Source organism: Passer montanus, unplaced genomic scaffold, assembly GCF_014805655.1.
Source record: "Passer montanus isolate IOZ18808 unplaced genomic scaffold, ASM1480565v1 scaffold38, whole genome shotgun sequence".
Taxonomy (NCBI): Eukaryota; Metazoa; Chordata; class Aves; order Passeriformes; family Passeridae; genus Passer; species Passer montanus.
The window spans coordinates 7022948-7164403 of NW_024368596.1; the positions used below are offsets into that span (position 1 = coordinate 7022948).

At 41.7% G+C, this 141456-nt stretch overlaps 7 protein-coding genes across 24 annotated transcripts in view; 4 read left to right on the forward strand and 3 right to left on the reverse strand.

Annotated features, from left to right (window-relative positions):
- Positions 1–1039: 1039 nt before the first annotated feature.
- On the forward strand, positions 1040–9541 carry LOC120506148 (A-kinase anchor protein 17B). 5 transcript variants are annotated; one of them, XM_039717358.1, is made up of 5 exons: positions 1040–1651; positions 4480–4716; positions 5550–6559; positions 6895–7059; positions 7599–9541. In XM_039717358.1, the coding sequence occupies exons 2-4, from the start codon at positions 4627–4629 to the stop codon at positions 6947–6949; spliced, it is 1155 nt and encodes a 384-aa protein (XP_039573292.1). In that variant the 5' UTR covers positions 1040–1651; positions 4480–4626; the 3' UTR covers positions 6950–7059; positions 7599–9541. The 5 variants fall into 5 exon arrangements, 4 of the variants coding, with proteins under 4 accessions (XP_039573292.1, XP_039573291.1, XP_039573288.1 ...); XM_039717357.1 differs by having other exon boundaries at positions 1042–1651; positions 5550–5709; positions 5803–7059; XR_005628441.1 differs by having other exon boundaries at positions 1057–1651; positions 5550–5990.
- A 2000-nt stretch (positions 9542–11541) lies between these two features.
- PGRMC1 (progesterone receptor membrane component 1) lies at positions 11542–16935 on the reverse strand. The gene is made up of 3 exons (XM_039717359.1): positions 16592–16935; positions 14711–14866; positions 11542–13536 (listed from the first exon to the last, which is right to left on the reverse strand). The coding sequence occupies exons 1-3, from the start codon at positions 16911–16913 to the stop codon at positions 13436–13438; spliced, it is 579 nt and encodes a 192-aa protein (XP_039573293.1). The 5' UTR covers positions 16914–16935; the 3' UTR covers positions 11542–13435.
- Positions 16936–22300: 5365 nt separating this feature from the next.
- On the forward strand, positions 22301–80943 carry KIAA1210 (KIAA1210 ortholog). 11 transcript variants are annotated; one of them, XM_039717311.1, is made up of 16 exons: positions 22301–22526; positions 33862–33965; positions 35401–35561; positions 35925–36285; positions 51575–51651; positions 56693–56861; positions 59638–59767; positions 62223–62381; positions 62932–62997; positions 64440–64652; positions 65133–65250; positions 65993–67588; positions 68332–68492; positions 68955–69057; positions 69784–69935; positions 72111–72203. In XM_039717311.1, the coding sequence occupies exons 4-15, from the start codon at positions 36224–36226 to the stop codon at positions 69906–69908; spliced, it is 2979 nt and encodes a 992-aa protein (XP_039573245.1). In that variant the 5' UTR covers positions 22301–22526; positions 33862–33965; positions 35401–35561; positions 35925–36223; the 3' UTR covers positions 69909–69935; positions 72111–72203. The 11 variants fall into 11 exon arrangements, with proteins under 11 accessions (XP_039573245.1, XP_039573240.1, XP_039573237.1 ...); XM_039717306.1 differs by lacking the exon at positions 69784–69935 and having other exon boundaries at positions 35401–35585; positions 72111–80943; XM_039717303.1 differs by lacking the exon at positions 69784–69935 and having other exon boundaries at positions 72111–80943.
- An 8777-nt stretch (positions 80944–89720) lies between these two features.
- LONRF3 (LON peptidase N-terminal domain and ring finger 3) lies at positions 89721–109678 on the reverse strand. 3 transcript variants are annotated; one of them, XR_005628438.1, is made up of 13 exons: positions 108892–109678; positions 107635–107753; positions 106951–107073; positions 104580–104735; positions 102967–103210; positions 102203–102293; positions 98934–99048; positions 98413–98534; positions 97581–97739; positions 96414–96576; positions 95485–95634; positions 92615–94776; positions 89721–92197 (listed from the first exon to the last, which is right to left on the reverse strand). XR_005628438.1 is itself a non-coding variant. In XM_039717315.1 (12 exons), the coding sequence occupies exons 1-12, from the start codon at positions 109511–109513 to the stop codon at positions 94618–94620; spliced, it is 2223 nt and encodes a 740-aa protein (XP_039573249.1). In that variant the 5' UTR covers positions 109514–109678; the 3' UTR covers positions 89721–94617. The 3 variants fall into 3 exon arrangements, 2 of the variants coding, with proteins under 2 accessions (XP_039573249.1, XP_039573250.1); XM_039717315.1 differs by having other exon boundaries at positions 89721–94776; XM_039717316.1 differs by lacking the exon at positions 104580–104735 and having other exon boundaries at positions 89721–94776.
- LOC120506118 lies at positions 109648–116659 on the forward strand. Its single transcript, XM_039717269.1, has 3 exons — positions 109648–109733; positions 110084–110576; positions 114866–116659. The coding sequence occupies exons 1-3, from the start codon at positions 109648–109650 to the stop codon at positions 115034–115036; spliced, it is 750 nt and encodes a 249-aa protein (XP_039573203.1). The 3' UTR covers positions 115037–116659.
- Positions 116660–121209: 4550 nt separating this feature from the next.
- LOC120506129 (COMM domain-containing protein 5-like) lies at positions 121210–132510 on the reverse strand. The gene is made up of 5 exons (XM_039717319.1): positions 132360–132510; positions 130155–130315; positions 129009–129037; positions 125179–125229; positions 121210–123090 (listed from the first exon to the last, which is right to left on the reverse strand). The coding sequence occupies exons 1-5, from the start codon at positions 132412–132414 to the stop codon at positions 123048–123050; spliced, it is 339 nt and encodes a 112-aa protein (XP_039573253.1). The 5' UTR covers positions 132415–132510; the 3' UTR covers positions 121210–123047.
- Positions 132494–141456, forward strand: part of FAM199X (family with sequence similarity 199, X-linked) — a 12771-nt gene continuing 3808 nt past the window's right edge. The window contains exons 1-6 of one of the 2 annotated variants that reach the window (XM_039717317.1): positions 132494–132764; positions 135467–135686; positions 137791–137940; positions 138261–138422; positions 139481–139741; positions 140590–141456. The exon at positions 140590–141456 is cut by the window's right edge and continues 3808 nt beyond it. In XM_039717317.1, coding sequence (XP_039573251.1) covers positions 132577–132764; positions 135467–135686; positions 137791–137940; positions 138261–138422; positions 139481–139741; positions 140590–140760 — 1152 coding nt within the window. In that variant the 5' untranslated portion in view covers positions 132494–132576 and the 3' untranslated portion in view covers positions 140761–141456. The remainder of the gene's footprint in view (positions 132765–135466; positions 135687–137790; positions 137941–138260; positions 138423–139480; positions 139742–140589) is intronic. The other variant, XM_039717318.1, reaches the window with a different exon arrangement.

Genomic DNA, 141456 nt, shown 5'->3' on the forward strand with positions numbered 1-141456 from the left:
CAGTGAGCAAATGTGAGGGGTGCCTTTGGAACAATTATTCCTGCTACTTGCATGTTGCTCAGGTGCACTATGTGAGTGTTTCAGGTTAGATATTGCCAGGCTGTTAATTTTTCCCAGAAGTGTAAGTTTGTTTTAAAGTATGAACTTAGGTGACACAGTTTAGGGTGTTGTAAGATAAGGACAGTTCAGCCTTCAGTTATTGTAGTAAATCCTAGTGCAAGGGCAGATGTGTTCCAAATGTTTTTACCATGGCAGAATGGCCAAAAGGAAATAATAATTTGATAAAGGGGTTGAAAGTCAAATTCCTTGTGATTTGTCAGTTGCAGCAGTTAAGGTGGTGGCTTGTTGATATGTCAGGGTTACTTCCAAAAGGCCATGCTGCTGAGCAGCAGTTCGGTGGGTCAGCCAGTAAATAATTCTATGCCTTGTTCACAGTTATGTAGAGAGAAATAAATTTCTGATGCTTGAAGAGCTCCTGGCTATGAGCACAAGGGGGGAAGAGCAGGGGTAATGGTGTGCACTAGCAAACCACTGTAGCTTACTCAGCTCTACGAAGAGAGTTTGGGGCTTTTAGGTGATTTATTGCAGTAGTAGGGAGATGGTTGCAGCTGTGATGGTGCAAGGATATATGTGAAAGAAGATTTTCAAGGGCAGGATAATATATCAGTTGGTTTAACAGATGATGTACTTGCAAAACAGAGCAGGATTTTGTGTACACCAGGTGGTCTGCAGGTTTGACAGTCATTTCTCTGCAGGTTGTAACAGCAGAGTCCTGGATGTTTTAACCTGCTGCACCACAAATCTTAGTGGGGTGGCAGAAGTTTGGTTGGCACTTACTTGGTGGAAATCTTTAGGAAGCTCTTTATCTTAATGCACAGTGGGCAGAAAGGACTCTAGAGATTACTCAGTGCTTCGGTTTTGTAGAAAGTGCTTTGTGTATCTGCTTTGCTTATATGAGACACTGGAGGTGTGTCTGTACATACACAGCTGTGTGCAGAGATTAATCCTGAGAGATTCAGCCTTGCCTGACAAACTTACAGTTAATTCTGAGTGCACTGGGCTGCAGTTCCCTAAGAGGTGTGATTCAGTGCTGCAGTCTGTGCTGTAGCTGCTGCTTCCAGAGATTCCTGGTTGTTTTATGTTAATGTTAATTGGACTAGTTTTTTCTCAGTACATACGTGTGGTTTTTTCTTCATCATTTTCAAAAAGTGTAGTCACCCTCTTTTATCAAACAGTTTCTGTGCTTGTCTTCCCTTGTACATTCCCATGTTAAAAGCAAACAGGCATTTTTCAAGTAATAACAGTATAGTTAACTTGTGAAAACCATCTTACAAACTTTTTTGTTGTGTTTCTTCAGTGGAAGTTTTTATGCGGCACTCTTGCAATTCTCTTTGTTTATGTATCTTTTCTCCTCAATTTGATTTTGTCTGTATTTATTAAAATGGAGTCTATAAAATAAAAATACAGCATATGGACAGCATTAAAATACACTAAGCTTTACTTGAGCTTTACTAGGTGCTGAGCCTTTGTGGAAGAAACTGGCACAGATGGTGGATTGCCAACTTCTGTTTCTTTTTCCTTGAATTTAGGCCTGAAAAGTCCTTGATAACCAGTGGAAGCCTCTCTGTAAACTTCTTGTGCAATTAACCATGTGAGTGGCAAAAAAACCCCTGTGTGACTATTCTGTTTGTACTAGATGTAGGCATAGTGATACATGGAGTTCGGGTGTCTGAACTTCACTCCTGTAATCAAACCCAGCCTTATACTGTTTAGATTTCCTGAAAATTTACTCTGGTAAGCTGAAGGTTGTCAATGTTTTCAGTGTAGTTGGCATTGAAACTGGGAGATGATGTCAGGAACTGATGAGACTCTGAAAGATACTTAGTTTCTTGCTGTTAAATATGAAGTAGGTGCAGCAGCTGCCTGGTGATTATTGGCTAGAAAACGGTACCTATTCTCATCTCTGTACCTTTTTGTTTAAGTATATTGAGAGATGAATCCTCTGAAGTGTTATGCCTAGTGTGGCATTATAAAAGAAAATGTGCAACCTGTAAGCTTAATTTCAGCAGCCTATGATTTACCTCCATAAGCACTTATTAAGGAGTACCCTGTTTCATTTTTTTCTCCCAGCTGGTAATTTCTAAACTGTGACCCTGAATTATCCCTACATCAACAGAATCCATGAATTTTTAAGCAAGCAAACAAGCATTTGATCCAAAATATGTTGCTCTCAGAGTCAGTGAACTCTAGTTTGGCAGATCTGCATGACTCCTGCAACTAGGAATGCTGTGCTGAACATGCAGAACTTTGAGTCCCCAGAAGAGCCCACCAGGAACGGGTTTGCTCAAAGATATGATGGCACTTTGTGAGCCCTGATGTCACAGCAGGAGGAGACATTTGAGAGAGGGGTGTTTGAGCTTGATTGACAACCCAGAATGAACTTCAGGAGTTCTGCTATGCCAGGGTTGAGAGAGGCATTCTCAGGAGTGTAGTGGTGTTTTGGTGTCACCTGGGGTCTCTCATTTGCTCAGCAGGCTGTGTTTGTACAAATACACAGCAAACTGGGCTGCTAAGTCTGATTCTGCTTCTTCTGTGGCCGGTGGCTTTTAAAACAAACCAGACGTTTTTAGTGAAGGAGCCATAAGACAGAGAAGCCTGGAAAGATTAAAGCTGCAAGAACAGGAGCACATTTGAAAAAGGGGGAAAAAAAGAGAGGGGGTTGAAAGGTGAGAGTATATTTTTAGAGAATGTCCCATTTTCTTGAGATTTGTTACACTTCCTCACACCAAGTAAGATACAGGAATAGTGGCTGTGTAAAAATCCAGGTTTGAGAATGCAGGAGTTGGAGAAATTGAAACAATCCTATGTAGTTGTTAATTTATATACTGGAAAGAAAACCATAATGATAATTCTGCATGTGAGGCATCAGATGCAGGGGTCTGGATTATGAGAAAGGTTGGACTGGAGATCTGCCAAGGTCTCTTTCAGATTGGATTATTCTATGATTCTGTGGGCCTACAGTGAAATCAGAGAGCTGTTGCTCTCAAATTGTTCTGAGGATTGATTCCTTAAGGTTCTGCATGTGGGCTTTTTGTATTGCTCTATGCTGCAACATCTTAAATCAATGCTCTTGTGCCCTGAAATAAAATTAATGTGATGTACATTTCTCAGTACCTCCCAGTTGACTGGAAAGTCCAAGGCTATGAAATTAATACTTTTCTGTCTTTACCCATTTTTAATGTTGATATCTTTAGTGCAGTGTTCTTAATTTTGCATATGAGTAATAGTAGTATATTGAAGTTTTAATTCTTTAGATAATGTGTTTGGATGGCATCCTAAACTGTCATGAGTAATCAATCATGTTGAAAAAACAACCACTTAGAATGCAGAGCATAGTGAATCTAATGCTAGGTCTCTAGAAGCACTGCTATGTTTGCATTGCTAATTCTTCCTTATTCAAATACTTCTTAAAAATTGTTTTTAAACACTCATTTGTGTGAACACAGTTCCTTGAGTTTTCTGGAGGTTTTGGTGATGTGTCACGTTGATTATATGGTAGAGCTACTTCCTACAGGGCAAAGTTTCCAAAAGTGATGATAGCCTGTTGAGGTTTAACCCCAGCTGGTAATTAAGTGCTACAGCAGCTGCTCAATCCCTCCCCCTCACCCCAGTGGGATGGGAGGAGAATCACAAAGGTAAAAGTGAGAAAACTGAAGGTTGAGATCAAATCAGTTTCATAGGTAAAGCAGAGGCCATGTACACAAGGAAAGCACACCAAGGAATTAATTCCCCACTTCCCCAGGACAGCAGGGCTCCACCCCACATAACAGTGACTTGGGAAGACAGACACCATCACTCCAAGTGCTCCCCTTCCTCCTCCTCCTCCTCCTTCTCTGGCTTTATTGCTGAGCATGAGGCCAGATGGTCTGGGATATTCTCTGGGTCAGCTGGGATCAGCTGTCCTGGCTGTGTCCCCTCCCAGCTCCTTGTTCATTGCCAGCCTCCTCACTGGTAGGGTGAGTGAGGAGCAGAAAAGGCCTTGGCTCTGGGTAAGCCTTGCTCAGTGATAACCCCTGAATTACTCTTGTAATACCTCTTAAACAGGACCCTCATGCTAATCTGTAGGGGAGATTTGTTAATTTAAGAATTAGATCCAAATGATTAGTCTCTAGTTGTGTCCTTGGGGACAAACAATCATGTGATGCTGTTGTCTTGGCAGTGCTTATAAAGAAAACCCAAGAGTACAGACTGTTTGAAGAGACAGCTTTCTAATTGTGGGGATCAGTTGGGTGTGTGTAATTTATGTTTTGGTTTTTTTTAAACATGTTACTTAAGCAAAGGACATTCCCTGTTAGCCACATGTGATTCTTGATGACTGTTTGCTTATTATTAGTGCTTCAAAGACTTACATCCAATTCCCCAGGATGTAAAATATAAAACAAGTGTCATCTAAATTGTCCCATATTGATAATTACCTAGAAAAAGACGTGGTGATGGAAAGAAGTTCAAGAGAGAAAAAGGAAAGCTAAGCGCGAGAGGAGAGAAGAGAGGCAGATAGATGGAGATGAGGAACATCCCCCAAAGCAGCAGAAGGCACCGGCTGAAGAACAGCACTGGCCAGAGAATATGCCTGAATGGGAAGAAAGGAAATCCCTGCTAGCTCAGAGAAGAGTGGAGTCTGTCAGACTGCTTACAGTGCTGTTAAAGCGTGTGAAAGTAAGACTATTTTAAAACATATTTTAAGCTTTTAAGGATATCTATTAGAGCTTGAATAATTCACTAGACTTTTGATATCTTGATGCTATTCAGAAGACTGCTCTGGGGCTGACTGATCACTGAGAAGGCCTGAGGTCCATGTCTTGTGACAATCTGCTCTCAGTCTTGCCCTGAGAGCAAACATAGTGCATTTTCACCCAGAAACTTTGCCTTGGTGCTTTTTCAAGACCTTGTCTTAACTGAGTAAAAAATAGGGCTGGAAAGGCTGTTTTAACTCTATTAGACTTGATCCAGTGTTGCAAGCAAGGAATTTTAGAGTGGGGACATAAGTGATGCTCTCTCTGCTTGTTTTAGTCTCAGGTTTACAAGTGACTGAACTAAACTGGCAGATTATACCTGTTGGATTTCTAATAGCCTCTTCTTTTTTCTTGGCCAGCACTCATTACCAGGCTTATTTAATTCAGATAATGTCTTGAGAAAGTCAGCAGAGAACTGATAAAAATTTGAGTGTTTTGCACACAGATTAATGTTTGCAAGTTTAATTTGGTGCTTTAGGCAAAAAAGGTTTCAAATGAAAACAGGGGTTTTATTTTCTACTATGCCTCTGTCTCCACTATTTGCAAAGAAAAATTTGCTTGCAGTTTTTAGTAAGTGTGTATTTTTATCAATCCTTAATGCAAAAGATTTCTAAAGGACTGTAATTTACTATGAGTTGAAGTCAGAGGCTACCCTTGGCATTCTGTGTGAATTTTAGGGCCCCATTACATCTGACATTGCCTTCTTGATTATGAACATGATGTGTTAAATAAATTCCTATTTTCTTGGTTCCGCAGTTGGCAAGTCAAAAAGTGGATCCCTCACTGGGTGTAAAGAAGGACAATTCATTTTCTGAAACAGCATTTAAAGACATTCAGCAGGAGCTGATTAACTCCCTTTATCGTACGCACAAAGAGCTGAAGCGTAAGGAGTTGAAGTGCCCGTTAACCCACAAAGGTAGTGCTTTATGCTGTGAGGAAGGAGATGTGAGGAACTTCCATGCACCTGCTTGTCACATAGTCAGGACAATTTCAAATGATCCCCCTGCAGCCCCCAGCTCTGACGGCGAGCCTGGCAGAGATGTGAGCAGCTCCTCCCGCCGAGGCCGCGCGCCTTTGCTGATCACGGTCACCCAGGACGGCAGGGTCATCGAGCCTCTCCCTGGAAGGCACCGCCCTGCACGGGATGCAGTTCACACGCAGACAGTGTCTGAGGAAGATGACTGCAGAAAGCAAAAGGTTTATGAGACTGATGAATTCATCCATTATTTGCTGAACTACTATCAGACACCACACTATGCACGTGTTTGCTTAGAGCCAAAAACCACTGTGAACAAGTCCCGGTGGAAGCGAGTGGTGTCTGATGATGGTAGTGGGTTTGACACCAGCTTGAGTAGCCAACATGGTCAGCACTTCAGAGAATTGAGTCCTGTACAGAACCTCCACAAGAGAAATTGTAGTAGTGATAGTAATTATAGGCTGGTGATCACTCTTGGGGAACTTGAGTCAACAGACAAAGTGTTAGAAAGCAAGGTCCATGGGGGCAAGCTTGTAAAAAAGCTGCAGGTGCAGAGGAATGACTCACTCACTGTTGATAATGTACCACATGCTGGACTGAATCATTCTTTGGAGTGCACTACTGTTACTCATAATGAGGAATTCAAACAAGAACATGGTAGAGATGAAGGCACTGTACCATATGGAACATGTAGATCTGCTTGCAGATTAAAGGATTTGTTGGAAGAGATCAGTGATTCTGAGTACTTTAGAGAGGCATGTGGCGGCTCAGTGAAGAGAGCAGAAAGAAGGTATGAAGAAATTTACAGCAGTTGTAATAAAGGGTGCTTGTCTGCAAGAGCTGGGGAAAGAGAATTACTGGTTTACCCTAAAAATGTAGCTCTGGAAGGCCAAGAGAAGGAAATCAGCCAATATAACTCCTGTTCTAATTCTGTCCATGAGGGCTTGGCAAGGCAGTGTGAACGTAAACTTAAAAAGTCATGCAAGAGGTCTAGTAGTAAATTAAGATATGAAGGAAAGAAAAGTGAGAGACAATCCAGGGAAAAGGAGAAAAATGCTCATAAAATGAAGAAAAAGCGAAAAAAGCTTTCTTCTAATCTTTTATCTGATGAATGTGGCTTTTCAGAGACGGACAGTTGCATGCAGCTGGAGTCGCTCAGAAAGATACAGAGAAAATGTAAGAAAATGTTGCACAAAAAAGTGAAATTCAAGACACATCACACCTCTGTGGCAGCACCAGATGTTACCCCTGATGGTGGCTCACCCCTTCAGGAGACTCCCCAGAGGAGAGGTGAGAGAGGGGGACACCACAGCTGAGGGGACTGAATTTGACAGGGCTGTGGCAGGTGACGTTGCCAGAGTTCTTACAGTGATGAATGGTTTTTGGTTTTAAAAGGTATAAGCATGGCATAAAAAAAACCCAGTGCAACTTCTCTGCAAGTAACTGTTTGTTCAGTTTAGCTCTGAAACACAGCTGCAGCTCAAGAGTAACATTTGTCTAATGAACTGGGTAGCACAGTATCTGTCCTGGGCATTAGCCCAATTAGTGATTATTCTGGTAACAACATGCTTTAGCCAACTAAAACATTGATAGACAGTTCAATGTGTGGCACAGCTGTGTAGGAAGTACTGTCTCAGGTGAATAAATTTTTACATAGCTCAAATAAATCTGATTTTCATACAGGATTGCTACTGGCTGTTCTTAGAGTCTTTTTTACAATTTACTGTACTTCCAGTTGATACCTTTACAGCCTTACCCTCACAGCCACCTCCCTTTCCCACCCTGCCTGCCTGACAAACTCGTTTCAAGTAACTTTTTCTTATCTACAGGAGATGAGAGGAAATTAATGTTGAGAAGAGAGATGGATGCAGATGTCAGAGGATGCCCTCTATTTCCTCTTGAGATAATTCAGACAAACCCCTTCTCAGATAATTTCTGTGGAGGAGAGCCCAGAAGAGGATGCTGAACAGCTACTGTATTATAGCTCTGAAGTTTTTATAAACAAGTGGGAGAACAAAGCCCTTTGATCATTAAAAGGTGTATGAACTACTGGGTTGGTTTTTGATTTTTTTTTTTCTTACATAATTCCTTTGGTTAGAATATCAAACTGGTGAAGTGAGCCACAGAAGCAGAATTTGTGTTTGCCTTTTGGATAACTTTTGGACCAAAACTTTCCCCAGAGCCAGGACAAACTTTCATGGACTAGTGGCTAAAGAACTTGAAGGGACACAGACTGAGATCTTGGAGCATTACACTTTGATTGAATGCAGAGAATCATGTAAATTACAGTATTTACTAATAATGAGTCATTGGGAAAAAAACCTAATTGTCAATCCTGGAACAAGCATATGAATTGTCTCCTCTGTCAGATTGGTGGGACTGGAAGGTGTGGGGGATATTTATACTCAATTTTGAGAAGTAATAGATTTCCAAATGTGAAGGAAGTCCCATCTTCTGTAAAACCCACACTAGAAGAACCTTTGTTTACTATTCACTACTCTAGAGGTGTTTCTGAAAACTTGCTGGCTTTTGGGAGGATTTCACTGAACTTATGCTCAGTGTAGTGCTTCCAGGAGTCTGAATGGTTGTCTAAGCAAAGCTCTGGGTGTTAGATAATGAGAGGGCAGTGCTTGTCAGCCTGCTGACAGTCCCCATGTAAATGCAGGCTTACAATTCACAAGAATTTGAAGGCACATGTAGTGAGGTAGCTGTTTAGTATGAGTTTGCCTACAAATGCTTTCCAGAGGAATTGTGAAATGTTGTCAGAGTTGTGCTGCATGTAGATAAAAATGGGAAAATGCAGTCTAGGAGCTTGATTTATATCCATATTTATTCATCTGACTACATCTAGAAGACAGCCACAATTGCTTTTGGACAAAGTCCCTTAGCAAGGCACTGAGTTTGAAGTTCAATACACTGATTATTACAGCTTTCATTTTATTATGCTTTATTTATTACATGTCAGTAGACGAAGTTAATGTGAAAATGTTGCCTTCATTACATAAGATCTTACCCATGTTTGTAACTTCTGCTCTAATAAATAGTAATAAAAAAAATAATTGTAATTGTTTGTGGTAGATAGGTTTTCCCCCCCATCTTCAATACTGGTGATTCCTACAGGCTTCTAAGCCAGGTTTTATCAGTCTTTCTGTTCATATGTTCAGATGTTGAGTGCCTTTTCAGGGTCATGAATGATAAATGGTTGCTACTCAAAGTACTGTTAATCTATTACTTTTATCTAAAAAAATGTTATTTTCTTGACAGAAATATTCTCTGACTATTTTGGAGAACCTTTATGCCCTCTTAAGTCTCCCCTTTAGTATTTTATACAGTTATCCTGAAGAGGGACTATTGTATTTGTTGACTGTGTAAAATGTTTTCAGTTGCACTGATGGGACATACCAAGGGTGTTTTTTTCTCTATGCAATATTTGCAGATTAAAGATAACAAAACTTCCCCCTGTAAATCTATACACAGTTTTGTGTCCATGAGTACCCATTTCCCATGAGACAGGCCTTTTGGTGACAGGTGAGGAAATATTTCTTTTTGTTAATCTGGGGCAGAAGGAACTAAAGATTTCCTTCAGTGTAAACTTCCAGTGTTTTATCAACATGCTGTCACAGTAACCAATAACAAATAAATACTCCATTTCTGTAATTGCTTCAGGTTTTCACCTGTATTGACTGAAATTGATAGAGGATTTGCTTTGTCTCCCAAGTCCTCATTCCTTGTAAAGCACTGTTAGTTAATAAAATATGCATGCACTTTAAAATGTGAGACATCGTTGTAATCTTCATACCAAAAGAGAACTTCTGTGTTTCCTATTTGACATTATTTAGAACCTGATTTCAGGTGTTTAAATAGTAATTTTTCTTTTCACAAAATCATAGAATGGTTTGGATTGCTCCAAGTTTGGACACTGTTCCAAGCAGTGTCCAGCCTGGTCCTGAACACTTCCAGGGATGGGGCATCCAGTTTCTTCTGGCAACCTCTGCCACAGCCTCAGCCATGCTCACAGGGAAGAATTTCTTTTTCCTGTCAGCACATTTAATATGAGCCCCACCTTTTCATACACTGGCCTGCTTAATATGATTTTATTATCCTGAAGGCTAATCTTTAAAGATACATGTAACAGCTTGCTTTAAAACTTTTAAAATGCATGGCTTTGTAGATTGAATTTTAGTTGTCATAGATATAAATGTCACATCCCCCATATGAAAGTTAGAGAATGTTTTGGCAATTAAAACATTTATTTTATTACATGAAAAGGTGCATTAAAAGTAGCATTTATATAGTTCAGCAATGGAAATGTGGAACATTTCTGGTATAATTTCACACCTTTCAGTTTGAACCTGCTGTTGTGCCCAGCTGCTGTTCAAGAGGCTGGGTGCTTTTTATGGAAACACTGTTTACTCTGACATGTATGAAGTTGGGCCCTGAGACTGCAGATCTTGCTATCAAGTCTAATTTTCTGTACAGAACGAGTGAAAATGCCTTCTCATAGAGTTGGTATGAAGAGAAGTGGGCTGAACAATGCTTTGTTACTGAAAATATGTGACCTGTGGGTTGTATGTACCTTGTGCTGAATGCTGAAGTCAAAATCCTACAGGCTGGTTTTAAAGCAGTAATACACAAGGCCCATTCCTGAACCAGTCCATCTGCTTGAAATACAATACAGCAATTATGATATAAAGCCCTTTCTTCTTAATCCAGGGATTCCAGGCAATGCATACAAGTGCCTCACCTTCCATAAAACCCCTTACATAATTTTCAACAGAAGCATTCTATACTGAATTTTTTTTTAAACTGAAACAGCAGGAAGTAAGAGCTAATAAAGGTGATTATAGGCAGGTGAAGTCCAGGTGAAAGAATATCTGAATTTTACAAAGCAGTAAAAAGTATGGTTGAAAATAAGATCTGACTCAATTGTTTTGATTTGTCCTGGAGTAGATCTTTGTGACAGGTGTTGGACACGTCAGATGAGGGAGATTAGTGACATTCTCTGCCTTGAATTGGTCATCATGTCTTGTCTGGTTAATGTACAGCCTGATAAGCTGCCTGGCATGGCTCTTTTTGCATAGTCATTGCTGCCAGTCACTGTTGAAGGAAGGGTTCGAGTTGTAATTAACAGACTACAAAAGAAGCTAAGTCCATTTTCTTCAGCACTTTGGAAAGAAGTAAAACCCGTACCTGCTGCTTTATGAGCAGCTTTTGTGACATGCTTCTCCTTCCACAAGAAATTCTCTGTTTTCCTTGAAAAAGTAACAGTCTTACCAAAGCATCATACCTCCTCCCCAAGAAGTATTAACAATGAGCTTTGTCCTGTGTTACGGAATGAAAAAAAACCTGATGTTTTCTGCATCATTTTTGTTGCTACTTTTCTTTGTGATGCATAGTGTTCTGATGTACAGATTAATCCTTACAATAGTTTTCAGTTCCTCGGAAGATGTTGCAGAGTAACTTCAGTCAGCTGATTGGGTCCACTTAAGGGTAGGTCACAGCCTTCCAAAGCTCCAGCTTTTGCTCAGCATTAACAATTACTTGGGTTTTTTTTTCTGCAATAGAGCATGTTCTCTATCTAATATTCTGTTAAAATTTTACTAGCAAACTGCATTTACAAGCATTCCATTAGAACATATTTTACTCACTCTATGCATTGGATAATGTGACACATCAGAGAAAGACTTTATAAAACGTGAAACATTAGGGGAGTATTAAATATAATAATAAAATATAACATTTGGTTGCAGTAAATAAAAACAAACTCCACCATTATGCAAGAGTATTTTATTTTTTGCCTTAAACAAATAAAAGCACATTTCCAATTTGAGGTAAACCATTAGTAGTAGTTTGCAAAGAGTATAAATGTCTCTAAAAATAAAATAGCAACACAAAGGTCATGACAAGGTCTACGTGTGTCTCTAGACCTTTGTCAGGTAGTTCATACAGTACCACTTTACACAGCTCTGGCTCAAACAACCTCACTCTTCATTGGAAGGCCCAGTGCAACCAAAAGAAAACCCCAGGACAGTGTTGGGACTGAGGGAGTCAGTTGTTCTCACCACAGATGGTCTCAGGCACTTTAATATGTTGTGTCAATTTGTTTATGAAAGCTGCTGTTGTGCAACACACTCTACTTCTGAACACTTTTGCCTAGTTTACACCTTCCTACTCAGGACTCAGTTCATCATTTTGGTCACGTTGCCAAATTGAATCAACCAGACAGCTGAGTCAGAGAAATGAAATGAGGGAACTACACCAGGCAGGCACCCTGGACATTGTGCACTAGAGAATCACCTGGACAGGAAACAAGTTCACAAGTGATCAGCAAATCATTAGTTATCTTGGAATTTTTAAGAAAGTTTTACAGAAGTATTTTGGATGATGAACATTTACGTTTTTCCTTGGTCATGTCCATTTCCCCAGACCTCTCTGGCAGGAGGCAGGTCACTTAGAAAAAAACTAGTAATTAGGCATAGAGGTAAGCCAGGAGAGCAAGTAAGTAAAAAGCAACTCAAAGGTCAGGTCCACAGGTATAGCACTGCTGGTTATGCATGAGATTGTGTCATTTCTTTTAATGGCAACATTCCAAACCAACAAAGGCCTCAATGCAGAAACAGCTCACACTGTTTTACTTTGCAGAGGAAACTTATGTACGTTATGTTGACCAGTAATGTTTTTCTGCTAAGTAAAGGTGCATGTACAAGAGCCCTTGCTAATCATGCCATACCAGCAACTTCTTGTTTGTTTAGGCCTAGGAATCAAGAGCAGCTAACCTTCCATGTTTAATATAATTCCATTAACACTTGCATTAACACTTATTAGCTTTTTGCTAATAAGAAAATCAAATGAACAATAGTCAAGTTACACTCTGTGGTGTACCTTTAAGGATGCCTAGTTCCACTCATTGTCTAAACCTTTACAACACTATGTGTGTTTTGAAGTGTTTTAACACTAGATGTGCTTTAAAAGTGAACAGAGAATATTAGTCTATGCAGAATTATGCATGTTGAATACATCAAGCATTCATCAGTCTTTATTAAATACTTAAAAGTGATTTAACCTCACAAAAATTCTTAAATCTTTTTTAAAAGCAGTTAAGTGTTTCATCTGTAAGTCACTAATGCAATGCATTGAAAGCCAAATTATTTTACATAATAATGAATTACACCGCACAACAAATGAGTATGATGCTTTGTGGACAAACAAAATATAGTCCCTTTTCTAAAGGAATTACAACCCAGGTAAGATCTGCCAGATCCTGCAGAAGCTAACACAAAAGAAGAATTAGTGGTGTTTGTGTTGCATATGTGAAGTGAGTCATGTGCTTGTCTCCACAGTGATAGGTTGGTAATGAAAAACTTGATTCCAACCTACTTTGCACTAAATGGTGATAGCAGAAAAAGTCCTTTATTGCCAAAATTGCAGTTTACTTTTGCACAGACATTTGTCATGCATACTTCTTATTATGTGGGTTTAAAGGAAGACATCATAGACCTTCAGAAGCTTCCCACTGAATTTGAAAAGGAAATATTTGAAAAGGAACCATTCACTGTACCTCTGGACCTTTTGTAAGCCTGGATGCTGCTGCACCTTGTGAAACAGAAGTGGAATGTTACAAATGATCCATTATGGTTCAAGAATAGATTGTTCCTCACTGCAGTATCTACTCCTTCTTTGCATCCTGGGCATCTTTTTCGTCTTCATCAGAGTACACAGTGGGTTCCTCCCCCTCCTTCAGCAGCTTACCAACATGATGGTACTTAACTGGGAAAAAAAAAAATCCAAGTAATTTTTCTGCCCTGAAAAGACACCTTTTTAAACTCTTCCAACTGTTTTCTGAATGAGCAGCATAGCTGTATTTCAATAAAACAGCTCTGAGGAACTTGTTCCAAACACTGGGGGAAAGAAGAAAAACTAAAATAAACTTCTACCTGAACTACTATTACTGATGTCGTAAGAATCATGTGAAGTGAATGTAACTCTCATTTTATTGCCTAAACCAAAAGAGGAACAAACACAAACTGAGGGACTTACCCAGCCAAGGAAACAGAATCCTGGATTAGATGTTCTCTTGCCAGTGTCAAAGCTGGTTTTTCAACCAAAGGCTTTGTTAGACTATTCACATCTATTAAACATGCACATATATGTGCACACATATGCACAACCTGGAAGGGGTTTTATTTTTTGTAATGTGTATTAAAAATATTCAATAGGACAGAAGGGAGATAATTTCTCCCAAAGATAGAGATGGGTCTGTTATCCGATTATGTGATTAAGCCTCTGATTTATTTTATATCTCCTTTTGAGCATGTAAAAATGCCAAAACATGTAAGGACTGAGAGCTATGTTGCCTATCTGCCAACTTCAACAAAGCAAAAGAACCCACTGATTTCAGGTATTTCAGACTAGCAATGTTGTTATAACAATTTAAAGCAACTATCTGCCATATTTAATAGGAACACAGTAATAAAAAGAGTGGACTTCACTGTCAGTCCTGATGCTCAACACGTGTAAAGGTAGATTTTAACACTAGCTCAAGTCATACATTTGATAGCACAGTTCTGGTTTCTGCAACAAGCTTGTTAGCATAATAAAACAGCCATTCAGTGTGGCATAATTAACAGTCTTAATTAAAACAGGAAGAGGGCCAAAATAGTAGGGGCACCTCAGGTCAGGACAGAAACTTCTAATGGCATCATGTGGAGAAAACTCCATTGTAGCTGGTTATAGTAAATCTTTCAACGCTAGATTTAAAAAGAAAACACATTTTATTTCCACTATACTAGCTATTGGTGTATGCAATTTCCATCACAGATATATATATATATAAAAAAATATATATAATGTATGATGCTACCAGCTGGTTACAGCCTTTTAACTACTGCTTCCCCTATTACCAGTTAACTACTTCTTTGTAAATAGGTTTAAAATGGCTTACAAGTGAACTGTGACTCCCAGTCCCTCAAGGTCTCTTGCTGTGTGGCGTTGAGATCAGAGAGGTCATCGTAGGTATCCCTCAGTGCCTCCTTATCCAGGCAGAAAGTGGCAAGACCTCGGGATGCATCTCTTCCAGCAAAAATCCCATAGGGGCCCTCTTTAAAATAAAAAAAATAAGCAGCATTATTGCAGAGGTAATGGAAGCTGTGTTACCTTCATGGATCAGAGTCCCCAAACTAAAAGAGAGGATGAGTTTCTACCCTGAGCCATGCATCAGGTGCCTCAAGCTTCTGAAATGCTTTAAAGTTTTATTCCAATTGGTAATAAGAGAAAACAGAGGAAGAAGACAAGAAACAAAATAACGGAGAAAGATGCTGAGGTTTGCTGAAACATCAGGACAATGAACCACACAATGGTGCATGGCACATAAAAACAGGGTAAGGATGAGCATACAGACTGGGACACACATCCTTAGAATAAGCAACAGAGGAAGGATTTCTATGTCTGGGGTGAAATGAAAGTTTTCTAATGGATACTCCTGACTTGAGATGAAAGGATGGCTGGACAGAAAATATAGAGGAGCTACTAGAAATTATCAAGTTGGAGGAAACATCTATTAAAACAAAATGCAAGATGAACTCAAATGACCAAAACATTAAACTCACAGCAGATAAGAGACATCAAGATAAACTCTTGCTAAACTTCATTAATGATAAACTTGCTTGCATGACAAGCCAAAAATTGAGATATTGCATGTTCAACTAGACATTCGACGTTCTTCTAAAAGGAGCTCAAAGAAGTTAGATGTGAACTCTGGTTATTGTAGAGCACATGCCAACTTCCAGAGCATGCTTTTTCCTAAATTAATCAAAATAATCTTACTTTTCCATTAAAATGAAAATCAAACCAGCCAGACATTGTGATGAACCATTCAGCAACTACCAAATCAGATGCAACAGGCAGCTTTTACTGTCATCAAGGAAGGCAGCATCTAAAGCTGATCCTTATGTCAACTGGATTTTAAGTTGCACAAATACAAAACTGCACATCTATTTCACTGTACCTATCATCCTGACTGCTGCAGAATGCAAAGTGACAGCCTGGCATCATTCAGTGACAGTCTCATCTATGTTTGGCCCAAAAGTAGTAAGTGATAACACTTCCAAAAAGATGGTGTCTCCTGCATTTTCCTCCTTGTCTCTTAAGTAGCACCGGCAGCTCACTACTGCAGCTCCCAGGCTCTCTGGACAGCTCAAGAGTGGTTATGCCAGGCAGATCCTGGTACAAATCAGCAAGGCTCAGTGAGCCGTCTGATAAAAATAAAACCCCAGGGCCTCGTGGAGGTGATAAAACTCTTTCAGCAGGGCGCACATAGTCCCACCCACCTCATCACTGGCTGCTCTGAGAGCATAGGTTATTCAATCTTTGCACGTTTGAACTATGCTCCTGATAGAAAGCCGGTTTAATCTAAATTGCCAAGTATTTAGTATAAATATTATGCAATAGAGTGACACCCACTAAAAGCTGGGAATGGAATGTCAACACTGAGAGAAAACTTCGCTTCTGCTGCCTGCCATCAGGCGAAGGCAACCCAGGCCGACAAAGCCGCCCAACCTCTTACAGTAGGTGCAGCCCGCCGTGGGAAAACACCGAGAATAATGAAACAACGTAAAACCGGCAAAGCCGGAGTTTCTACAACTCCGGGGCCCGAGTGGAGCCCCGGCGGCCCCGGTCACGCAGCCCTGCCGGCGGCGAGCACGCCGGGCCGCTGCCAAACCTCCGGGATGGGCTGGGGCAGGAGCGCCGATCCCCGCCGAGGGAACCAGCCGAGCCCCGGCCAGCCCCGGCCCCGACCCGCCCCGCCTCGCGGCCGCCGCCTCACCGGGCCCGTAGAACTTCCTGGCGCGGGTCACGTCGAACACTTTGCCGTTGACGGCCATGAGGATGCGCGGGTCGCTCACGCCGTCGAAGGGCCGCAGCTGCTCCAGCGTGAAGTCGCGGCGCTTCATCTTGGGCAGCGGCGGCGGGTCCGCCTCGCCCGCGGGTGCGGCGGGCCGCTCGCCCCGCAGGATCTGGTAGAGCAGGAAGAGGCAGAGGCCCAGCAGGCTCAGGTTGAGCGGGGAGCCCACGATCTCCATCAGCAGCCCGCCGCCCTCGCCCGCCGCCGCCTCCTCGCCGGCCACCGCCGCCTCCTCGCGGGCCATGGCGCTGCAGGGCGCTGGGCGCGGCGGGGCTGAGGCGCGGGCGCGGGGCCGCCCCCGGGCCGGGCCGGCTCTCCGGCGCTAGGGGGGAATGCTGGATAGGCTGTGGTGAGGGATCGGCCGTGGTGAGGGACCGGCCGTGGTGAGGGATCGGTCGTGGTGAGGGATCGGTAATGGTGAGGGATCGGCCGTGGTGAGGGATCGGCCGTGGTGGTGTGGGATCGGCCGTGGTGAGGGACCGGCCGTGGTGGTGTGGGATCGATCGTGGTGAGGGACCGGCCGTGGTGAGGGATCGGCCGTGGTGAGGGATCGGCCGTTGTGGTGTGGGATCGGCCGTGGTGAGGGACCGGCCGTGGTGAGGGACCGGCCGTGGTGAGGGATCGGTCGTGGTGAGGGATCGGTAATGGTGAGGGATCGGTAATGGTGAGGGATCGGCCGTGGTGAGGGATCGGCCGTGGTGGTGTGGGATCGGCCGTGGTGAGGGACCGGCCGTGGTGAGGGACCGGCCGTGGCCGCGGCTCCTCGGCCGCCGATCCCCAGGTCGGGTCAGGCGCACGGTTCCACAGAAATTGCGGAACAATGACCTCGGGGTGGCGTTGGAGCCGTGTCGGGGCTGCCGCACGGGCTGTGCGGAGCACCCTGCTGGTGGAGGATGGAGCCCGCTCAGCTCCGCGGTGCCAGACGCTGAGAGGAGAGGCAGCGGGCCGAAGCTGGTGCACAGAAGTTCCACCTGAGCTGTACTGTGCAGTGCTGCACGAGGGAGCTGATTGTCCTGAGGGGTCGTGGGGTGTCTCTCGCTGGAGACGTTCGAGAGCCGTGTGGGTGCAGTCCTGTGCCTCGGGCTGACCCTGCCTGAGCACGGAGCTTGGACCGGGTGACCCACTGCGGTCCCTTCAACCCATCCTGTCATTCCCTGCACTCGCTCCACCTCTGCTTGTGCACACCTTTGCTTTCTTGGCAAGGCAGTGACTTCTCTGAGTACTCTAGAAATGTTGTCAAACAACATAGAAGAAAAGGGACGAAATTACCAAACTTCTGCGTTTTTCTCATTCAGGTATTACCTCCAGGCCCCACAAAACTACAGAAGCAGCAACCATGATGTACAAATATAACATGAAAAATAAAATTGTCCTTTCACTGAGTTCTGTATTCATGTTTCTTCTCATTGGAGGCTTTGGTGAATAAAAACTTAAGCTGAAGGAAGTACTAACTTGGATGTATCTATTTGGCATGGTGTCCATATGGTGGAGCAAATGCAGCCCCAAATACAGGAACAATAGGCATCTGCTCCTCGGTGTCAGGTGTGAGAAAGCACAAAGTGATGCTTTGGGTCTGAGCAGTCACCTCTGCAAACTGTGTCCTTCAAAAAGGACACAAACCATTGCCCTGCCAGAGTATCATCATTCTGCACAAGTCAGTGCCTCGGGGTACACGCAGAGAAGAAATGCAGTGTACCAGCCATGATCACCGAATCATTAAGGTTGGAAAAGACCGCTGGGATCACCAAGTCCAAGTGCTGACCTGATCTCACATCACTGCTGCAGGGGGAGCAGGCAGCTTGTACTGAACCTGGCCCTGGGACACGTAGTTACAGAAAACTGGAAGAACTGCATTTCGTTTGCTTTCTAATTCTCAGTGTTAGGAACATTTTTAACTCTGTGGGTCAATGCAGATGTGGATAAAGTTTTGCCTTTCGGGAAACACGCAAGGAGTTTGCGTGCTAAGATGTTTAGACACGTTGGCTCTTGGTGTTTGGTTCCACCTGCTGTCTCCTTTGGGAAGTTCCTTGTTTTATGGACCAGCTCTTGAACTTGGATCTCTCCTCTCGTGGTATGCACTGACTTTTGCTTCCACCTGCTGTGTAATTTGATAAAACTCCTTGTTTCATTGACCTGACAGCTGAGATTTGTACTTGTTAATAAAGTAGCTCTGCATTTTGACCCTATTTCAGATACTAGAGAAATCTCTGAAGCTTCAGAATTATTCAAACTGGGAGCTGTATTACCTAGTTAATTCTGCTCAGTGTAGACATGACACTGTTACACTTCATTGTGTTGATATTACGTTGTAGAGGAATAGATGTAGAAAAAAAGCAGAAATTTGGAGGGATATTTTACTTTTTTTTTTTTTTTCAACAGCAAGGAAAAAACCCCAAGACTCAAAAACAACCCCAACCCTGAATCTGACCTTGAATCAGACACTAAGACAGGGAAAAGAGGCTCTGTTTATGCCTAATATCCAAGAGAAATGATGCAAGAACAGTTCATTCTTAGATTAAGAAGGGCCAGGAAACATTGCCAAGATTGATAGAATCTCAAGTTATTTGCCATGCATGTGCTGGTACTGGAAGTTACAGAAGCACAACTTTTCAGATCTTTATAAAAAAAATCATATGCCTTAGAATGCATCTTAAGCAAAAAATAAGAACAGATGTTTAGAGATAAAAGGGTATGAATAAAATTATAACACATGGGTGGGAAATACCTAAATTCATTAACCTTTTGGTCTACATTTCCCTCTAGCAAGCCCACTTGGCAATTCCTTTAAACAGAACTGAGGTTCTAGTCAGGAGTTGGCCCAGCTCTAGTCAAACACCACCGGCATTAGCTGTGCTCCCACACAGGTTTCCTCTCCATTCTGTAGGCAACAACAGCTTTCTCCTTGCAATATTCTGCTTGCATCTCTGAGATGGGTTGATAGCCTCCAGCACAGTGTTCTAGTATAATGCTCTCTTCTTGTGAATTGAAGAAAACTCTGGAACTCAGACAGCTTTCATATCCTTGCAAGTCAGGATAGTTCAAACAGTTTTAATATACTCCTATTTGTATTTTTTAATAAGCAACATAGATATTTTTGCTGGACTTGCTTTTTTAATTAGTTTTTATTTCCATCTCCATCACATTTCTGTTTCTTTTTTTCAGTTGCATCTTCTGAGTGTCTAGCTATGCTTTCCATCCAGTAATGTGCAAGGAGAAAGGACTGTGGACTGTGAAGAAGACTACCAAGGCTATGTGCTGAAGGCTATCAAGATCCTGCCATTCTTGGAGATAAATGTGTAAACATCTGCAGCATAAAACAGCTCCAGATGGGACTTTTTACCAAATTTCAGAAAATGTGTCAGAGAGGGGTATTGGAAAGACAGACTGTTTATGCTGGGGAATTGCTTTCCTCAGAAATATCCTGTTGTAAACTTACAGCTAAAATCTTTCCCTCACTGGCTTTATCTTTCCCCCTTCCAAGACTATAAGTTTCAGTTCAATCATGTCAAGCTGGACTGACAGTCACTGTGACAAGAAAGCTTGCTCCATCAGTATGTACAGCAACCACACTAGGAAGTTTTGGAGGTGTATTTTAACTACAGATGAAAATCCAACTGTGAATTCTCAGTATTGGCTCCTTTTTTTTGAAAGGTAGCAAATGTCAAAACCAACCTGCACAAGCTGCAGATACTTCTGCAAGAGGCAAGGAAAAAAGAAAACACAAATCCACATGTGATTCTTGCAATGTAGGAGTCTAGTATCCCCAGGAAGCACACTTATTGACACTGAAAGAGTAAATTAAATCCCTGACTTCCTGAAAACAACAACTTGGATCTCCTTCCAGGTCTAATGAGCCAGAAGGATTTTAGATATCAGAAGTAACAGATGATGTGAAGGAAAATTGATGCATGCCCAGATCAGGTCAAAGCAGTAGCACTGTTAGAGGGATTAGGAAGTGTTATCTCAGCTCCATTGGTGTTGGATATGGAAATGCTATTCATGGCATGTACACGTGTTGTTCACAAGGACCTATTTTTATTTACACTGGAGACATTCACTTTCATTGTGGAACACATGAGCTGTCTTCACTCGTGTCACTGCATCCCTGAAGGAGGGTCTGTAACTTCTGTGCCAGCTCTGCAACAGAACAGGTCAGTCTGCTTCAATGGGGATTGGTAACCAACTTCAACATTAAGAGATTCAAAGGTTAGAAGGTGGGAGTTGTCAATAAACTCTGCATTTTCTCAGGTGTAACCTTGCAGTATTTTGGTTGCAGAAATGCAACAAGATGGATGGATTCTCACCTCAGTTTGTTTAGCTGAGATCGGTTCAGTTACTGAACTTGATTTAACACAAATGAAGACACTACATAATGATCCAGGAGAATAGTTTTCAACAGGCTAAGGAAGCACTTTGTTGATTTCCCATCCTGATGCATTTCTAGTTATACAATGGGAAAACCTTTCAGACCCTCAAAGTCACCCCACAGCCTGAACAATGTTACCTGAATCCTGTTGCTGTGAGGATGCTCTGAGCTCTCCAGGTGATGTGCTGAATGCTGGCTTAGGTCAAACTGAATGTTTTCCTGAGACATTCAGGAGCTGAGCCCCAAAAACTGTCACTACCATCACATGAAGCTGTCAGGGAAGGTTCAGGTTAGATACCAGGACAAGGTTGTTCACCCAGAGAGTGGCTGGGCACTAGAACAGGCTCTCCAAGGAAGTGGTTACAGGACCAAGCCTCTCTGAGCTCAGGGAGTGTTTGGACAATGCTCTCAGGCACATGATTGGGGTGTCTTGTGCGGGGCCAGGAGTTGGACCCGATGATCCTGATGGGTCCCTTCCAGCTCAGCATATTCTGTGATTCTATGGTCACACCGTGGCTGTGCCTTCACAGCTGAGTTGTTGCAGGTGTCTCAGACTGGAGTCTGTACGATTCCATGGACAGCAAACCAGCAGGAAGCCTTGCAGGCAGCAGGGACTTCCCAGGCCACAAAGGCTTGAGAAAGAGCCAAAACTCCTTCAGTGTCCAAGTGTTTTGTGCAGGGTGCTGTCCCAGGCCACGGGATCCGGGGGAAGGCAGCGCGGTGCCCAGCGGCTGAGCCGCTCTCCGGCGGGGGGTGTGTGTGTGTGTGTGTGTGCGTGTGTGCGTGTGTGCGTCTGTGCGTGTGTGTGCGTGTGTGTGCGGGTTTGTGTGTGTGTGCGTGTGTGTGCGTGCTTGTGTGTGTGCGTTTGTGTGCGTGTGTGTGCGTGTTTGTGTGTGTGTGCGTGTGTGTGCGTGCTTGTGTGTGTGCGTTTGTGTGCGTGTGTGTGCGTGTTTGTGTGTGTGTGCGTGTGTGTGCGTGCTTGTGTGTGTGCGTTTGTGTGCGTGTGTGTGCGTGTTTGTGTGTGTGTGTGTGTGTTTGTGTGTTTGCGTGTGCGTGTGCGTGTGTGTGTGCCCCCGCGGAGCGCGGAGGTGGGGCCGGTGCCGTGCCCGGTGCCCGGTGCTGTGCCCGTGCCCGTTGCCATGACCGGTGCCCGGTGCCATGCCCGTGCCCGGTGCCGTGCCCGTGCCCGGTGCCGTGCCCAGTGTCGTGCCCGTGCCCGGTGCCCGGTGCCGCGCTCGGTGCCCGGTTCCCGGTGCCCGCGGGGCGGGGCCGCCGGGGCGGGCGGAGCCCCGGGGGGCGGCGGCGCTGGGATAACCCCGGCGGCTGCGGCCGGCGGAGCTCGCCGCGGGACGCTCGTGCTTCCAATGCTGTATTCTCGGCTCCCTACGGCTGCGAGCGCAAGGCAGGCGGGCTGCATGGGCATCCTCATCCCGGACGTACAGACCTGCAGTCTTCCAGTGTCGGACCTCTGCGTTTTGTGCTCCAAATCAGGTTTTTAACCTATGTTAGGTAGCTGCTTGTTAATATGAGCTGGTCTTTGTTTTGTCTCTTAGATCGTTAGTAGAATTGCTGGAATTGGTGGCCGTCTCCCAGGTGTGAGGTTTTAGCAGATTCTCTGGGAGAATCCCTGTGATCTCAGAGCTTCTGTGCAGGAGTGACGTGAGAGAAGCAGCAGGGTCTTGTAAAGGGTCAGATCCATAAAGTGTCGTAGAATGAAAAGAGATTGTGTCATTTCTTTCATGATTATTTTGCTGGTACACTTAATTGCTTGATCTTAGCAAACAGCTGTAAGCAGGAATAAAGCCTTAATCACATAGCAACTTTGATGAATTTTCTGTGATAACTGCCCTTGTACAAGTCAGAGTGGCTTGTGTTAGTTAGGGCAAATGCTTTCACCCAGGTGATGAACTGCAGACAGACTAAGTGCAGAAAATATCTGAGAACCCCACCAAACCACCTGCAGTCTTCTTCATTTTCTAGTTTAACTCCTCTCTTGAAAATGCCATTCAAAGTGATTCTTTTCCCTCGTGCTGTCCTTTCACCCCATCCTGTGGAGAGCTGTCTGAGTGGACTTCTCTGCCTAGAGCTATGTACTGAGCAGAGTCCTCTGATGCACGTTTGGATGGGCTCTTACTCATTTCAGACCTGCTGCTGGAGAATTTGAGTTAGCTTAGTACACACACATTCTGATCCACCTGGGATTACAGGCACTGTGGATCTTTTGCACTTCATGCTGTCTGGTACCTGACAGAAACTGAAAGCAGTTACAGGTAACTTGAAGTGTACTGTTTGAAACCTTTAAAACAGAAAGGCAAGCTTGGTGGCCTTATCTTGTATTAACAGCTTCATGAATGTGAGTTTTCTATTTCTTTTTCTCTCACACAATATAATAGATGATAATTAGGACTCCAATACCTTAGTAAGATAGGAAATGCAAATATATATTTATCTTGCTGCTGTACAACAAATACAATGAAAGCTTAATCCAGCATGGCATAAATTTTTGCACTGCTTGCTCAATTGGTTGTTTCTAGTTTGGACCTCTAGCTCTATAATACATGGACCAGTACATTGCTAATGCTTCAGGCCACTTCCTGAAGAATATTGTACCAGAAAATTTATATTGATTTAGTGAAATTGCTCATCTCTTTCCAAAGTATGTCAGTAGCTGACTTATCATAAATAGATGACTTATCAAGATGAACCCACTACATAAAAGCAGCTACACTTCTCCAGACTGAGCTCCTATTTAGTCACAAGGAAATGCAGCCCTATCACACAGCAGTGTGAGGTTTGCAAGGATTCCACAGCTGCCCAGTCCAATGCAGAACTTTGGTCCGTGTCTGCAAAATTAAAACTCACTATAGTATAAGAAAGTGCAAAGCGCTTCTCACCTTGGAGTTGACCTGACTTGGCTCAAGTTTAGAATATCTTTAGATATTTAGGGGATTTATTTATATATATATATAAGTTTTTCTAATATGCAAACCCAAATTACTTGGATGTTATATGAACAAAAAATAAATCCCTCCATTTTTTTCAGATCACTGTGAGCTTTTCTATATAAGCTGTTTGCTTATGATTCTGTCAAAGATTTGATGGAAGTTTTCAGAAAATGAAATGTTACAGATTCCTGTGACCACAGAGATGGAGACATGCTTAATGCAGATTTGATGATTCAAAACTCTCTGTCCTTTGGAACCCACAGTACAGGATGTTTGCCTGTATTCAGACATTTGGGAAGTAGATCCCCTTTTAGACTTCTTTTTAGTTTTTCTGGGAGCAATTAAGTGCAGACAATTATCAAAAGTTAAATTTTATCACTTAACAAGCTTTCCTGGCACTGGTTTCTCTTTCAAAGTTAATATTTTTTCCACTTGTAATGGTTCTTAGTTTGTTGGTCAGTGAATTTACTTCAGACAAATGCACAGCTATGTTTTCTTTCTCCAGAAGATGATGTCTGGCAGTCAAAGAAGAAACAAGAAGTTGTACTTGGTCCAAAGGCTTGCTCAATACAGGCCCATTTATTTAAATTCTAAATACATTTATTTAGAAACCAGTGGGTACTTAGAATATTTCACAAGAAAGCAGTAGCTGCAAGTGCAAATACTGGAATCTTGCATAAGCATTAATAAAAGGGCTAAGATGTTGCTCAGTTTTGAACAGCTGTGAAAATGGGTACTCAGGGGACACAATAATTTGTGTGTGTGAGTCTGATACATTTAATACAAACAAACACATCTTTACTTGTTCCTGCTTAATATCTGCTAAAATCCTCTGCAACTTTGACCAGAATGTTTCCTGTGTCTGATACTGCTGAAGTGTGTTAGGCATTCATGCATAGGTATTTATGGATTTATATGAAGTCTCTCTATATATAAATGAAAAGGAAGTACACATGGTGTATATTAAACTGGGGAGCTGATTTTTTCTTTTTCCTGCTGAGGATTTTCAGTAATCCTTATGTTTGTGCTGTGGACAGTGTGCGTGGTGTGGTTGGTCTCAATATCTTTAGTTATGTAACATAAACATCAAGCTGGGCTGTAAGTCAAACAGGGGACAAAGCAGTGTGACTGCAGCCTCTGTGGCACATCAGTCTGCAAGCTGACTGCTGTGATCTGAAGAGCTGAATTTAGTGGAAAGGCTGTCATTGATCTGAATCACTCTGGATATGGCCCAAACTCAGGAATCAGTGGCTTGCTTTTATTGGAGTGGCACCAGCATCATGTTGAGTCATGTGTGCACAGGTACACAGACATTCTTTTAAAGTTTAAAAGGAGTGCCAATGCCACAAGCAGAGTGCCAATGCCACAAGCAGAGATGCCATTTGTATTTCATCATTTTCTTCCAAGTGAATTCAAACACATTGCATGAGATTTTGGTACTTGACACCGAGTTTAGTGGAAAGGGCAGTTCTCATCATTCCCTCAGATGAGTTTCTATGCCAGTTCTTCTAAGTTCAATCTATTTTGTAGTTTAAACATAAATAGATTTCTCTGCATTTGGAATGGTTTATCTCTGTACCTTCAGCTGACAGCTTCTCTGTGTAATGGGAAGGAGTGCTACATGTTAGAACTTGAAACCACTTCTTTTGTCAAGCAGCAGACACTCGCTGATGTTATTAACAAGGATTGTTTCAACTGCTGCTCATCCCTGACTCCTGCTGACTGTTGCAGTTCTCCCCCAAACTCTGTAAGATCTCATCAGGTCATAGCTCACACAGCCAAGTGATCATGCAAGGCTCTGAACAATATTCTGAGTAACCAAAACTGCAGCAAAACTGCCAAAATACACACTCAGTCACAAAGCTTGAAAGCAGGATCTTTAATGATTCAGAAACTCAAAATGAAGAGCACCAAATATTATTTGCAATATACCCATTTGTTTAAGCTGTCTCATAGTTTAGCTGCTTCAGGAATGCTGAATTTGGGGTGGCTGCACTATTCTAAGCTCTTAAAACTGCAGGAAGTAATGAGGATATTACTTCTTGAAACTGCTGCTTAAAAGCCTGTGGGGGGAAATGGAGCTTAGTGTGCATACTGATTTTACTTACAACTTTGACACCTCTTTGGGGCTAACCTCAGCAAAATGGCATGCCAAGGAATCACACAGCCCATCCTGTCATTTCACTGCCATTCTTTTCATCTGCTGTTCCACTCATTTTTCTTTCTGCTGAACATGCATTTCTTGGAATTAACTGATATTTGCCCATAAAAAAGGCTGCCATCATTCATAGGAGTCTGCTAAATATTATTGGTACAATTTGCAGCAAATCACATTATATTGCCTTGTGGTCAAGTGTGTCCTTTCTTTTCTCCCAGTTAATGCTTCATGAGACCATTTTTGTATACCACTAGGTTAAGTGGGAAGGGTATTTGCCAGCAAACAGAGAGTTAATGCTGCTGGATTTGGCTGGTACTTTGCCAGCCTTTGCTCTTTTGAATGCCAAGACATTTTTGGTGACTTTTCTTTTCTTTTTAAAAGATGTGTAGCTTAGTAGAGTTGAGCTGCAGCCCTTACCAGGCAATATGGGGATATTTATGTCTCCCAAACTGAGCTTTTCTCACAGTTCTTCACTCACTGCACATGGCTGCAGCCAGGTAACACAGATCTAAGGCTCTTCCTCACAATGCCAGGATGAATTTTATCCCATTGTTCAAGAAGCTATTTGTATTTTCCTAAGCTCTGGTAATGACAGGAGGGGGAATTTTGGAGGAGATGCATTCTCTGATCCTGTTGCCTCTCCAAGAGTGTCAGGATTTCTGAGCTCTCCTGAATTTACCCTGTTTTGTTTTTATATGATAATGATAATGATTTCATTATCTCAAGAGGAGGAAGTGAAAGGACAAGTGAAGAAAACAGGCTCTGTGGTTTGCTTGAAATGATCCAAGAGTTTCTCTCTAAATTTAAACTATAGACCCATAGTACAACTTCCCAGAAACCTGTTAGGAGCAGGGACTGTTTATGAATGGTGCTTGGATTTTCTTGCTTTTTCAATCTGTATGTTATGCTTGAGTCTGCCTTCAAATGATTTAACATGTCATAGGGAACTTCTGGATTTATTTAATTGACTCTCTAAATCTGAATTTAAAAAGGCAGAGATGTTAACACAGTGTTATAGAGATTGAGGCATAGAAAACCTCCTGTGCATTAACAAACTAAACTTTGCTGGGGAGGCCATTTCAGAATTGCCTTATGTACAACAGTAATGAAAGGTTTTGCAAAACCTTTTGTTCTTTGTTTGTAGATAGATTAAGAAACACCTTATTTACAGATGTATAAGCTTTAATTAAAAAAATAATTTTGTACTTTGAAAGAGACATAGCATGCAGCACATCAAAGTAAATTTCAAAACCACAATGCCACCTGTTTGTGGGCACTTAAGGGTTCAAGAGCTGTGCAATGAACAGAACATGGGAATGTTTATACACCTGTTGTTAACTACCAGAATGTACTTCTCTGAGAATTTTTTAATGCTTATTTATTTTTTAGTCTATCATCTGTACATTAACACTATGTTGCTACTCAAGATTATATGCTGACTGAGGAGGGAATTTAATGAGTTGAACTCCAAAAGTTGTGGGTTCTGCAATAATTAAAAGTGGTATCTTATTGTATAAGGAAATACATTAAAATGTTAAGGTTCTTGCAATAAATCAGCTTAAAGCAAGAAATCTGAGCCAAAGACTATAATTTATCTCAGTTCTTGCCTTAGTTGATTGTCAAGTTTCTGGGCTATGCAAAAGGTTTTCTATTATCTTTTTAATTCATATCAATGTAAAATCATGTTAAGCAGAGGAAAGAGGAAAGAAATGAGCAAACCAGCCATAATTATTGTGATGAGTCTGAAGAAACTTTGTTATATCATTATTACCACAACTTTTGTGGATTGGATAGAGGGAAAAAATAAATACAAGCAATTTACTTGCTCTGATTCTGAGAATCACATTTCTTCTGCCCTATTGGTCCTCAAACTATGGCCGTTGCATCTTCTCTTCATTTGTAGTTTTAAGAGGGTTAAAAATTGTGTAGGGTGTGACTTAGATTTTATTGTACCCTATATTACTCAGCATCAGCACAATCACGAGTCCTCATTCCTGCAAAAGAAACATCTTGCAGATTTTGAACAGGTTTTCATTTTGATGGAATGGGTGTTACATTTGTGTGGTGTATGGGGCTCTTCAGAGATAAGATATTTGCTGGTTTTGTAGCTAATTCTGATCAAAATAAAAGCTTAATCATGTCATCATTAATACCATTTTAACTGGTGACCAGTAGTAATTCTGCAACAGTCAGGGGCATGTCCTTTAGATGGTTTTGACTAACATCCCTTTGTATTTAGCAACTACATGGTAAGAAAACTTTGCACAGCCAAGAAAAATATCTGAAAGTCTTATTATTGTTTAGCATTTGTACATGGTTGTATTTGCCTTTCTGAAAAATGAAATCTCTCTCATCTGTGGTGAGAAGATATTACAATATCAGTTTTGCAATCAGGAAATCACTGCAAATCCACCTTGTTAAGTTAGCTCATCAATCTTCAGTGGCTTTTAAATCCCATCTAGTCTTATGTACATTAAATATAATCAGTCCTCAAATGAAGGAGGGCTTGCTCAGTATTCCCATGACCAAAAGGGAGCTTTCAGAGAGCAGAAGAAGCAGAGTTAATCTTTAGGCTTCACAGTAGCTTATCTGCAGGCGTATATAGAGTCCCTTGAGGACTAAATCAGCACCATGCCAGGAAGAATCAGTTATATTGGCCAATATATTATATATATTGGCCTCTGTGTTGTGTCCAAAGCAACTGCTTCATGAGAGAGGCTGAGTTGGTGTTCTTGGGTGGGTGTTGATAAAATCTGCAGAAGGGGTAGGTGACTTTTCAGCTCTGTGGTGCATGGTGACAACTGCTCCACTTTCTGTTTGGACCTGCAATGTTGGCTGCTCAATGTTTCCACCCAATACCTGGGTGGAAAAATCCACTTAGCAGCAAGGATGGTTTAACACCTGATGCCAATAGCAGTGGATCTCAAGTGTGTTCTGTTTAAAGATTAGCTATAGGGGCTGGAGTGGTGAGGCTGAGAGTGGCATTTATCCTGGGAAAGCTGAAGATATTCCCTGAACTCCATGGTAAAGCAGAAAGATACTACTACAATGAATTTAAGTTTGACATGTCTCTTAACTGCAGCATTTTTGGCTACCAGTGCTCTGGGATGATAGACACATCCATCAGCTCAGCAAATAGCTAAAGTGTGTGCCAGGCTCTGTGGCTGGAAGAATCAAGCAGAGATTCAGTTTAAACATGTGATGATGTGACTTAGTGACACAGAACTGTAGTTTATTCAAGAGTTTTAGGTAAAATTCTTCTGCAATTAGTTTATTTCCTGCCTCTGGGCATATATTAGATATTTTCCCTTCTCACTACTGTGGGGACAGTGCCAGCATATTTAAAAGACAATTGAGAGCACTCTGGGATATTTAAAGATTGCCAGAACTTGTCTGGGTAATGTGTTGGGCTGCTGTGTGAGAACTCTGATGTGCTATGTGTCTACTCTGGTGAAATTGAGGTATTTTTTATTATGTGATGATTTTAAAACTCTCAACACGTGGGGCCAAATCATGTTGTGCAGTCACTGATTTCTAATTTAACTCAGCATTTTGATGCCAGTGTTCCTGTATGAGTTCCCATGGCTGAAGGCTGGCTAGTGAACATAAGTTATCTTGGATATTTATAGTGTGCCTATTCTTGTAGGGCCTTTCTGGCTGTCCTTATTGAGCAAGGAAGGATGGGGAAAGGCTCTAAAACACAGTTTCAGTCACCAGGAACTTTTGAGGTCAGTTGCAGTTTATGGAATCTGGAGCAGTCACTGAATTACTCGTCCTCAGTTCTCCCCACTGTATCTGCAACATGGACTAATACATTCTGTACAGAGGGCACAGGTCTGAGATCTCACAGATATCGAGTAGTAGGAATAAATTTATTGCTACTCAATATTTTCACTTATTTTGCTGATTGAGGAATGAACCAGGTACTGTATTCATGGCTTTTATGGAGAGGAAAGGTAACAGAGAAAATGTTACCATTGCACACTCATTTGAGTTAAATGTCAAGAGTAGGCAGTTCTGAGCTTTATTTTTCTGTTTATTTCCCCTTGGAGAAACAAAGCCTGCAGGCAGGACATTCTGGGCCTTCCCTGCCTTTCTCTGAAGGTTAATGGTCACCTTATCTTTAGCCTTGTGTTTGCAGGCACTGGAGTCAGACAGCCTTTTCCCCAGGGCTGTGCTTCCTGCTTTCCTGTGTTATTGCTGAGATGGTATCAGAGATGACCTTCGCTTCTGAAGTCTCATTGCAGTTGCAGCTGGAATCCAGGATGTGGATGGTTTTAGGAATATTATTCCAGATGTGTGAGTCCCTGGTTCTCCTCTTGCTCATACCTGTACAAACAAATCAGAAGCGAGTCTGTGAGGAGGTGGGCCCACATTAGTGTTAGACTAATATACATGGGAAGTCATTAAGCCTGATTGCTCTCACAGCACAGGCATTAGTGGCAGCTCTGGTCTGATCTGTCTCCAAGGGAAATTGGCCAGAGTGTCTGAAGGACATTAACTGGATCTATCCCTAGAGGGGAATTTGGGAAGAATGGTGTGTAGAAAACTCAATTCATTATTCACATCTCCTCAGGATATTTGTTTAGCCTCAGTAACTGTTACCTCTGCTGTTCACACTCAGAGCAGGCACTGCTCCATGTGCCTGTGGCTACACACTGTGTTCTCACATTTCCTTCCAGATGGTCTCGTGTGTTGGTGCCTGCCTGGACACCGAGAAGGAAAAGTTGTGTTGTTAGAACTTAATATTCTCTAACATGGTATTTTCTTAAGTCAGAATGTGCAGAAATAGAGCTCCTTTGTTCAACTTCTGCACCAACCCCACCAGGACAAAAGAACCACAGTTTCCCAGTATATAAAATATTGACCATGCTAGTATTTTCACAGGAAATACCAACTCTTCCACTGTGTCAAAAATAATCTGTTTTTCATTCAGATTATTTAAAATCTTAGATTTTAGATTTATGGCCCTGGATAAAAAAAGCAGAGATGTGAGAGGTCTGGTCTGTGTATACAGGGACGCTGTTACTTATCTAAAAATAAATTGCATATTTATATGCAAATAAATGCTTGTAGATTGTAAAATGTCAAACAGTTCTATCTCTGGATCTGTATTATTTATTAGACAATTGGTATTTTCTGTCACTGAAGCCTGAGGTTACATCTGTGATCCTGTTGCAAATCAAGGGGAAATTACCTTTTTAATGACACATGGCCTGACCTTCATCTCCAGTTAATCCAGGAAGAGTTCACATTTGGCTGGGGGGACATAAAGGATGGATTTAGAGTGTCAGTATTTTTCTGGCCGTATTTTAGAATTCAGTAATCACTGGATACCCCATACCAAAGTTTTTCTTCACTTCTTCCTCAGGGGAGAAGACTGTGTTTGTGATAAACTGCAAGAAAAAATGAATTACCAAAATTACCAAACACTGGAATCAAAGAGATTATATTATTGCCATGGTCTTTGAAATATTTTTATTATTGAGGGAGATTGCAGGAAGTCCTTCTAACAGGGAATGGCAACAACAAAAATCCCCCAAATCCCACGTGATATACAAAATGTGAAAACACACATAATTAGAGCAGAATAGAGTAATTAGACTCCAGAGCAAGTATCATGGCAAATTCTTCTGGCATGAAGAATTTCTTCATACATATATAAATAAATGCATGAATAAAAAGCTGAAATAGTGCATGTTTAGATACCTCTGACTACACTCTCTACATTCAGTTTCAGAGATAGGCTTTGACCCTCATTTTCCTCATAATATTAATCACAGATGGATGTACAAACTCTGCATGGCAGAAATCCTCTTATCTCCACCTCTTTGTTGTCTGCAGACTCCTGTGTTTGTAACCCTGCTTGTTTAAAGCTCTGATAGTGCAGCTTTTAGCAGTGAGATGTGTTTAGTTGTTTCTCTAGAACTGGAGAGTTTTCACAGAAAATTTCCAAGCCTGGCCAATTTGCCAGCCTGTAAATTTCACTTGTAGGAAAGCTGAATCCTTTTCTTTAGCCAAGTGTTTCTTGAGAGCCCCATTTGTGTTGGCACACTGTTGCAAGGTGTTGCTAGGGGTACAAATGGAACGTGCTTGTAAGGAACACGCAGAATCTTCATGCCATAAAATTCAAGTGGCTCAAGGATCAGTATTTGATGGCTCACCCTATCACAATGTGACATTTACCTTGCTAAGAAGTCAGTTCAGAGACATCAAAATATACTGGAAATCTGAAATGCTACAGTCCATCACTTTGGTGTAGGAGTTTTACTCCTACCTCGAAATTTTAGTGAAATGCTCAAATGAAACTTTTGTCCCTTTCTGAAAATAAATTTTAAAAAGTGTAAACCAAACCTCCTGCTTAAACACAGTTTGTGAGACGTGTGATTTCCTATCTTTGTGTCATCTGGTCCCTTGCTGCTGCTGTGTGCCCTGCAGCCATGCAAGCTTTGGATGAGCAAAATGTGGAGTGTTTGCAGACAGGGAGCTGGGAAGGGTTTGCCCTTGGAGATCAGTGGCAAGAGGCTGCAAGAAGCACAGCAGCTCTGCTGGACATGGAACACGTTCAGGATTGCTGGTTGTGTGTGTAGCTCCTTGTACCTCAGCTCTCAGGCTGTTGGCACGTACCCTGGGTATTTGTAATATTTGTGTATTTGTCTGTTTGAGTTTCCTCCATTGCATTAGTAGTTGCTGTTGGTTACTTAAGTTGAAGAGGCCTTTGTGCAATGACTCAAGTGTCAGTGCATGTGAAACAAATAGCTTGATGATTTTAGGAGCTGTGTTTTGGTGCAAGGATTTCTCAATGGTTGACTGGCTGGACCTTGCTCAGTCTTGCCTCCCTTGTTCCCTTTGGATAAATTAAGAAACAGGTTGGGAAGTTTACCAGGTGCTGGGAACTGTGGGAGGGCAGGTTGCCCTGGGACTGCTTGTTCTCCCTGCAGGGGAAGCAAGGCTGATCTGGATGTGCAGTGATTTGGATGTCCAGTGATCTCAATGTGCAGTGATGTGGATGTGCAGTGATGTGGATGTGCAGAGATTTGGACATACAGTAATCTGGATGTGCTGTGATTTGGATGTGCAGTGATTTGGATGTGCAGGGGGCTGGTGCAATATTGGGCTATTGAGGGAAAGCCATGACAGTGCGTTTGAAGAAAGCCAGATTTTCAAATGAAAGTAGGCCTAGACTGGGCTATTTCAATCAAGCCAAGCCACAAACTTTAGAGGAAATCCAGATCTGATTGAAATTCCATGTGTTTAAACTTGCTGTCTTCCCTATCTTTGAAGAACCATCTTTACTCTGCTGAAGTCTGTGGTTATTTGGTGCTTGTCTGCCTCCCAGCTGAAAACAGCTTCAATTAATTAATTGGCAGTAGAGCAGCCCCTTCACTTCAGCACTTGACAAGTGAGGAGCAAATGTCAGAGCAGTGATGTCTGGCTGTCAGAGCAGGTACAGCCCATACCTGCTGGCTTGCACTGATTTGCCTGTGGACACAGAGCTGTGATGTTTATCAATATCTAAGATTTCAGGGCTGTACCCACAACACTCAGTGTGTAGCTATTTGAAGCTGTACTGGTGATAAAGAGGCAGAGGAGTGAATAATAAATCTAGCATGGTGTGCCTTGGAGGGTGATATGAAGATAGAGAATCAAAAAGTATTAAATCCTGAGGTGGGATAATTATTTTTAATGACTGTTTACTACTCTGTGCTTCTTGGAAAGTAAGGGGGTTTTGAGATGGTGCAAATTGTGTTGCTAGCTGCTGGTTGCTGAGAACAGGATGATGTTTGACCTAAGTGGAAGCCAACAGATGAAGTTTTGCATGTTCAGGTAAGTAACTTCAAGACAAAAATGCATGGAAGAAAAGAACAATATTGAAAGGAAGCATATTCTGAAGGCAAGCCATCTGAGGAGGTTTGGATACAGGAAATCTGCTTTATGTTAGCAAAAATGCTGATTTTTTTAAGCTTCCAGGCTGTGTTCTATGCCAGTTAAAGTGATGAAATTCTTCCAAAGTCATCAGGCTTACACCCTTCCAGTAGCTTTAGGGACTGTGCCTTCCCACTGGAAGGCCATTTGATCTTTCTTGATTTTAAAAATAAATGTGAATTTCTCATGAGGTCTCCTTCATTTCTTACCGTAGTATAAATGTTTCTGTTGGCAGCATTTTTCTGAAGAAAAGGCCAAGCAGATTTCAGATGCAATCCTACATCCAAGGTTTTGTGCATTAAGCCAGTCAGAATGTTTCTCCAGTAATCTCCAGGAATTCCTTCCTGGTGGTGGTTGCCCAATAACTGAGGCCTTGATTTTGCATTTTTTTCCCTATGGGCTTTGTCAGATGGATGGAGATTAATGCTCTCTAGTGATCTTTTTTTCTGCTGGGATTAAGATTTCAGCGTGAAGCCATCGTGACAAGTGCGGTAATTCCCAGCAGTGAAACTTGTTCCAGTCAAACTTCCACTAGTGCCACTGTATTTTTGCTGCTTTGTCTTTTCCCAAGAGACAGAAAATGTGTTATATCTGCTTGAGCTCAGCTTTGATCTGCAAATGCACTCTGTGGATGGCATTGAAGTTGGCTGCTTGTAGAGGCTTTTGCTTTCCAGCTAAGTGGGAAACCAGACTGGAGTGTGATTTGTTTCCTGTTTGTGATGGCCCTTGCACTTGTTGTCATCTGATATTTGCGTGACAGCTTTCCTTTGTGTAGGGGCCTTTATAGAATATTGAGAAATGGAGTTGTCCATTCACAGATGTCAAACTTTTGCACTGTTAGAAAACTGCTAAAGCTGAGCCACTTGTGGGGCTCCTCACCAGAGGTCCATTTCCCAAACTACATGTGTCTCTCATGAGAAAGGTATTTAAATAAAGCATTTTTTCCAAGTGTTCAAAAAGGACTTCTCCACTGTAAATGTGGTATTTCTACTAAATGTCTTTAAGAAACTCATATAAAAATACTTAATAAAACTCCCTCCTACTGGCTTGCCAGACCCAAGTATTCAAACACTATGTACCAGCTGAGAAATACAAATAAATGTGGTTTTCTTCTGATCTTCTAGGAATGACTGTAAATCTTTGCTTTAGTATTATGAGAGTTATGAACCTCCTACTTTGAAATATCCATGCAATTTTTAATTAGGAGCTGATATTCTTAGCAGGCCATGTGACTGCAGGAGCAGGCTCAGGCTGTGGCACTGGCTGCTGCTGCTCCCTCCCTGTGTGCAGGCAGCACCAGCAATGTCTTGGCTTTTCTCTGCTTTTACCTCAACAGAGGCCATTGATAGCCAAGCTGCAAATTCATTTCCATATGAATTTAATGCAGTGTAATGGCAGAAATGTGTACAGCTACATTGTCCCCAGGACTTGGGTCACCCCTGTGAAAGAGGCTCCTTGAGGTTTGTGTTCCCCAGCATTTACCTGTCTCCACACCCAGTGAGTGCCTCCTTAGCTGTGACAGTGAGTAACAACTGTTGGTAAATTGGCAGAGGTCATCACCAGGCAGTAATTCTGCCACATGGGTGTGCTGGCTAATTTAAACTCTAGGGCTTTTCGCCTGACCTTGCAATATTGCAGGGATGCAGTTGTTTGAGTTATTTTCCTGTTAATGTGCAGAATAGCTTGTTAGAATAGATTGTGATTTACAGTGAATTGGGATAATGCCTGTTCTGAGAGATCCTGTGCACCTTTTGTGCTGGAGAACAACTACAGCTTTTAGTCATTATTTCAAAGATGTTGCAAGTATTTTCTGTAGCTTTCCTCTGTCTAAAAAATAACAATAACAATTAATCTCCTCAGGGCTTCTTCACATCCTAATTATAACCGAGCCTCTCATTAGTCCCACGGGGAGACGGAATCAAACGCCATATGGCATTTCACACTTTGGATGCTGTGCGTACCAATGGCTGGAAGGAGACAGGAAAAGGGGGAGTTAACAATTCATATCCATTTATGGAGCAGGCACAGCCCTCCTTGGAGCCGGTTCAGCAGAGCCCGAGTGCCTCACACCAGGAACTTTATCTGGCCAGGGGTTGCCGGGGCGCGAGTGGGGAGCGCTGCACGGGATCCCCCTGGCATCCCCACGCTGGGGTGAATCAATGCACACACGCCTCCCTGGGAGCACCATGGCTGGCTTCTACGGCTGCCTGAAAAGTAAAAAGTAAGTGCCATGCTGAGCCCTCCCCTTCCCAAAGGGAGCTGAGATAGTGGGTACTCTGAAATTCTGTCTTTGTTGTGTTGCAGCTGCAGCGTTGAACAAAGTGGGTTTGCCTTGGGTCTGAAGTGCCAGCCTGAGCACAGAAGTGCAAAAAATAAGTCCTGGCTAAAATATTCATTTGGTGAAAATTGGTCATTTTTTTCTCCTTCACATGTGTAAACATGAAATATTGGAAAAGGTACTAAGAACCTTTTCCTGTTTAATTATAGCAAGAGGGAAAATTCCCTCTTCCCTACTGATTAGCTGTGTTGTTTCTGTATTAACACATAAAAAGGAGAAATACAGAAATTCACATTGGCTTTTAAAAAATGTTCAGCTACAAGTCTGGCAGTAAATGCTCTTTAAGAACTTGAGGAGCTCAGTTTTTCTATAAGCAATCTGAGGTTCGTTTCTGTAATTGCTCCCTGTTGAGAGATTTGTTGTATTTAAAAAAAAATAATTATATTTTTAGTGCTTCGCTGGCATGTTCTGTTGGAGTAGGCTCAAGGGAAAAGAGAATGAGAGAATGCATGTTAGTATTTGTGCTGTAAACCACCATGAAGATGCATTCTGTTTTTCCTTTTACATTCTCCCTGCTGAGGAATGGAACAAAATTTGCTGCTGCCAAACCTGAGGAGTGGTTTGATCGTGTTTTGCACCAGCAGACTGCAGAGGGCTCTATTCTTGCAGCTGGTGGGAGATTACAGACCAGGCACAGTGGAGGGCAAGTGAAATTGTGTCTTGAGGCTTAAGATGTGAATACTGATAGTTAAATGTGTAAGTCCTGGAGAGCAGAGGGAGGAAAATAGTTCAAAAGTGGAGCTGGCAGCTGACTCCTTTCCTCTCCCAAAGGCTGGATCCCTCACACCAGCAGTTTGTCTCACATTACTCTGGTGGAAATGTGCATTTTCAAGGGCACACAACTCCTACTGGATTTCTGTTAGCTTTTCCATCCTGCACTGAATCCTTTCCTCCTTTGAAATTTGTAACAGGAAATTAGTATTTGGCAGAGAAGTTTGCTTTAGATAAAGGCAGATGTGCCATCAGAACTAGCAAAAGGGCTCTGAGTGGGTCCTGAAGAAGGGAGGTGGATTGGCACTTGAATTGACAAAAAGTAATACATTTGCATTGTTTGATTTTTCTCCCCCAATCCTTCAGAATCATATGCACTTAAAACCAATTTGTAATTCAGAGAGTGGCTATAAAGGCTGGACAGATGAAGCTTTTTTACATGTGGTAAACCATCTTTTCTTTCCTGGTCAATCTCCACCTGACTTTTGAGGAACAGGATTTTTTTTTTTTTTTATTCAACAGATTCTTCTTTCTTGATATTCTTCAGTTAAGTCTCTACACTTGATATAATGCACAGGTTATATTCCTCAGCCTGTTATTTCAGCCCTCTGATGTGTTCCTAGGTGAATTAATTTAACTACTAACTCTTTGCAGTCTTCACAAATTTTATATGCTGATTTGGCTGTGGTTATTGGCAGTTAAAATGAGTTCAAGACACCAGCTGCAGAAATAGTGATGGTTTTAGCCTGAGATTAATTTTCAATGAAATTTGTTTGGAGTTTAACATGAAGTATTTGTCTTTCTGGACAAATGTGTCATTGGAACAACTTCTCCAAATTCTCACGTGGTCATTTGACCTGTAGGAGTTAATTTGCTTTCTAAATGAAAGCTCTTTTGGAATGAAATTACTTTTACACTTTAAGAATTGGTTTGGATACCAGTAGGAATTTGGCCAAAGGGACTTAGAGCTCAGTACCTGCCAAGAAACCTGCCATGGACTTTGGGGAAAGGTTTCATGGGGAAAGGTTCCCTCCAGGGCTTTGAGCTGCTGAGTCCAGCTAAAGCACCTGGAGTGTTTTAAAAGCTGCTTTAGGGAGTGCTCTCCTGTGCTGCTGCCACATTTACCCCACTGCCCCACATCTTACAAGAGAAAGCAAAGGCTCTGCCTTGGTGCACTGTAATAATGTGTGGCTGAATCTGCTTTTCTACACAGTCTTGTCCCTGTGCTTTGTTAATGTCCTCTTATGAAATTAAATAAAAAGAACCCAAAGCCTAATCCAGGTAATTCTTCATCATAGTCCCAATCTTGACTGCTATTTCACTGAAATGAAACTTCTAGCCTGCTTTCATATTTCTCTTTAACCAGCATATGCAACCTGAGTAATCTTGAATTGTTCTCCTAAGTTTATCATCACCCTTGTTGCAGAGTTCTGTTTTTTTCTTGCTCCAAGCATGGTGCCAGGAAAAAAAATATTAAACCTGAACAAATATGATAAATCTTCCTAAAGCCTGTGGAAGAATCTTTTCATATGCTCCTCAGTTTTTGGGACTAGCCAAGTATGTTGTTATGAGCTGAAAATGTGGTTGCTTGAATAATAAGGTTCACTGATGGTCAATGCAAACTGCCAATTTCCAAAGACAAATATAGTGTGTTAGAGGCTATATAAAATATTTGGCTGAAGGCTTTATGTGCCAGCTCAGTCTGGTTTCTATAGCAGACTATAAGAAAATGTATTTAACTGCATTTAATGTGGTCACTCAGGATTTCATGGTGCCTTTCACAAACAATCCCAGAATTATGGACATTTCAGCTTGAGTGTCTTCTGCTTTGCCAAGCTTTGCACTTTCAGTGGGATACTATGTTCTTTTCTTATATTCCATAATTGTCAAAAAATGCTGATGTGCACTTTTATCCTGCAAAGAAGTTCAGCATTTGGGTAAAGCAAGTTGATCAAGGAATGCATCAGTAGAATTTTCAATATATTTCTAGATTGTTTGTGATGAAAGCAATTGCTAATCTAAAATGATGTTATGACCATGAAATTGAGTAAAATATGTTTTCTGGGTTAGGTGCTGTTGGCTGTATTTTGTGTTGTTGCCTGTTCAGATGAGTGTCAGGAGGAGGTTGTTGTGATTGCTGGGCTTATTCTGAAGATGGTACAAAGCTGTCCACCTGCTGGATTGTCTGTCTGTTCACTGCCCCTGCACCTGCACCCAGCCTTCTTCTTGAAGAGGCTCAGAGGGGACGGTGGAAATCCCAAAAATCCCTTTGTCCTCCTTGTGGCCAGTTACACTTTTTACAACTTTTCCATGTTTGCGTGGTCCCTGGAGCCTTTGGCTCCCCATCCACAGCCAGCAGCTGCTGTTTTAGCTGGGACAGTGACAAGTGGATTGGAAGTGGTTTAAAGCTCCAGCAACTGCTACTGGAGTAGCAACTTGGCACGGGGGCCGGGCAGGTCGAGCCTGTTGGCTCTGCTCTGTCAGCAGCTCGTTGGCCTCCCTGGCCTCCCTCCCTTTCTGAGGCTGTGATTGCTGCGGGGGCTGAGGAGCAGCGCTGCTGCGTGCTGCTGCTGACTGCAGAGGGTGATGCTCTGTGTGACTGACTGCATGGAGTGATGCTCTGGGGCTGACTGATTGCAGGGACTGATGCTCTGGGGCTGCTGACTGCAGGCAGTGATGCTTTGCTCTTTGGCATGGTGTTCGACATGAAGCATCTGTCCAAGATTCCAGGGCTGTTTAAAGTGAGACACTGAGTTCCCTGGCCAGCCCTGCCTGTGGCATCCCCCAGCATTATCTTGGCTCAGCTGTGGTCCATGGGCTCAGCTGGCTGAAGGCTGGGCAGCTTTGGAATCAGTGCAGGCTCCCTGGGAGCTGTGGCAGAGTCACTGCCCCTGTGATGATCTGGGATCTCTGTGTGGCTGATGAACTCAGGAGAGGTGAAATGCTTCCCATAAACACTTTGGTATTCTGAAATATGTCTGTTTACTTGTCCTTTTATTGTACATCACTTTAGCATATTATTTCACAAGAGAAAGAATCACTCATTAACAGCTTTTCAGTGTTGGGGGACTTTGAGATGAAAATATCTGGGTATGATATCTGCCCAGCAAAGCAAGTTCACCTGTGCAGAGACAAACCCTGGATGAGTTTCAAGAAATGGGTTTTATGGAAGGTGAGGGATCTCCCCACTAAGGTAAATCAGAGAGTGTGAGCTGAGGCAGAAAGACTCCTCAGGGGTTGTGAGTCTCTTGGAGGAATCTTTCAGTACACAGCCTAGGAGTGTGTTCCTGTATTAGGCAATTATACAGTGTTTGGATACTTGTGAGCATTTTGTCTTCAGCCCACAGGAGTCATTCAGTGCCTGGTATTAAGTGTACAGAGACTTAAGTCCTGTTTTGTTATTCAAAAATAGCAGAGAGGGTGAACAAAAGCAGTTAAGAGGTGTCAGAGCCATGGCACTGCAGGCAGTTGGGCACTGTTGGTACAATGGTGCTATATTATTAACAAAAAATCAACTACTTCTCTTTGTGATTCATTCTGTTTGACTCATCTTGGTGCAAGAAGTTCAATTCTGGCTTAATACACCAGTGAGTCACTCCCATCCTCATTCTGTTCGTGCTTCTCTCTGGATGGTGTTTGTTTTTGCAGCCACAGTGGTACAGTCTGTTTGCTGGCTGTAGGCAGAGGAATTCCAAGCAGGCCTGTTTATTTGGTTTCAGTAGAACAGCCCTTTTGCTATCACCAAGGTTCTGAGTATTTGGCAGATATGCTGTCAAATTGACCTTCACTGCTGCTTGTCCTACATCACTTGCAGAGGAGCAGAAGCTTGGGCTGGGACAATCTGCTAAATGTGATTGTCACTCTTCTGCATCCTTTGACCATCAGGTTTTCTGTGTACATGATTTTGATTTTGCCACACTGAGCCATGAAAACATCTTGTCATAATTTTCCCTTGTGTTCTCTTAGACAGAAACTTCTGCTGTTCCAAGTGTCTGGCTTTGTACCCCTAGAGCCAATTGGAGAGATTAATTTGTCATTTCCTTCTTGTGCAGATGTCGACAAAGTTTTAGGCTTTCACATCTGCTGTGATGTGAAGGCCTAGAATTGGATGTAAAAACTGAAATCTGATTATATATGAGACAAAAATGCAGTGGGTTCAGGCTGTGCTTCCAGTAGATAACCTACCTGAGCTGGTGCAGGGCAGCTGGAGCTGATTACCAGCCAGATTTGAGGAAATATGAGATAAGTCTGTCCATGGGGAAACAGGAAAAAAACCCAAGGTAATTCCAAGGTTGATTCCCTTCCACCCTCCATATTTCTCCTGCTGTAAGAAAACAGTTGAGCACAAGGCTCAACACCAAAGGTTCTAGACTAAAGTGATTCAAGCTTATAGTTCTGCATTACATCTCTTTCAGTCTCAGGGTTGGTAAAACTATTATGGATTAAGTAGTTTTAAATATTATTTTGAATACAGCAAATAGTAACTGCAAACTCACATATTTTATTTTGTTTATTTTATTATTTCATTCATAATTTTTTTTTAGTTCGAAGGTGAGCTCCCACTCCATTGGGGGAGTCACTGTATAAACAAAGAAAAAGAAACCCCAGTCAGTTGATATCCTGTCTGATTTTGCTTGCTGAGCTGTCACTGCTCATCACTGTGCCAGTAGCCAAGGCTGTACCAACAGCCCAATATTTCCAACACAATGTGTGTGAAAAAGGCCAGGCAGGTGTTTAGCATCCCCAGACCAGCAGGGCTCTGTCACATGTAATGGTGACAGGAATACAAACACCATCCCTCCAAATTCCCTCCTTCTGCCCCAGATTCCTGAGCTGAGCAGGAGCCCTGTGCTCTGGGGCATCCCTGGCTCAGCTGGGCTCACCTGTGCTGGCTGTGTCCCCTCCCAGCTCCTTGTGCACCCCCAGCCTCTCTGCTGGGCTGGGCTGAGGGGCAGAGAAGGGCTGGGTGAGACCTGCTTAGTGCTAAAGGAAGCATCTCTGAGTTACCAGCACTGTTTCAAGCACAAATCCAATCCACAGCTCTATGCCAGCTGCTAGGATGAAGATTACCTCTGCCTCAGCCCTAAAGGTGCTCTTAGAGGGAATTGTAGCACTCTCAGTCAGAGCAGGGAAACTTGGCTGTGCAGACAAAGCTGCCTGGTCTCGCTTTCTGACCATCCATCCAGAGCCAAGTTGGCATTCCAGCTTCAGAATTTTGTGGTGGTTGTTCCTTTTGGCCTCTGAGATTCAAGGATCTGGTGGTAATTAGTGAACTAAGTGTCTGACTGTATTCATGATGAATTAATTTATGCTTATACATTCTGGGAATATGTAAGTGTGCAGTTCTGCTGGGGCTTCCTGGTATCACTCATCTAACAAGGCACTTGTGATCCACACAGTGGCTCTGATGAAAATGAGATGTATTTGAGTGGTCTAGCTCAGAGTTAGGATGGAGACACTGTGGTAACCATCAAGTTATCTATGTGCATGGAAAAATACAGACCTGACAGAGGTGTGGAGGAATTGTTTCCTGGTTCACTCCAGCAGCCAAACTGCTTTCCATCACTTCAGTTTAGTGAAAGAAATGTTTCAAAAGCTTAAATTAAAAAGATGCCAATTGTCTCATTGCTTCCTTTCTTGCAGCCTTGGCCTGTGAAGATCTTACAGAATGTTTGTCCCCATCGATTCTCTCCCCCATGTGCCTGCTTGTCACTGCCCCATCTTGCAGTTCTTGTTGTCTTTGGTGTCAGTTCTGCTGCCCTGTACCCTCTCTGCTCCCTGATGCTGCTGTACCACTGCCTTAAAATAGAGTTGAATTCAGCTTGAAACTCCACTGCTGCAAAACAGCATTAGCTCAGATAATCTTATTTTAGATGATCCTGTTTTAGGGAGGTATTTGTGTCTGGAATCCCAGAGAAGGAGGATCCCTTTTTGGTAGTTGCTCGTGCTAGAGTGAAAGGTCAGGAGTTGCCCTTGGGACAGAAATGGCTCAGGAACTGTTCTGAGCACATGGATGATCTCCCTTGGCTCCAGGAGCTCCCCATGTGCTTCAAGAGCAATTGTACTTCAGGAGCTGCCTAACCCCAGGCTCTAGAGAGAGCAGAGCAGGACAGCAGGAGGTTTCTTTAGAACAGAAGAAGGGAGGGAAACCATCAAACTTCACACACTCTGCAAGCACAGAGCCTGCCTCTGGCCTTCAGAAGGGGCTCTGAGCTGCAGAAATGCCCAGGGGCAGTGGGAGCTCGGGGTGAGCCAGCCAGACACTGTTTCAGCTGCTTCTTTTTATTTGTTGTGTGTGCAGGCAGTAGATACTGACAAATAGGTTTTGGGACTTCACATGAAGAGAGATTTCCTGAGCTTCCTGCCAAAGGCAGCTTCTGAGACCACAAAGCCTGTGCTTTATTTGCTTCTTTATAGCCAAAAGATGGCTGTCTGGTTTTATGGCATTTTGATCTTCAGAGTGAAAATTTGTAACAGTTTCTCCCAGAATTTTCTGTTTGCCTCCTTTTTAAGTATACTTTGAATTCTATGCCATTAAATGTCTTTATTATATCTTGTCCTGAGAAGTTCCATTGTATCTGAAGTTTTAAATTTTTTTTCCCCATCTTTAAGCTGCTCTTTAACCAAGAGTTGAGGGATAAGTGACTGTTTTGGAAAAACCTTAAAAAAGGAGAAAGCTTTAGATATCAAGTTCCGTGTTTCAATCTGGTGTTCAGTTCTCTGTTGTTTCAGCCTCATTTTTCCTGCAATAGTCAAACAGCTTAGTTTGGTAAAAATGCCTCCGGACTCTTTTCTTTTTGGCCCAGGATGTAATGATCCTTCCCAGTTTCTGAGAATAACATACTGGAAATCACTGTGACTCAATATGGGGCCAAGGCAGATATGCAGATTACTCTTGTGAAATTTTATGGGTTTTTTTGTGATTTACCTTCTATGTGTTTCTAGCACCTGTGTCAGTCCATACAGCTCCAGCATGCTGCTCTCCTGCAGCAGAGGTGATCCCAAACTCTCCCACAGGGCTCATGAAGCTTTGCAGGAGCTCAGTGTGACCATTGTGATTCCTCAGGTAAAGAAACTCATGGCTGAGTGATAAATAACCTGGCTTCGTTAGAAATGCAGTAATTTGCCCTGCTGTTCAATGACAGAGCCAGGAAAACCAGTGAATTTACCCAAATCCCAGCCCAATAGCCTCCATCTGCTAGAATGTGTTTAAAAGACAAGCTCTGTCTCATAGAGTTTGCTGTCTAAACTAATACTTGTCACCTTCAGAGTTTGCAGATATGGCAATTCCCATGAAGTTTTCTCAGGCTCACAGTCTTTCAAGCCCCTGTAGAGCATGTTGAAGCCAGCTGATGGCAAACCTCTTCCCTTTGCCACCTTCTGCTGATCCCTACAAAGCAGCCCATGGACTCCCAGGGCTCTGCACCCCACAGGTCAGATCCCAGTCATCTCACTTCATGCCTGAATGTTCCAGGGGAGACAAAATTAATTAGGAATTTGGAGAGGGGGTAAAAAGCACATACACAAGCTAGAAAACAGTGGCTAAATATGCCTACCACCAGACCTGGGATGGAAGATTACACTTGCTTGTTGAATTTACCACTTGGAGAGGCAGAGACAGTGAGCTTGGCTTTTATTCCCATACTTGACTCTGACATCTCGACTCTGCTGGCATGAGGCACGTCTGCTGTTCAGTGATAGTGGCTTGACATTTCCTTTGGCTTTGCCTTGAAACCATTTCCAAAGGCAGTAATGCTCTCTGGGAGCAGCTCCCTAGCTGGCAAAGGCAGCCTTTGGTTGCATCCCTTTGGTTTTCAAATGCATGTTCCTCCTCCTCCACAGCTACTTCAAAGTATCCGTGTCAAGTGGATCTGAGGGTGTCTCCTACTGCTGGCAACTGGTTCCTTTCGTGTGGTTGCTGGAAGACTTTGCTATTCTTTTTCTTCTTTTTAGGAAGAGTGGGAGAAGATCCTCATTCCAGCTGTTTCCTGAAATTTCCCCAGTGTGTTAGTGTGAAGAAAAAGAATTAATACATGGGAAAAACTTACTCCTAGGCTAATGCCAAGTGGTGGAATTTAATTGGGTCATTTAATGGCCATTCCTTTAAAATGGAGACAGTCTGGGGCCAAAATCTTGCTGTGGCTGAGATCATGACTATGTTAGAGCCAGTCTTGATTTGGGCAAATTTCTGTCACATTTCTCTGCAAATGCACTGTAAAATCTGTGATAAATTATTATTAGGGTTGGGCTATCAAGAAGCATTTTCCTTGGCTTTTGGCTAGCAGGTAGATATTTGCTGTATTGTCTGAGCTGATACAAACTTGCAGCAGAGATCTTGCACAGACAGCAGCTACCCAAGATCGTGCTAATAAGCACAGCAGAGTAATTAGGTACATGAGGACAGCTTGAAGTGGCACCAGACCAAGTTAATCTGTCTGGCGTGGGTGCCAAGCGCTGCAAAGCTCTGGGACTTCAGTTTGGCCTCCTGAGCTGAGTGCAAGCCAGAGCTGCCCTGCTGCTGGTACCTGCTGCAGGTCTGCAGTCAGTCCCCACACCAGGACACAGCTGCAGGGCTAAATCACAAAAGGCAGGGGAGCAGGCAGGGACAGAGGGGTCTGGGGAGATGGGGCAGCAGGGCAGGGGACAGAGGAATTGGCTCTCTCAGCTTCTGGACTGGTAACAGAGTGCTTATGAATTTTTCCCATTTACCCTTCCCCCTTCTTATCCTCTTGGCTTCTCACACAATTACAGAATGAGTCTGTGTGACTGTATGAAAGGCATTTCCTCCTCTTACTTTTTTTTTTTAAAGTCTGCTTCAGCCCACCAGCTGCTTTCCATTAGTGTTGCACACACACTCACTAGGAGGGCAGGACATAATGCTTCAGGCACTGTTGAACAGCAGAAATCCTTCAGAATCTCTGCTGTCAGGCAGAGGCTTCTCAAAGCAGATTGTAGCAAACAAGAGTTCAGCACCCTGGGACCTGTCTCTGGAGAGTCTTCACGGAGGAGCCAAGGTGTGGGGACAGAGGGGGGTCGGGGCATTGTCTGAATGCAAGGTGTGGGAGCTGGGATCAGATCTCTCCATGTGGATGGTTGTTTGCTCTGGATATCTTGTCAAGGTTAGGAGCTGAATGTTGTCTGTTGCTGTGGGGGATTATGACCCCCTGCTTGATTCTGAGAGAATATTTTATTGATATTAATGATGCTTATCCAGACTTCCTGGTGGGTACTACTGCTGTATTTATTATTTGTGATCCTTGGAAAAGGACCTTAAACTTTCTTGAACTATCCCTCCTTCAGTGAAAATTACAAGATCAATATTCTTTATAAACTCTTCCCCTCCCCATTACCAGTGGAGACAGTAGCAAGAATGCTGGTGTAAATTGCTTTTATACCCACATTAAACAGTCATGGGAGGGACCACATGGGAAGGACCCATGGGAGATACCAGCTAGGGGCTGGCAAAAAAACCTGGGAATTCCATCCTAGGAGCACTCCATTGTAGAAGAGCACAATGGGATCAGCTGTACAAGGTCAGAGCCTGGTTCCCCCTCTCATGTTGGGTTGTGCCCTGTTGCAACAAAGCTGTTTTGTTGAATCCCACACTGCTCAGCATATTCTGTGACCGTGGGCCTTGAAGTGCAGGTCACTCATCTCATGGACAGCAAAGGGAGCTTTGGTTGCTGAGTTTCTGACGTGCTCAAGGGGTGTGAAAATTGAATAGAAGTCTTGCTGCCTTTGCTATTGCTGTATGATTGACTCTGAAATCCTGTTCCATGAAGATGCAGAGGATAAACTTTACTTCACTTAGCTGTCATTGGATTAATGAGTTCATTGATAGATTGTTGGGATCCCAGAGAGGAAAGCCATCAACCACATTTTGTCAGAACAGTCCTCTAATGTGCTTTAATAACAGAGAAGAAAATTTAACCTCTCATTCACCTTTTGCTGCAGAATGTAATCTGAATATTAAACCATCCTGCATTCTGTGTTTTTTTGAACCTTAGTTTTCAGGAGAAATAGAAGGGCTTTCTCTGAGGTCCTGCAGTGACTTGAAGTGTGTTCTGGGGGAGGCTGGCTGCAGGGTGGTGACCTGGAGGACCAGATGAGGTCCACAGGCTCCATTTTCCTGTGCTGATGCCTCTTGCTGTGGAAAGTGTGTGTCCTGAAATCTGGAGCATAACCTTGATTTCAAATAATTTTTGTAGCATGGAGGAAATTGGTCTTTAAAAGCTCCAGGCAGAAATTTCACCTCTTTCTCTTGGCTGCTTGCCACTGTCTGTCTTCTATAGGCTATGAAGATGCTAACTGAATGCAGTGCCTTGCATTCTTGAGGCTTTATTTCCTCAAGCATTTATTTGATAAGAAAGAGGCTGTTCAGGGTTCAGCATCTCCTTTGATCTCTCTGTCATAAGGCTTTCTGGAGTGCCTATGCAGAGCCATGGACTGAAGCTGAAGAAGCACTGAAGGTGGGCTAGCAGCTTGCTTGCTGTGCAGTTTCCAGGTCTTCTGCTCCACTGGAGAGACAGCAAGGAGGCTGTGTCCCTTTTCTGAGGCTGAGCAGAGAGCATTGGTCTTGAACTTTTGTTGAATGCAGGAAACTTGAATCCTGTACAAAGCTAACTTCCCAGGAGTCCTTAAATACACAAACCAAGCAGTGAAAGGGAATTGTCTCTTATTCATTTGGTGAGATTCTCTCACCCCTCTACCCCCCATGTACTTATTAAGTCATGTGTTCAGCTCAGCAAAGCAAATGCTCAGAACACCATCCTGGATCTTTATTTATTTTGCCCTATCACTGCCCTCCAATAGAGTACTCCAAATATTTGTCCAGTTGGTTCAGTTTGCAAAGGGGATACAAGGACATTTCTCCTGTTCTTGGAGATTTCTTATTACTTTTCAGACTCATTAGTTCCTGTAATGAGTTGGAGAGTTCTGAGTGAATGCAGCACAGTGGGGTTATCAATGGAAATGTTATGTGGGATAGCAGAGACAGCCTGGATCTAAAACATCAGACCAAGTGAGGGTGGTGGTGACTGCTAAGTTCCATTCTCTCTTTTGGAGGTAAAGCAAACCCTGCAACTTCGTAGGAGTTTAATTGCTTTAAAGTACACCCTAGCAATGCAAATAGGGTCTAATAATGTCAGTATTATTTTTGTGATTGCATTGACATAAGAAGCCACTCTTTGCAAGTAATTAATTAATTCACATTTGTGGTAATCCAGCCCATCATGCTGTGCTGGGAGAGGCAAACACTGTTTTTAGTAAACCTTCAGTCCTTTCCATGGCCCTGCATAGGAATCCATGCAGTGGATTTGCTGGCCATGGCTGAGTCTGGCTTTTGAGGGGTGTGGCAGATTCACATCTTGTGTGCTCTGTACCTCTGCAGCAGGAAGTCTGTGCATGTGCAGGGATTGCAAACACCGTTTGAGAGAGGGTTAAGAACATATTAGAAAGCTGTAGACTGGGGAAGTGCACCCAGTGTTCCACACTAAGGAGAAGTGTCCTGCATCCCTCTGCAAGCATCTTCTCCCAGCTGTCCTGAGTATCACAAATACTGCTCTAAAGGACCATTTATTTAACCTGATATTTTTATCACTGAAAATCAATACACAGACAGTATTTGTTTAAAACTTTGTCTCTAGTGGTGTAATGCTCTGGGAGAGCTCACAGGGGGTTAGTGCAGCTGATTGGGCTGGGTGTACATGGTATTGATACATCCTGACACTGTGTCTGTCTGCTGTTATTAAGGCCTGGAAGTGCTGAATGTCTGGAGGTTCGATTGCTTAATGCCTGTGCACTCATGTGTGTTTGTATTGATGGGGTTTTGTCCTCTTTTTCTCATTACACTGACCTCCAGGCTAGGGCTTGTGGCTCAGAACATTTGCCAACTGCTCCCTGTAAAGTACAACTCACTGCCACCAGAATTTGAAGTCTAAATGCCACCTAATTGCTAACTTTCCTCCAGGTATGTCATCAGGTTTTTAATGATGGAACCTCCACTTTGCTGGTGGAATATATACACCACATATTATATGGATTTTTTTTCCTGTAATTCAGCTACTTCACCTGACTCAAAGCTTGAGAAAATCTGTGATGTTCAGTTCACTGGAAAAAGATGATGAGGTCCTAAATGGGGCACCCTTGTAGCTGACACTTGAGCTCCATGTGCCCCAGAGAACTCAACTATAAAATTGAGTTAATGCTGGAGCTGATTTGACTGTGAAGAAGCTGCCTCAGAGCTGAACTGCTTTGCAGCTGAAGCTCTACTTGTATAAGATATACCAGTTGGAAATGTATGCTTGCAGTTACAATAAACACTGCAGTCAAATGTCTTCAAAGGCTGGAAGGATTCTGAGTGAGCAGCTGAGATGACTGAGTTAAATAAATGTTGAGCTGATGCAAACAAAGCTAGATGTGAAAAAATCAACTTTCTCTTGCTTTGGTTTAACTGGAGGTGGGTAAAGCAGAAGTTAGAGGTCTAGATGAGCCAAAATCCAGGTCCACTCAAATTCTGTGAAAAGACTCAAGTCTGGAGACTTGTCAGTTTGTCCCTGTAAATTTGTTGAATGCTTTCTCAATATTTTATTTCAAATGCATTTCCCTTTACCTCAGAAAAATCTAATACAGGGTGCGTGGTGTATAAAGTTGAGAGGAAAAATTGGAACCAAATTTCTTTTTAATATAAAGAAAGAGTCTATAAGAAAGTCTACTGATGACTGCTTTAAAGAAAAGTATGCAGGAAATGCAAACATTTTCATAGATAATTGATGAGACAAGGGGGAGAAAGGATAAAAGTTGAATGGTTATGATCATCCAGAAGGAAACTTAGAAATCTTATTTTTTATTGCTTGTCAATACTGTCTGAGAATTGTTTCTCAGTGCATCTCAGTCAGGAAAGGTGTAATCAGTCCTGGTTGTTGCAATGACTTTTTGTACTGTCTGAGATTTGTTTCAAGAACAACCTCAGTGCCTCTCAGTCAGGAAAGGTGTAATCAGTCCTGGTTGTTGCAATGACTTTTTCATTGGTTTTTAACAAGTTGAAGTGAGATTATTTGGAACTAGATTGTGCTGATGCTCTCCTGTGGCCAGTGCTCACAGGGGATCTGTTTGACTGCACTTTGCTTCTCTTTTATCCCTCCCCAGTTCCTCCCCAGAGTTCAGCAGCTTTACAGTTGCCCTGTCTGTGTGGGCAGTGCAGGGAATGTTTAACTCCATGGCCTCTTGTCACAGGAGCCCTGCCTGTTTCACCTCCCTGAGCTGCTCCTCTCTTTTCTCTGACAGACACCTCTGCCCATGAGTTTGTGCACCTCATCTTTTAAGGCTGTCTGAGATGTGGGCTCATAGAAAGGTCCCAGTGCTTTTGGGCATGACAGATTTTAGAGTACGTGGGTGATGCAGAAGAAATGGAAGAGTTTAGTGGTTGGCCAAATTAGTACAGAATCACAGTCTTGTTTGCTGTTGAGATACTTGACTTGGCTATATTGTTACAGCACTTAAATGTGGAAAATGGTTAGATGTGATCTATGCAGAAAAGAGAGCAGGGTTTGGTTGTAGAGATTCTTACTCTTTGAGTCCTGACAGCATATGGGAACCTCCACTTACATGAAAGTATCCCTGAGGTACCTTCCATAACAAAGGACAGTATTTATGAGCTGCCCTGCTAAACTGTCACCTTTCCATTGTTGCTTGACATTTGTTCTGTAACTCCTGTGGTCTGCTGCTTCATTCCTTTGTCTGTGGCAGACACCCATTTGGAAAATACAAAGTGGAGCCAGTTACCACTGAATGATCTTAAAACTAGGCTGAACTTCTGTTTTCATCAGGGAGGAAGATGATGCCATCAGCTAATTTGGTTGATCAATAGCCCTGCTGGCGATAAGGTTTCAGAGCTTGTGGTTAAAAGCTGATTGCACTGGATCCAAAATAAATTTGATCTATTGGTTTCCACAAATGTAGCATAGCCTGGAATGATGTTTCAGTGCTGATGCTTAACTGGTTTTAATAATGATGACAGACTAGACTGGTGCCTGCTGTGAGGACGCTGTAATGCATGAACCCTGGGCAGCTGAGCACTGACTTCTGTTTTTTACAGCAGTGTGAAGCTGACACTCCCTAGCAAAGGTTCATTATTCTAAGAGTGGGGAGCATTACAGTGTTTGCTGAGCAAGTGTAATGACATCTTTCCTGAAAGCAAGCTTTGATTCTGGTCTCCTACAAGACAGAGGTGCTGGCAGTGATTAGACTGGATTGTTAGTTGTGGCTGGAGAAGTAAGTGTCACTGGAAAATGAAAACTTCTGTGGCCAAAGTGCACAAAAGTGTGCCAGGCATGGTTGTGATAACCATTTGGGCATGTAGTTTTAGAAAGGATTCAGCTGTGTTCTTTCTTCATGCTGTGTGGGACCATGTTCTGCTGGGTGATTGACTAAAATTTAACTGATGCTTTCATCTCTGTTTCAGTGACTGCATAATGGCTACGAGGCCCACAGAGGTCACACAGTCACCTGAAACTGGAGACACAGTCGAAGAGTGCACAGGTAAGCAGCTGTTCTCTGAGTGTACAGCTGATTTGGAAGATTTGTTTTCTTCAATTAATCAGGTCTGTAGTGAGCTGCTTTGCAGTGTTGTTTTTTGGGGGCTTCTTTTGTAGAGTAAAGAAAATTCTGTGTGTCTTTGTCAGCTGTCAGTATTATGGAAAATATGTTTTAATGTGCAATGCTGGAGCAACATATCCTGTTGGAGGATATTCCTTTTGATTCTGACTTGGGTTTTAGAAGCAGGATGTTAGAGCTTGAAGGGCTGATGGTTGTGCCTGTGTTGATGGATCCTGCAGAGGTGGGAGCTGAGCCTGTTAACAATCCCCTGTCTGTGGGAGCTGTATCAGTACCCCCAGCAGCCTCTCTCTTTCTCTGCAGCCATTTGTTACTTATTTAATCTGGTTTGATGCAAACAGTGTGAGGGGATGGAATAATAGTTAAGAAATTAAAATATCATACTTATGCCAGAGACTTGTCTACATGAAAGGAGATCCCCTTTGCCAGTTTGAATATGAGGAATAGCATCATGTCTGAAGCATCTCTGGAGAAGTGGCTGTCACAACATTTGATTTTTTCTCTCTTTTCTTTGGCTAATGTTTTGCAATCGTCTTAAATGTTTGTGTTTTAAAGGTCATCTTGCTTTATCCTTTAGAAATATATTTGCCACTATCAAAATATTGTTAGAAGAGATAAGCAAATTGCAAAGAGACTGTTAGTTGAACTCTGCTTGGCAGATGGATAGAGGTGAAGAAAGTGTAATGATAGATGCTCAGCACTCCTGGTTTCCTACATTTATAATCTGGTTTGTCACACAGTCTGGTGCTATCCCAGCAATCTGGTAACCTTGTTTGAAGCCAATGCCTGAAAATATTGTACTCACGTTCACTAGAAGATTCAGAAAAGAGGTCAAATTCTGACCTGGGTGATAGGAAAAGCAGGACATGATCTGAAGTGTTGCCTCTAAATCCACCAGGAATATTTCTGACCCTAAATGAACAAAATTTTAAATAGTTAAAGGCTGCTGTGCTGTTGCCAAGGAGTTCAGGAGACACTTGGCTGGACCTGGACAAAGCCATTTCAGAATCTTCTGTTTACTTCCAAAGGTAATGAAGGATTGTTTCACCTCTCCCTCTTCATAATTAGCTCACGATGTAAAGGCTCTGGGAGGGTAAAATCCCCACCCTTCACAGTCCAGTCAGTCAGACTGATTTCTTGAGGTTTGCTTTGTTGTCTGTAGTGCAAGGCTTCCAATGCATGCTACTCCTTTTTTTTTTTGTGGCAGGAACCAGGTTGCTGTCCAAAAACTGTTAGCACCCAGCGTTGGTGATACTGAATTCCATGATTTTATTGTCTGACTGCCAATATCTGGTAATTTTATGAAGCTACAATCATGACACTTTCTGAGGATCTTGTCTGTGGGTTGGGGTTTTTCCCAGGTGTTTTTAATGTTGAAAATATCTAGTCCTTGGATTTGAGGGAAACAGAAGATACAAAATACTTCCTGAATGCACCCTAGGAAGTCAGAGACCATAGAAGATCCCCAGATGAATAGTTTAATTTGAATGTGATCATTGACATCCCTAATCAGATGTTCCCTATGTTTTTTGCAGTTTCAATTTTTGCATTGGAAGAAGCAACCTTTTATTTTCTGTCTTGTTATAAGGAATAACTATTCAAAGAGCAGAAAGTCCTGAGTTAAATCTCTGTGTACAGGAGACACAATGGAATAGGCAGTACACATACAGTAAAAAATACAGAATTCACAAACTTTACAGAGAAAGGAAAATGCTTTCAAAGAGCAGAAAGTCCTGAGTTAATTCTCTCTGTGTACAGGAGACACAATGGAATAGGCAGTACACATACAGTAAAAAATACAGAATTCACAAACTTTACAGAGAAAGGAAAATGCTTATTCTTGCTTCTTTTCTGTTGTAGTTGGCTAAAACATAGCATAAGCAACTAATTTTTGGGAAGGCTTTTCCTTTTTAGGGCAGTAACCTAGGAATTTAGTGTTTTATTTTTAATGCCGTAAAACAAGATTTGCAACCATAAGATTTCAAAAATCACCAGTGGATGAAGGAGAAATAGGCATAGTTGTTTGAACTTGTATTTTTGTTATGCCATGATTTTTTTTCCGTTTCTTGTATTTTATTAGTTCAAGTATCATTGAGGATTCTACCAATTTATTGTCATGTTGGGCTGTTTCACAGTGCACTGAGATGCAGGCACCTTTAGCTTAAAGGTGGCATCCTTTTCATGGTGTGCAAAGCCAGAGCACAGCTGTTCCAGCAGGAAGCAAACAAGAGCATTGTCCTTCTGAGCCATGTCTCTTTTGCTAAGTGCTCCCTCACAGATCAGTCCCACAGTTTCCATCCGCATCCAGCACTAAGTGCCCATTAGTGATTTGATCTTTTTTTACATAATAATATGGCAAGTGCCAGTCTCTGGAAGTGCAGGGAAACTTACTGTCTTCTCATTCATCTGAGGCAGCTGAATGTTTGCAGCTGAGCAGAGCATGGTTGAAGAGGAGTTATTGCTGGAGGGGATGTACCCCACACAGCAGCAATAAATTAGAGTCTAGAGGAGGCACTGAAGTGCCTGATGTGTCTGCATCAGATCCCCTCTGTTGCACAATGGTGCAAGTGTTGTCCCATGCCAGCTGGGGATTGCTCACTGGCAGTGTTTGGAAATTCTTTTCTGTAGCCTCCATTCTACAGTTAGCACCACTTCTGATCTAGACAAGTATTTGGAGCAGTACCTTGGCAAGGTTTGCTTTTGTGGCAAGACTTATGTCTGCTTCTCCCAAACATCCTTAGGAGCACTTGCTATTGTGTGGTGGGCTTTTTGGAGCGGATTTTGGTTCACTTTGGGTTGGTTTTTTTTTTTTTAACTCTCCTGGTTCTCTGGAAATACCAGCATTAATTAAGCTCATCAATATTTCACTTTGGGTTTTGTTTTTTTTTTAAACTCTCCTGGTTCTCTGGAAATACCAGCATCTAATTAAGCTCATCAATAATGCCTGCACTGGAATCCAGCTTGCTTTCTGTCTGTACAGCTGACAGTTCACCAGTGTACATGGCCAATGTACATGTCCTTGTTCCTCATTTAGATAGCTTTTGAGTTGCAGAGCCCTTTGCCTGTCTCAAAGTTTGCCATTTCATTCTTTGAGTCATTGACTATGTTAGCAGTCATTGCACAATTGATAATTTTGGGGAACTGTTTTCATTAAACTCATTAAGCTTTTGTTTTGCCTGTCTAAGATAAACCAGATCAGCTTTGACAAGTTTCCTGGAAGAATACCACACACACTGTCTGGTTGCTGATAGAAAGACAGGAATGGTCAGGATGTGTTTCCAAAGGCTCTGAAGCACACTCACCACGCTTGTTTTACTGGGGAGGCTCAGTGTGCTGGCTGTGTGACCTGTCTTCTCCTGCCACTTCTTGCTACAGCTGCAGCATGAACCTCATTGAGCCCTCTGGGAGCCTTACCAAACCCCAAACCCTTGGGATGAGCTCTGTTGGCTGGGCCACAGCAATACAACCTGTGTGTTTTCTGTGGCTGCCTCATTCACTCATTGCCTGATAAGCAGCAGTGGAAGATAACAAAGCCTTCCAGTGACAAACCCTCCCTAAGAGCAGCCACGTCCCGTTGTTGTTGTGGGACTGCAGTGAGAGCTCACCTTCCATGGTTTGAAAGATGCTTTGGTGTGAGAAGCAGCCCAGGTCACTTGGAGAGCAGCTGCAGGTCTGGGGGCTCTGCCAGGGGCAGCCGTGTCACCAGGCCCTGGGGACATCATGCCACCTCCTTGTGTGTCCTGACACGTGGTGCTGGCACTGCGCTGAGGAGCAGGGGGAGACAGGGGGAGTAGATCTCAGTGTCATTGTTTGTTTCTCAAAGTGGCCACTGTGTGATGCAGCTGTGTGGTGGCAGTTTCAGCCCAGATAAGGCCCCTGGCAGAGATCCCTGCACGCACAGGGCACACGTTGAGACACAGCATCACCAACTAAATCATTGCTGGGAGAAGACAATAATTGTCTTGAGATAATGCCCTGCTTATGAAGGAATCCTCCAGCTGTGGGCATGTATTGTGCCAACTGCTGTAAAGTGTTAATTGAACAATGAAGCTGGCTCAGATATGCAATGATGTTATTGCTCTGAGTATGTATTTGAGTCAATCACAGGGGTCTTAGTACAATAGTTTGGCCCAAACCACTCAAAGTGACCCCTCAGTGTAAGGGTCAGGGGCAAAATGCAGGACTTGTGTGCTGAAAGAAAATATACATAAGAATGTTGAAGCATCTTAGCTATTATTAAAAGATCAGTGATGTTTCATGGTGGTTTGGGTTTTTTTTTTTGTTTGTTTTGTTCTTTTCATATTTTCATTTGGACTATGGAAAATCTGAAACCAAATTAACAGTTTTCCAATGGTGTTCTTAGGGCTGTTCTATTTGGGGCTTTCCTGCACGACAATGTCTTAATTTAAGTTTGCTTCTGTGTCCCTGGAGAAGATGTCGATTTTATTTTGGGACAGTTGTTTAATGTGGAAACAGATATTTTGGTTTGTAGTTTATTAATTCTTTATCCAGTTTCAGTATTTTTGCCAACATTGAATGTCCTTCAGGTGTTGTCTCCTTAGAGCACTGAACAAAGAGTAAGCAGAACTAAACCAAACTAAGTGAAGAACATTCATACCTAAAGACATTGACAGCAATTTTTATTGAAAATACACCAAACATGATCACTGTTCAGTTGTAGACAGATACATTCTCTATATAAAGTTTATTTTTGTATAGACTGGAACCTAGGTAGGCACCACTATTGTCAGCTTAGTGCCAGTGTTTCTTTATAGGAACCAAATGTAAGAATTGAAGCTTCACCTTTCACTGGGCTCCAGCACTGAATTATTTACAAAGGAGCTGACTGAAACTGAATGGGCTGCTCCGGCTTTGAGGCTTCCTCCAGAATTTAAGAGATAACATTACCCAAGCTAGGCAACACCACTAACTTTCATAAATTTTCTTTTTTTTTTTCATGTTGCAGGAAAGAAAAAATCCAAATTTCAGACTTTCAAGAACTTCTTTGCCAAGAAGAAAAGGAAAGAACCTCCACCTCCCAGGGGAGAGAGTAATTTAAAACCTTGCCAGTCCAGCAGCGATGTCAGCATCGCTGTGCTCAACACTGCTGCACTTCATTCACCGAGGGAGGCTGGGTAAGCTGGCAGGGAAGGAAAATAAATAAAAGTGGACCTCTCGCAGCAGTAGGATGAAAGCATGAGCTGGCCCTTTGGGAGCAGCCTCTGTCCAAATTTGTGCAAAACAAGCCCTAATGCTGATGAAGGAATTCCAGGAATTTCCTCTTTCTTTGCTGGTGCTTGGAGAGTCAGCCTGGGAAGGAGAGGGAGAGCAGGGGTGCTCCAAGCTCTTGGTCTGAGACTGCAGATAGCCCAGATTGCTTTGATTGTTTTTAGCGTTTGAAATCTGTCTAGGAGGGTCTGATCAGCAGCAACCTTACACGAAGAGGATGGTGGCTGAGTACTGCTAGTACAGAGAAGACGTGTGAGGCTGTGTGGGTGTTTGTCAGCATCACTGATGCCCTCTGTCGTGGCTGCAGTAAAGAGAAAAGTATTTCTGGTATATTATCAGTGCGTGATCGCTTCTTTAACTTTCTTACCTGGCCCTTTAGGCGCAGATAACAGCTGAAGGGTCCTGTTTTTGTGTCAGCCATCCTTGCAGGGCTGTGTGTGTGAGGTTTGCAAGCCCATGGGAGCATTTCTGAGCTCCTTGAACGGTGTTAGTGCACAAGGATGTCCTTTTCTCAGGCAGTGATACGAGCTGTCAGCTTGCACTGCAAACACTGCTTCACTAATAATCTTTAGACCATCAAACTACACAACTACTGCCCTTAGAGTCCCATCATTTCCTCTGGCTTGGTGGGAAGCTTGAATTTCGATACACAGGAATGAACTGAGCACTTGTATGGGGAAATCAGTGTGGGCAGGCATTGGCTGAAACATCTGGCCTTTAGTTAGTGCATCTTCAGCTTCAGCAGAAATATACATATACATATAAATATACTGCCTGGAATTACAGAGGAATGTAGATTTGCACATAAAAGACTGATCTGTACTAAAGCTGCAGTTAATTCTATATTTAATCCTGTGCTTTTTTTGGTGACTGCCAGAAGAAAATACAGTAATTCTCTTGCCAACACATCTGATACATATTCAGAGAGAGAAAGAAAGACAGAGATCTTGTATTGGCAGTCTCAAGAACAAGGAGACCTCAGCCCTTATGGGTAAAGAATTCCCCAGATGGAAAGGCAAATACATCCTAATGTACACACATTCTTTGCAATAAATAAAATATGCCAGCTAATACTGAACATACATTGCAGTAAATAAAAGCTGCATGACTGTTTTTCCTAATGCAGTAAAATTGTGTCTTGCCCATATGGAATATCTCTCATGCTGAAAAGGACTATAAAATCAAACACAAAAGGATGGGATGGCTTCATTAATGAAGAAATAAGGCAAGTGCCTTGCTTGTGTGTAGAGCTGCTGTCCTGTAGACTAACAGAGCTAATAACCATGATATATAATGGGAGGAAGCACAAACTCTGACCTGTGCTGTGAGAAAAACAGCTCTGATTGCCTTCAACACAACATAAACTTACAGAAAATTTATTTTGCCCTGCTGTGGGGCTGTGTATAGGTGTAGACTGACTGACTACACCTTTGGGGCAACAGAAGGGTTAGCCCAGCAGCTAGGGGAGGGGTCTCTGGAGGTGTAAAGAAGGGGGATGCAGGAGGAAAAAGGGGTTTTGTTTGGGGTTTTTTATGTAGTGCATTTACTTAATGAATGTTCACAGTCTTTCTCGGCTTTCTTCTAAATAAAGAGAGAATCTGTGGTTAGGCAAATAGCAGAGACCTCTTCTATTTTACTTCCTTGCAGAAGAGCTTTTACATGCTGAGTTTGTCTTGTCAGAATTGTGTTCCTAATCATCCTCTGCTCCCCAGAGTCAAACTTTCAGAAGCAAAGCATTGCCTGTGTAGCATCTGAGCCAAGGAATCCTTGTAATTTGTATTTGTTAATAGTCTGCTGGCCAACAATGAGAAAATATTCTGTGATGCTTTCCAGTTTAAGACTAGGATGAAATCCTGGTAGAGGCTATCCTTGTTGTCTTTGGACAAAGTAATGTACAAATAGCACCTGCCTGTGCTGGTGGAACTTGGTTAATAAATGATTTGGAGCCTTCCTTGTTGAGCCACTCGGGTGCAAAATTTGGTCTGCATAAATTAATAGCCCAAGCCCAATCAATCTCAGTTAATTACAACTCAGTTAACAGCTGCTGTGGGAACTCATCATGGCTTCACTGGGCTGAACAGCCAATGAGCACAGAAATAGAGCAGGAATGTCTCACCTAGGCACTTTAACCTGGCCATTGATAGGTCTGTAACTCTAGCCATGGACACTTGTCCCATCTACATTTTTTAAACACTTGGGATCTGATCATATTTAGGATATGGGTGAATGCAACTGGTTTTATTGCTGGACATGAGAAGATTCGACATCTGACACACACCAGGCTGCAAAAGCTGTATCCTGAATGTCTCATGTTAGCCACACTGCCACCAAAGGAGGGCAGGGGACTCCTGTTGTCCCTTTCTGCACCTTTCTGAGGGTGGTTTGCATCCACCTACCTCCTAACATGGGACCTAATCACACTGGACTCCCTCTCCAGGCAACAAACTGACCTGTGTGTTCAATGCAGATGCTGAGTGCATTGCAAAGGGACATCTGCATTTGATCAAATGTGTTTTTCCTCTCTTCTGAGTTTAAAAGAAACAAAGAGTGACTGTCTTAAACATGCACAAATCTGAAGTGAAGCATGATGCATCCCACTGTGGCCTCTTTATCACCCTCTGCCCTGGTGTGGGGAATGTACCCAGTGCTCTGACCACTCATCCTTCCTTCCTTCCATTCCAGGCCCAAGGGCAGCATGGGAAACAAAGCCTTGTCCCATGACAGTGTCTTCATTTTTGAGTCTGCACCAGGAAATGTGACAGGTGACGGCTTGTCTCAGGAAAACATACCTGGAAGGGTGAAAACTTTACAGGTGAGAGCACCATCCCCCCATCAGTAGTGCTGCTTTTTGTCAGCTGTCTCCCAGGAAAGTCTGTTGCTTGATTCCTTTTGCTGTGTGCCTTAGGATTTTGCTGACTGAAGTGCCTAAAGCCAAATTTGCTACTTTTGGATCTACTCTGCCTCTTGGAAGCTGAATTTTTGAACAGACCTGGTGCTTTGAGCCTTGCCCAGGTCTCTTAGTGTGTGATGTGAATCCAGTTCATGAACTCTTGGAAACTTTCTTTATTAAGTGTGTCCTCTTCCAATGGGATTTATGTTCTTTACTTCATAGCTACTGCTTTTGGGTTAAGGCCATTTATTTATACTGCAGTGTGTCCTTTAACTGTTATTATTTAAATATTATTTGTGTTACTCTTTTTGGCAGTTCTGGCTCAGATGTTTTCACTATACATGGTAGTGCCAGTGGCTGTGTAAGTGTGTGGGATGATGGATATGTCAGGATGCTCTGACAGCTTTATTTATATAATTATTCTTTTGATTTCTGTCAGCAAAAGACACTGTATTCTGCTGGGTCATTTCCTTTTTCCAAGGAAATACTGAACCCTCCTTGACAGCTCCCTTATGAACTGTTGATTATATTAATTGCATGTCACTAACTGCCCAGCTTGGAATACTCAGATAAAAGTTTAAGGTTTTTCCAGAGACTGAATACAAATGGTTGATAAAGGAGCCAAAGGTCATTGAAATTCCTCCTTTGCTCAGTGTGAGCTTCATGTTGCAAAAGACAATTGAGTCACATGTTAAGTAATAGAAGATGCACAGAGGGACTTGTTCCTCTCTAAGGCTGCAACACGGGCAAAGCTATTTTTGTATAACTAAAGGAGTAGCGGAAGAAAACATGTTTGTATATTACAGAACATTGTTAGGGGGAAAAAGCTCTTTTCATGCTGTTTGCAGTCCACTGTGCGCTCTCCCCATCCATCATCCTCCACAGTAATGTAATACTGCCAGCACTATTTTTGTAGCTCTGACAGACAGGCTTTTTCTGTGAGCTTGACTCTTGTCAGAATAAAAGCCAAGCACTAATAAAAGCAGTTACTTTCTTAGCAATGTAAATTAACTTCCACCAGTAGAAGACAGAATGCAAATTCAGTTTCCCCCACACCACTTTTCTGTCTGCATGTAATAAATTTAATAAATCTAAGACAGGAAGTTGTGAAAAGAGACCAAAGCAAAATTGACTTTCTGTCTTTTCCTTCCCATTAAGTGCGCACTTATATTGCATGCCTTGTGCTGCCCACATATCACAGCATTGCAATATATTGCCCATAAATTGCAAAAGGAAGCTGTTTGAACTGGGGTCTGGTGTTCCAGACATCGTGCTACCCTGTGTGGCAGCTAGATCTATAGGAATTACATTGCAAATGAACCTTGCTGAATAAGAATTGCAGCTTTTTAGGTCTATTTTACAGAGGTGTAAATGACTGCATAGATTGCAGGAAAACACAAAACTAGGCTTAAAATTACCCAATATGGTTTAATAAGCAAAAAAACAAACAAAAAAAAAAAAAACAAACCAGAAAAAGTAAGTCTGGATGTTTATCTTTGGAATATTCTGTTGAGATGTTTTCAGTTGAAGGACAAAGTTTGTGTTCAGACCTTGTTTCTATTCCAGCTTTGTCACAGCTGACAGACTTAAGCCAAGAATTTTAGTAATGGTGTTTCCTGAGATCTGAACATTTTTAGTTTGAGGGAACATCTGGCTGCTTGTGAGTTTGAAGACTTTGTTGTATTTTTCTAGGGTCAGGGCCGGCCAGAGCATTCTTTTGTGCAATCCTGGAAAAGAATCCCCAACTCCTTTACAAACCAAGTTGTTCCTGGCTGCTGTTACCATTCTTGCTGTAGACATGACCAGGATGTGATGGTGGGGGAAATTAACAAGCAATTAATTAGGGTGGACCAGAAATGAAATTAATTTGGTATTGTATAAAAATTGTGACTCAGCTTGCTTGTGTGGGAGAGGGTTGTAACAAGCTCTCAAATTTGGAAGGGCTTTGTGAGGGAAAGGTGACTACATAAACCTGGGATTGGGAATGCTGACTGACAATACTTTGTGTGACTAAATACCTAAATTTATGTGACTAAATAGTTAAATCTAGAATTTTGAAAGTTTTAAATTTAAATTGAGTTAAACTGTAGTAAATTTTCTGGAATGGTGAGATTCCTGTCTTCTTTTGTTAAATAACTGAATAAAACCGATTTTCATTTTTAATTTTAATTTTATACCAACACCAGTTTTAATGATGGATCCTTGATGAATGCAGCTGGATAAAATTTTATTAATGGCTCTTTTCTATAAATTGTTACTTCAAGTTTTTCTGTTAACTAGAAGATCCTGTATATTTAATAGGAGCATGTGGGTCACAATGTCCAGAACATCTTTTAATTGTACCAATGAAAGTTTATATTCTATATTTCAACCACAGCTTCAGCTGCAGCAGAATGTCAAACTTGGATCACCTCCTCTTGTTATAACTGGGAAAAAACTGGAAGATGCAGGTGCTGTTTCTGAAGATGATGGCTTACCTAGAAGCCCTCCTGAAATTTCAACCCTTCATGAAGTTCTGACAGATTCACCAAACAAGGTATAATTGACCATCTGTACAGAAAAGAGAAAATCTGCCTAGGGAAGGGGAAGACCATTTTGTTTGTTTGTACATGATGGTACAGATCAGTTAGAACCAGAAGAAATTACCTAGATGGATTGTGGACTTTTCACTCAGAGGTATACCTAGAAATTGACCCTGCAAATACCCTTTCTGGGTGCAATTTCCATGCTTGTCTGTAGACCAGGACTCTGACCTCTATCATTAGCAAATGCATGATTTCAGATTTCAGTGAACTTGTGAGAATTTGTAAATGTGATGATTTGAAAATAGTGACCCAAAATAACTTTATAAAATATACTGCCTCCTATGGTCAGCCTTCCTGGAACTTCCCAATGCAGGAGAAATCTCCCCTGCTTTACGTTTGATGCCAATGAAGAAATTAAACCTACTGTGTAAGGCAGGGACCAGTGACCCTTCCTTTCTTTTTCCTCTTGTGTGTTCTCATAATTAGCACTGGATATCCAGCTCAAGGTAATTCAGTGTGATACTTCCCTTGACTTACCCTCTTCCTCATTTTGTCCCACAGTCCTCCAACCCTGTTCAGCGTCATAGCTCTTTGAGTTTAGGCGGAACAGACAGTGAAGATGAACAGGTAAATAGCTCCTTTTCCCACTAATAAACTTCCCTGAGATGGCATATGTGGAGTCTGTATGGAGCCAGTACAGTAATTTTGTTTTTTAAAATTTATTCTGGGTACAGTGTATCCTAGGAAACAATTCTTTAAGAGTCCGGAGTGAGGCAAATGATACTTAAAATGTACCTCTCAGGGTTTTCAATAGAAAAATAAAGTCAGGCATAAATCTATTGGTAAGTGGGTTGTATGAACAGCACAGAGGCAGCTCTATGACAGAGTATGAATCTATAAAGTTACACAAAACATTGGACCAGGCAAAGCACTTCAATTCTGCTCCCATGTCCCAGGGCCCCCTTACCAAATAATCACAGCTTCCCATCAGCAGTGGCTTGTGAGCAGTGCCCCAGATCTCTCTTATCATGGGAAATGATTGCAGGACCAGCCTTTCCTGATGGCAGGTATTCCACAGGAAAGGGTGTGTTTTAATTTGCAATTTTCTTTGGATGATAAATGACCATGAGAAGCAGCAGGTTCTGCTCTCAACACAGTCCTTGATCAGATTGGAAAAATTTGCAGAGGTCATACTTTTTGATGCACCTTGACAGTTTTCGTAGATGAGATGTGAAGATGTTTTCATGATTCTTAAAATTTCAGCAGTATATATATTTGAAATGCTGTGTTATGTCCTAAGCTTAAACAAAACTAAACTGCAAATGCCAGGCACAGTGCAATGGCTGAGTGTCACCCAGCTTTATGAATGAAGCTTGTTTGGCACATCTGGGACATTTTGCAAGTGTTCCAGCAAGTTTGGTCTGCATTTCAAAACAGCAGCAAAACCACTCAAACTTCATGTTTAGGGGGCTTTTGTACAAACATTTCTGCAAACCCTTTATTTTGATTGCACTATCCTAGGTTACTGCTGCTAGGTTATTGCTGTGAGGATGAGATTCATCACTGTCTGGAAGATGGTTCTGATATTCTGAAAATAATTTGATTTTCCTGGAAGTAGATATTGAAAGAGAAAAGCGGCTGTGGCAGCTTTCTTAGGGATAACAAGGAGCAAGCATCCGTGCTATTTCTGTGGCTTTTAAATAATGTATTTCTGCGGTGGGTCACGTTACTGGGGTGAGAGGCAGCCGTACAAACGGCAGCAGTGTCTCCTGCTGGTGTGTGCATCAACTGCAGAGGGGTTTGCAGAGGAGAGCTGGGGTGGGGACGGGCTGAGCCTCTCCCTGGGCACAGACAGGTATTTCTCCTTCTGTGTTATGTACAGCTGAACACACAGAACCGAGCAATCTCTCTGCAGAGATGGCTTTAGCCATGCATTTTAAAATGAGGATTTATGGCCGAAACTACAGCCATTTAAAGCTTCTGAAATGGAATGAGCTAACAAAGGAAATGTTCCAGAGATGTGGGGAAGTAAAGCAAAATACATACAGCATTGTGTTTCTGTTTTACAGATACCTTCTGGAGCTTCCTCCAGGCCCATCAGTCCTTTATCCTCTGCCACTCAGGGGACCCCCATCTCACGAGGCAGCAGCTTCCTTCCTGTCGATTTTACCACCCCTGCCAGTCCCCTTGGCTGCCTGGACACCTCAGCAGCCAGGCACAGGATTGCCATCAACCCTCGGAAACAGAGAGGCTTTACCAACAAGCATCAGCTGCTCCTCCAGGTGGGTGTTTCCTGCAGAAGAATCACTGGGCAGGAGGAAATTACTGTGAGTTTTTAATTATTGTTTTAAATATTTTAATTTCTTTTTTCTTTCCTATCCACGTTTACATCCTTCATTGGAAGAATGGAAAACACCTCTTTTGCACCAACCAACCAAACAAAAAAGACTCTGGAAACTTCAGTGTCATGGAAACTGAAGAAAAATGCAATTTTTGGTTTTCATTATTTAGCCAAAAATTGTGGGTTATGCTTCATTTGTAAAAACACTTCTGGTGTTTGAAAAGCTGAATGTCAGTTTTAAAGAGGCCTATGTCTATTTTTACAAATCCAGTTCTTAACTGGAATAGTACATTTCTCACAGTGTTGGTAAATTACAGGAGGGAGGTTTTGTTTCTATGATTTGAGTATTCATAGAAATGCATGTGTATAAACTACAATTTTTGTGCATGATTCTTTAATTAAAGCATCTTCACTTCTTTAGGTGGAACAGCTGGAAAATGAAACTTGTCTTCCTGCAACTCCAGAAAGGAAGGGAAATTCAATAGATTTACTTGAGAGTGACAAACATAAAAGCGATTGGGAAGGTAAAGAAGACACAGGTATTGCTACTTTGGGTGCTTGAACTCTTCTGCATAACACCGACAGGACCTGTTTGAATTGTTAGTCCTTCCAAACTAGGCATCTTTTGGTTCTATAACATAAAACCAATCCTGCTGAATTGCTGTGATGGAAAAAGTCAAGTACACTCAACAAAATGATGCTGATGGTGAACTTTGAGGGCAGCACTAAAAAAACCCAAGAGCTGAAAGCACCATATTCAGAAGCACATGTCCTACACAGCTGGCTGGACCTCAGTGTGTGAAACTGAGTTCCTTGACACTCAGGAAAACCTTAACCACAGCATTATATCTTGTGTGTGTCAGGTAGCTTTGATTGGCTTCTGTTTACTGGATCTTCATTTGCCACTCACCCAGAGAGAATTTTCCCAGTCATTGTAGATGGCTGTTCTAGGCACAGATGCAGAAATGTCTAGAGAAATTTGGCCAGTAGTCTTACAGCTAAGGGTATGCGCAGGAAACAACTAAACAGCAACTCATGTGTACACCTGAAACAGACAGCAATTTTCAGTCACTCCCTGGATTAGGTACGTTCAAACTAAAATTTATTAGTCTCTCACTTGGACTGTCCATTTCTAAATAGTCTCTGAACAAGCTTATTTATCAGTCAGCAGTGCCCAGACATGGGGCATTCCTGTTAAAGGAGTGCACTCTCTGGGATGCATACAGATGGTGTTTGAATTGTAACCTTTACGTGCACACTCTTTTCCTCTGTTTAATATAGGATTATCAGCCCAGGTGGGACACTGTGCAAAGGGAGGTGATTTTAAGGAGACACCAGCTGTAAAAACTCCCACTGATGCTGCCTCTGAACCCTGTGATTCCACACCTGTGGCAGAAGACCCCTGTGCTTTGCTGCAAGGGGATGGGTGCCTGCCTGCTGTGGGCCGTCACAAAGGAGCCACACTTCTCCTGAGGCCTGAGCCTTCCCCAGTGAGCCTGCAAGAACACCACAGTGCAAGAGTGCTGTACCCTGCAGAGGGGTCTGCTGAGGAATCAAAAACACATCCTCAAAGGACCAGTGCTGAAGTACCTGCACTTCCAGAGCTGCAGCAACTTGAAGGAGAAGCTGCTGGGTCTCCAGACGTACCAGCAGCTGACTTGTTTAGCAGTGGTGTGGAAACAGTGGGCATGGATGTATTTCCAGATGTTGCACCAAGTTCCTCAGTAAATTCTGTGGATCCAAACATTAAAGCCCAGGAAAAGGGGGATCCACTGTTTAGTGGAAAGGAAGAACTCTGCTTTGGTGCTACTGGGAATCACTCCAGCCATGCTGTCTCAGATACTGCACTGAGCACTCCACGAGCTGCAGCAGCTGTCTCAGAGTCTTGTTCTGACATCAAGACAGTGGCTGATTTGAGGTCTGAAAAGAGTTCAGTAGCAAAAAATGACAAAGAAACTTGTGAAATTATGGAATTTCAGTTATCCAAGGATGGTGTAGAAAAAAAAATAGACACTGCTGCATCTGTCTCAGAAGCAGTTTGTGTGGTACCTTGCAGTCAATTGGAAGTATGTTTTAAAGCAGAAATTGTTCCTGTTTCAAAGGGTAACCAAGGCAGTCAAAAGGCCAACACATCATGCATTTCTGAAAAACTTTCCATTGGGTATCTTGCCTCTTCAAGTCTGGCTGGCTTGAAGAGTAATATATCTTCTGATGCTGACAGTAAGGAGCACCAGGTAAGCACTACAGCTTCTCACAGAAAAACAGCAGAAGGCAGTCAATCATCAGATGAAAATGTAAAAAGTCCACTGAAGACTGCTTCTGCTAAACCAGTCAGATTTACCATTGCACCAGCATGGCAAAGATCTCTCTCAGGGGGTTCAAATTCAAAGGAAGATTCCTACTCCAGAAGTTCTCCAACATCCCCCATAAGACCAGAGTTCTTTGAAGGAATGACAAAAGAACCCGCACGATTTGATGCAATTATGCAGGAATCAGCAAAAACCAATGCAGATAGATTTGATCGAGATTGTAAGGACAGAGATCTGCACTTGAATTCTTTTATGGAGTGGGCTGACCATGAAACACAAAACTTTGAGAGCCCATTTGGGGTCCGACTAAGAAGAACATCATCTTTACTAAAATACCAGACTGAAAGCCATGTAGAGCCTCCAAAGCTGATCCCCTCAGCTGCTCCAGTTGCTTCTTCTGCTTCAGTCAAGGAGGATCAGAAACTGATGGGCACTGGGAAGCCATCTCCAAGCCTTCCTGTCAACACAAAATCAGTTGTTAAAAAACCAGATCTCCTAGAAGACAAAAATCCTACCAAGGCAAGATCAGAAGAAGTGGCAAAGAAGCAAAATGGCTATAAACCTTCAGGTATTTATGCTGTATTTATATCCAAATTTTGTAGAAAGCTGTGATCATGTACTGAGCCTTGGCAGAGTGGCACAAAAAAAGAATTAAAAATAATCTTGGCTAAGAACCAAATTCAGCCTTGAGGTCATCACCACTATAATTAATTGGCTTGATGATTTGGCCAGTCAAGAGAATTCCTGGCTTATCTTAATGAAGGGTGTGTTCTAGCAAGAAGAACAACAGAGTAATAGCTTAAATGCCTCTGAAAATATTCTGGTATGAGGTATTTGGAATTTCAACACAGATTTTTAAAACTTGCTGCAGTTTTAGTTAAAAATTCAGACTGCAGCTGCTCAAACCTTAACTAGGAGTTGCATTAGGTGAGATTATTTTTTTAACAATTATTTAAAATATTTTAAAAGTGACAAGGAAGCCTGTATTTTATTGCCTACATAAAAAAAACCTTACTGTAGTACTCATTTAATCTGCCATGGATGGATGTTGTTTCAAAGGCAAAATCCAGTTCACAGTGATATCAGTGGGACATCTACCATTGACTTAGACAGAAGCACAGTTGAGTCAAAAACTGGAGAATAAACAGAAAAAAAAGTTATTGCTAAGGACAAAATCATCAGGGAAGGTAATTTTATCTCCACTATGTTCAAAGGCCATTACAGATGCTGAAGGATTTAAAATGTGAAGCACTAGCTTTAGGCTGACTTGACCTAAATCCCTTCTTAACTTCAAAAATGCTTATTTTGTAGAAAAAGTCTCTCCATATTTGGAAACTGCTTCCTCTGAACCAGCTTGGGTCTCCATGGCAAAGCTGAAACAAAAGGGTTTCCAGGACCATCCTCTTGCCAAAGAACATAAAGATGAAGACAAAGCTTTCACCAAAGTGGATCAGGGGGAGGTAGAGTGCCAGGTAATGTTGCATGGGTGTGAATCCTGCCCCAGGTCACCGGGGCACTTCTGCAAACTGTTCAATATTGTCTTCATGGCAGGTGTGTTCTGAGCACTACTCAAAGAGAGCTTTGCAGGCCAGGCCTCCAAAACACTGAGACAGACAAGTGAGGCAAGCAAGCAAATGCCTGGGACTGGACTGTCACAGGGATTCATTTCACAGCTGGATTTTCCTAATGTTTCTTTGCACTGCTCAAACCTGAACCTTTCAGAGCTTTCTTATTGCCCAGGGCATATTTATGTAGCTGCTTTGAGTTGCATTAGCTTCCTCCCTGCCTTCTCCCTCCCGCCTACAGGATGTTCCCAACCATCCTTGCCTGGCTTTGCTGCCTTTCCACAGGCAGGTGTGAGAGGTTTTCAGGGTAAGTTTTGTGAGTGCCCATGGCTGGCAGTCAGTTGCATTCTTTTTTCTCTCCTCACACAGCAGCCAGGGATGTGTGCTAGTGAGGACACGCTGAAGAAGAACATGCCTTCCAGCTCTCAGGACAGGAAAACACAAATGAAGACTGGTGTGTCTGCAGCAGCAGGTATTCTTTTTCTTTACATAGTGGCTACAGTTTGCACCAGTAAGTGGTGTGGGTGGCAGGGGATGGGGGAAGAGACACACCATTTTTATAATCAGCACACTTTATATAAGGCCTATTCAGACCATGGTTTTTGTATAAGTCAACATAATGGCTTGTTTGCTCAGCAGAGAAAGCAAGTGAGGAACTCTTATCTCCACTGCCAGTTCATGAAATGGCATATAAACAGTCTGGTGATTTATTACTGGCCAAGATCAGTACTAAAGAATAGCAGTTGAAGTTGGAGAGTGTCCAGAAGAGAGCAGCAAAAAAGGTCAGGTCTTCTAGATCTCCAGTCAGCCAGGAAATGCTGATAGGAGTAGAGTTGTTTAGTCTAGAAAAGACAACTAAATTCTCTGCAGAGGGCAAGACTACTCTTTATGGCCAGCATGAACTTAAAATGCACCAGGGGATGTTTAGCTTAGATGTTAGGAAATACTTTTTAACAATAAGAGCAGTGAGGTGCAGAAGAGCGTGGCTTGCATATGGAGAGTGTGCAGTTTCCATGGCCGGATGTGTTGAATAGATAAACATGTATCAAGAATAATTTATGTAGAGTCAGTTTCACCCTCAGGTGAACACGGAGGCTGGGTGGCCCCTCTCCTGAACACTTAGCAATGTTTCTCTGTATTAAAGATGCAGGGGAAGAGTGTGACTCACTTGGTGACTCACATTATTACCTCTTCCAAGGCTTCTGCTGGGCTGCAGCTTCTCCCTCCCTGCTTACCCAGCGTGGTGCCAAGCCTCAGTGCCACGCTCCAGCTAGACTCAGAGAAGCCAGTCCTTCAGCTGTGAAAGCATACTGTGCTAGCTGAAAGCTATTGATTGCAGATCCTGCCTAGGTAGGTAAGAAATGCACCCCTGTGCCAGACCTGTGGCATTTCCATTGCAGATTCCTGCAGCTGACACAGGAAGAAATGCTGTCTGGAAAGAGCCCATGCACCTGGCCCCTTTCTTTCCCTGTGTAATCCAGCAGCAACCAGAGCTGTTGTACTAGAGGTATTTGGCAGTACCTCTGTGCTGCTCCCTGTAGTAGTTATTGCTAGAGCTGTTAGCCATTTCTGAATCTACAGGCTCTACAAAATTAGCTTTCTCCCTTACCACAGCAGGTGACTGGCTCAGGGTGTTTGCACCAACACAGAAGCTCTGATGTTGGTTGCAGCTAATTTTGTGTGTGTGTGTATGTGTGATTAAAATACCACACCTTCTAAAAAGGATTCTGCTACAGCCCTGCCTTGTCTTGTGGTTTTAGGTGCAAAGTGAGAGATGGAACATAAACAGGCTGATTTTTGCTCAGATGAGGTCTTCCTTTGAAAGGCTGACTGGATTTCTGTACATTGCATCATCCTAAGCTTGGAAGCCCAGCCGCCTTTGGTCAAAATTCAGAACTTCACAAATTGCTCTCCACTCGTCTTTGTGGTGCTTACAGCAGAATTACAAGTTTTTGTGGGTCACCTCTTCCCCAGAATTGGCCTGGTTTCCTGACATCCAGTGACTGTTTCCTTGTCTCCAGAGGTAGCATTTATAGGCATATTCTGGTGTCCCACGACTTGAGCATCACTAAGAGCTCTGACTAGTGCTGGTGTTTAAGGAAAACACTGCTCTTCTGCTGCTCAGAAAGCCAGGCCCTATTGTTTAGGAAATGTTCAGCACTATCTGCACATGAGTAGGAAATTTGGAATCCCAAATGTAAACTCTTCTCTTCCCTGATTTGGTTCCCATTAGCCCAACCAGGGCTTTGTCTAGTTGAAAGTGCTGGTGGTAGAAAGGATGTAGAGTTAATATCCAGAGGAGTTACTTATTTGGATTGTTGTGCTTATTACAAAGAAGGTTCTCTCCCAAAATGGGAAAATTAATTTTCAAAATCAAAATTTCAGTAACACTTGAATTCCTACCTCATCTTAGATACTTGTGAAAATTTCTTGTGTATGTAGAGCTGCAGCCTGTTCAATGGACAGTATCCTGCCTCCAGTATTCTTAAGTATAGTTTGCCTCCTGCAAGAACTATCAACCAGCCAGAACTTTTAAAAGACCAGAGACTTCCTGAGTGAAAATGGGAACTGCTTTAGCTCTGCTCATGGAGTGTGACTAATGGAGCTGATGGATATTTTCAATTAATATCAGTGCAAGCAAGATCAAGCTTCTTTTACTTAACATGGCTTAGACATTAATTTTGAAAAATTAATTTAAACAAGGTGAATGGAGCAGGCCTTTTCTAAATAGGAACTCAAAGCCATCAAAGAAGAATTATCTGTGTTCCTTCATCCTTTGTGGGTATGACAGGCCTCTGTTAGGCTGCATCAAGAACACCTAGTACCATCAAAATCCTACCACCATAGCTTCCAAGTGAAAGTACATAAAGCAGCGGTTTGATTCCTACCTGGTATTTAATAATATTGCTGCAGCAATGTTTGTGTTGGCAGTGAAGACTAAAAGAAATCTTTAAGTCTTCTCAGTATTGGAAAACATAAACTTTTAGCTCCACAGCAAGCCTGGGGTAATCCTTATCCTGCAGCTATTTTGTTTCTGCTTTCCTGCATACTCAGAAGTCTTATTCCTAGATTTTCTTTGCTCTCACAGAGCATAATTAGCCTGTGGAGCTCCTTGCTGTGCAGTTTAATAGAAATCAAGAGTTTGAAAAATTAAGAGATTAATTAACCAAGAATCTGAATTAGATATAATAGTCTGTAGTCTTCACATGCTTGAAGAATTTTGAAAAATGTCCTTCATTTATCTGGGTTTAGACACTTGCTGTTCAGACTGAGGAGACCATTTTTTATGGACACGTTACTCATTGCTTAGTATCAATTTTCCTGTTGCAAGAGCTGGTCCTCACATTGTTGTGGACCAGAGAGTGCCAGCAATAGCCAATTAATAATTCTTTTGTCTTATTGGTGAGTCACAAGCATTTTGGTCTGTAAAAGAGTTTCTTTTGAGAGAAGAAAATATTATTGGCAGAAATTGATTTTTTAACTCTCTAGACTTCTGATGAGTGATGTGTATCTTCTCATGGGCAGGTAAAGTTGGACCAATTTCTCAGGAAGCATCCGTGGTTCCTGCTGTTGAAAAGGAAGCAAGGCACTCCTCTAACCTGCCAATGACACCCTGCAGTCCTGCTGAACCACCCTGGCTGTCCCTGGCCAAGAAGAAAGCCAAAGCATGGAGTGAAATGCCCCAGATCGTACAATAGCAAATGACATGACCATCCTTCTTTGCATTGCCAATAGCTGTGTTAACTCCACTTAATCCCTTCTTTACTGTGACCATTTTTTTTCTTTCCAGAAATAAGAGCCTTAAAACTTTTGATCAGACTGTTGTATATAAAGACATAATGAAGAAATGCCATTGTGGGCTTAATCTGATGTATGAGGAAGCTGAGCATTCCCTACTACCAGACACTAGGAAAATTTTGTTCATTTTTATATGCTTACACATCTGATGGTGATGTTCTGAAAAGACATGCTTCAGGCTTTTGAAACATTTCTCTAGCAAAATATGTTTTTAAAGTCTCTTTTAAAGAAACTTGTTCTTTTAAAAAGACTGTACAGTGTTTTGTAGGGTTTGGCTTTGAGCTAAGAAATTAACGTATGCTTTAAAATATTCACAATGCTGGGCACTGACGCACCGTGAGTCATGGACACTGATGTCATCACACTTCTTTCTCTAGAGCTCTAGGCTGGGCAGCCTGACTCTGCTTCAGATTGTTAATGATCTGTTTTGTGATAGCTGCAAGATCTTAACACACCTGAGTTGGAGGGTTCTGGCTTTTGTGTGATTTGAGGCCTCAGTGCTGTTGGACTTGTGCTTGCTCACAGATCCCCACTGGAATGGCCCAGAGCTGCACACCATTCTCTCCCATGCACTGGACAACCACCACACTGTAGCATGTGTCTGCTTTTAGTTATACCTGTAAAAATCTGGGTAAATTAAACATTCTACATAGTTTCTTTAACTATGGCAATAGTGATTTTTTAAAAAGATTCCTCAGCTGATTGTCTCTCTTAAAGAGTGTGTTGGGGGGAGAACTTGCTCCTTGGAAAGTGGCATCTTCTTTTCAAGAAATGCCACCCTCCATGTTCATAAGGATGTATATTTACTCAGTTGTATGTATGTTAGTCATAAAAGGGGCATCTGGTTTCCTTCTTGTCTCATCAGTCTTTAACCATTAACTCAACATCAGTCTGAGAATGTGCAGCTGGAGCAGGGCCTGGCCTTGCAGTCACTCAAACTCACAAAAGTTTTGCTGTTGACTTTGGAGGCTGCAGACATTTGAAAAATAAGCTTTGTGAAATGATGTTGGTAGGTTAAGAGACAGTGGCACTTACTGGTGCTTCCAGTTCTTGCAGAATTGCACGTCTATGTAGTTTTTGTTTACAGCCAGTGCAAAATTTGAAGTCTGATTGACTGGTTTTAGCTGGAAAGTTGGTCAGAATTTTTAAAGGAAAATATTATCTATTGATAGGATTAACTGCAAACCAAAGAAAATTGGTTTCAGATCAGCTCAAGCAAGACTTTAATCTTCCAGTTTTGGCCTGAATTTAATATGTAGTTTTTGCAATTTGAAAACAGTATTAACTAGGAGCTAGACTGTGAATTTTTTTTTTTAAAAGGTGAAAACTTACTTGCCCAGGAAGGCTCAGAATCTATAGATACTATTTATTCTGGACTAACACCAGAAAGGAATTTCACTTGATAAGGAAACAAGGAGTGGCTTGGTAATTGATGCCTATTTTGTAACTTCTTTTTCTCAGCTTTAGGAAGCATATATTTCCTTACAAAGAACTGAAACTTTTGAGTGTAATGTAAAAGAATTTACTCAGCTTTGATTCCTGGAGTTTTGTACAGCTGTCATCCCACCACAAGCTTACTGACCCTGTATAAAATACAGGCCTTTCTTTTTTTAGCAAACTCTCTTCTCATTCTGTTAATGTGGATTGTGATTCTTCACCCAAAGCACTGCAATGGATCTATAATCTCTCTTTCCCTGTGTTTACTTTTGATCTTAATATTATTCCTGTCTTTTATGTTTAGTGTATATATGTTTTTGTAATCCTTGTCTTGAAGGAACCCCTTTTGTATTCCATTCCCCTGTTTGGTTTACTATTAAATGCTGTTGCCAGTGATGATGATATCATTTCTGGGAAGAGGGATGGATGGCCCTCATTCATTTAGGAAGAAATAAAAAGAGGTCTTTGGTCAATATTGACTCTGGATAAACTGCATAGATTTTGTTTTGGGGTCATTTTGTGTGACTTAAGACTGATCAACACAGCTGGTCAGACTAAGGAACTTTTCTAAATCTAAGTTTAAGACATCATGAGAGTGCTGATGGCTCTCCTGTTGCTCTGGAGTTATTGCTCCTTCAGTGAAGGGTTGGTTTGAGGGCAGGCACTCATGGTCCTAGGAAGCCTTGAAAATAGCTGTTTGTGTGTATGCAAAGAAGCTGCTCTAGGAGATTTTTGGAGTGCTTTAACAAAGAAGGAAAATGCCTGAGAATCATGCGTTGTATATTTGAAATTCACTTGCATTCTGAATTTCTGCAGTTAATGTTTTCAAGTATCTCTGCAACTAAGAGAAAAAAAAGCATGAGAAACTAAGAGAAAAAGAAAAATCATCAAGACTGAGTCTCATGTAATCAAGGAGGTTAGAAGATTATTAGGGATTATTAGATAAATGTTGAAAGATCAGTGATTTATTGTTGCATTTACAGAAGTTGGTAACTCTATTAGCATGGTTTTGAATTCTTGTTCCAGTGTAGTTTTTAGGTGTTCAGTGAGTAAAAATAACTAATATAATAAACTCATTTTGGGTGATTTTTTCCTAGACACAGTCACTGTTTAAAAAAAATAAGCTGTATTGAAGTGCAGAGTTCGTTGCAGAATGCACTGTGAGGTTTTGTGGAATCTGTAGTGGAGGATGCAGGAAGCTGTCTCTGAATTCCCTGTGCCTCTGACTTGGCTCTGTGTGACAGCAGAGGGTGCTGGTGCCATCCCTGAGCAGCGCAGGGGGAGGATTTTGGTGAATGTTTGCACTGTTCCAGGGAGAGGAAAGCACTAAACACCAGCCTTCTCATGTAGAACTTCTGATAGAGAGGGGCCCCAAATGTATTATGTTATGTCTTCTTAAGGGCTGTTGTCTAAAATAAAAGATATAATTTGTTTTGAAGTATTACAGTAGAAACTCTCAGCTCAGAAAAGCTGCAGCTCCTGAGTGTGTGCCACCTGCTCTCCTAAGTGCTTTTCAGATCAATACAGGAAGGAAATTAGCCTGTGAGGGTACTCTGTCCTTTAGAACTGTTCCTGGAAGAGGATAGATCTGAAGGATGCAGGTAATGAAAGATGTGATTAGCAGCCCAATAAAAAAGGCAAACCTTTCTCTTTGTCTTTTCCTCCAGTGTTTGATAACCAACCTACAATTTTCTTAGAGATTTATCCTGGTTATAAGATTTGACAAATTTGTCACATCAGTCATCACCAAAATATTAGTAAAGATGACGTGGAACCTCTTGGGGAATCTGACCTTGATTTGCTTGCTATACTATAGAATTCTGTCTCCTATATGTTGTCAGAAAATATTGCACCCAATTTGTTGCAGGCTACAACCTGGGATAGTTCTTGGTGCAGAGGTTCACTGAAACCTCTGATTGCCATTGAAAACAGCTTTCTATGTCTTTTATGGAAATAGGCAGATGAAATAAACTGTAATTCTGGTTTTGGAACACAAACCCATTAATCTGCCCAGAACAAAAATGTTACTTGGGTATTTCCAGCTGGGTAGTTGAAGGGGCATGGCTTGATGAGGAGTGAAAGTTCAGCAGGAGAAATGAAAGGCTTAGAGTGGGAAGCTGCAATTCAAATTACCCTTCCATAGTGGGATTGATCTAAGCCCAAGGAAGGGCACTGAAAGCAATCTCTAAATAGTGATTTTTCCTGCATTTCTCTCTGCATGTAAGGGATACCAGTGCTCATTGCTTTGAGCCACATTAAGGAGGTGAGCACCATGACTGTGGTGCAAATCAAAACCTGGTGTAGCTGCTGATCAAGTCCACAGCAGAGCAGCACTTTAAAAGGAATTGCTGTATGATCTGTGCATTAAAAATGCAACTTCTCAGGAGTGAACTAAGCCAAACGTTAGCAGCTTCCTCTGACTTGAGGGGCAGATTATTGACTATGGAAAATGTGAGATGCTATTTTTATTCTCATTGTGCTAGGAGTGATTTAAAAAGAAGCTATTTTAATAGCTGTTTATTTTTTAGAGGCAGTTCAAAGAAGAAGAATCTAGAGGCAGATTATCTAAACAGGATTATTAACTGTCAAGTCTTGGACTGATCTGTAAGCCAAGTTAGCCACTAAACAAGAAGCAGGTAAGGAAATGGGTGAAGCACAGAATATTTAATTTATATAATTTTGTTTTATGTAGAAATAGACAGAGGAAGAGATTGATTGACATAAATAACCTACATGGAAAAGGTTGTTTGGTAGCTGGAAGCCTCATTCCAGCCTTTCTTCTCTCTGCCTCAGAATATACTTCCCTCTCTAAGCATTCTTACTTTTCATTTGGGGGATAAAACCCAATTTTTACTTAACCTGTTTTGTAGTCAGTCCAATTGTTACTTAACCTGTTTTGTAGTCAGTCCTATTTTATGGAATTTGGATGAAAAGCTGACAAATGCAAGATCACTTGTCAATGCTGGCAATCCTTGTTCAAAGTTCATCCTAATCTATGTGGTTAAACTAATACTTCATTGCATTTTCTCTATGATACCATTCTGACTCCAAATTAGTTTTTGATTTACAGGTATTTTTCCAACACAGAAGGGTGGGATTAACTGCTTTAAAATTAGAGCCTTTCCACATTACTTAGGAATATGTTTCTGTGGCACTGAGGTAACTTCTTCCAAGTTACACAATAAATTCCCTGTAGCAACTGCAGCAATGTATGGGAAAAGGTCGAAGTCCTGAGGCTGTGTTGTGTTTCCATAGAGTTGAAATTCCATGCAGCAGCCTCCCCTGATGGTGTCACAGCAGTGCAGAGAGCTGACAGAGCAGCAGGGGATGCTGCTGGGTGGCTCCTCGGGGTGGCACTCGGGGTGTGCTCAGTGTCACTGGTGACCTGGGCAAGGGGCTAAAGTGACCTGCACTGAGCAGCACTGCAGGGGTGACTTGCACCCCAAAGGTGCAAATTTACCAGTTGTGCCCATGGGATGAAATAACTGCACTGGACTTCGTGAGCTCTAGAAATATGTTTTATTCATACAGGAGTAAATAAAGTGACATTTCTGTCACGGCTAGATGTACAAATTAGGATATATCTACATTAAACTAGAGCTGTGTTTTAAACATAAGGGGCATTTACTCAGTTTGGATCCTGAGTCATGCATATTTCAAAGAGGAGGAATAAATATATGTTTTAGTACAGCATTCAATTCGTAAAGGGAGTTCTGCCCAAAGATGAGTGACCTTATCTGTAGTTGCATGAAAAAAATCAGAACAGAGCCTCATTTTGTGGGGGTTTTTCTTCCACTTTGAGAGAACAATTTATTACATAAGCATCCTTAGTGTAATGATCCCTATTAAAAAAATAATTGTCTCCTTTCTTTGCATTGTTTATAAAATAAGATGTACTTCATCCTGTAGTAGAATAATCACAAAATAATTGAGTGCAAAATGCTAGAAAAATCAATATCAGTTCCTATTTGCTATTTATTTAATAATTTCAGAGCATTACTTTCTACTAATTCTGTACCAATAGTACCAAATTCTGCAAGGTACTTCACCATGTTGGGTGTGGGCTGAGGCTTGGACAGACCCCGTGGGGCCTGTCCAAAGGCAGATTGTGGGTTAAGTCCTGCTCTTCACTGGACAAATTGGATTAGGCCCCTTTTAAGAGATGTTTAAGCAAACTGGAACAAAGCTTTCAGGAAAGTGTGTTATTTTTTCAATAGCAAACCATGTCATGCAAATTCAAAAGAAATAACTCAGGGGTTGATGTGGCATGGGCTGATGTGACAAAGTGTAATACTGCAATCTAGAGTCGAACCATACTTGGATGGGAGAAAAGTTGGGTCTTAGCATTTATTCCTGGGAATCCAAGCCTGTAACCAGGTTGGTGGGGCTCTGGGCTGTGCTCAGTCTAATGCCTCTGGGACGTGTGTTTGCCTTAGACTTGCTGGGTGTGAAGGTCTTCACTTATTCCTAGCTAATGCACCCCAAAACAGTATCTGAAGTGCTCAGAAGTTCCAAGCAAATGCATCTTCACTAAAGCCACACTCTCAGTCACTCCTGAGAGTCCTTTAAACCAGCAGTTGCTCCGTGGGGCCCTGCCTTTTTGGCTTTGTATTTAGCAGCTCCCTCCTGCCATTCAGCAGCACAAGTGTGGGTGCAGCTTCAGTCTAGGGGCTCTCTTGAGAGAGCTGTGGCCAGTCCTTGCCCACACAGGTTGTTCCACGGTGTGTTTGGTCAATTTGGCTCACTGGCTTTCCTGCAGTACTGGTGGCTTTATGGCTGCCAGCCACTGCTTTGGCCCAGTGTGCTCATTCACATATAGCAACTTCACCAAAGTCACTGCAGTTGACAGGAACTGAGTGAATGTAATTTGTTTATGTTGGTTTTTATCTTATTCTGTCCTTTTCTAATGGATTTCACCTTTGAAGGCAGCAGCTCAAAAGTGACAGTATACAGACACACTGCTCTAATTGACTTTTAGAGCACGCCACTCCTTTAAAGGGCAGTTTGCATCTCTGAAGCCAATGCCACAGCAGAAAGAGCTGCCACGGCACGGTGGGACGCCTGGACCCCTCTGTGGAGAGACTTAGGGAGTGGAAGAGCCTATTCCCTTCCCTGCCCGGGCCCCGGCTGGAGCGGGGTGCAGCTGGACCGGCAGGGCCGGGCCCGTCCCTCAGGGGCTCGGCCCGGTCCCTCAGGGGCTCGGCGGCCCCAGGGCCCGGCCCGGTCCCTCAGGGGCTGTCCCGGGGCCGCTGCCTCTCTGCCCCCGCCGCTCCGCAAAGCCCTGGCTTTTGTTTACCCTCCCCTGGTGTTTCCCTCGCTGTGCTGATGTAACCGTTTCATAATAACCTAGTCCTCAAAATTAATTTCTCATTTTTTGCCGTGTGGGAGCAGCGGAGCCAGAGGAGGAAGATCGGATCCCTTTGCTCGGACCAGCCGCCTGTCATTCCTGTCACTCTTTAATAACGGGAGTCTCAGGAGTGGGTGCACACACTTTTGTATTGACTGAGCAGAAAAACCAGCAGTTTTCCAGACAGAACTCTCATACTTTTCCTAGACTTTTGCATTTGTTTTTATTAACAGTGTGGGGCTGTAACCATAGCACTGCAATAAAGATTTTTTATTTTAGGGAGTGACCTAAACAGCAACACTCTTTATGCAATTTTCCAAAGAAATGTAAAATAACAACAAGGATTTCAGTGTTAAGTGGCACTTGGGGCTTTCTTTCAGATCTGAGGAACAGCTCCGTCAGACAGGAACAATCTGCTAAAGCCAATGGAATTAGTTTGGTCTAAATAAGATTATAATTGGGTCTTTCTGTTTCTGCATTGCTCAAAAATAAATCCCAGTAAACAACTTGAGGTCAAGTCTCCTCTTAGCTATGCCAGAACTGTGTTGAAATTGGGGGAAATTGCTCCAAATTCACACTGCCTGATAGCCTACAGCATAAAAATGGTTAAATATATATCTGTGTTTCCTAGGTAGCCCTTTCAGAACTTGACTTGTAATTAACAGTTGTAGTGTCTTACTAGAAATACTGTTTTGTTGGCTTCTTTGACTTCCTCAAGTTTACATACAGCAACAGCCTCCTTTGCAACTTCACCAAAGTCACTGGCATGGACAGGAACTGAGTGAATGTCATTTGTTTTTCTGTCACTGCAGACATTCCTTCCCCTGAACTGTCCCAAGGTGGGAGATTTCACAGCCTGACCAAGTTGAGATTTTGGTTCTGTGTGCTGTGGAACTGTAATGCAGAGATGCTGCTCTGGTCCAAGTTTGGATCTCAACTCTCTCAAAGCATGGAGATATTTGGAAGATTGTTTTTGTTTTTAAACCTGTACAATTTTCTTGTTCTTATAAACAGTGTTAATTTTGGAGTCACTCTATTAATATTCAGCCTAATAGCAGAATAGCTGCTACTATCAACACATAATCATAAATATTTCTACTAATAGCCCAAGCCTGACATTCTGACTCTAATTAATCTGATTAGCTTAATAATAAATTACATTAATGCTTTGGACATATTTTTTAACTGGTGAGGCTGCTAATCAGTTTTGCTAAAGTGGCATTCTCTGAGCTAGAGATTTACCTTGCTTGAAGGCAGTATTAATCCCTGGCTACAAAGATGACTGTCTTTGTGTTTCTGGAATCATCAAACTAACATTTTTTTGCCTTTATTCTTTGTAGTGCAGTGATGTGCATTGAAAGAAATCAATTTATGGGAAACAGTCTGTCTACAGCATGAAAAATAGTTTTGGGGTAGGTCTGAATTTATTTTTGCTTTCTGAAGTCTTTGATGAGTTAACAGCTGTGTCCTGAAAGCACAGAAATGAGAGTTAAACTGAATGACCTGTGACCATTTATCATCACAGAAGCAGTGAAGTGCCTGTGTCTAATGCTGGCCTATGTTTGGAGGCAAATTTTCTCTAGCTAGGAAAATAGGAAGGGCTGAAAATAGGCAGCAGGTTTCCGTTCTGGTTTCCCAGAAGAGTGTGTGTGTTTTGGCTCCAAAGGAGGCAGGGAGTAGACATAGAGCTTTTACCTGTTTTCTACAGGACATTACTTCACACTTGCCTGATACCTATTTCATGGAATATATTCTGCAAATTTGCCTTCTAGCACTGGTTTGCTGTGGAAGCTTGTCCAGCATCTTTTATGCTCTCCTTTTACCTGTTTTCTACAGGACATCCCACTTCACACTTGCCTGATACCTATTTCATGGAATATATTCTGCAAATTTGCCTTCTAGCACTGGTTTGCTGTGGAAGCTTGTCCAGCATCTTTTATGCTCTAGTGAGACTTGTGGATGGTTGACTTTGACCAATGTGAAATGGTGGTTTCACCTTCAGTGCCTTTGCTGAACTACCACTGGTGCAAACTGCCTCCACAGAATAAACCCAGTGTAAACTTTTCTTAAAGGATTGAGGAAAAAAGTTGGTCTCTGGCAGTGAAATGCTGTTTTTATTTTAGGCATCTCAATGTATGAGTGAGGAAGTAATCTGATTAGCACATTTGCTAGAGAAATGAACCAATGGGAAGGTGAAAATATTAATAAAAGATAGAGTTGATTTATACTCAAACTGGCCTTTAAATTTGCAATATATGCTGTAAGAACATGCTTATATAACCTCTATTTCTATTCATAAAGGTTTATGTGGGTCTATATTGAATTATGCATTTAAAATTAATCCACTGAGGCAGCCCACTGAGATGCCACTTCTCATTTAGTAACTGCATTAAGGACTTTGTGCTTCATTTAGAAACTGTGAGAAGCTTGCTTTGTGCTGTGGAGAGGAACTGGCCTGCCAGATTCAGACTGGCTATTATAGGGTCTTTAAAACAACGTGTCTCTGTGTCTGTCTCTCCCCAAGTTACCAGCAAAACTCTATTCTTGACTCGTGTGACGCGACTCAGGCAGCTTGGCTGAACCTGACAGACCCGACCGAGCTGGGTCAGATTCCTAGAAAAGATTAATGGAGGTTTTCTTCAGGGGCTGGGAACAGCTGACTCTGCCTTTGCAAGGCTCTGGGGACCCAGAATGAACAGACACACACATCAGGATTTTGTACCAGCAGCTGTAATTCAGATTTATTAAGTGTTTTGTTTGTGTAGCTTTCCAGTTCCTCAGACATTGCAAAAGGGTCAAGAGCTCTTCTAGATGTTTACATGGATTTTATTCTAAGAAATCTTAGACTCTTAGTTTGTCTGATGTGCATTCTTCAGAGTGCAATTATGCTGCAAAAATGGCATTGTGAGGCTCTAGGTTGTGTCTGAACTAAACTTCTTTGGCTTAAAAATAAAAGCTTAGTTGTTCTGCATATCCGCACTAGTGAAAAAACCAGATTTATATATCTACAAAGCTTATCTTGTTGATTACAAAAATTGACTTGTGGGAATGACTACCTTAATTGGCTCTGGGCAAACCTGTTGTCTCTCTATTCTGCTTTTGGTTGTTATTATCATTAAGATAGTGCTTTGTGGTCTTAGTTTAAAAAGCTTGTGAAATACCTGGCAAGGCTCACTTTGTATTTCTGAGAACTGTGCTTATACTGCTAAAATATTCAAGTGTCTTCTGAATAATTAAGAAGTTAATTCTGTGAATACTGACACTGAATAAGTTTTCTCTCATACAGAGTTGTGTATCTTCTCTTCCATATTTCCCACCACATTGTTCCCTGTCCCTTGTATTCTCCACTCCACCTTGCAGATACTCCAGAGCCACCTGGAAGTTCACCATGTTCTCTCTGTGTGCACCTGTGTGTTGGGTGATTGGCTGGCAGGCTGAAATTTGAAAGGTGGTAGAAATATAAAAAAAATTGGTTAAAAGTCTTGTTCAAAACTTCTCAGAGATGATGGACGTGCAGGATCATATTGTAAGTGAAGTTCTGTATAAACCCAGGTTAAAAGTATAAATATTTGTAAGAAGAACATTCTCTCATTTTTACATTGTCTCCACTTACCAAACATGTTTTGTTTGCTGCTTTATTTCTGTGTGAGAGAATTGATATGTGTGACTTACTAGAGGAAAGCTAAGTTGAAAAAAGGGATTTTTATGTAAGTACAGAAAGTGCTTATTCTCCTGATCAATTTTATCTGCTGAAGGATTAAATTCCATAGTCTAGATTCAGCTGCTATAAAAATTTGTCTCTTGCCTGTGTGATTATGCTCAACTAGATGAAGGTTTCACTGCTGCAGGGTGTCACGCAGCCAGTCCCAGAGAGGACTTTGACTGTCAGGGTAGGTACTTTAAGTAAAATGCAAAAGGTAAGGTAAATAACATCTATATATAATAGACATCATTCTAAAACAGTCTAGCCTTTGACAGATATATGACAAAATTAAGACTGAAATCCTCAAAGTTATTTAGGTGTCTCATTAATGCAATGGAGAACTGTATGTGTGACTATTTAGGGACCTGAAGTTAAATCAGAAAATAATGAACATCTTGAGGAAATTATTATCAAAGATTAAAATAGATCAGAAACATCTTTCTTTAAGTCTCACCGTTTAAATGACTCCTTACAGGTTTATTTGTGTTTAGATTAAGGGTAAGTAAGATCATAAAATTAAATGTTCATTTTGATATGTGAAAAGCAACTGGTTGCATAACTGCCGAGTTATGAAACCTATATTTTTGTCCTCTGCATTCTGAACATCTGTGGCCTATATTTAATTGTAGTTTTCATCTTCAGTTTGAAGAAACAATGTTTAGCCTGAAGACAAAAGTGATCAGTGTAGTGAAATCAGCTAAATAGTGTGGCTGAGTCTCACTTGCTAATGGAAAAAGGCATTTTTATGCATGTTCTAACTTAGAAATGTTATTAATTTGATAGCTTAAATACAGTTAAAGATACTGCGCTATTCTGAACAATGTGAAGAATGAAGGTATTAAGATGTGGAGGGATTGTACCTCAAGAGGAACAGGTGCGTAAGGATAGAAACATGGGGCCATATTGCACCATCAATTTTTAAGCAGAAATCTGTACTGGTTCCAGTAGGAAGTAATTCTGGTAAAATATTGATGAAATGATGTGATATGACCCATGGGCAGGAAATAAGGAAATGTGCAAAGTACAGCAAGCCAGTAGAAGTAGGGGAAATTATATGAAATGAATAAACAAAAGGAATGAGCAACTTCAGCAGTAATATTCCTGAAGAGTTGGGAGAATGATACAGAAAGGAGGTTTTACATAGGGTGGAAACATGATAATGTAATCACCTTTCCCTCAGCAGTCCATACAGCCAGAGAGCTTCAGCCCAGATTTGCAGCTGTGATCTGTGTTTTGCAGTTGGTCCATATAATGGACTGGATGAGGTTTCTGTTTCAGTCAGCCTCTTTTTTTGACATGAAATTCAAATCCAAATGCTAATCTGCATTTGTGACTCAGAAATCTCTAAGTGACATCCTTACCAAAGAAAGAAAAGATGGAGCCTTCATGTAGAAATAGAAAGGTGATGTTTGAAGGATGTTTTTTAATTTTTAAAATGTAGGTAGTCAAGAACTTCTGAGATGTTTGTGTTCAATTTGCTTCCATATTATTGTAGCTGTTAAATTCAAGGTCTCCATAGGCTTCTTAAGCCATGTCTGAGTTGCAAATCAAGCTGTCTGCAAGTATACGCTACTGACAAAAAACAAAGCAGGTTAGGAAGTATTAATTTTAAAACAAATTCTATTGTTAGATGTAAATCTGAGGTTTCCCAGGTGCAATCTTCAGGAGAGATCTTGAGGCAAAACTACAATAGGATTTATTTCCACAGAGGTAAGGAATTCTAAACTCCAGTTTCTGCCTGCACATCTCAGGACATAGTTGGTTTGTCTGGCTTGGGATGGGCTCCTCAGTAATGAAGTCTTGTTCATAGCCGTGGCATTAAAGAGCCTTACCAACGAGGTGTCCCAGTTAACTGAACTGAAGGTGGAAATATTACCATCTTTTATTAAAATGTAACTTCTCATATTCTGCCAGAGACATAATAAGCATTTTGAGAGTTTTCTAACACATTGCCATTCATTTCCCCACATTGGATCTGTAGATTGAAAAGAACAAAAAAAGGAAACCTCAAACATACGCCAATAACACATGCATATTTATGCAGCCAGCAGTTCCCTTGTTTAAGAAGAATACTCAAAGAATTAAATTTCACAATTTTCTGAAATAGCAAGGACATTTAAAGAGCATCTGTGGATTAGTCTGAGTAAGTTTGTTCTGTGAATTGCTTGAAAAGAAAACAGACTCTTCCTAGGTATTGCAACAAATTGTTCCCAGCACTTCAGCTTAACACAGTAAATGAAAATTCAGAGGAAGCAGCACAATATTGGATGAACCTGCTTCAGAACATTGGCTCAGGCCACAAAGCAAGTAATTAACAAGCTGAATGAAGCATTTAAGCCCACGCCTTATCATTTATGTAACTAACCTTTGAGTTTTGGACGCACTGGTATGCTGCAGTGAAGCCTACACAGTGTTTCTTTTATGTGTGTGTATTGAGCAAATGGGAAATGCATACCCTGCCATTTGTTTTTCACATTTTCAGCACTTATCAGAGTTCTCTGGCTGAGTGATCTTATATTGCAAAAATGTACGCCTCTTGGTCCTTTTTTCTGTAGTGCAGTATGAATCTAGACAAGCCTCAGCCTGGTTGTGTGTGGGGGGATGTATTCTGCTTTTAAGGGTGCTTCTGAGCTTGTTTAAAGCATCAGTAGCACTAGAAAAGAATTAATTGAATGCTACTTTTCACTAAAGAAGTGACTAACAAAAAGAGTGACGGGGATTCTGCAAAATCCTTGTTTGTGGAGGCAGCCTTCAAAAACAGCTTTGAAAACAAATCAGGAATGCTGTGAACCAATGAGGTCTCAAAAGATGTGGTGTCCATCCTCGTCACACATCTGCTTTTCCCATCCTGAGAAATACTGGGCATGTTAGGAATGCTGAGACTGCTGATGACAACATTAGTTTCCTACAGAGCTCATGAGATAGAAGTGGAGTGTAACATCACCTCTGCACTTGGGAAATGAGTCATTTTGCTTATTAATACTCTCGCTTTTGTCTCTCCCTCCTGTTCTTTTCTCCATCACTTTATAACCAGACTTATTTGGAACTCTTGTGAGACAAATACCATTTCTCCTTGGCGGGAGGAAAATAAAATAGCATACTTAACATGGTTATATAACACACTGCTACGCATGCCTAAAATGAGGTCATTTTGATTAATATATTTATCTGGTGTGCAGCTGTAACAGGACATGTAATTGTGATTAAAAGACCACCGTTTTCTTTAGTCTCTTTGCAATGGCCTTTAGTTTTTGTAACTAATATCCCTGAACCTGATGGGAGTTAATTGCTGGTTATGTCATAATTTGTGCCCTGGGGCTATGGTCCTAGCTTTCCAAACCTCGGAAAATTGTAGTGGGGAAACACAATTTCCTTCCTCTCTTCTTTCCTCTGTCAGAAGTTAGGTAAGAATTCTGCACTAATTATGTTTATTAGAAGTAATCCAGCAACATATGCATAGAAGGAGGAAAGAGAATGGGGCAAACTGTGTAATTCCTTAAAGTAGGAAATGTTGCTGGATGATGGAGAAAATAAAAAGATGAGTGATAAAGCCAATTACAGTGATCCAGGAGAAAAAGTGGAGCAGCATGCTGCAAATGTCTCTAGTATCATCTGTGGGAAAGAGAGAACCGGTAGAATCTGCTTTTGGAATACAAGCAGATGTATTTTTCTTTTGGGATGTTGAGCTGCCATTCTTCAAAGTTCTGACGCATCCGGTTCTATTTCGGTTTGATGACTCCTAACGAGACACGTTAGGCTGCTGCTGCTCAGAAGCCAGCATTTAAAAACACTGTTTTTCTGTTCCACTCTTTCTGGCAAAAAGCTCGTTATTCAAGTACTTGCTCTAACCTTTAGTTACCCTGGTTGCATAACTGGAAAGCAGCATCCCACCATGCACTTCTGTGACCCAGTTGTGCCTTTCCAGTAGTGACTTTATGAGTTATGAAAGGTGTGTCTGCCACATTGCTACAGAAGCATTTACTCTACTGACCCTGATTTCCTAAATATTATATAGTCATTGTTCACTAAGGAGTAAAACAATGTAAAAGCATGTGAAAAAAACCCTAATTCCACTATGTTGAAAATCCCTGTGTTATGCTCTTTAGCCTTGATAGTGTTTGGACTTCTCATTGATAAAAAATACTTGTAGAACCAATTTAAAAATCATTAATGCTTCAGTAATCTTTCAAAATGAATTTTAGATGGTACATTCAGTACTAATAGTCACAGTACAAATCATTGACTCATCCAAGGAAGAGCCTGAATAACAATTGCTTTGTTGAACTGATTTGCAGTCTAAATTGTGATGTGCAGCTTTCACATTTTCTAGACTGTCTGCAGACTTGCTAAAATCCTTCCACATTATCGTATCATCTATTACCCTGTATTCTACTCATGATAAAACCTCCCTGTGGATGAGAATGAATTTCTAATGTCTCATAGAGAAAACTGTTTATTGCTAGCATTACTTTTACAAAATCTTTCTGTAGCTCATAGAAAACACAAAAGAGACATGTGCTTGGTTTTTTTGCCATCACATAATACAGCATAAGTCAGTTATATAAAGTCCCTTACATAAATAGCTTAATTCTCCTTTCATTTATATGGAATTATAAATCAAGAGCAGATCTACTGAAACAAAAGATGTTACTCTACCATAAAACAGGTATTGACAGCATGTGCATACTTTCATTATATAGATTCTTCCAGCCAGTGATTTTTGGGCTTTAGCACCTTGAAAATCATCCTGTTCTGAGAAGTAAAGTATTTAGTATGTGTCAGCTGAAGGCTGGTCTTCATAGCAAAGCTACCTTTCCATCAGTTTTCTAGTAGCCTCTATATATTAATTTTTGGTATCAAAATACAATTGATCTGTGTAGTTAAAATATAGCATTACTCTTGTCTAGTAAGCATGACATAACCAGTTCTTCTGTTGTGCAGGTTTTAGAGAGCTTGATATTAGTGACTGATGAGAAAAGCCTGTTTGAAAATCAGGAAGACCTTTCTAGCCCATCCTAGCCCATACTTTAGTAAAGCAGTTTCTAGTCTTCTTTCATCTGTACACATGGCTAAGAGGCTGAGAGATGGCATTCCTTACCTTATCCTTGGTTGTGTAGTATGGAGCAAAGACCAGGCAGTCTCTGGCTCCTACAGTAGAGGCTAAAGAACTGTTGAAATTAAGAAGTCAGCACCTCTTTTGAAGATAAAAACTGCTGACATTATACCTTTCACCCAGTCACACAATGGCATTCCTTACCTTATACTTGGTTGTGTAGTATGGAGCAAAGACCAGGCAGTCTCTGGCTCCTACAGTAGAGGCTAAAGAACTGTTGAAATTAAGAAAGTCAGCACCTCTTTTGAAGATAAAAACTGCTGACATTATACCTTTCACCCAGTCACACAGAGAACCATGGCACATTAACAGAAGTTCCAGGATTTTGTGGCATCTTTTGCAGAATAAAAACATGTAACTGACAGCATTTTGAAGCTGGGGCAGGTCACAGGCAGGTCCCATGTCCCTTTGCCCAGGATGGCACAGGGTCCTGATGCCATGCACAGCAAACCCAGCACAGGGTCTTGTGTCAGGGAACTGGGGAGCAAAGGCTGACTGGAAACAGTGGCTTTCCTTTAACTGCTTTACAGGATAGAAATCATCGAAAATTGCTAATGATCATTCTAATATGAAGCCTTATATAAGTGTGGATGACTTTAGCATATTTCAAATACCATTTGAATCAATCTGTGTAGGTACAGTTATAAAACGAGGACATAGTGAGAAAGTAGTTGGGAAATATTTTGCTATCCTATATTTGGGTTAAATTCTGTTTCATATTGCATCTAAACCCCACTTTTTTATAACCACTCTTAAAGCTTTTAAAACTAAAGTTATGACTTCAGAACAATAGTTTAAATCAACACATTCCAAGAAAAAGGTCCAGTTTTGATTATTTACTATTATTTCTGATGAAAATGCACTCCAACCAAAACTTCCTCTGATCAGACATAAATAATATTTCTCATAGATAACAGAGGCATTGACAAAATGAGTTGTAGGCTCACCATAGGCCTTAGCCTGTGCCCTGGATTCTAAAGTAAATGCAGAGCCTGAACAAGCTTACATAAGAGGCCAGCAAGGCAACCTCTGACCTCAGAGTGGCTGGGGCTTAGGCAGCAAGTCACAAGCATGCTGCAGCTTTCTTAAATGACAAGGCAAATGAAGAGCCCATATGTATGTAACTTGCAAAAAAATTTCAAATATTCATATTTTTTGTAGAATAAACTCTTAATATTAGGTTTATGAATAATGGTATTCCCTAGCTTTCTCTGTGAAGTTGAGTTTGGTAGCCCTGTGGAACTTCTGAAGAGGTCATCACTGAGAACAATCCTTTCATCACCACACAGACACAGCTTAAATGTGGCTGGGAAGCACTCCTGTCTGAAACAGTAAATGAAAAAGTATCCTGGGCATAGGTTTAAATCACAGCAACCTGTAAAGCAAAGAGTAATGCAGCAGAGGAACCAAAGCCCACAGAAGTGCAGGGCAGTGCAGTAAGCCAGGCCTTCTTCAGCTCCCATCCTTTTCACTTTACCACAGCAACAAAGAGAGGAGGGGAAATAAAACCACGCCAAGCTCCCCCCCTCCAAAAACCAGCAGCACCTGCTGTCATCTTATACAACATCTGAGGTTTGAACAACTGAATTTCTATGGTCTGGCTTCTTGACTTCAAGTGAGTGTTGTTGTGTGACTGCTGGATACAGTTGTTCTTTGTTCCTTTATCTAAAAGACCTGCAAAAAGCAGCTCCCCTGTAATATTTGTTTGCCTCTGTAGTTGTTATGCAAGCCAAAGAGTAAAGAAGACAAAAATTTTAATTAGGAAACAACTCTCCACACAGACTTTGTTGGTACAACATAGTTATAAGTACATCTACAAACACATACAGGTTCTTTGGACTATGATTGTTTTAAAATATATTTTATATGACAATGCAAACAAATCTGGAAAAAAACAAATTACTTCAAACTTATGTAGAGGTAGCTGAACAGTATTCTGTCCAGTGATATGAGAGTATAACTTAAGTTTCATTTCAAGTTCATTACAGTGCACAAAAGGATGTTTTACAAACAAATGGAATATACAAGTCCACAAAACATTTTATTTAAAATGGCTTGATAGATATATTTCTGGCACTCTTGTAACCACATAGCTTGATGGAATTAAATTGGACAAGTATATGGTTCTAAATTAAGACATCTTACACAGATAGTCTTTTGCTCCTCATTTTTGTACTTCTCCCGTTCCTTATCAGGGAATTATAGAAGCTATTACATTGTTTTTGCTACACTTCTGCTCTGTAAACCATTGTTCTGCAAACTGAATGTAAAGATTAAAAGCTGCATATGTTTTATATTTATAAAATATATGGCTATGACTATTAAAAAGCTCAAGAATGGCAATAACAGAATACAGGCACTTCTATGTGAGGGTTACTTTAGACCTTATGAAAATCCAACATCAGTAAGCACTTCACATGATACCTGGATGAGTAAGTCAATGTAATAGTTCAGGTTTTTATTATCCACCATTTTAATCCTGTCTAAGCAGATTAGTTTCTTTCTTCTTTCAGACAATATTTATTTAGCAAAGTGTTTCAAGAGAGTGACTTTGCCCAAACTACCATTTTGCTATTGCCATAAGACTTTCAGTGATTTACTAGGCTTTAAATAAACCCCAGCTCCTAAACTACATGCAGCACTAGTTACAGTTTCAGTTGTGAATTAAATGAGAACTAAGCAGGGGCTGAAAAGAGGGATTGTGTTTGTCTGATGTAGGACTTGGGGGAAATGGGGAGCACTACCATAAGTGCATATAGGTCCATGGGGTTTTTATGCACAAAACCCCTATAGATAATTTTCACTTTCTTTTTTAAATGTTTGTGAACATGTTCTCCATTCCTAAACATTGCATTTAAATACAACTCCTGTCATTGATTTAAACACCAGTAAAACTTCAGCACCAAGTAGAAATCATTAAAAAGAAAAAAATTCACAATGAGAACAATCAGCCATTGGAGTAATTTTCCCAGGGAAGTGTTGGATTTCCCAGCATTGGACTCTTGTAAGATTTGGCTGGCTAGCCTGCTGGACCATCTTGTCTAAACCATGCTTTTGCCAAGAAAAGTTGGACCAGCTGATCCTTGAGGTCCCTTCCAACCTGGGATTCTACGATTCTGTGAAAAGAACTATCTAAACCAGAACTCAACTCTATGAAGCTCTTTTTCTACAGCACAGATTCACAGACCTGCTACATCCAAATCCACTTTTTTTTTTTTTAGGTTAAAACAATCTTTGGATTAATAAATCCATGGTTGAGGTGTTCTGTCAGTGAGCAGTGGTGCAGGACAGAAGGACGGGCGAGCCACACGTCTGACAGCTGGTAGCTGGTATCTCTTATTGCTACATTGTCATGGAAGATAGCAGCACTTCAAGGAATTACAGAAAAAACGCAAGAGGAACTTTTACAGCTAACACCAGAATGTCACTTAAGACTTAGCATAAAGGCCTATCACACCATTTTATCATTTCATTATTAAAACTACTGAACTACTGTCTAAGCAGCCTGTGCATTACCTATGCCCCACAACAATTAATCAATACTTCTGACCACACAGGAAATGCAAGTCTGAATCATGATTTCCTTTTGTTGGGTTTTTTGTTTTTAGCAGATGAGCAAGACTGGTTATAAAACTGGGTTTGGTGTCTAGAAAATGTGAGCAGCCTAACTAAATATTCCCCCAATTAGTACTTTATCTGATCAATGCTATTTCTATAATTAAACTGAAGGTATTTTTAAATCTGTTCAGCTGTTTATTCATGCCTGTGATAAATGTTGCATTTACATCTTTGTACTTATTTATGCAACTGAAAAAATCGGTGGTACTGTGGCAAACCTAGATTTTTTTAAACACCATTACTGAATCCTTACCATCTCAGCATAATATGAAGGCTAAGGGTACTCCTTGTCCAGTTTTTCCTGGACAGGTTTGTGCTCTCTAGCATCTATCTTTCTCAGTATTGGTTTTCATTTCTGATGGAATTTGCAGACTTTAGCCATTAATCTAGGATGTGTGGCCATAGAGCAGCCCCAGCAAGAATGCTACTGTACCTGTGCAGATGGAATTTTGATTTGTTGTGCATATGCAGGTCACCTGCTTGCATTACATGCAGTAGGTCCAGTGTTTCCAGGCTGCAACAAATGCACTGGGTGTTCATGATGCAGGGCATGTACACAAGTCTCTGCTTGGAAATTCTGGCAGCTTTACTCAAGGCTAACAGAAAAGACAATATTCATCTTTAAAATCAAGGATTCTTTCCATGACATCTTTTCTAAAACAACAAAATAGGCAGAATGATTATGTAGAAGACACAGCGTGCAGGATAAAAAAATAATTACATCAGTGAGAAAACAGTTTAAATTAGGTATTTAAGCTCCTTTTCTTACAGATAAGAGTAAGAAAAGTGGAAGCTTTTTTTCCTGTGGGAGCAATATGAGACACTTATGCTCTGCAATAGTACATAATGGTTTGTGGAAGAATTGCATTTAATGCAGTTTCACTTCCAAACAAGTAGAAATCATTTTGTTGACTTATGAACACAAAATGCCATAGCAGGTGTCAGCCACCATCACTTGGTACTGTTCAGAAGATGTAGGTGTTTTTATACATTGTTTACAGCATGCCAAATACCATTCCATGGAGGAAGTGCAGCAATCCAGCAGAATGGAAGGAAGTTACAGCATTTCCAAAGTAGCTCAATGCAAACAGGATACAGATTCCATGTGCACCACAAGGCTGAAACATGTTTGTCTTCCATTTGCTTCTTTGGTACCCTTATAAAAAAGTTCTACAGAATTTAACAAAAGGGGAACAAAGGTAGCTTTATGAAAACTAATTTTCACTAACAAATATTTCTGATGAGATAATGGAAAAACATGCAGAAAAACTACATTAAATCCTACTGCATTTTTCTCATAAAGGCATGAAATGGCAGAGTGCTATCCTGCATTAAAAAACCCAAGGAAATTTATAGCATTCTATAACATTCTCACTTCATTCTAGTTTTTGCCACTGAAAAGGAAAAGAGTAGCTTAGAAAAAAAGGCCCAGTTTTGCTCACATTGAAATCAGTGAAAGTCAAAATCAGATGGAGGTAAGAGCAGTCCCAGAAAATGGTACACTGTAAGCAATAAAAGCAGCAAAACAAATATATCAACTGTTGATTAAAAAAAAATCAAAACCAAGATACTTCCTGTTCTCATTTCTGCCCTATTTTTACCTGCTTTATAGCTAGAAGTAATCACACTAAAATTCCCTTGCCTTCCTTGGGAGATAACTATTATTAGCAACACTACCCAATCTCTTAAGAGAAAAGCAATGGCTGGGTAGAGATTTGAAGCTAACAGAAGCCTGAAGGTTGGGGTGAAATAAATAGCATTTATTACAACATATTCCTTCTTATGTGACACAAACCACCCTCTGAGTCCTACAGTTCAAAATAACTCCCCCCTCCCCCTCCCATACACACACTCCAAAGCCAAATCCCACCAAACAGTTAAAAGAAATAAAACTCATCTTAACAGCAACAAGAATTGATGGGAACAAAAAAAAAAACAAAAACAAACTATGTATTAACCTACAATGAAATGACACCAGTACTTCCAGTTTTCTCTAGGATAAGCCACTTTCCATATATTGCAGCTCTTTCTTTGCAGTTGTTTGTAGCCATTGTCCATTTTTGCAAGAAAGAGTTCAGATAAAAATTCAACTTCAAGTTATTCCGTTCTGTGAAATATTAGGGGTTAGATCCTTCTGTCACCACTATGGTCAATTCCCACTGACATCAACCATCAGGACTTGAATTTACCCAAGCACAACCAAATACTTAAGCAGGTGCTTGACTGTTTGGTTGTATCAGGAACCTCTCCACAAGCACAGGATGAACCTTCAACAGCTGTGCTTGAATTAACTCAGACAATCTGTGTATTTAAAGACTTCAAGGCAGGATGTTTTGGGGGCGTTCTTAAGCTACAGTAGAACTGGGGATGAGTAGAAAAACATTCAAAGTATTTGAACACAAATAACTGAAAAATTATCAAAGCAGTTGCTTGTGCACTGCAAGAATCATAATTTTTGCCCCCAGTCATAAATACAGGGTAAAAACACTATAAATAGAGCAGCTCACTTTCCTTTAGTGAATGAACACATAAATAATATACATTTTGAAACAAAAAAAAATCATAGTGCAAAAATAAATTATCAAACAGAAGTTGTGAACATTATTTTACACAATGCTATATAAAACCTGAACCATTTGAATAAAAGACTTTGCAGTTCACTGAAATAATGCATTAACCTTAATATTTCTGCTTCACATTAAACTGCACAGTTTATCCTTTATCCACTAAAAAATAAAAATAAAATAAATTAAAAAACCCTTAAGATTTTTAGAAGGTTTATGGCAAACAAGATCACTTTTTGTTCTATCACATTTGTTATTAATTTAGCAGTGCAGCGATTGAATACTCATCTCAGTTCCAAACGGAAACTACTGAAGTATCCATAAACATCCCCTGCTCTTTATAAAGTCATTCTCTTTGAACCTCAGGCTTGAAGCATCCTGACACTCAGATCTGTAAGACATTATTGCAGTGGGGTGAAGCTCCAGGGGCTGCCCAGCTCTGGCGCTCACCGTCACCGCGGCCTGGCGCGCGCCATGAAGGTCAGCACGCGCCGGATGCCGCTCAGGCGCTCCCTGAGCGACTTCATGGCCAGGAACGGCAGCTGGGCTCTGTTCTCCAGGGGAAGCACAGCCAGGACCCACCAGCACCAGGCTGGCCCGTTGGGGTTAGCCTGCAGGCGGGGGCAAAAAAAGAAATTAGAAGTCAGGATTCATACGGCTGGTAAGGTCCTGGTTTTGAGGATTTAACTCTGAGAACGCAGTTTTGGATAGCCATGTAGCAAGTGGATAATTTCGTTGCCAGCCTAGTGGCTTGTGATTACTGGTTGGCCTGAAACAGGTTACAAACAAGTTGCACCTTTCCTAAAAACAGAATGTTCAAATAGGATGCATTTCTATTACCAGCAACAATTTATAGGCTGAGCCTTCTGGATTTTTAAAAATCTGTTTTCCTCCCGTGTTATTACTGACCCACATCTTTGCGATTTCTGTCTTCTCCATACTTTATGACACTACCTCATATTTAGCTCGTTGTTATATTCCGTTATTTGCAGTCTTTTAACAAAAGTAACAAGTTTCCAGTTGCCTATTTACTGTCAGTCATTTAACTGGGCAAGTAGAGCAGGCAAAAAGGCAGTTCAGTCTCCTGGGATTAATGCACCGAGATAAAAAGTCTCAGAAAGTTATCAACATTAAACATAAACTCTTTCTTTGCAGTTGTGCTACCATTGGTGTGTGGCAACAGAATTTAGAGGCTCAGCTTACGTGGGGTAAATGCAGAGTATTCATATTTTCATCTTAAAACACAATGCCTGCCAGCTTATCGGATATCCCTGCTATTTCTGTCCCGAAAAGTTACATAAGCCACTGACTGTGGATACCTGTGGGTCAGGATCCTTAGCTGGCATTGGACCAAAATGACTGAGAATTCGACTTTTGAGTGCTTGCTTGAGGGAGTTAAACCACGTATAGGCCTGATCATAGACAGAGTCATGGAGAACAAGTAATGCAGCATACTCTTGTCCTTGCACCTGGAATGAGAAATGAGAGGGGGGAGGTTATTGTTAGTTCAGTCTGCATGTTGGGGAAGGCATAGGATTTTCAGGATTGGGTAAGGACAAAGAAAAAAAAAAAAAGTATGCCAAAAGAGTTCTGGAATAAATAGTGAGAGCTCATTTGGTGTTTTCCCTTCTGATGACCCTCCCCTATCCAAATTCTTCACTTTGCCTGTATTCTAAACCAAAAATATCTATTTGTAGAATTTGCAGTTTCTGGATTTTCATATGAAAAATCCTTTACACAAATAGCACACAAAAACAGAAAAAAAAGATTGTGCAAAACTTTAAAAAAAAATTCAGTAGAGCCTCAGAGTAGACAATGTCTACTTCCCATTACATACCAAAAGCTCTTAAGAATTAATGCAAGCAATTTTGAAGGTTATGGTGCACCCAATCCTGCTGCTGCTTACCTGAATAGGGATTTTTAAATGGCCCCAATACAAATGGTGTAGGGTTCCCCCTCCACCCTCTTATAAACTGCAGTTATTCTGTCTAGAAGAGCAGTAAGATCTCATCCTGGATTCACTTAGTCTGGGCCTCTGACAAATACCTCCAGGAAACCCTCTTCAGTACATGGGCAGTGTGTGTGCATGCTTGTGCTAACTAGTATGTGTCCCACCTTAACCATGAGCAGTTATTAAATACCACAAATTTGTTTTATTATAAACTTCTACCAAAAAAGCCTCCCTAAAAACATATATGCTTAGAATTTCAAATGTAATACAATTTAAATGAAATATTTCTGAATTTACCTTTTGATCCTCAATGTACTCAATATCTGCTGTATTATATCCATCACGCTGGCTGTGCTGGATCACCTTAAATCTCCTCTTGCCAATGCTGTCTACAACAGAGCGACCATCAGCAAAGAATTCAACATTTCTTATCTCCAGAATGCAGCCATAATCTGCAAACCTATTGAAATCAGAACAAAAGCAAGTAAACAAATCTTATTCTCTCCACCCTGAGTTCCACAGAGCTGCCATACAGCCAGTCCCTGCCACAAAGGTATTTACCAATGTCAGCTCATTTCCATTGTTCATAGCACTGACCTGCTCCAGTTCAAATTATTCCACAATTGTTTGCAAAACTATCAGGAAGATTCAGACTGTCTAATCTGATTAATGCTAACTGGATGTTTTGGAATACAGGAAACATCTTATGAAACGCAAAGATACACAGATCAGAAACAAACCTTCTCCATTATCCTAACATGTTCAGTCAGTTTGTACAGAAGAACAAGTGCAATTCAGAATATTAGCATTATGGAAGAACTAAGAAATCCATGAAGAAAAAGGTTTTTGCACAATTTCAGCAGATTTTACTTTGCAGGGGGTTATTTTCTGCAAATCATACTCTTCACAGAGTATACATACCCAGTAAGTTTATAGCATAAAAAGAGGGAAGAAAAACTAAGGAGTTGAACATTGAAGTCAAATTACCTAAGACTGACTGTAAATGGCTCAATGTAAATGCTTAGCCAGTCCTTAAGAAGGTCCTGTTATACCTCTGCAGCCTCCACTATAAATATACAAAGGATATAAACATATCCTATAATTTAAGGAAATTTAGCCCAAGAACACACGTTACTGCCATTTTGATTTCTTGTGCCAAAACAGTCAGCAGATTTAAAATCAGGAGAAAAATACACTTTTTTTCATGTATTACAGGAGGTCTGCAGCTCAGCCACATGTGACACACATTCAGTTATGAGAGAACAGACCATCATATTAGTCAGAGCTCAAGAGAAAAACTTCTGTCTCCTCAATGTCTTTAACCTGCAGGATCAGGAAGAAACTTTCTCTACTGGAAAACTACCACAGGCATTACAGCCATGGATCTTTCTGCACCTCTCCACTGGCTCCAGACTAAGAGGGTGCCTCTTAGGGTGCCTCACAGGGTCCAAGCTGTTCACTCACCCCTTGACAGGGTCGCTGATGCACATCCCAAACTGTTTGGTGCCTGTCTCCATGCACCGCCGGATCATCAGCCGGTAGCAAGGCTCAAAGATGTGCAAAGGACATGGGACTGTAGGATAGGCCATTGTGCACACAAATATGGGAACATTCTTATTTAGGCTGTAAGAAAGAAAGGAAAAATCAGATAGGATGTTTTACCAAACTACTGACCCAAGTCTCACATTGTTTAAAATGATGACATCTTTAAATAGAAATTATAGCATCTTTAGAATAAAAATTTTAATGGAATAAAGAAAGCTAAAATTATTGGTAAAAGCTTAATTCCATTCTTACTGGAATGGTAAAAGCTAAAATTATTTTCCCTTTAACTGACTAAATACTCCAGAAAATTATATACCACTTAATAACAGACAGTTTTTTCATTAAGCTTTCTGGATTTGCTTGTGAAAGCATTATTGGATCTCTGGTATTGCTTCTATTTATTTTATTTCCCTTAATCCTATTCCTTCCCTATCCAGTATATTCCAAACCCCATCCTGACTGCTTCTCATTCTGTGCCTTTTACAGAGGTCCACTGAAAGCAGACATTGCTTTGTACTTTGTTTATAAAGCAACTTCTGGATTTCTTCTACTTCTCTTTATTCTTTAGCACAGTGTTTAGTTGTTATGCTCACTCAAGCACAATTTCCCCTGAACCCTGTTCTCTGAAATCACATGGTACAGAGAAAGAAGCTCCATCAGCATCTCAGCTCATGTTCCACAGCAGCCAGAGCCACTCACAGCCAGTAGCAGCAGAATTAGAGATGGGATTTTACATAAATGGATTACGTACTTGGAAAGCTCTGCTATTTCCTCTTCATAAATCTTTCTCCTTTCAGTGAGTTCTTCTGGAAGATATCTGGCTATTAGCTCCTCCATTAGCACTGTTTTACAGTATTTCCTCATAGCCAAGCACTGCAGTAAGAACACACACAAGCAGTTAGAACATCCAGCACTTCAGTGTTTGGTGCCTGTGCAAAGGGCATCACCCCATTTTCTGATGTCTGTGAGTCTATCATCTCTCAAACTTGCCACTGAAGAGTTGTTTTCTTTTAACTATTCCCTGTGTTACAGACATTCACTTAGGAAATCTGGAAAGCAAAAATCACCTACAGATTTTCTAAGCACAGGCCTGGTCCTAAGGTTCGAACAGAGACTAGCCAAGCCTGGCAACTCACAAGAGCATTTTAAAAGTCACCTTCTTCCTGAGTTAAGAAATATTTATTTTGTGTTGGGAAATATCAAGGTTGTCTGAAGATGAAGTGGTCCCTATCACTTGCACTTGAACTTATGCTAAAAAAATCCAAGAATTACCTCTGAGAGCCCTTCCTTGCACAGGGGACATTTTGGGTTGTGATCCAGGCACCTCTCCAGACATTTGAGACAGAAGGTGTGTCCACAAGGTGTAGTGACAGGTTCATAGAAGAGCCTGGATTGGAAAATCCAAGAGCAAAAAGACAACAATATCGTGTACTAAAGTAAAAGAAAAAAGGTGCTACCAAAAAAACCCAGAATTCATTCACTAACTTAACTACTGACTACTACAGGGATAAAGTTGCTTCCTGCTTTTAATTTCTCCAACCAACTTTTGTATTTATTCAGCCTACAGACTTTGTTATTGCCACCCAACATGAAAGGCAGCCCATGAACTCCGACTTCAGTGAATGTGAGGGACAATATTGTCACAAATTTCCAACAAGCCAGCATTTAATTTTCCTGTGTGAGCAATAAACAGACCCAGAAGCTGGATCATCTGACTTCACTAATGAAATTGAGCAATCCTTCCACAACTATTACCAAAATTTTGTGATTACTTGTATGAGTAGAGCTAAGCACAAAATACCTATTTGCAGTAATAGCCCACATGAGTAATTACAATATACTGGGACTTGGCATGATTCTATTATTGCCAGCTCTAATGGGTATTTTTTTCTTTTAATAGAGTTTTTAACCTTCAAGGGACTGCTTTTCTGGAAAATGAGTGGCAGGAGGTTCATGTTTTATCTGGAAGAATATTTAAATATATAAGGCCAGGTCCTCAGAATATCATGGTACCTATTTTTTACCCATTTCAAGGACCTCTATGACACTTATTTTCATGTAAAGATTTTTTTCCTTATTATGATTATGTAATACTGGAAAGTCATGTTTCCTTGTCAATAAAGACCTTAAGGAGATGTAAATAATACAGAAGTTTTTTTAAAAATATAAACCATTCAAATCTAAAAACTAAATTGTCTGGAATATACTGTATTTTATAACATACTGTCTGAACATTTTAAGGACTTAAATACTACTCTCATTATAATTTAAGTGAATTAATTTTTCTTAAAAGTATTAGTGTATCAAAACAGTACACTATGTTCTGTTAAACATGGAAGTTAAAACACATAAACCCAGGGTTATCAGCATCTTTGACAAGATGAGTGTATTTAAGAACGCAATTGGCTTTTAACAAGACTGCTATAGAGAGCTCATTAAATGTCATTAGTTACTAAAAACATTGACATTTAAGCAATGGAACATATGAAATAGTATCTAAAATGCCACACCTATCTTATTGCAACTTGATGGTGTAATTGAAAACATTTGTTAACTGTTTCATGAACAAAACCTCACTTAAACTATGTGAAACACTAAATTCTACCCCATGTTCCAGTAAGCACTGCATTGCATATGTAATTATTTGGTAGGGACTGACTTCATCTGAAATGTAGCACAAAGACAAGATACTCCTCTTAAGATTCCTGAGCCTGCCCTAGCTCCAACAAAAGCCAGCAGCAGCTTTTCCTAACTACTCCAAGAGGACCTGGACAAGCTCCATGACTTGCAGAAAGGAACACTACACACCAAGACTTGCCATGGCATTATTTTGAGCTGCTGTAACACAGAAACAAAGCTGCTGCAGAACAATGTTCCTTCTTTTCTCACTAGTACCTTGCTTTAACTACTTTGTATTTTCTGCTTGCTGCTGGAGCAAAGGTAGATCAATAACATTTTTGCCACTCCAACAGACAAACAGGTTAATAACAGCTCCTGCAGTTAATTGTGAGCAGGTCAGTAGGTTACTAGGTAATTAGTCCAAAGCATTCAGGAACCAAAACCCCAAAAGGCTTCTGAAGAACATGGCAGGAAGTAATTATAATGGGTCTGCATAAATAACCAGAAAGATCTTGGGAGAGCTTTCCTGAGCACAAGCCCTCCTTGGGCAGTGATGTTACAAAGCCAACATCCTTCTAAGGCAAAGCCTGCATTTGGGACTACAATTCCAGGCACAGCACCTATACCATCCTCTATTCTGTAAGGCAAACAGTAATCCTTGGGTCATTCCTTTACAAATGTATTGTAGTCTGGCTGTTTCTGATTTAACAGAGGATGAGAAAGTAGGATGAATTATTTTTATTTAAAACATCTGAAAAATGCTTTGTGGACATGATGATAAACAAGCAGAATCACTAAACCATCTAAGACTAATTGTGTGGCTTTCTGTTAGAGGAAAGTTTTGCTCTTTGCATTATTGAGTGTTTTGACAGCTGCACAAACTTTTGGAACATATTTCAGCTGTAGACAGGCAGAGGGAGAGGGGGCAGATCTGATTTATTCCAAGCAGAAGCAAATTAGACAATACAGCAGTTGGTCCTCAAAGCTTTCAGTTTGTCTGAAACAAATTGAAACCTCCTCCTCTGCATACAAACAACAAAATCCAGATTTCTCAAAACACAAGCCTTCAGAAGTAAATCCCTGAAGAGGCTATCTGCTATTTAACAATTTTAAAATATTGTGCAAAACCAACCCCAACATGAATTATAGATAAATCTGGGTCATTAAAAAAACCAAACACCAAGCAACACCCCCTACAGCAAGTGAAACACCTTCCCAATATTTCTAAGTCAGTAAAACCCCCCCACATAACATATTTGCTAAAGTGAAAATGTTTTGTACATTGACAAATAGATGCATTGACAACTCCTACTTGTTTTACCAAGCCATTGCTGTTCCTAAGAAAAACTGCTGTTTTATTAACAACAATTTTCATCAATGGAAGAAGAAATCTTCAAGCAAATGGAGTGACTGCCTCAGTAAAGTGAGGAACACATCTCTTAAGCAAGAGTTAAAACATACTCTTACTTACTCACAAGATCCTCCTATTGCAATACCTGCAACACAGTGCTTTACATGCACACTCAAATATTCACTGGATGTGGTCTCTTTAGGTATTTTGTGCTTTTCTGACAAACAAAAAGCTCTACTAATTCCCAGGTGAGAGCTGTGGGTTTGTGTACTGTGTCAGTGGTGAGAACAAATCTTTCAGACACCTTCTCTGACATGCTTAACCCCCACGTGACTTTGTGTGCCCTTTCCAAAGCAATCACTAACCCAGAGAAGACCAAAGAGTCCTCATTCATCAGCAGTGCTCAGAACCAAAGGTCTAAAAATGCATCACAGGAGTAGCAACCACAGTAAAAGCTAATTTTCACGTCACAGGCAAAAATAAGTACCAAGCAAGCTAGAAAATCTCTAGGTCATAAAAGGGAGGAAAATACAGCTGGAAAGCTATAGATATCTGTGAGAAAAGAACACACCTCATACACAGGGAGCAGTCCAAATCTGATGGATCCACAACTTCAAATGGAATATGTTGTCCAGTACTATTTTCCCTAATATCAACTATGTCTATCAATAAGAAAAAAAAATAAATGTAGTTGAACAGAACCATGCAAACACAATGCCATCTCATGTATTTACACCAGCATCTGATATTTAAATGTGTGTTGTATATACTTGCAACTTACTCAACCATGAAGCATCATTAGAGTAATTTCTAGGCAAAGAAATTCAGCCTTGGCACAAATCAGTGCCTCTCCCCTTAATTTTGGTCACATTATACCCACTTACAGAGGGATAAATCTGGCCTTGCATTAGCAATCAATGTCAAAACACTTTTTGTTAGTACTGAAAGTCTAAAGTGAGACAAATTCTTCTCTCATACCATTGCAAATACATCCCACAGCATGAAAACAAAGCCAGGTACCAAGAAAAAATAGAGGTTGCTCTTTTAAACTTTTAGAATTATTATAGAAAGTGCTAAAACCATGTGCAACACTGATGTTCTTTAAAATATTCAGAGCTCTGCTGAGAAAAGCACATGACCCAACCTTCTTTGCCCCTATTTAGGCTTTTTTTTCTCTCTATCCACAGTAAAGCTTCCACAACCTGCATGTCTTGATTAGACAAAAGAGAAAATATAAAAGGCAAAGTGGAATTTGGTCCCTCTTTGTCTGAATCTTACAGAAGAAAAGATTCCATGGGTGGCATGCCATGGAACCTGTCCTGTAATTAAACATACCTTTCTTCATCAGTTTGCAGGGCACCTCGGAATTTCGCATCTCCTCTGAGCAGCACTTCCTTTTCAGGAGGCTGCATTTCTCAGAGAGGAGAAAAGTAGACTCTGGCACAGAGGTGAATTTGTTCTCCTCCTCTGAGCAGTCCTTTTTGCTCTCTGTAATTTGTATAGATTTCCTCAAACTACCAGAAGTAGTTACACTTGGTTCCTCTTGAATGGAAAAACCCTTTTTCTGTTCCACATTGACCTGTGTGAAGAGAGGACTGACATTAGACCAATCTTCCAACAACCTGGTAAGGAAAAAACCCAACCTGCCAAAAATCTTCAATATTATAGCTCACCAGGAAGGACATTGTAGGTCAAGAAGCAAGAGTTTGAAAATTGCTAATCCTAATTCAAAAAACTTAAACTTCAAAAGGCAAGAAACCAACAAACTTGATTTCCCCTCCCCACCACTGAGTGGTTTTAGCCCTTTTGTGTGGCTTTAAAGCTCAAAGGTTGTAAAACTGGATTCAGGCAGAAATATGGCTAGATCTCATGTTAAATATATTGTTATCACTGAACCTATGGGAAAATGCATATTGTTTACATCCTGGTGATGGTATCACCAACAGAAAAACAAAAACCCAATTCAGTTCATTTTAAGGAAGCAGTAAAAAAAATACAAAATTTATAAGACAGAAAATGCCCAGAGCTTCCACTTGCAAGGCAGATTCCTTTCTCAGAGGATAAACCATTCAGGGTTTATTCTGTTATGGGCACAGGACATCCTGTGAGCAGCCACTGCACAGGACATCACCTGTCAGCTTTGTAACATCACCTCCCTGGATGGACCCAAGACTGGATTGTGATGTGTAACATGCAGAAAGATGAGTGAACTCTCCCTTGAATGGCTTTGTGAAAGTCATGCAAAAGGGTTTCTTGACAGAATATCCTAACAGCCTTTCCATGGGGCAATGTCACTGATTGTTTCTTATCAGTCTCAACAAGGCAGCTCAAAATCTCCACTTGTTTGTAAGGACTAGCCAAGTTTTCTCCTAAATATACCATATATGCAAACCCCATCCCAAAGTTCATTCAGGTCTCAGTAAAGCAGAAGTGATCCTTACAAACCTATGAATGTAAACTTCTGCAGCCCTTTACAAAACTACAGCTGCAAAACCAAAACTATGAAGTAGCTAACATATCTTATGTAGCTCTACAATAACCTCTAAGTATTGTACAGACTGAGGACAGAATGACTTCATTACTGGCATCACCAGCTATAGCTCAAGTTGAAGCTGTAGATTTTAGCATTTCACAGTTTTTGAGGGTATCTAGAGCCAATCTACAGAGGCCCCTTTCCACTACCAACTACTTGAAAGACCTAAAAACAATTACAGGAGTAGAACCCACTCAAATCTGACATAAAATTTATCAGAAAACTTCTGTTAACGAAAAAAAGTCAAATAAGAAGACTTCAGTAAGTTCACACTGTTTTGTATGTTCTGAAACGCAGTAAAAATTTAAGAAAATGTATCCTCCTGTCTCCCAGAGGCAAAAAGGAGAGAAGGCTTCCCAATGTGAACACAAAACACACAACAAATTAAGAACCACACATCAGACTTGATCTTTACCTTGAGCAACCTTTGTAGGTTATGGCTGGTGCCTCCAGATCCCACTGAATTTAGGAGATTCCCCTTTAATCTAGAGTGATGTGACAACAGCTGCAGGATATCGGGTAAGTGTTCCTGAGCATTTCCCGGGATGAGTGAAAACAAACTAAGTAGAAGCTGTGATATAAAACAGAACACTTCACTGCTTAGTTCCTTCCTTGCAACCTCTACATGAAAAAGCAAGTAAGGGAATAGCTGAAAGAAGCATCTAGGATTTTGTTAAAACCATTTAAAGAGCCCTTTAAACTAGGGTAGGAACAAAAAGTGCAAGAGCTAATGCAATACAGGCCAAACAGACAGCAAGAAACAATTCCAGAGTTAAACAAGCCCACAGAGTTATTAACCATTCTCTGTGATGTGACTCACACATGCCTTTGTCCTCTTTGTCCTGCAGTTCAGGGCTCACCAGAAATTGTTAACATCTTTCTGAAATGTTTTTAGGTTGTTGTGTTGGTTTTTAGGTGGTTTTTTTTGGTTTTGTTTTTGTTTTTTTTTTGCTGCACATCATCTTTCAGTGGAGTTTACTAGTACAGAAAGCACTCATCTCACAGGCTTAATCCAAGATCAGCTGGGTAAATGTGTCTGATATTGTAAACTGTAGCTATTTTTAATTCACTTATGTGAGAATACAAAAAAGGTAGGCAGTAGAAAAATGCCTTTTTTTTCATTTTCTATGAGAAAATAAGTGAATCTGTTTCAAGTAGCAGCTTGAAGCCTCTTGTATGGCATAGATTATCAGATGAATATTTAAGGAAAGAAACAGACCTAAATAGAAGATTCACACTTCAAAAACTAATTTCAACATACTACTGAGGTGATCCTGCTGATGCCTGAGGAAGCCACATGACAGCTGAGATTTCTATTTAAAGCCAAAAAGGATTTCACAGGATCACACTATGTCCAAACTAACACAGGCAGACAGTTAATACAAGCAGAACATCACAACTGCACCCAAAGAATTTGGTAAAACCTGGTATGTCACTGTTATGTGACCAGCCTTGGAAATGACCCAGTAAAATATTGCATCATGGATGAACTCTGTGTCTGATGAGTGCACGAGTAATTCTTTCAGTCATAAGAAGCCTAGTTTTTCTCAGAACCCCACTGCTCAGAAATTAAATGTCTTGGAAACGGCTATTTGGAGTCAGAATTCAGAAACATATCTGTTTGTTTCTGGTCTTTTTGCTCTAGTGCACAGAAAGTCTTCCAGCATGACTGTGAGCACAAACCATGACATAATGACAATGAAAGACTGCATGGAACCCACTGGGGGAAAAAGCAAACAAAGCCCTCAAACCTCAGTGACAAAAAAGTCCTCAGAGGCTGAAATCTCAACCATATATAAAATGAGATAGAAATTTGATTTCACTGCAACCATTCAGTGAAATTTGATTTCACTGCAACCATTCAGGTTATGCTCTGTTACCTTTGTGAATAGAGTTTTACTGCAGGAATCCTACTGTGCTTAGAAAGCCTTATGTGCTACAAAACATAGAAACCTTAATGTTCCCATCCCACCAGTAACTGAGAATGGCATAAATACACTGTCATAAAGGAAAATAAAACTACTATATTTTTACTGCCATAACAGAGCCTTTTAACTATGACAACAAACAACAAAAAAATCATCAAATGTCAAAATACTGACAAGATATCAGAAATTTGAGGGGTGGGCAAAACAGTAGTATTCACAAAAGCCATATAAGAATTCCCACACATTGTAGGTTGCATCTGAAAAAAGCCTCAGTGCAGATCCATTTTTTTACTTATTTAGCATTAATTATTAGCAACCCTAAAAATCTATTTTAAAACTGCTCCTCCTTTGTTGACTGCTTCCTCCTTCACACCTCCTGCACGCACTGACACCCGGGCAGCATGACTGGCAGTAGGAAGGAAGCTGCTGCTCCCAAGTGGAGTTTGATGAGTGCTGCGTGTTGTGTTCTGCCAGTCTCTGGCCTGATACATCATTCAATAGCAACTCCCCCTCTTCTGCACTCCAGCATTGGGAATAGATTGCCAGGCTAGGAATCAATTAGAAATTTGAGAATTACAATAGTCTGTGGGTGGCAATTATTAACAATTCCGTTTTCCTTCAAATTTTTTGATGCTAACATGGTAACTGTTTCCACTGAATGGCTGCTGAGTATATTTTCTTGCTACCTTCCTATCTTAGATCAGCAATACACAACTCAAATGTGAACAACAGTCTGGATTTTTATCTCCATCCTGCTCTCTGCAGTAATGAGAGAGAGGAAAATAAAAAAATCATATCCTCCTTTAAAAGAGGCGCCTGAAAACAATTGTGCAGATCCAGATGATTTAGGGAACTCACCTTTTGTGCCTCAGACTTGGCTGTCTTGTTCCCAGTATCTAGAGCAAGGCAGAATAGAAACTCCCTTAAAGCTTCTTCTGTTTTCCCCAGATTAGCTAATGCTTGTCCTTTCCTTAGGTGACCCTGCAAGGAAACACATCCACAGTTGCAGCTTTTGTCAAGAGAATATGCAATAAAACCACAGGGAAAGTACAAAAGATCTTTCTGAAGAAGGAAAAGTTAGACAGGAAAAATCACTACAACTATGTCTTACACCTAGACACCACCAGTGCCTGGGAATCTAAACACAACAGTCCTGAAAATTATAAGCATAAACAGGATATTCTTCCACTCATGCAAGTATGATTCTCACAGCACCTGAGCCCAAGTGATATTGGAAGCATCTAATTCCCTCCTACATCCACCTTCTAAAATAGTCATTTTGTCCTTAGCATCCAAGTTTTACAGAGTTCACAAAAGTGGTATTTATCCAAGTCAAAGATAACAGCATGGCTCATTCTACAGGACTAGCACTCTCTTTCTTCACCCCAGGAAGCTCAAGAATATAAAGGTTAAATGTCTGCAAATTGCAGGAGTCCAAAAGTTACAGGACTTAAAGCCTCCCTCAGATTCCACTGCCTGACCATTCTAACCATTTCAGGGCACTATCAAGGTTTTAAAAAAGTAACTGGAGTCAGAACTTACTTTCAACCAGTAGGGCTGGAGCCTGCACGCCGTTTCTGCATCGTGCAACGCATCTTCACAAGCTTTCAAAGTGGAGTTAATCTGGGACCGGTTGCTATACAATAAGTGGTCATTTGGAGCTGTAGGAAATAGAAAAAGTGGTTGATTAGGCAAAAAGAAATTAGTTACATAAGCTTTATTCCCCAATTTTAAATTTTTTTTAAACACATGTTGGTGCTTCCAAGTTGCGCAAAACCAGAAAACATCCAGTTTTTAAATAACTATGCACTAAATTAAATCTGGAAACCTCTTTGGGCAACTCCAGACAAAATGCCAGCCATGTCTTATATAACTGCAGAGAACATTGCATAAATAAATGCTGAGACACTCACACAATAAATTACCAACACTGACTGAGGATCAGATGGTTGGTAGAGACACACAGGAGGAATTTAAGACAGCAGGAGGAATGCTGTGATACTGTAGGGAAGAGTTTCAAAATTGGTAGCATCAAAGTTTTTAAGTGATAAATTAGGGTCTTTTCATGCCAGAGCTCAAAACACGGGAAGAGAAGGGACAGCACGAAGAATCAGGTAGCGTTACAATGATCACCGAGTTACACCCACTGCAGCACCGAGACACAGCGCGTGCTGGGAGAAGGCTGGGCACTTTTCTCGGAAACATTTTCATTCAAGCGAAACGCTTCCCTATAATGCCTTTAACGTCTACTTTGTACTTGCACCGTGAGTCACTTTTCCTCAAACTGCATGAAAAGGACCGCATCAAAAGTTCTTCCTGCGCAGCCCCGCGGGCGCTCCCCGGCGCTGGGGAGGGAGCGCGGGGCCGGGCCGGGGGTGCGGGACACGCCCGCAGCCCGGCACACATCCCCGGCGCTGGGCTGCGAGCGGCTGCTCCGCGCCCGGGGCTGCTCGGCGGGGATCAACGGCGCCGGCCGGGGGGAGCCCAGCCGGACCGCAGGCTCGGGCTTACGCAACCGCTGCTCTCCTGACCCAGTTTCACCGCGGGCCGAAGAGCCGAGACCCCTTCCTGGGGCACCCCTCCAGGCCCCTCCGGACACCCGCCCCAGGACCCGGCCCGGGGAGCCGGCGGCGAGCGGGAGCGCGTCCCCGGCACGCTCCCGGACACCGGGGTATCCCCGGCCCAGCCCCGGGCTCGGCGGAACGAGAGCCACCGGAGAGCCAGCGAGCCCCGGCCGGTGGAAAGTTATCTCTCCCAGCGCGGAGCCGGGGACCATCAGCGGGGAGAGGGAGCCCTTACCTAGGCTGACCGCTTCGTTGTACTTCTGCAGGGCGGCTTGGAGCTTCTTCTCCTTGTAGAGGAGGTTCCCTTCGTGCCGGAGCTGCGAAGCCTTCACTTGGCAGGGGAACCACTTGGTCAGCAGGTTGCTGAGGATGACATTGACCCGCAGGAGCTGCCCGGCCGCCGCGCCGCCCGCCTCCTTGCACAGCACGCAGCGGGGCTCGGGCGCCCGGTCCCTCTCCAGGCACTTTTTGCAGAACGTGTGTCCGCAAGGCAAGGAAACGGGCTCGAAGAGGAAGCCCTGGCATTTGCGGCACCTGAAGACGTCCCACTCGCGGGGTGCCGCGGGCTGCCCGGCGGCGGGCAGTCCCTCTTTGATCCGGACGCTCTGCGCCAGGCACTCCACCAGCTTCTCCAGCTGCTCGGCTTGCAGCTGCTGGTGGCGGGACGCCAGCTGGTACAGCGGCAGCGCCTCGTGCAGCCGTCCGCCGAAGGCCAGCGCGTCCGCCCGCCCGAGCAGCACCTGCCACTCGGGCCCCAGGCCGCCACCGGGCGCCTCCAAGTTCTGCGCCTGCAGAGCCCCGGCCGCCAGCTGCAGCACCAGCTGGGGCTCGGGGCGCGGCGGAAGGTGCGAGCCCATGGCGGCGGCTCTAGCGCGGCGGGACGCCGTGAGGCGCGGGCGCGGCGCGGCCCCGCCGGCCCATGGTGCTGCTGCCGCCCCGCGCCGGGAGCGGCCCGCGCCGCCGCCGCCGCTTATATAGAGGCGGGCACGTGATGGCGGCGGCGGCGCTCATTGGGCAGCGCCCGCAGGTTGTTACAAAACCAGGCGGTTTTGTAACGCGCCGGGCCCGGCCCGCTCCGTGAGGGGCCGCCCGGCCCGGCCCCGGGGCTCGCCGTGAGGGGCCGCTCGCTCCGGTCCCGGGGCTCGCTGCCCGTTCCGTGAGGGGCCGTCCCCCTCCCCGGCGCTCGCTGGTTCCCCGGAGGGCTCCTCCGCCCCTCGGACACCCCGTCCCGCCGGCGCTTCCCCTGACGCGGGGGCTGAGCCGTGCGGAGAGCTGGGGCTGTGGCTGTGGAGCGCTGCCCGCCGGCACACCGGAGTTCGGTGTGAGCCGCTGGTCTGCCTCGGAGAGACGCGGAATTGCTCCAGGGCTCGGTGTTTTGGTGCCTCGTGTAATGCGAAAGGAACCTCGGCTCCAAGTGGTTTTGAAAGGCGTGCCCGCCCCGGTCCCGGGGCTCGCCGTGAGGGGCCGCCCGCTCCGGTCCCGGGGTTCGCCGTGAGGGGCCGCCCCGCTCCGGCCCCGGTGATCGCTGCCCGCACCGTGAGGGGCTGCCCCGCTCCGGCCCTGGGGCTTGGCGCTCCCCCGGAGGGCTCCTCCGCCCCTCGGACACCCCGTCCCGCCGGCGCTTCCCCCGGCGCGGGGGCTGAGCCGTGCGGAGAGCTCGGGCTGGGGCTGTGGAGCGCTGCCCGCCGGCACACCGGAGTTCGGTGTGAGCCGCTGGTCTGCCTCGGAGAGACGCGGAATTGCTCCAGGGCTCGGTGTTTTGGTGCCTCGTGTAATGCGAAAGGAACCTCGGCTCCAAGTGGTTTTGAAAGGCGAGAATGCCATTTCCTGCTAGAACTGGAATCGCGAAGCTTTGTAGCTGCACAGTTAATCATTCTCTTTACGGGAATCTACGGAGTAGTGAAGCTATTTTCATGTCAGGTACTCCTGGTTTTATAGAGCAACTAAGGAAAACATTGTTGTGCTTATTTAGTTTTGCAGTGTGGCATGTTGCACGGCTCTACCTGTCCGTGCCAGATTCCGGATGAAAAGCACATGCCTTTTGATGTATCTTTGTTTTATTTAACAGCAGCCCTGTTGACCCTTTCAATCTGCGTGTTCCCACCAATTCTTGTTAGATGAGACAGTTGCACTAGTTGTGTAACTGTCTGTGCTAAATGTAGTCTAGGGAGAAAATCACCTGTGCTACTACAGAAAAGAAGCTGTTCTAAAAGAAGTTGTGTAATGCTTTTTGTTTGCAGCTTTATGCATATTTACAGTTACCAGAAATGTCCATGTTATGTATACATACACTTACGCTCTAAAAATATAGAGCACTTTTCACACTGTCTTAAAATCCACTGCAGAATTTGAAATTTCTGATGATATCCTATTACTGATATAATCAGCCTCCTCACGAAGCTCCAGAGAGGGGATGAAGGAATTAATTTCCATTTTCTTACTTGCAGAAGTGTCTGGATTCCCCAGTTTAGACTGTGTGAGCTAAGCAGGTATTAAGGGACAAGCCCTGCCTGTGGAGCTTGAATGGACAGGAGAAAAGATGAAAGAAAGGAGAGGCAACCTGAGTTTTGCAAGACCTTGTTTAGGGAAGATGCTTGAGAAAATTCAGATTACCTTAGATTTAAAGAGGAAAAAATAGTTTAAAGCTGCTTAAAATTTGGATTTTAACTTTTAACGATACACACTAATTCTGTGATGTTTGTGTCCAGATATGTACCTGGGAACAGAAGCCAGCCATCAGACCCTTTAATTGTCCTTTGATTCCTGTGATGTGAAGATATTTTGCATCTGCCAAAAATTTGGTCTTTGTCTCTAGGGTTCTTGAATCTTAAAAAAAAAAAAAAGGAAAAGTTTAACATCTAACTGCTGTTCTCAAGCAAGTCCTTTAATTAGAAAAAGAATTGAATAAGCACTGGTTTCAGTACTTTTTTCTGCCATCATTTATATTAGATAATTATCTAAAGTATGGCACAGGCTGCCAGCAAGTAAAGCAAAGAAAGGTGGGACAGTTGAAGCACTTAAAACTTCACTTAAACAGTGCTTCAGAAGAGTTAGAAAGAATAAGCGTTTGTGCTCAGGAGTGTGGGGTTTTCTCTCCAGGCTCCAGCTTCTAACATAGACTTCTTGTTTTCCAAACTTCCATGCAAGAAAATCTCATGCTATTAAAGAACAAAACCCTTAAGAAAAAGAAGAAAAATGCTTTCTTGTAGCCTTGAGGTCAGCAGTTGTCTCTATTGCAAAACTATAGTCTCAGCAACCCCTCAGTGTGTTATTTTATAACCATTGTCCTGAAAACCACTATGAGTCAAAGCCTATTCAAGCGAGGGAAAGTGACATAACCACTGGTTACCAGTAGCAATGCAGTGACAATCTCTACCAGAGATACGCCACCAGTATTTACATAGTTACATAGCAGACACTTAAAGAGAGAACTCGTGGTATAAAGGGAGGGGTTCTAGCAGAACATGGATTCAAGATAGGGAAGGGGAATGGATTTATCACTGGAAATGCAATCAGCATTTGTGCTCTGCAAGGGACTTGCACAGTTCCTATTCTCAGTGTATGAAAGCATCTGCAGAGCTGGCTGGCAGTCTGGGCACTCTGGACTGAAAGGAGTCTCAAAAAGGCACTGGGAAATGCACTTGTGGGAATTCTCTTCTACCAGCAGGACGTAGCTGAAACATTTCAAGGGAAAAGAGCAGCTGTGCTTATGAACTACTCCCCGTGGTGGGAGCTGTGTGCTTAGGAGGGTTCAGAACACTGAGCTTTATCCCAAGCCTGCAAATAGTTAAGACCTTATGACAGATGGCCCATGGGCAACAGCTCTGTGACCCTCTTTTTCAGGGGAGAAACCAGCTGGCTCTGCCTCCCCTAGTTCCTGGTGTGTGTGGTGTTTGGTAAATGTTAGTACTTGGTGGGGTGTGACAGGTACAGAGTGAGCTGTACAGTCACTAACAGCTAAATACTTTAAAGCCAAGATACTAATTTACTGTTCACTATAAGTCAAACAACTACTAAATATTTGATTCTGATATCAGGCCTGGCTCTGCAGAGACTCTTTTAGCAAAAACAGCTGTGTGAATTGATCATACATAATCTAGATATGCTGGGGTGTTTTTATATAACACATCCTGAAAGCATAGAGTTTTCATACATTCATACATATATTCATGGACTTGGAGCAGCAGTAGGTCATGAGGTGTACTTGATTAGAAGGCAAAAGAAAAAAAGAAAGAGGCAGAAAAGCACCCTCCTGCCTACCTGCATTGTTCATGAGCTCAAGAACGGATTTATCCTTTACTTAAACAGAAAAAGTTAAAGTGAGGAGGTGACTCACTCTGCAAAAGCACATCTCCCTTGTATGATTTTTCTGCAAAGGGAGGCTTAATTTCTTCCTTTTAATGACAATGAACACAATACTGATCTTCTTCCAGCAGTTAATGGCTGGCATAACAGGCAGCATGAGAGCATGACTACATTCTTCAGCCTTCTTCTGAATCAAAAAAGTGCATCAGGCTTTGAGTCCACAAAAGCCACCAATAAACCTGCACTGCTCCCCTCTCAAACACAACTAACCCAAGTGTGAAATTTCAAACCACCTGACAGAGCTCCTTCTCTAGTGGAAGAAGGGATGTGAAAAGTCACATCACAAATACTGCCACAGATGGCTTTTTATTTCCACGTGCTCTGCACGTGCTGTAATAGTCCATAGCAAGAACAGATTCTGACTGACGGCCCATGCAGTTGAGGCAATTTCAGAGAAGCACCAAGCAGGAAGCCTGACCATTATGTCAGGAAGCTGCACTAACATGTGCATAGGGAACAAGAGGAGAAGATATGTATGTTCTTCTGTGTTATTTTGCCACTGAACCTCTGAGTGACTTTTGGCAACTATCTTTACCTCTTCATTCTGCTTATGGTGACTCCTCCTTCATGGGCTGAACATCCTTGCTATCATACACACATGTTACGCTGAGAAACTATTAAGCCCAAGTTTTACTTTAAATCTGTTTAAAATTAATTAATATTGAAAGAAAAGACATAATGTTCTGTCCTCTATAAAGGAAATTAAAGAAAAGTGTAATAGAGAAGTTTATGTTCATATGCCATGGTTAGAAAATCACTACAATTAAGACACAAATACATGATCCAGTTTAAATAAATGCAAGGCACCAATAAAGAGAGCAATGCTATCACAGGGTGCTGCTTCTCAAGGAAAAATACCATCAGAGCCTGCAAAAGGTTCTTGTTACCTACTGGTCCATGAAGTGTGGAATAAGAAAAAAACCCAGAGCCCTTCCCACACAAACCCCTGCCTGCTTAATTGATGACTGACTGGTGATCAGCTTGACAAGACCTCAGGCCCGACAAAGCAAGTATCCCACTCAGGCTGTGTCTCTCACTGTGTGACACTGGAAGGGGGATTCACAACGTGCCCTTGGAGCGTAACCAAACCTGGAGTGACTGGGATAAAATAATTTCTGTTCAGACATACCCAGATTCTTAGAAGGTTACTTTTGTTCTGCAAGGCTACAGCCAGAAATTCAGTGAAATTCAAATTCCAGGGTATTTTAATTGTGAAGAAAGAAGATATTTCAGCATTGAACAAATATTTAACAAGTAATCCATTATGAATTCTGAAAACCCCAACAATATTTTGAAGACTCTCGTTTTAGCAAAACTGAGGAACTATCTGCTATGCACTCCCACTAGCCATTTTGGTGACAACTTCTTTACTAATCTCTCAGGAGGAAAGGCCAAATTTTTTTAATTCTTAAGTACAGAGCAGTGAACACCCCAAGTTTTCAAGCACCCATCAGCATACATGGTAACCTCCAATTACAGTAAACTGCTGCTTAATGTGTGGCAAGACAAATTCAAGACTAAGTGGTCCAGAGAACATGACAAATGCAGTCAAGAAGCCTTTCCAGTTCTGGAGAACACGAGCAATTGTTGTTACAGAACCACCAAATGAATATATTCTGTCTAGAAGGTATTCATGGATTCCTCTGCTCTGACCAGTAAGAAATGACATTGCAATTGCCTTGAGCAACAGGTCATTTCACCTCCATGCAGCAGAATTCCCGTTGTCAGAAACAACTTCACTTAGCTCAGCTGAGATCCATTTCAGTTTGAAACAATGTGAGCCTAAACAGCTGGAAGGGAAGTGTTGTAACAAGGAACACAAGGATGTGTGCTTTGTTTCACAGCCTGTGGTAAGCCAGAAGACAAACCAGCTTCACAGAGGAATTAATGCAGTCTACAGTTCACCTGGAAGGTTAAAGACTGAGATGCAGTATGGATCAAAGCTGAAGTTATTGATGAGTCCACTACAAAGCAAATGGAACAGGAAGCTTCTGAACAATTTAAAATCCTGCTGATGGTTTGTTTGAAACTACAGGACACATTCTTGCCCAGGTTTTAAAAGCTTTCTGGACCACAGCTATTCATCTATCTTTAGATTGGTATGGACTGCTGTCAAAGAAGTCTCCTCTTTAGAAGTGTGACAAATAAGCCTTACTATGCTTGTTGTGATTTTTTAAATCCAAAAGGCAAGTCATCCTTTCCTACACAAACATCTGTGGGAGTGTAAAAGGCCTCCTTAACCCACAATTTAATTTCAGTAATTTTCTGCAGGGAGTGAGGAAGATAAAGGCAAGTTCTACAACCATAAAACATGAAAGAGACAAATATGGGTGGTATTACTGTGATAGAAACCCTGTAATTAGCTGGAATAAGCCAATGCTCAACAGCAGCAGTGGAACTTTCTAAAGTACATCTGACTTCTGACAAAGTGAGTTCCAGAGCCACAGCCTGCTGTCTTTGGGCAATTGCTCACAGCCTCCATGTCTTTGCTGCTGGGGAAAATTCATTCAGGCAAGGAGCAAGGAATTAATCAGTTTTTTGGCAAAGCTCTTAGGAACATACATGTGGTTAAATGAGACTTGAAACACGTTTCACATTAAGGGAGTCCTTCCAAGGTAAACTCACAGGCCAAAGGAGTAACTCAGAACAGACTATTCCAGTACAAAGGGAGGGACCTACGATGACCATCCAGGCCAACTGCCTGAGCAGCCCAGGAAACTCCAGCCTGAGCTTAAATGCTTTCGCAGCCTGGGGGCTTGGAAATCCTCCTGCCTGTGACTTCCATCCCAGCTGTAGGCAGCCCTTCATCCTGGGGTCTGGCCTGCATGACTGATGAGCTGGAGTGGGCTACAGGATCTCTGCCTCTTGCTGCTCACCACCACTGCAGGTCAGAGGTTTCTGCCTGATGTCAGCTGATTTCATGGAATCAAACACACAGGCAACACAGGAAACAAGAGGCAGGCATCTCCAGTTACAAAACTATGAGATAACAGCTATTTAGCCCATTCTGATCAACCAGCTAAAGAAACAGATTTCACCTTTCCACTGCTGTAATTATATGGAATTAGCCCTGGAAGCCCAGATGATACTTCTGTCTTGATCCACAGTCTTCCAATTTTCTTCCAAATTAGCCTTTAACTATCCATAGCTAAACCATAGTCACTTAGTAAGAAACGAGGCAACAATTTTATGCAAAACCCAAGATCACATTTGTCATACTAGAAGGCAGGAGTGGGTTTGTTATTTTATTTTTATTTGAAATAATGCAGAGCTTTCTTATGATACATACACATTGATAGGGCTTCCGGTAGCACACTTTCAAAAAATTAGTTATGAATCATAATCAGAAATAAATGACTCTTACATCTATTAAGACAGTTATTTAAAAAAATGTTTTGATGAATCACGCAAAAATGTTCACAAAGAGCATTATATTTTTTCTTAGATAAATGTTTTGTTCTTTCTAAATCTTACAAAAAGAGCCTGTGCTTTTAAACACTTGAATTGAGAAAAAATATTTACAGCAGACATCATAAATACCACATTGAAGTTCATAGAGGCAAAGTGGTGATGGTCCCCTGTTTTGCATTCACAAAACATGCTGAGGGTTTCAGATTTCTTCCATAAACTCCCAATTTAAAAGTGTTCAGTCTTGGATCTTCAGTATACTCCTCTTCTCCAAATCATTCATTTCCTTCAGTATAAGGGCAACATTGTATCTCAGTTCTTGAAACTTTGCAACTGGCACCTGAAACAGAATGCTCAGGTTAGGAAACACAAGACATCTCAGGAACTTGACTAGGGCATGCCTTGGACATGGAACATTCTGCAGTATAAGGCCAATCTCTTTTAAAAGACTTAATTTTTGCAGACTTAAGACAAAGGATTTAAGGTTAATAAAATTCAGGTAATTCAACTAAATCCACATGGAAAAGGAGAGAGGGAAAAAAACAGAAATGACACCTAGATTGTACATTTCCTGTACTGCATCATGAGAGAAAGGAAATACTCAAGGATGTAAACTGAGAGCTGCTTGGGTGATATGAAAGTCATGGACTGGAAGGAAAGACAGCTGGAAGGTTGTGGAGACTACAGAATTGTCAAGCAACAAATTCAAGATATTCTGCTCATCCAAACTTGCAAGAGAAAGGAATTGAGACTTGAGGGAAGACACTTGGCAGCAACTTCAAGAGCAAATTCCACTATGCATGGAAGGCAAAAGATTTAGGGTTAAACACACAAAGCATTTTCAACAGTGTAGGAGACTCATGGGCTCTCCTTTACCATTTCAAGCCCGAGAAGCCCAGTGGATGGAAATCTTATCTGTGAAGACAGAGACCCCCAGCTGAGTGCAGGCACAGAGCGGTGACACAGACTGGTGACACAGACTGGTGACACAGACTGGTGACACAGACTGGTGACACAGGTGCAGTGCACAGACACATGCTCACACGAGTGCCCAGTGCAGTCTGGCTGGTCCCACACAGTCTGCACAGCACTGCCTAATTTACTCTGACTGCACTGAAGACAGCAGTTCTTTTGGCAGAGACCCTTGTCATCCTTCTGCCCACTCTAGCACAGATACCAATTATATGAGAGGAATCCAACACCTGATTTGCATTTTCCACATACATCAGAAATGCATAAAAAGGCACCACGTCCTTTTCACTTTTGACATATATACAACAAGACTCAAAATGCTGCAATTCCCACTGCTTTAAAAAAACAACTTCAGTCAGAAGCCACACTGTGATTAAAATACCAAATGGAGACCAAAGAGTGCACTTTCTCCCTGTGCTATACACATTTTAAAACTGTTCACAACAGAATTATTTTCTGGACTTACCATCTTACATAAACCCTGCTAGTGAGCAGGACATTCTGAATGTGTTCAAATAAAGGAAAACTGAACATCTGAGGACTATGTTTACTTGCATATGGTACCTTGAACCAACACACAAGTTTATTCCAAAGAGCTGCTAACTGTGGGAAGACCACTCATCAGATCTAGAAATCCTGCCTGAAGTCACGCCCCTGGCATTCAGATCCAAGCAGCAACAGCAAAGAGCTGATTCTAAGAGAAGCACAGTTTGTTATCAGATATCTGCACTCCTGCATGTGCTGGACAAACACATGTCCCCTGCAGAATAACAAAGGGTCTTCACAGACTCACAATGATAAAAAGATCCACAAAAAGCCAAAACACAAGCCCTAAAATCAAACCAAAACAGTCAGAAACAATGGCACTAAGACCAACACTGGACATGATATACCAGAAAATAAAGTGGGAATAGAGTATAAACTAGATTTTATTCTCACAAGTGAAATTTACCCTTTTGTAAAGGGTTAACCTGAAGTCCATGGCATCATTTAAGTTCCATGGAAGTCCTCAAATACAGTGTATGGGATGCTCTGGGCTGGACTGTCCAGAGGGGTAAATTTGATCTCCTGTGAAGTGACACCCTCAACAGTTTGCAATGCAGCAAATTTATGCCCTTAGAATTTATGCCCTTCTCAACAGATGCTTTCTTGCAAAACAATTTAATAGTAAAATCAGTCCACCTCTTTCAACCCACAGGGCTTTGGTGTTTCTTCCAGACTACTACTAATGAGAGAACTGAAGCCAAAATCTGTACAGAGTTCAAAAGTAACAATGCCTGCTGTGCACTGAATTCCTGTATGCACCACCAGGCTATTTATAGAACAAATAGCATTCCTTTCCAAAGGTTAAAATTATGGAAGAGTTTATGCCATCTTCTGGCAAGCCTTTAGGTACAGTGTCAGAAATACTGCCACTGACTAATCCTGTAATAAGCAAAGAGGTTTTTTTTTTACTTTCTAGCAGCCAGAACAGTTCTGAAGAAAAAGAATAAAACTACCTCTGCCATAGAAAAGAATGTTACCATTCTCTGCCAAATGCAGAAGGTTTAGAAGTGTATCATACATTATATAAACTACCCCAGTAATTTTCCTGCCCTCAAGAGCCACCATCAGGTCTGAAGGTTACAGTTCATAACAACCCCATAACTTTTAATCAAACCAGATATTATGTAACAGTGCTTTCCAGCAATTAATATTCTTCTAGTAAATTGCAGTTCAGAAGAACATGTGTAGGAACAAGGTAGGAAATTATTTTGATTGGTATTTCATTCAATATTTTTTGTGGCTACACTGAACATGAAGGATTCCAAAGCAAACCAACCAATGGTAACACACCATTTACAAAAGCTTTAGTATTTTAAGTAATAATTCAACTTTCTAAATAAAACTAGAAGTGGTTTCCTTATTTATTATGGCAATCAGACTTACTTCAAAGCGATGAGCTGTCCCATCTGAAAGCTTCATCATCATCAGAATGGATGGCTGGAGTGCACGGGCCAGTGAACTGAAATTATTTACATCATTAGGATTACAGCAGTACAGATCAGCAGCGTGATGAGTACAGCATTGCACATTAACAATTTTAGATGTTCATGTAGGCTTTACACAGAACATGAGTAATTTCAGTCAGAGTCTGGCTGGAAACTCATGAACACAACAGTTCTGTCCAATTTACCTCAGTATTGAGACTTAACATTTTGCTAATAGTTTAGTAACAGCAAGTTTAGGAGCATTTTCATTTTTACATAACTGGTTTAGTGGAACTGTGACAGGGATAAGAGCTGACCAAGTACTGCTAACAATAATGCACAGTTTTCTTATGCAGTTCACCATGCTGCATTAATCATTTCCATTCCCTCATACGTTCAGCTGCCACCTCATTTAGGGAATCAACCTCTTCCAGGCTTCATCCTAAATTTGTGTGGTATTTTATTTGATGACCCAAAGAAGGGAAATGAGTCATTCTTGTGCAGCTTCCATCAAATGACATTGCCAAAGCCTGCTCAGGTACAGACAGGCACTACAGCCCAAAGCTGCCATACCTCCCTGCAGAGGCTGTTGCTGGATAATAAACAAAAAATCCCAGGGGGAAGATTAACTGAAAACAAAATTAAAAGGAAGGAAAACAAAAACCGGTAACGTATTGCTCCTGTGTTGTTTGGAAAACAAATCATAGGATTTGCTTTCAGCTTGCACCACTGTGCCTGAGGATGTTTACCTGGACATTTTGCTCTCTTATCAGTATAGATTCTTCTTCTACAGAGTGATACCTGTGTGGTGCTTACAGCACTGCTCATCAGAAAGTCACCTGAACCAGCAACTTGTGGCCAATTTTCTCTTGGGAGCCTTTTTTCCTGATTTCAGGAAGACAATCCCTGATCAGCCATGGGCCTCCCTGGCAGCAAAGAGACAGCACTCCCTCCCAGATGCAGGCATTCAGACATGCAACATGAAGTTACTCATGCTAACAAATTACACTGCTAACAAAGACTGGATCATCTAATTTCTTTCAGCTTGGTCTGTCCTGGTTAGGACTAGACAGAGACCAAACAGCACAGACAAAAGGTTTCTGTTTCCTTCTGGATTCTAGCTAAAGATTCATTCCCCACATGCCCCTGTTGTGGCAGATGGTAAGAAGCTGTTCACTGCAGGCACAGGCAGGATGATCTCAAGGGCTTTTACTCCTGCTGCGAAAGAAACTAGGAGGTAGTTCAACGACCAGTTACATAACCATGGCAGTGTAAAGGTGCTGTCCTGAAACTTTTCTTTGTAGAAGCAGAGTACAAGAGATGGAAATTCATTCAACATGTGCAAAAAATGATGCAAAAAATGACGATCTACTTGAGAAGTTGAATAGATGAATACCCTCCTCTGTTTCAGTAGAACTAAGAGCTTGCCCAGCTGCTTGAGGCTACATCTGACTAATTTATGCCATCATCATCAAGACGTGTGGGTTTGTATCAGCTCTGTTAAGTTTTAAAATAAGAGACTCAAACTTTGAGTGAAATGTTACCAGCAGTAAAGTCTGTATACACTGACTTCTACACTCTTCAGAAAATTCTACCTGTATCTTACTGTTTAAGGCTACCTGCCAATCCCTAATAGCAAGGCACATTTTGACCCCATTAAAATGTTTAAGCAGCACAAGAAATCAGTTTAATCTTAGGAAATTGCAGGGATGTGCATGATTCTCTTTCATACCTTGTGGATATAGCTACATCCACTCTCCACTTGAAGTCCTGGATGCTTGGCAGCCGACTTCTTTGTATCAGAGCTGTGCCTTCCGAAGTGGGACGCCTGAAGAGAGAATCAGAAACAAGAGACTGCAAGGGAAATTCATAAAAGAAGAAACAATCTAAAGAGAAAATAGGATTCCTCAGTACAAACCTGTCTGGAATTTGTTTCTCTCCTACATCTGCCCTCACTTAAAAAGGTCTGAATAAGGAGAATTTTGTGGATTTAAGACAGTTGTGCTCAGATTATCTCCTTTTTCTATGCTTAACTATGGTCCATGTTGAAAAAAGAGACCAAGTGACTGTATAATTCTAGTAAACTGATGTCACTATGAAGTTTAGTAAGGGTCATTGTGGTGACTGGCATAGCTATTATTTCAATGATATGCAACTGTGAGGCATAGAAAGGGACCTGCAAACATGTCCTTATCTTCATGCAAATCCAACAGGAACAAGCAAGCAGAGACAAGACAGATGACTTAGGCAAAACAGTTGCATAAGGTCACTGCTTTTCTTCAGCAAAAGCCATCCACTATTGACTAGCAGCAATGTTTTAAAATGTAATGTCAGTGTATTGAGTGTATTTTGAAGCATACTTAAAAAAACCCACAGTGGTTCTTGTTGGTGCAATGAAACTTACAAACTTTAAGTTCCTTATATAATGTTTACTGCCAACCCCAGCTCAGCCTTCAATATTTTTGCCTAGGCTAATGTGTAAGAAGCCAAGCATTTCATTTGTTACTCATACTGCAGGAAGAATCAGGCTGATCAAGTCCTAGTTTATTTCTGTGTGGAAATACAGTTAACAGCAATTAAACTTCAGGTGGTTGACAATTTTCAAAATTTTAACAACATGCTAAGTTCTGGATAACTAAATGGCAAATCTGATACAAATACATAATAACCATTCACTCTTAGATATACATGCAGAAATAATTTCAGAATGAGGTCACTGTGCTGAGGTCTATTCAGCAGGTGGACTTCTGGACTTTGTGTTACTCTTTTTTTTTTTCTCTAAGCATCCTGTGTCCCTGGAATTTATTTATGGTACATTTCAAGGCTACTTCCACTAAGGGCAGGATAAGAAACATTACTTCCTTTATCCATGGTGCTAGACATAATCTAATTACAGACTTTGCAGCAGAAAGGAATCCTCTCTGAACAAATCAAGCACTGTAGGAATGGCAGGCTCACATCACTACTGAGACTCTTGTGTGCAAGTTAGCTGGGCCTTTAGAAACTGCCCAGAAAGATTAATGATCTGATAAGGTACACAGGACACACAGGCTGAGATCCTCCAAGTGTCCTGCATTTTGCAAAGGTGATATAAGAAAGAATTTATCTCTTTGGTGAGGGGAGGTTGAGTGGTGTCAGAAGTGAGAGACATTCCTAATGGCACAGTAAAGAAATGAGCAAAAAAAGTAGATCAGCTGGTTGTTACTCATTGTCAGCTCCTGGATAGGAAGTAGGTCACCACAGCTGGGTGCAGCCATGAGGAGCTGGAGTCTAGAACAGTCATTAGCAGGATTAAACAGTAAGAACAGGCCTTTCCCTCAGTGGAGAGCTGCTGCCAGAGTATTGCTTAAGTTGGAGACTCCCTAAAAATAGCCACAGTGCTACAGTTTCCTTAAGACATGCTAACTCCCATTGATGGAAGTCAGTCCATTCGTGCAGCACCAGCACCCTGGGGGAAGAAAGGAGTTTTAAAAACAGATAGATATTCTACTTAGCTGTGGTGGGAAAGATCAGAAATGGTGACCTCCCAAACAGAGGGGAAGCTTCTGAATACTGTTGAGAGATGGCATTTCTGTGGTCCAACACAAAGCTTTATTTCTGGTCAGGACTGCACTTCTGTACCATTCTCCTAGGAAGAGTCACAGCTTCTACAGCTCAGTTTAAGCTTCTGTCAGGACTATCCCAGATTGGACAAGACCACAATGGGAACTGCAAGAATCCTGAAAGATGACAGAATGTGCATAGTGGCCAACATGCATACAGAAATTACACAGGCTGCTAATCAAGCCATTAAATTCTGAGAGGAATAGCAAAACGGAGCAGCAACGACTCAATGAATCTTACATCCAAAACCTATAGCCTATAATTACATTTTGTAAACACTCTGTGCCAGCAGCTGCAATATACTGTCAGCACATTGTGCAGAAGGCAGAAGTCAGAGCAAGTAGAAGACCTGGATCAGGTAGAGACCATTTTATAGTCCACACAAGTTATGGTGGAAAGGATGACACACCTGGTGACAAGAACACCACCTGCTAAAGATGCAAGTCAAAAATGAAAGATTAGAGAATTTGGAGCAGCAACTGATCTGCCAGTATCAAAACTAAAGACAAGTTCTGGATGGGTCCCTGTGCACATAACAAGATATGCCCAGCAGGCCACTGAGCTGGAAGGCTGAACAAGCTTGCACGTGTGAAATGCTGACAAACAGCACACAGAATGCACCCTCCTGGTAGAAACTAAAGCTACACCATTAGGAAAAAAACCTAGTGCATTTATTATAAACATTCAGAGAGGGTGAAGTTAGTGTTATCCTTTCCTTTAAAAGACAGTTTTAATTTAATGTAGTTATTTGATGTGGCAAGTTTTTCTTTCAGTCTACACAGCTTGATGGAACTGTAGGGACACAAATACAAATACCAAATACTTCAGAGCTGTTGTTTAATGAAAAGATCTCCAAAAATAAGATAAGATGCCAGGAAAAGTATTAAAAATGGATTTTTCTGGGTTATCTACCTCATCCTGAATTACTGAATTTTTGATCACATGCTAATGCATCTCTTACCATCACAAACATATATATTTACAACTCAATAAGCATATGTATGATTCAGTGTTACATTTAAGACTGTAGAAGTAGATCTGTCTAGAAATCAAACCTGAGGTATTTTTCTCTGGTCTCAAAACACAGAGCAAGATTACACTGGATAATTACAGCTTTCAAAATGAGAAAAAGCTAAATTTTTCAGCATCGTGATTTCACAGTAGAAAACAGACAATCATGCATGCTTCAAATTATATCTAAATTTATCTTCCTTTCCTACTGCAAGCAGTATTTCCACTTTGCAACCATGAATTTTGCATTCTTAACACCTATAATTCAAACAGAGGAGCAAAGAAAAGACGAGATGACTGAATTTATTTTTACTCCAGGAACCTTTATCTGTAAGCCAAGATCTTAATCAAAGAAATGAAAAATATTTTTAGCTTTGGTAGCAGCACACAGACCCTTGAGGGTAACTGAAAAACCACAACTATGATTATTTGGATTCCATGCAGAGAATCTGGAGCAGCACTGGGTTAGTGATGTCAAGTGCTGAGTGACCTCAAGTTTCAAGAAGGAAAGTTGGCCCACAATGATCATCAGAGTCCAATTCTTCACCCTGCACAAGTTTGCATATTCAAAACAGTCAAGATTTTGAATTTCTAGATGTAGAATAGGCTAAATATGGTCAAGCAGAGAAACTTCTAGAAAAAGGGAATCCCAAGAATGGACAAAAGAGACAGGCTGTTCAAAAAGCTCTCAATTTAGAACTTACTCTAGAGTGACTGAGGAATGTTGCTTAAAAAGCAAATTACAGCAGGCAGAGCACTTGATATCTCATATATGTTGTCATCAAGTCACTCAGTGTGAATTCACAACTGAACTGTACATTAAGACTTGAGAAATGCTATCTGAGAAAGCTGCCATAAACCAGAGCCTGCCTCTTTTGCTATAACTTGCAATGATAATGATGGCAAAAATGAATAATTCTGCACTGCATTTTTCATCTGTAGGTATTGATTGACCTCACAGTCTATAGAATATTATAAAAACTGATGAACACAGAAAACCTGAAAATTGGCAAGAAAGCTACTTGATGCATGTATTGCCATGCATGATGGACATAATACTGTGCTGAATCAAACTAATGGGACAAGTCTTGTTCTCATTAATTTGGAAAATATTGCTGTTCCTTCAATACACCAAGGATTTGTGTCAGCAGAACTCTGTGCAGCCCTGCTGTCTGCACAATGAAGACACTAACCTGTTACCAAAGACTACACTGGAAAAGTCCACAATGAAATCTTCTGGTATTCTGAAAGAGAAGAGCAAGACAAAACAGTCAGGGATTTTTTGTAACCACAGTTATACAGCTTTACCTGAAAAAAAACCCTAAATCAATTACAGAACACAACAGATGTGTCAACATTTTCCATCTTCCACTGCTTAAAATTGCCAGCTCTTATGTAAGCACTTCAGTATTGATTCATTCAGGGCTCTCAAAAGGACAACCTGTGTTTATACATCAAGAACCCTAAAAACTGTGCTACATCTTCCCATCCTACCTTGTATGGAAATGCTGCATTTTAAAAGAACCCAGTATTGGCTTAACTTCTCTCAGTAAAGTCAAGAAAAATTTCACTGATGGCTTTGACAAGTGCAGAAGGCATGCCAGCAATGCATGCTTTCAAAAATCCCAAACTTACATGTTTCATTTCACTTTCCCCTCAAGGAATTGCCCCTCAAAATTCAGAGGCCCTTGTAGCCAGGGCTACTTACAAAAGGAGCATACGTGGGGACTGGTTGGAGAGACTAACACACTCCACCTACCCTACACCTCTCCACTCCTTCACCATTTCTCTGACACTGCTGTTTCCTTACAAACAAGCTTCTGCTGATTTTCAGTTCAATAGATCAGGCTGTGAATTGCAAAGACCACAGAGCAAACACTATCCACTAGCTGCCTTTGCCATAGGGACAGTAACCTCCTACAGAGACGCAGGTTGGACAAGTGGGAGAAGTCACTACTGCTGCTGCCACAGTTAAATCCAGCACTCACCATGAATCAGTGCCCAGAGACATTACTCACCAGTGGCTTGAGACACACAGCAGTGTATCAAAGAAAAATCAAAGCAGACAAGGATGTTATATGTCCTAAGGAGCTTACAGTGTCTAATGACCAGAGAAAAAACAACTCATCAACTCACACAGCGGGATGATGAAACAGCAGCTACTACAGCTCAAATTCAGAAAGGGAGAAATGGGGTTAAACCACATTTTTAACTAGTGCTTGGATAAAAAGAAATTCATTTCAGCAAGCACTAGAACAGTGTTTTTTGGCTACAAGAGTCTGACTTTCAGAAGAGACGAGACTATTTCTGCAAACATTACTTGTACTTTCATGCAAGTGTATCATTTAGCCCATCCTGACACTGACTGGATAGTGGAATAGCTGGAGACAGGGGGCTGTGATATGATTATGATGATACCTACCACAACACTTGCTTGACTCAAGAGCATTACTAAAACAGAAGCATTAACACTATCTTTGAGTTTGCATTATTTTTGCTGTGCAGTCCATAATCTTGCTGAAAATTCTGTTCCTGGCTCAAGCAGCACACATGAGGCCAGTCACACACAACACAGATAAGATAGAACATGGCACAGCTCAGCCTGAACTACAGATAGCAATCACTTGTCACTGGAACATTCTGAGGAAGGGACTCAAAGGGCAAGAAATGTGTGAAGATGTCTCAATCCCATGCTCTTTGCCTGAGTCATAAAGTTATTAACTACTCTGTGAGGGGAGGGAAAAAAAAGCAACCACAATTTAGTGTGAATTTATTCCCACTGGCTCAGCCACTCAGTAGGGAAGTATGCTAAGAAGTAGGGAAATGCAACTCTTTTAAACTAGAAATATTGATACAGTTAATCAGAATTGGGCATGTATTCCAGCCTCTCTCTTCACCAAAACTAGAAGCCCAGATCAGGTACCTCACCAGAAAATTGAGAATTACAGGATATTATATGGGCAGAATTAGCTCAAGCTTGAGATTCACTGAAAAAATCAAAACAGAACACAATAAGTAAAAAAAAAATAGGGTTACATGGCACAGAGTTCAAATCTTTTGAAATAAGACAGAACAAAAAAGAGGGCTATAGCCTCTTTTTCTGCCTTAAAAGGCAAAATACCTGCCCAAACAGTGGATCAATAATGCCAAGACATCTCTGCTCAACCAATGCCATGTTCTTGGTGCACTTGATCACACAATGGCCACTTCAGCAGGCTAAGTGTCTCAATGCAATTAGTAAGTGCTTTGAAAACAAGCAAGTATTTAATCTCCAAACCCAAGCCCATTGGGAAATGTATGAAATTATGTTTCCCAGAGGAACTGAAGGTGCTAAAGGTGCTACCAAATTTCTAACTACCACAGCCTGAGAGTAGAATAAGCTATTTAGTCTTCTAAAAATTTAGCCACAAGGTGAAGCGAGCTACTTACAGGAAGTGAGAAGGTCAGAGATAGAAGTTAGGAAGAGTCCCAATACTGTGAGAATAATGGGAGCATAGCAGCAACTAGCAGCACATAAAACACTCAAGTCAGCAAGCAGCACAAATGCAGTTACCTAACTATTGCTGCTAGATCAGCCACATTAACCAGAACAGTAAGATAAAAAGATGCATCAAGATATAAAAGATATAAAAAGATCATCAAGACTGAAAAGTATCTGAGTAAAATGTACAAATAAACCATTAAATGAGAAAAAAACTCCCAAACACAACTACAAATGTGTAAATCATTGAAGTGTGGTTAAATGACAAGGACAGGGACCTGGGAGTCTGCATTTCCAGACACAGCCAGCCCAGACAGTGACTTCTGACACTCCTACACCAACTTTCTCCACTGCTCAGAAGAGGAATATTCACCCAGCCCCAGAGAATCTGGCATAAAGCTTTAGTATTCTTCATTATTCCATAATCAAACTTGGCACATTCTGCATGCACTCAAAAGACACCAGCTCCCACTGGGCCAAGAGCAATTCATCAGTTTCTTACTGACCTACTTTAACCTGGGTGTGAACTCCACAATGTGGCAGAGGCAGCAGCTTGCATTTGAGCTCTCAAGACAAAAGGCAGGCCAAACTCCAGCACTGGGCCACAGACAAAACTGTATCAACTTGCAAGGCACCTTTCACTATGCCCAAATGCCACCTTCCATTGATTACACCCCATGTAATGTAATTCATCTGCAGTTTTAGTTTGCTTGAAGTTGCTCATAAAGTTAATCATGCTTATGACTTAACTGTTATGAGGAGAAAGCCAATGTACAGGTTGATGGACAAATAAGGATGAAAAAAGACAATTAGAAACATCTATTTCTCCTAGGTAGCAATCAGAATGTTAAAGAAATGTGTAAAAATAGTGTTTTAAAATAATTAAGCCTTGGTGCAGAGGTTTCACTACAGAAGAAAACATCAACTGCGGTTATTTTCTCATTGCTACTGAAAATAGAAATAAGGGAAAACTATAAATATTACTAGCATCTGATCTCTAGCTTTTAGGATATGAGACCTTCAGATACACTCATGGAAGACTGATATAGATTTTGTCAAAGGCTGTAACAAAGGTCATGATTTCTTGGGTAATGGGCACGAGAAATCATAGCTGAACATGGTGGTAGGGTTTCATGAACGTTATATCATTGACCTTTCAAAGAAGGAAAGAAGTAGGGCAGTTCTTAGCTTCTGAAATGCTACCACTGTCTTACCAAACACTTAAAAAAATATTGCAGGGCAAGGTGGGGATGGCAGAGAGAAGGTCACTCATATTTGCATAACCTACATTACAGAATAAATCAGACCATTCTCCCCAGCAGGTGAAATAAAACTGCTCATGCTCAGTGCTAAATCAAGTCTTACACAACACCTGTTTTTTTCCTCTGGTTTTACATGATGTTTGGCAACAGATGTATTAAGAGGTATTTACAGGTAATTTTCGTACCAACTTTTTTGTGTAAAAAAGTTAATTTGGGGAAGCAGTTACTCAAAAGCCATGAAAAAAACAAATATTAAATGAACTGGTGTAAACAGGCATACCTGAGCTCCTTCAGGTCTTCTTTAAAAACCTAAAAAGACAAGGAAAATGAAATTTTACATGATACAGTCTTAAATGATAATTTCTTACTTACTGACACAGTAGTGGTTACTTATCTGGTATCTTTCCCCAAAAATTTTAGACTTGAGTGCCAGTAGTTTTGAAATAACTGGTAGTATTTTGAAAAGAATTTTCAGAAGTGCTCAATCAAGTTGAGATTTAAAGACCTAAATATCTTGGAAGCCTTTATTTTTCAAACCAACAGACTCTGCCACTTCTTTTATGTAGCTATTCAGAAACATTTTTCTTTTACAGTAACTGTGTGCCCTTATTCTCAAATACATTTTGCAGTAACTTGTTTAAACTGTGACAAGAAAAAGGAAATGGCAGAAGATAAGGTCTGAATATTAAATGCATACTTCCACTACATTTCCTGCAATATGGAAGCTTTCCCAGTGTGCCTGGGTAAATATGAAGCTGTATCTTAAACAAGAGATACTGGAAACCCTGAAGTGGCTCACTCACATAAAAATGAGAAAAGAAAATTGTGAGGTAAAGGAACATGAAAAATGAAGAAAATAGCCATGAAGAAGGTATAGGGGTTGGGAACATGGTGGGTATGTGCATATTCACACCAAACATCCACAGCGTAAGTGGAAATTGCACTTTCTTCCAAATTCCACTATATTGTTCTGGCCTTAAGATCTTCCTTCCTCTATGGAAATAATGTGAACAAAGGAAGCAAACAAACATGAGAAATTAAAATCATGGACAAAAATGAGTGGTATGTGTGAACACCCAGTTAGAGTGAGTGTTGATGCCTGTGAAATAACATTTTGCTATGATTTCTTTGGCAGTTTTAATTTATGAGCGAAAACAAGCATGCACAGTGAACAAGATGCTGAAGCATAAATAGATACAGGAATCTTTTCCCTAAAGCTTAAATATTTTTTTCAAAAAGCTCAGTCTAAATCTACCCAACAAGTGAAATAATAAGTTCCAGATTTCTAACAGTTTCTTCCAACAACCTTAACTTGGAGAATCATTTTTATGTGCAGTTTCCCACCCAGGCAAATGAGATCTAGATGGTGACTTGTGTCTGACACAGCTTTTACCTTATCAAGGTTCCAAGTACTCCCAGAACTTACTTCTTGCTTGAAAGTTGATAAGGGGAGTCTCAATGCTTCTCGGAGGAGGGTGTACATGCCAGAAATGAGGAAAGCAAGTTGCTCTTCTGAGAGGTTAGCACTTTCTGCAATCAGCCTGACAGATTCCTTGCAGTCTTTTCCTTCCAAGGCATTAACAGTGACTGTGAACAAGAAAGCAAAGCAAGATCCTTAATTTACTCAACTGTGTAGCTCTTTGATGGTCAAAGGTGCATTGAGAAAACTCTCACCACAGGAAGAAGCCTCACAGACAAAAATGAAATCAATAATTGAGACAGTGTAGCAGAGCCTGCAATAACACTTGTTGGATAACCTTCAGATACTGTTACATGCAGTTTTTGCATCCTGAACTGACCAGGTACACGAAACTGCATCTCATTTTTTACATTACTCTTTGTTTAGCAATAGAGTAACAGCAACAGCATTGAAAAACGAACCTGGTGCAACTGCAAGAGCAACGGAGATAAACAGTGTTGAAATCCATCACATCTTCAAAGATTACAAAACCTTCAGAGGAAAAACTGCAGCCCTGCAAACCGTGAGTCACAGGCCAGCGAGAGCAGACAGCGATGGGAGATTTGTGCCAGCTCTGCATAACTGGAGGGAGGCTGTGCCCACCCACTGCAGGGGGACCTGCACTGGGGTCACTGCCCTGGCTCCAGGCAGCTGGTTCTGAAGGAGTGTCTGCCCCTGCTATGGTAGGAAGCATTTATTGCACACCCGAAAGCAGGGGATAACTCACACCAAAATTAAGCCCATAGTCAGGCTTCCTGGCACTGAAAAGGCTTTTCAGTCTCTATGTCCCTGCACTAGACAGCAAATATAGTTCAACCTGTGTACTTACCTCTGTCCCAAATGCCTATACACAGCTGTATTATTTCAAGTATTACAAGGAACCCCTGAGTACACTGCTCATTTCTGCTACTGAGCAGCAACACTTTTAGAGACAAACCAGCTACCAGATGTTTTGAGTCCTTCAAATCAAAAAGGAAATCCCTGACAAGATGTTAGCTGAGAGAACATGCTAGGGTCACACCATGCTGGGCAGAAGCTACCCTCCAGCAAGCTGTGCTTTTGCTCCACTAATAATTCCATTATTCCAAGATTGTTTTACATACCCTAATTTACTCAAGTGTGTAACTCTCGATTTTGATGGTCAAAGGTGCCTTGAGAAAATTCTCACTACACGGAGAAGCCTCACAGACAAAAATGAAATCAGTCATTGCCAATCTTACAGCCTCAACCTCAACAGGGCACCTGCACCTTGGGGTTGCTGTATTGTCTCCTGCATGTTCTGTAGATGCCCACGGGGTCTCTGACTGCCACACACAACCTGACAGCGACTGGGCTGCTGGCTCTGGGACACAGGGATGAGAGAGGAATGACTTTAACAGCACTCAGCTGACTTTAGGAGCCATCCACAGCTGCAGAACTCTGTTCCTCATTATCACAGATTTCACAGAATTGTAGAATACAATGAATCAAGCTCCCCATTTTATTTAAAGCTCAGCTCTAGCTTCCTGTTGGGAAAAGCAATGGGAAGTGCTCCAGGAAGCTGCAGCCTTGCAGCTGCAGCCCTCCAGCTGTCACATAACCACAGAATGTTCTGAGGTGTAATGATCCAGAAGGATCATGGAGTCCAACTCAGCTGTGCACAGGATACCCCAAGAATCCCACCATGTGCCTGAGAGAATTGTCCCAACACCCCTTGAAGTCTGTCACGCTGGTCCTGTGACCACTTTCCTGGGGAGCCTGTTCCAGCGCCCAACACCTGCTAGGGAAAGAATCTTTTCCTCACAGCTAACCCGAAGTGCCCTGACACAGCACTATGCTGTTCCCTCGTGTCCTGTCACTGGTCACCAGAGAGGGCACCGGTGTCCATCTCTCCGCAGCCTCTGGTGAGGAAGGCGTAGCCAGCTGTGAGGTCTCCCTCCAGTCCCCTCCAGGTCCCCTCCAAGTGACCTCAGTCCGCACGGCTTCCCCGCTACGGCCTTTCCCCACTCTCTTGGATCTCCTTCGGAAGCTCTCTAGCAGCTGTCCTTGCCTTCCCGAGAGGATCCACGGCTTCCTCGGGGATCGCGGCTCCTGCCCACGGGCTCCGCCTGGGAACCCCCCGCGTCCCCGTGCGGGGGCAGCGCGGCCCTTCGGCGCCGGGGCGGCGCCCCGCGGGCCCCGCACGGGCCCTACCTTTGAGGAGCCGCCGGAAGGTCTCCTTGCCCACGTCCTGCACGCCCCTGGCCATGGCCTCCACCTCGGCCGGCACACGCGGGCCCAGGAACCCGCGGCCGCCGCCGCCCTCGCCGAGCCCCTGCGCCGCGCCGGCCGCCCGGCGCCGCCGACGCCGTGTGCCCGCGGCGCTCCCGCCGCCGCCTGAGGCGCTCCCGCCGCCCCCGCGCCCGCCGCCATGACCGAGGAGCCGTACGAGAAGTTCCTGGCCCCCGAGGAGCCGTGCCCGCTGCTCTCGCACCAGCACCCGCCGCGGGGCGGCAGCTTGAGCCTGAGCGAGGAGGGCTGCCTGGACGTCAGCGATTTCGGCTGCCAGCTCTCCTCCTGCCACCGCACCGACCCTCTGCACCGCTTCCACTCCAACAGGTGCGCTCGGCGGCTGGGGGCGGCGGTCGGGTGGTGCTGGGGCCGGGGCGGGGGTCGGGCCGCCCTGGCAGGGCCGCGCATCCTTCCCGGCTCCGGAGGGGCACGGCCGGGCTGCAGCTGCCGCGTGTCCGCCCCGCTGCCTTCCCTCCCTTCGGCCGAGCCTGCCTTCGGCTCATCGCCTTACCGCTGACGGTGTCAGCTGGCTCGGTTTTTTAAGATGTGTTTTTTCATAGAATCACAGAATGGTTTCGGTTGGAAGGGTCCCTAAAGGTCATCTAGTTCCAAATCCCCTGCCCTGGGCAGGGAGACCTTCCACTAGGATCAGGATGCTTCTAGCCTCAGTCTGAGTTTCTTAATTTTCGAGATTTTGCATTTTTGAGGGCTGTAGGCAGCTACAGAGTGGTGTGTTGATAAGACTCAAAGGCAGGCCTTGCATGGTCACCAGGCAGACCTTTAGAGATTCAGAGTGAGTTAGGTGGCTTGGTGACTCTACTGACTCTGCAGAAACATTTCCACCCCATGCTGCTAATTAAGGGCAAATTATTCTGCCTGCAATTTCTAGAAGTGCTAATACAGCTCTGCAAAGAAATTCTAGTTGTGTTCATAAAATCAAAATCACAGTCTTGCTTCCTTAGAACCTGATTCTGCTAATACATAGTATTGAGCTTGAATATAGCAATAGCTTTCTTTGAGAATACTCTATGAGATTTCAGTCTCCAACATGCATGTGTCCAACATTCCTGTTGGAGTCCTGTTCCAGTCTTGCAAGATTCTTTTATGGGTTATTAGTATTTCTGTGGCACATGAAGAGTGAATTTGGATTAAGTCATGGAAATTGCACTTTGAAAGTGTCATTCACAAGGGCAAACTTTTAATTATACATTCTTAAATGATTCAGCATGAAAAGCCTTGATCAAACATGATACACTCTCATAATATAGTTCTTAAGTCATAAGACATGAGCAGCAAGATATATTCTTAGAATATCTGTAAATAAATGTGTGACAGTCACCAAATTTGCATTTAATTAATTTTGTACATTTCTCTGTGTTGCCTTCCCAAGTGTGTTGCTCAGGTTTGCTCCTTTTACAAGCCCAGGTTTGTAACCAGGCATCTCAAGGGGTTGTTTGACTTCTCTGGAAAAGGACGTGCCCTGTCTTGCACTGATTAAGCCATTGCAGATGTGCAGCTCCATCCGTGGTGTTCACATAAGGCTTTCTGTTTTTTGAAGTTGGGAGTAATTTTAATGTAGCTCCCTTTTGTTGTTAATCCAGTTCACCCCAGGGAGCACAGCAGCTCCCCAGCCGTGTGAAGGCGAGGCTGACTGCTGTACCTGCAGTGTCTGTGTAGTTTGTTGGTGCTAGAGCCCCTGTACCTCATCCTTTGTTCACTCTATCTCTCATTTCATTATTATTTCATGGATTCTGAAATTGTATTCATGTTGAGTAACGTGCTGTGTCACCAGAGTCTTGTTCTGCTCTCTACCAAGGGGCTGCCTTGCCCACAAGAGTCTGTACCAGCAAGGCATTGGCATCTATAGGGGATGCAGAAAGGGAGGCAGGGCAACAACTCCTGAATCTGCTGCAAGGAAAGTTTTGGAAATGTCTTGAACATTGGATAAATTCACATCTGGCCCAGTAGATGTGGGAGTGAATCCATCACAAACATTTAGCCAGCCTGGTATGCAGCTTAATGAGATTGAGGACCAGCCTGTCTGGTGATAGGATTGCTCAGCTGGACAGAAGAGTGTTTTCTGGTTAGCCAGGCTGGAGTGGACAGGCTGATGGAGCAGGAGTTGATTGTGTGGGTTTGTGTGGTGCATTTTAGATGCCTTTTTCAAATTGTTTTGGCCATATTGCAGTGCTGTGCTGACTCATATTTGTCTCGACCTACTTTTCTCCAATATGTAAAATAAGTTCCAGATATGGAGACTGATTTCATGAGTTTGTTACATTCTGGCTTACTCTCATTAGAGTAAAAAATCTGTTCTGTGAAAACTGAGTTCTCAATAGCTTTCCTTTAGCAACAACTTCAGCTAGCTTGGTAATGAGGCCAAAAAGTGTTTAGTTATGGCATGGTGTCATTTTCACACAGGTCACTTCCCATCCTGCACTGTCTCATTCCAATAGCATGTCCAATGGTTTTGACATTCAGAGTTGTGAATAATAGATCCCTAATGTGTTTCCTTATTAAGCTCTAATTGTGTGGAAGACTGTCAACCTGGAATTTCTTTTTGACTTCTATTTGTCCTGAAGTCAAATTGATTAATTATTTAGTTCTGTTTATTCCAGTTTATATGGAAGTTTAAATATCTCAATACATGGAAAATTTTATTTTTAGTTCAGTGTGTTTTAAAAACCCAACCAGCAGCAAAAAAGGATCAATTTCAGTACTACAGGAGTCATAGTTCTGGGGTAGAAACTGACAATATATGAACATAAAGGTGTAATTATACTAATTATATATGGATTTTACCTTGATATTTGTAACACTGTGTTTCCTTTGGTGTTGTCGATGTACTTTTTATAATACTTAAAAATAGAATTCTTCAATTTACATAATATATAACTTATTTCAATAAAATCAGTGTATGATATCACTGACTAGCAAAGTGGCAGTAGTTTTACAAAGCTTAAAGGAATTTCTTAGGACACATGGTGCCAAGGTTTGCTGCTCTCTAATTGTGCTGTCCTGTTTTGCAGGTGGAACTTGACATCCTGTGGGACGAGCGTGGCCAGCTCGGAGTGCAGCGAGGAGCTGTTCTCCTCCGTGTCCGTGGGGGATCAGGATGATTGCTACTCTCTGCTGGATGACCAGGAGTTCACCTCTTTTGATCTGTTCCCCGAGGGCAGTGTCTGCAGTGATGTCTCCTCTTCTATCAGCACATACTGGGATTGGTCAGACAGCGAGTTTGAGTGGCAGGTAAACTGGTTCCGCTGGAAATGTAAAATAGACTATTGCATGCTGGATTTGGCTGTAGTTGAAAAGTCATAGAATAGAATATCCTGAGTTGGAAGGGACCCAGAAGGATCACTGAAGTCCAGCTCCTGCCCCTGTACAGGACAAGCCCAGGAATTACACCCTGTGACTGAGAGTGTTGCCCAAACACTCCTTGAACTCTGTGGCTTGGTGCTGTGACCACTGCCCTGAGGAGCCTGTTCCACTTCCTGGCCAGCCTCTGGGAGAAGAACCTTTTCCTGATACCTGACTTTAACTTGCCCTGACCTGGCATCCTGCTGTTCCCTTGTGTCCTGTCACTGATCACCAGAGAGGAGAGACTGTTGCCTCCCACTTCTCTTCCCCTCTTGAGGAAGCTGTAGACAGCTATGAAGTCTCCCCTCAGTCTCCTCTTCTGAACAAACCAAGTGACCTCAGCACTTGTTTCTTTGTAACTATTAAACATAGGAGCACATATCTGAATCTTGAACAATAGAAAAAATGTTTTGTTTCATTTTATTCCAACCTCCTTAATCAGGAGTTGAGACTGAAGGTCAGCTCTCCAAAGAAGGTCGCTTATGTGTGATGGTCACTTGGTTTTAGAGACCAGTCTGTGTTTCATGTAGCCATGAGCTTAGACCCTTTGTGCTGAGGATCTGCCCTGCTAATGAAATCTGGTTATAGATATCTGGCCCTATTGATACTTTCTAGGTAAAGTGTATGAACTCTAGCCATAGCTTATTTCTATCCTAATTTTTTCTATGCCAGTAAGAGTACAGAGCTCATTTTGTCTCACCAGAATGGGAAAGTAAATCACATCTTTTTCCCAAGCCTGTGCTGGATGCAGTCCTCATTGGGTATTTCTAGTTTGTGATAGTCTTCCCTGTTCAGCAGCTTTTCAAATGTGATATGCATTTTTAATGTATTATAGACCTAAACTGACTTTTTATATTAAAGACTTAAATCAGCTATGAATGCATACATAACTTTGAAATAGGTGACATAGGCCTTCAGAATTTTTTGGGGAATACTTGAAAATTTTGTCATAAAGCTTAGTCAGAGCATTAGACTATTGCATATAGAGTCTTGTAAGGATAGTACATGAACTGAAAACTGATTTCAAGAAAGCTCAAATCCTGTTCCAGAAGATGCAGGTGAACTTGAGACGTGTACTGAGATCAGCTTTGAATTTCTGACTGGTTTAGTCCACCTGCTGGTCTCAACAATGTATGTCATATCACTGAAATTAAGTGTGTGTGTGTATAATGCAGTCTGTAGGAACAGCTCAGGTTGGATCCCAAAGATTCAGAGCTTTATTGAGTTGTGAAATTTCATTTGCCTGATAAACTTGGCAATTGTTTTGAAAAGAAGCCATTTCCTATGCCTTAGCAAGCTGACAGTATGTTTGATTGGTAACCAGCTTTTTTATTGTTCTTTATTATTTAAAACAAGTTTTTCTTAAGAACTTACTTGATTGGATTTGTAGGATTTTGGAATGACTTTTTTGTAGCTCTTTATGGTGTTATCTGGCAGAATCTGAGCACAATGCAGCTGTCCCACTTTAACTGGAAGTGCATTCAGAAGTCACATATCAGTTGTATACATGAAGCTAGCTGAAGTTCTCAGTTGCTTCCAGGCAAATGGCAGTGATTTTAATTGAATTTTCTTGTGTAATTATGGAGTTTGGTAGGAATTACAGACCTGCTTTAAAATTATCTTCCTTAAACTAGACTTGTGCTCCAAAATGGGATGTGTAGATTTAGGCTGGATTGTCATGGACATTTTCCACTGATGGAGAAGGGAAATAGTTGAAATGTGACTTCAGTCTGTGTTTTCTTAAACACAAATTTTTCAAGAGGATTGATGAGTACAGAATAGTGTGAAATGAATTTGCTGCACTTGTTGTTTACGGGAAGATTCAAGGGAGTATTGCAGGTTTATGAGTAATTAGAAAGAGTTTGTTAAAGTATGGAGATAATCAATGCTTTGTTAATTTGATGGTATGTTTTGAATTGTTAATAGTGTTAGAATAATTTACTATCTGCCTACTCTATTCTAAAGCTTTGTTCTTCCTTTTGCATGTTACAAGTTGCCTGGCAGCGACATTGCAAGTGGGAGTGATGTGCTTTCTGATGTTATACCAAGTATTCCAAGCTCTCCCTGTCTGCTTCCCAAAAAGAAAAACAAGCATAGGAATCTTGATGAGCTTCCATGGAGTGCAATGACAAATGATGAACAGGTGACTTTTTTCCTATGTGAGAACTGCAATGTACAGAAGAGCTTCCAATTAAAAGACACAACTTAAAGGCCATCCTGTGTGCTGTAGGTGTAAATGCAGACCAGTGCAGTACTATTTGATTCTTAAAACTAAACCTCGTCCTTTGGATCTATAGGAGGCAGTTTAATGCCTACTCAAGTTTTCACCCTAAGTTTTTAAGGATACTCAAGGCTAGAACCACGATATTTGAGCATGTTTTATTCTGTCAGTTCTTTCTTTTTTCTCTTTCTCATTTAGAATCAGTAATACTTCAAAATGACTTGCCTTTCTTTGGGTCCTAGGTTGAATATATTGAATATTTGAGTCGCAAAGTCAGTACAGAGATGGGCCTTCGAGAGCAACTTGATATTATTAAAATTATTGATCCTACTGCTCAGATCTCACCTACAGATAGTGAATTCATTATTGAATTGAACTGTCTCACAGACGAAAAACTGAAACAGGTAAGTTCAGGGTTTCAGCATCTGGTTATATATTGCAAAATTTTATGGACTTGTGATCAACTTTTATGCATAATCATTAGATGTTGAGAGAGACACTAGAGCACAGTACTGTCAGTGACAGAAATTAGACTTCAAAAGCATATTTGTATGTATTAAACCTTGATATAAGACTGGTTGTATATTCTCACTATGTGTTAAGCCAGAGCTGGTGAGCGTGTAATGAGTTATGTTGTGGACCTGGTGCTGCTTATGGCACTGTACTCCACTTCATCAGCTGGCAGAGAGTCTTCCTTTGTTCACTGTATATAAATTAGCATTCAAAACTTCAAAAGATTGGAATTCATTGGGGAAGACCATAAATTTCATGTAGAAGGAGATAAAGAATAATGCATTTTAAAGATGTTTCAAGATGCAAATTATTACCAAGAAGGATACCTGGCTGATGGGATAGATACATCCTACTGTCTTCTCAGTCATTGAATTACTGAGATGTGTTGTTGGGAAGAGATGCAGTGTCCATACCAGCTGAACTCCTCCGTGTTGCCCTGATAAAGTTAAAAAAGGAAAACATTCACTGCTTTTATGGGCTTGGTCTGTTTCATATTTCAAACATTTTGTAAGTGTCATCTTAAAGTAGAAAAGTACTTATTTATTTACACACTCTTGTTTGAGTAGCAAAATAAAGGGGGTTGATACATTAAGTAAACAACTTAATTCAGTTGAATTTGACTGATATTCCTGTTTGTTGTTAAAATAATAACACATTGTTACATAGTCACAAACCTGACAAGCAGAAGAGAAAAGAACCCCTCAGTCCTTGCTACATATTTTTCTTCCTTCTATAGTGAAATGCCACAAATGTTAACATAGTTAAGTTCTCTGGGTGACTCCAGATGGCTTGGGATTTAGCAGCCACAGGAAAATGTTTTAGAAGCCTAACTGAACTGACCCAATAACTTCATCATTATTAATAGGCAGACTGTCTTGTTTCCATGAAAAAGAGTATCTCAGTGCAGCATTTATCAAACTATAGTAATTTTGCTGCCTCTGTTCTAAAGGTGAGAAACTATATCAAGGAACATGGACCTCGCCAGCGGTCTGCAAGGGAGAGCTGGAAAAGGAGCAGCTACAGCTGTGCAAGCACCAGTGGTGTGAGTGGTGCCAGTGCCAGCAGCAGCAGTGCCAGCATGGTCAGCTCAGCCAGCAGCAGTGGCTCCAGCGTTGCCAACTCCGCCTCAAACTCCAGTGCCAACATGAGCCGAGCGCACAGCGACAGCAATTTGTCCACAAGTGCTGCAGAAAGAATCCGGGACTCAAAAGTAAAGTTTCTAGTTCTGTGTATCTGTGTTCATTAAGCTGTCTAAACTCCTGAAGCTTGCTCATGGCATCTTACCTGGGATGTTTGTACTGAAGGAGCAGAGTAACTGAGTTACCTGTCTAAGCCAATGATTGTAAGGAGTTGAAACTTGTGCTCTTCCCATCATTTCCATCCAAAAGCCTGGTGTTTGTATGTAGTAGATATTCTAATTCCTTTTGTTTAGGATAAGTGAGTGGGCTTGAATAAGGGCTTATGCATTTAACTTAGGAAAAAAATTGTTTAAGAATGATCACCCTAATTAAGGCATAATTTCTGGACAGTAGAGACACCTGTGATTGTTTTTTGGGTTTTTTCTCAATTAGAAATTTCATCAGGCTTTTTGAATCTTTGTTATTTTTTGAGCATGTCTCATGAGATTTCTTGGTGAGAAGGGACCCTCTGAAGCATGTTTCATTTAAAGTAGAACTGTGGCACTCCTTCTGTCCCCATAATTTAAATTTCAAGTGTGAAGGAGAGAAGCAGTTCTTTCTTGCTCTTCAGCATCTTGGGTTTGTTAATGTCAGACTGTAACGTTTCTCCAGCAATAAAGATTCCTTCAATTGAAGACTTGACTATGCAACATCACAGGTTAATGTTGTGCCTCAGAATACAGTTGTGGTAAATGGTCTTGTTATTTTAATATTAGGTATGATTTTGGATGAAGGTTTACACCACCTCTGAGAATTTGTATTTGTTATTTTTCAGAGCAGGTGTTATTTTAGAGGTTCATCTATATTTGCCAGCTTTGGAGGTGTTTTTTCTAATTTACAGAATAAAATCTTATATTTTTTCTCTTCTGTATTTTGACAGAAACGTTCCAAGCAACGGAAGCTCCAGCAAAAGGCCTTACGGAAGAGACAGCTGAAAGAGCAAAGACAAGCTCGTAAGGAAAGACTGAGTGGATTATTTCTTAACGAGGAAGTGCTGTCTTTAAAAGTGACTGAGGAGGACCATGAAGGAGATGTGGATGTTTTAATGTGACAGGGGTGAATTTATCAGTGTTCTTTCTAAGCCTTAAATGTATTATCCTTATTGTTTACATATATTTCTTGACCAAATTTTCATTAGTATTAACAATGAAAACCAGATCTTTTCTCAAGTGTAATTTTGCTAAGAAGGTCTAAGTATTGAGTAACTTCAGCTTTTTGAGACTAATTTTGCGACAAAGAATTCAGAAACTTACCTGTCTTCTGAAAAGCTGCTGAATAGATGTGATTTTAAGGAAATTTGAACTTGGCTAACATGCTAACTTACTTGCACGTAAGTCTAGGGGTACTTTTGGATGACACAAAGCATGCATTAATATGTTTCAGCTTATTTAGTTTTTTTCCATCTTCGAGTTAGTATTACACTTGACTTTTTCTGTCCTCCTTTCGCATTATTAGGAAGATTGTTTAGCATGAGGAAAAATCTTTTGCTCTATGGGGCTTTCTTCAGCCTTGCTTTTGGTTTGTACAAAATCAAAGTACTGTTGATACTTTTCTAAAAGTTGTGATTTAAATTAAACTATACAGAAAACAAGAAGCAGGACATCTAATGCAGAGAATCTGTAATACAAATACTGCCTAATAATGTAGTTCTTAGGAACCAACTAAAAATTTAAAAAAACCCCTCAAATAATTGCAGACTTAGTCTTCAGAAGGTTATTTTGTTGCTCAGTATCTTAAAATTGTTACT

Excerpts from the sequence above, each read along its gene's own strand:
- LONRF3 (XM_039717315.1), bottom strand. The coding sequence starts at position 109,513 with ATGGGCTCGCACCTTCCGCCGCGCCCCGAGCCCCAGCTGGTGCTGCAG. Across the intron at positions 107,074-107,634 it reads TCCAGCCCTACTGGTTGAAA|GGTCACCTAAGGAAAGGACA; the intron begins GTAAGTTCTGAC and ends GTTTCCTTGCAG. Across the intron at positions 99,049-102,202 it reads GACTGCTCCCTGTGTATGAG|GCTCTTCTATGAACCTGTCA; the intron begins GTGTGTTCTTTT and ends TTTCCAATCCAG.
- LOC120506148 (XM_039717354.1), top strand. The coding sequence starts at position 4,627 with ATGCCTGAATGGGAAGAAAGGAAATCCCTGCTAGCTCAGAGAAGAGTG. Across the intron at positions 4,717-5,549 it reads TGCTGTTAAAGCGTGTGAAA|TTGGCAAGTCAAAAAGTGGA; the intron begins GTAAGACTATTT and ends TTGGTTCCGCAG. Across the intron at positions 7,060-7,598 it reads GGAGACTCCCCAGAGGAGAG|GAGATGAGAGGAAATTAATG; the intron begins GTGAGAGAGGGG and ends TCTTATCTACAG.
- KIAA1210 (XM_039717308.1), top strand. The coding sequence starts at position 36,224 with ATGCACACACGCCTCCCTGGGAGCACCATGGCTGGCTTCTACGGCTGC. Across the intron at positions 59,768-62,222 it reads GAAGGGTGAAAACTTTACAG|CTTCAGCTGCAGCAGAATGT; the intron begins GTGAGAGCACCA and ends TTTCAACCACAG. Across the intron at positions 64,653-65,132 it reads AGCATCAGCTGCTCCTCCAG|GTGGAACAGCTGGAAAATGA; the intron begins GTGGGTGTTTCC and ends TCACTTCTTTAG.
- LOC120506118 (XM_039717269.1), top strand. The coding sequence starts at position 109,648 with ATGGCGGCGGCGGCGCTCATTGGGCAGCGCCCGCAGGTTGTTACAAAA. Across the intron at positions 109,734-110,083 it reads CGCCGGGCCCGGCCCGCTCC|GCGTGCCCGCCCCGGTCCCG; the intron begins GTGAGGGGCCGC and ends TGGTTTTGAAAG. Across the intron at positions 110,577-114,865 it reads TGAAGCTATTTTCATGTCAG|CCTGTGGTAAGCCAGAAGAC; the intron begins GTACTCCTGGTT and ends TTTGTTTCACAG.
- PGRMC1 (XM_039717359.1), bottom strand. The coding sequence starts at position 16,913 with ATGGCCCGCGAGGAGGCGGCGGTGGCCGGCGAGGAGGCGGCGGCGGGC. Across the intron at positions 14,867-16,591 it reads CAGGAAGTTCTACGGGCCCG|AGGGCCCCTATGGGATTTTT; the intron begins GTGAGGCGGCGG and ends TTTATTTTAAAG. Across the intron at positions 13,537-14,710 it reads CTGGGAGTCACAGTTCACTT|TTAAGTACCATCATGTTGGT; the intron begins GTAAGCCATTTT and ends TTTTTTTCCCAG.
- LOC120506129 (XM_039717319.1), bottom strand. The coding sequence starts at position 132,414 with ATGGCCAGGGGCGTGCAGGACGTGGGCAAGGAGACCTTCCGGCGGCTC. Across the intron at positions 130,316-132,359 it reads CTTCCGGCGGCTCCTCAAAG|TCACTGTTAATGCCTTGGAA; the intron begins GTAGGGCCCGTG and ends TCTTGTTCACAG. Across the intron at positions 125,230-129,008 it reads GAAGACCTGAAGGAGCTCAG|AATACCAGAAGATTTCATTG; the intron begins GTATGCCTGTTT and ends CTTCTCTTTCAG.